This window comes from Electrophorus electricus, chromosome 15 (genome assembly GCF_013358815.1).
Source record: "Electrophorus electricus isolate fEleEle1 chromosome 15, fEleEle1.pri, whole genome shotgun sequence".
NCBI lineage: Eukaryota > Metazoa > Chordata > Actinopteri > Gymnotiformes > Gymnotidae > Electrophorus > Electrophorus electricus.
In genome coordinates, this window is record NC_049549.1 from 9,026,038 (window position 1) to 9,147,933 (window position 121,896).

Consider the following 121,896-nt stretch of genomic DNA (forward strand, 5'->3'; position numbering starts at 1 on the left):
TCTGTGTCTCTGTCCCACTTTGCTGTTGTTCCTGTGTCTTATGTTCAGTCCCTGATCTGTTCTGTTCTCCAGTGTCTTCTCTCATCTCTCATGGTCCCATGTCTTATCCTGTCTCCTTGTTCTCGTCCTGGTTCTATTGTGCATCCTGTGTCTGCTCCTTATGTGTCTCCTATACCTGTTCCTTGTGTCATCTCTGGTCCTGTGGCTGCTCCCTGCCTTTCCTCTTCTCTGATGCCAGTTCTCTTTACTTGAATTTGTTACTATTAGGTTTACATTTGCCTTTTTGTTCCCAGTTCCTTTAATTTTGTTATGTTCATCCCACGTGTTGTTCCACTTATTTTATTATTAAAATCCTGTTTGTACTTGTGTCTTGCCTCTCACCACGTTACTATATACACTTATACATAACTTCTTGAAACAATCCTTAAAAAAAATTGTAATTCTAATCTGACTGAACCACATGTGGAAGACCATACTGGAGAAAAGGTCAAGTAAAACCTGTAAAGCTTTTTGATTTAATATTCTATGGAGGTATGGCCTCTGGGATTCATGTAGTCATATCCATAACTGTCATCAAAAATTTAATACCCTTTTTAGACTTTGGTAAATGGCTAACACCATCAATTAAAACTTGGAAAAATGAATTTTCCACCACAGGGTGTGATCTTAAAGGGGCAACAAGAAACTTCTGATTTGCTTTACCCACTATCTCACACAAATGACAGGACATATAAAGGCAACCATATCTTTACGGAGATGTCTTTTATTTTTATATAATATACCTACTCATCAATGCTTCATGTGTAGGGCTGAATGCCTCCTCATGGTAACCTCATGGTAACTATTTTGGTAGTATTATTTGTTTAACATAACTATATTCCTCAGTGGCAGGATGGATCTGTCATTTACACAATAAAAGTCCAGTATTTTATTGAAGTAAAAACCCTTCTTTCATATCATGGTTATCTTTATAAGAAGCTTCTGCTCCTCTCATGAAGGCCAATACTGATCCTGTTTCATTCTTCAACAGGGTCTGAAAAGCTGATTATTGTTCATCTCACCTACTTTTGTGAAAAAGTATCAAAGGTTTGTACCTCAGCCTTGTGTACCTGCTCAGAAGAATCTACCTCTTTTTGGCAGGACTAAGAACGTTACCACAAAACCATGGAAGATACTTCCCCACAAATGCCTGTGTTTTAGGAATTTCACATAGTTCCTGTGTAACCCAGCCACATCATTTCCCAATAATATTTTGTAACATGGAGGCTTTAAGGAGGATGCGGGGACGAGTAGCGTGACAGACCAACACATGTTTATTTGACATTTAGACACTCACACTAACAGAGGCAAAAACCAACAACACAAACACGTAAACGACAGACCTTTATACACATGGTAACGACACAATAAGGAGCAGGTGTGTGACACAAGGAGGGCATCGGCACATTGACGAACACACACCCACAGAGACGTTTGTGGGGGGAGGGGCCGTACCGTGACAGAGCCCCGCCTCAAGGATGCAACTCCCGGCACGCCAGCCTATCGCGCTGCGGCCCCGAAACCAACGCCAAAGGGCGAGGCCAGGGGACCGAGTGACCCAACACGGGCCAGGGCAAGCAGAACAGCAGGGGGAAGGATGGGGATCAGGACGTCGACAGACACGGGGACGGACACACTGACAGGCACAGGCACAGACAACGTGATGGGGACAGACACAGTGACAGGGACAGGTACAAAATTACATAAAGGAGTTGTGAAAATTCCGGGGGCCCAGCAGGAGCCCCGGCCTTTCCCCAGTTGCCGGCTGGGTTGGAGTCCCACCCGCCTGTGAAGAATCGCCTCTTGCCGATTCGGGGGGCAGTGACCTCCGTGCACCCGCTACAGGAGGCGCACCAGTTGCTTTTCCTGTCTCTGGGGTGGGCACTGGTGATGCCTCCCCCTTGCTTCTACGAGGCTTAGGTACCGGCGCGCGAGTTCCGGGGCTGTACACCCTAATGGGTTGAGTGTCCTCGAGCGCAGTCGCCCCTCTTTCTATCGCTCGGGAAAGTTTGCTCATTCCCAAGCAGCACCTCCTAGGCAGAGCCTTGGGCGGTATCTGACGTGCCGGGGCTTCATTGCTCTCGGAGTCCACAGACGCCACGTCACTGCCGTTGAAGGGATCCCCATAGAGGACCTCCTCCACCTTCAGAGTCGGGTGCTCCCCATAGTCGAACCCCCGTCCGACCGCAGACTAACGTCGCTGCACTTCCCGTATTTTCCATGATCCGCATACCCCTTGTAGAAGTCCATATAGTGGTCGTAAGACCCAGTGGAGTCCACCTCTATGTGCCAAACCTCAGAGGCTGGCTGAGGTCTCGGAGTCCAACCATGGACCATTCTCAGGGCCTCCCCAAAATCGTCCAGTGGCCTCCTCCCCCATGGTGTGGAGTGAGGCCAGGATGACGGAGGGTCTCGCTGCGCGGGTTGTGGGAGGGCGTTTACCTCCCTTCTTCCCCTTTCTTTTCTTGCTTAGTCTCTTTGCAAAACAGAGCTTTATCAGATACATCAGCCCTCCTAACATCAGAGACCTAGCTGCTCATGTATGCCTTAGGATTTCACTAAGTACAATTTCACTTTCTCTTTCTTAGAGCCACTGAACCTCATGAGACAAAGCTTTCCCCAAAAAGATAACTATGGACATGATTTTATATGCTCTAACTGCTTACAATAATAAGAATTTATATCACTTAAATTACTTTACTCAGTGGAAACAAGCTCAGGAGGGTTTTCACTTAACTGAGGCTTTACAGAGGACCAATGACTACTGACCTTTAACCTTATCTTCTCTGATGTCCTTACCCAATGATCTCCTAACCCACTAGTAGGCCTTTCTTGTTGAAAGTTTTAATGTAGTTTTAAAAGTTTTTGCAGCAGACCAGATATATTTTACTATCTGTTCATTTAGATGAAGCTCCATGTAATACAACACATGTCTTAAACAGTAGGAACGTGTGCAAATCTTGAAATGATCACAACCATATGTCAAATATCATTTTCAGCTGCCTAGTTAACTTTCCATATTTCTGTCCCAATTCTAATCCTTACATTGTAAACTGCCGTCTATAGCAATGATTGACAAAGTGTAAAGGAGCATCCCAGCAGGTACTAACAGAAGGTGAGGACCAGCCACTTGATCATCACGCACTCCTCTATGGTGCTGTACTTTGTCTCTTGCATGGACAGCTTGCGATAGATGTACAGCACCTCAGGTGCTCCTCTCCCTCGATCAGCTCCCAAAGCTTGTCCAATTCGTCTATCTGCAGAACAAAAGGAAGAGAATGAGTGCAACAGAGGATCCCCATTAACATAATGAAAAGCCTGCTGGCACTGCTCTGTCCACTGGACTGGTATTGGTGCTCCCTTTTAAAGCTGATCAGTGAGCATGCTGGTGACATCTCAATATTTAGGCACAAACCTGCCTCAGTGACTTTAGGACAACCCTCAGGTATTTACAGGTGCCTCTGCCAATCATTATTATAGATGATTATGTCATCCAAATATGTTGTAGCAGAGGCACATTGGGGTCTGAGGATCTTGCCCATTAGACACTGAAATATTGCCGGGGCGCCAAAGAGACTGAACAGAAGTGTGACCCATTGTCATAAATGGAGCAGAAAAGGTAATTTTCTCACAGAATGCTGGAGACAAGGGGATCTGCCAGTAATCTTTTGTTAGATCCACAGTCAAGTAAAATTTAGCAGTGGCTAACTGAACAAGCGCCTCATCAATACAAGCTATTGGATAGGCAGTGAAAGGTGCTTTAGAAACACCTTTGACTTTTCTATAGTCAGTTTCAGAGTACTTTGTTTCCTGGTGCAAACACACATAAGCTGGGTGTCCCTGTGACATGTGCGGGATTGTCGTGCCTGTCACAAATACTCCTGGGATAAGTGAACTCCTCCTCCCAATTTTGTCAAAGCACACCCAAAGGCTCATACAATAATTTGCATGGGGATCAGCCAGTGGAGACTTGGGGGACCTCTCACCACAAACAGGTGGAGTGTCAGTCAGTTATCTCAACCCCTTGCATCTTTGTGCATGACCTTCCAAATCATGTTTTTAATGTTTTTAACCAAACATTTGGTTTAACCAAACATTTGGTTAAATCTTTTTAACCAAACATTTGGTTAAATCTTTCTACCAGCCATCCATCAGCAGTGCCCTGGTCAGTCAGAATCTCTTTTGGGACTTGGAAGACAAAACAGAAGAGCACCTCCACAACACTGCATGTTGGTGTAGACTGCTTTTGATTGAACTAAAACAAAGAGAAATCTGATCCAGTAGTCCGACAAGGTCTATATTGTTTCTTTTGAACAGGACTTCAGTGAAGGGGAAGAGGGTGCATAAGTGCACTTAGGATGGCCTGTAGGTTAATCAGGTGGCATTTGTGGCATGGCATACACCACCTGCGAAATTCATGTGCTTGTGCTTGACCTGAGAGCAAAGCTTCATACCAATTGATCATATGTTAACAGTGCTTCCATTTCAAGTGATTGACGATTAATTATTCCCACTTGGTTGAAAGCAATTTCAAGGATATTGTTTTATGACTGCACCAGGGGGAAATCCCTTAAGGGATGACCTACAAGGGGTGGCAGCACAGACCCACAAGGTTTTCTTCTGTTTTGAGTTCCCGGATAGGCCTGGCTGCGCTTCCTTCTCAAGTTGCACATGACACATACTGACATGCCTCATATAGGACCCATCCCCTTAAAAACAAGCCAATTGTTCCCAATCTTAGGGGATGCGTAATGTCCCTTGACACCTTGACTACCTTGACCAAATGCTTTTCACCACTGAAATCAATAGTGACAGGCACTAGCAAATACTCATGTATATTCCCTTGAACACACGTCATCTTTCCTTTTTTGCCTTTTCCAATGCCTTGTTTTGGTTACAAACTAATTCTACCAATGATTGCCAGGGAGAGAGGCAGACCTCCTTGGAGAGGCTCTACTAAACAATTTAGGCAAAGAACATTTAAAATAAATTTCTTACAGCAGCTTTAAAACATACCTTTTTACTCAGCATTAAAAATTAACACTGTATTCTGTGTTCCTATATATACCAACACATAATAGTCCCCTTGCACATTTCATTCCGAGTTCAATATTTTAAACTTTATAGTCTGGTAGGTTATAACTCACTCCCACACTCACTAATGTTTAGTAGGCTCAAGTTTCTTCACAAGGGGGCACTATAAGGATTCAAATAGCTTTTGTGTGGATGTCTGAGAGGGGAGAAAAACTGATGGTGTATAACATTAAAGATTGCATCCATCCCTGTTATATGCATTTCACATATATACTTTTAGCATCCTTGGTTCTATTAAAGGGATTAAATAAAAATATTTATTATGTAAAAAATACATACAGGCAGCACAGAGGCTTGCTGGTTAGCACCTTTGGCTCTCAGCACTAGGGTCTTTGGTTTGAGTTCCTATCTGGATGGCATTTCCATGTTCTCCCCATGTCTCTGGTTCCCGACTCCCACCCCCAGTGATACCCAGTAATGGCTACCCTAATAAAGCTGTGTGTGAATAACTGTGTGTCTGCATGCCCAGTGGTTGATGGTGCTCTGTCCTGGGTGTTGTCCTCTCTCCCCTCCCTGCTCCTGATTCAGTCCCCCAGGCGGCTGAGGTTTCTGGTTGTGAGTATGCTGTGTGCAATTGGCCCAGTGTGTCAGTGGATGTTAAAGCTGTGTGTGTTAATTATACAGTGACCTTGGGTTCCTTGAAAGCTGCTATATAAATATAGCTTAATTCATTCATATTTTAATGGCTGTTGATTACTGTGTATTAGTATAAAATAAATAACAGTAGTCATTTAAACAGTAGTGTAATCTCAATTGCATAGCCAACACAGTCATGAAACAATCATGTCTTAAAGAAAATAACAATAAAGACAACAGTAACCTTAGTACAAAAATTTAATAAAATACATAACTTAAGACACCAAAGGTAAGCCGCATAGTTAGCCACATAAATAATTGTCATAACAATATTTTACTGAAATGAGGAGATGGAAAGGTGAGCGGTGCAATATAGCTGGGAAAGAGGGAGGAAGAAAGGGAAAGACAGAGGGAGGGATAGTGAGAGGGAGTTAGACAGACAAAGATAGAGAGTGGATCGAGTAATGGAGAATTATGAAACTCAGGTGCAGAAGACAATGAATGAGTAGAATCCTTCCAAGAGAGGGAGAATCACAGAGAAAGGAAAGAACAATAAGCAAGTATTAGGTGAAAAGGCATTTCTATAGCGGCTCCTCCCTGACATCCCAGCACTGCCTCTGGGACAAAAAACTTGCAGTGTGTTTTCTTCTATTTTCTCTCTATTTCATCAACATTCCTGCCCCCCATTGCCAAAGGCTAGTGGATGTTGAGACATGACACCTCTCCACTGCAGGGGGCTCAGGGGAATTAAACCAGCCGTGGGACACATCAATATCACACAAACATGCATGCTATACACATTTATACACTCGTCAACATCTACTCATAAATATCCATCAGGCAGTTTTATGTTACACACATTTTTTCTTTTCAGTCATTCAAACACTCATTCACATGCACAGATGTAGACACAAGACTGCTTTTATATAATTTTGTCACAGTGTTAGGGAAACACATGCATACACACACTAAACTATGCCTAACCCTAACCTCAGAAATCAAGAAAATAATACTCTCTTGTTGGTGAAAGTTTCATTTATAGCACGTGAATAAATAAACAGATAACAACTAGTTGCAGGGGCACTGAACAAACAATGTTTAGATAATTAAATAGGAGAAATGTTTTATCTATAATAATAGATGTAGACTAATGCCTAAACTCATCCATAGACAAGTGAATAAATAATTATACTCTCAGAATTAATGACATTAAACATATGCTCCAACTAAAAATGTATATGCTTAGTTTAATTATATGAAAATCAAATTACTAAAGAGTGAATCACTCTGAGTGTTGCTTTGTAGATGAGCTGTTCACTGACTTATTTACAGTCCCTGAGCTCTGGTGTGATCTGGTGCCATTAAGAGGTCAGGCTGGGTTTGAGCTCCAGGGGACCGGGAGACCTACAGAGTGCTAGTTCTTCATTCTGTATGGGCAAAAAGAAAGGAAGAGGGTGAGATTAATGTCTGCATAGACACCGCCTAGTACAGCTGAGCACAGCTGGACAGCTCAGGAGTGGGTCAGATGAATCTTCTTCCTGATTTGCACAGTGCCTGCATGAGGCAGCAACTGCTGTCTCTTCAGCTACTAATCCTGAACCTATTCCCCATGCTGCACAGATCAACACAGGCTGCAAGTGTTATAGTACTCTGCTTGAAAAAGGGGACATTCTAATGTGCCAGCACACTAAGGCAGAGACTTTACATATGTCTGCCCAGCAATGTGGAAAAATAAGGCAATGTTGATTTTGGGAGGATAATGATTTTAGAGGTAAACCTAAATGTGGAATATGGTAACATGGTATGCTAGGCCACAAGCCATTCATAAATGAATATGAAAATGTATTGCAATTAATAAATGAATTGCAATATTGCAGGACATCACTGAACACAGTAAATCAATGACTGACAGTAATGTTCTAGGTAAGTTCTTTCTGATGGGGGCAAGACAGGGCTACAAAAACTAGCAACTGAGCACTAGAAACAGCTGAATGCCTGTGTCAGCTTGGCATTTTTTTTCTTTAGAGTGCCCTCCAGAGTTACTGTAATTTTTAATAAAGCTGACTAAAAAGAGCTGTACTTTTCATTAGCTTAAACTCAAACTAAAAGCAATAGGAAAATCTAACCTTGGTGTTGAATTCAAAGGCAACATACAAAAACATACAAGCCATCCAGCATACAAGGACATGTGCACTAGAAGATATAAATCATTATTTAGATGTATTCACTCCTATGTGAGACGAGCAATGGGCAAAATAATTCCAGTAAGTCAAAGAGGAATATACAGCAATTGCATGATGCACAGACATGAAACCCAGGGACTGAAAACTACATAATAACAATTAAAAAGAAATATCATATGACTCTTGTGTAACTGCTGTGCAAATGTATTTAACAGTAGTTGGCTCAGATAAGAACAGAGGTGTGTCATTCAGGTTCAGAAGGTCCTCAGATAGATTATGTTCCAACTGCCTAACATTGTTAATGAGGTCAAGCCATCTGTAAAACAGCAGGATCAGACAGCCACTTGAGGATAACATATATAGCGTGTTTATTGCTCAATGCATAATCCAAAATCGAAATCCAATAACAGGCCAAGATCAAAACTGAAACAGTAGGATTACCAGAATAAAGGAGCATCAGGAGAAAGGTCAAAAAATGTCCAAATTAAAAGCAGAAATGCAATCCTCAAAGTTAACAAATCCTAACAAGGAGAATCCATGAGTTTACAAAAACCACAGGAATGCACAATGGAAATGCTTGGTATGCTCATGTAAACAGAAGCAATAGAATGCACACAACGTTTTTTTAAGGAAATGAAATTAGGTGCAGTTGGACCTAATCAGAACTCTGAGGATCTTGATAAGTTCATCTGATGGTAGCTGAATGGATGATAGCTGAATTGGTACATTGACTGAATCGGCATATGGACTCCCCTAAGGATTCTGGAAAGAGGAGTGTGAGAACAGAGTGCTAGATGTGTTCGTTACGGCTATGAGACCAGAAGGTTGCATGAAAATTAAGGGCTGGATAACTGACAAAACAGGATTTAAGAATCAGAGAGTAATGAGGAGTGTCCAATTGTGAAGCAAAATCCAGAATTATGGAGCAGCTGTAGAGAAGGTGCAGTCTCCCAAGCTATGGAGTATAGATGGAGGAACAATGAATAAGTCAGAGGTTTTCTTGGAAACCTGGATGAGTCAGGATTTTCTTTTATCTTTCAAATCAACAGTAAAACTCAGTTTGTTAGCCAGGCATTAATCATTTGTTGTGTGGGGGTCTAGCAATCTGTCTGAAACCCTTCCAGACAGAGGCTGAGTCATTTCCTCAGAATTGCTGTTTAAGCTTCTCAGAGTAGTCATTTAGCATTTCTCACCTCCTTGCTAAACCTGTATTTAGCTTCTTTAAACTGGTCCCTGTCCTCACTCCTAAATGCCTCCTCAGTTTCCATCCTTAACTGCCTGAGACTAGCTGTAAACCAGTTTGTTACTTTTGTAACTCATTCTATTTGTGATGGTACACAGCTATCTTCAAAGAAGCTGATGTATGATGACACAGTTTCTGTGTTTTCATCCCAACTGGTAGCAGTCCTGAAAATATCTCAATCCATGCAGTCTAAGCATGTATGAAGATTTTCTATAGCTTCACTTGTCCACTTCTTAGGTGTCCTGATGACCAGAGATTAATTTTTTTTTAGTGTTAAAGAGTTAGGTGTAACAGTTGTCTAGAGTGTTCCAATCTCTGGTCAGGCATTTAACCTGCTAGCGGTATTTGGGGAGAGCCTGGCTTATACTGCCTTTATTAAAATCACCAAGAATAATGATAAAGAAGTCTGGGTTTATCCACTTGACCCCCATTATCTACTTGGTGAGCATGCACTGTGCTTCTGCTGTGTGTTGCATGTCTGTATGCAGGTGAATGTAAATGCCGATCAAAATGAAAGAAGCATACTAACGAGGAGAGTAGAAAGGTTTGTAGTTGATAATTAAATTTCTGCGGGGGGAACACAGTGTTGCAGAATCCTGTACCATAATTACCCCAGCTACTGTTTGTATAAAAACAGATACCTACGCCCTTTCCATTGCCAGATAGCTCTGTGTCATGATCCAATCTAAAGTGCTGAAAGCCTGCCAGATGCACAGAAGAGTCCTTTATTAATCGACACTGCCAAGTTTCCATGAAGCACAAAGCAGAAGTTGAGGAAAGGTCTGTAGAACTCAATATTATTATTATTTAAATACATGAACTAAATGAGGGACAGGTGTAGAAAATAAAACGAGGGGTGGAGAAAATGAAACTATGGCATGGAACACAAGACAGGGAAAACATGGAATATGGAGGCTGGGAGGGATTAATTGGACTAATGTTGCTCCACTTAAAAATAAAAAAAATTAGGGACCAAAAATTAGTACCTTGGTATAATGACCACATTCACAATTTAAAACAAAACAAACAAAAAATAGAACATAAATGGCACCACACTAAGCTTGTAGTCTTCCATCTTGCATGGAAGGAAAGCCTTCTCAAGTATAAAAAAGAACTTATTACCACTTGAACAGCTTTTCTCTTGATCGTAATAGAAAATAACAAAAACAGATCTAACTAGGAATAACATCACATGGTAGTAATGAGTTCATGAATTTCTTCAGTGAGAAAATTAAGCACATTAGAGATAACATTAAGAGCATTAACATGGCATTGGGTAGCTACTTAGAGATCAGGACAACTAAGCCAAAAACGAGTCTAGAATTCTTTATACATCTCTGATCTCACGCTCAAAATCCTCCACTTGCTTGCTAGATTCAATGCCCACACACTTTATTTAGAAAATCCTACCTGGAGTAACTGAACCTTTACTAAATTTAATAAATTCCCCCTTGAACCTTGGCTATGTTCATAAATCCATCAAATTAGCAGTAATCTGACCATTTATCAAAAAAAAAAATCTAAACTAGACCCATGTCAGCGGTCAAACTACAGGCCAATCTCAAACCTTCCACTTATTTCCAAGATCTTCGATATAGCTGTAGCTCAGCAGCTAAGCTCATATCTGAATTGGAACCAGATACGGGAAGTCTTTCAGTTAGGGTTTAGGCCTAATCACAGTACGGAAACAGCACAAATTAAAGTAGTTCATGACCTGTTGTTGGCTTCTGACCAGGGTTATGTCTCTTTTCTTATATTGCTTGGTTTGAGTGCAGCATATGACAATATAGATCACAACATTTTACTAAATAGACTCGAAAATGTTGTTGGCATTAGGGGAACAGCCCTTTCCTGTTTAAAACTTACCTAGCTGGTCATTATCAGTTAGTTAATGTAAATGGAGACTTCTCAGCATACACCAAGGTTAGCTATGGTGTCCCACAAGGATCTGTTCTAGGGCCTTTGCTGTTTTCATTATATGTGCTACCTCTAGGTGACATTATATGTAAACACTGTGCTAGTTTCCACTGCTATGCTGATAATACTCAGCTATATGTCTCAGCAAAACCAGAGGATATTTCAGCTTAGTATTATTGACGAATGCATAAAGGATGTCACTGGACACTGGATGTTGAGGAACTTTCTCTCACTTAATAGTGACAAAACAGAGGTGCTTCTGTTAGACCCAGAGACAGCTAGGTCCTCATTCTCTAATTACTCAATGAACTTGTGGTATCACAATCACATCTTCCCTAACAGTTAAAGATCTTGGAGTTATTATGGATCCCAGTCGCTCATTCAGAGCTCATGTAAATAATATTTCTAGGATCTTTCTCAACCTTAAGAACATTTCTAAGATTAGGAACATGCTCTTCTCACATGATATAAAAAGCTAGTACATGCATTTATTACTTCAAGATTGGACTAGTGTAATGCCTTATTATCAGGCTGTACTACTAATTGCCTAAACAAGCTCCAGCTAGTTCAAAATGCAGCAGCCAGAATGTTTACTAGAACTAGAAAATTTGATCACATCACTCATATTTTAGCTACTTTACATTGGCTCCCAGTAAAATTTTGTATTGTTTATAAAATACTTCTAATAACCTACAAAGCACTGAATGGTCTTGCATCACAGTACCTTAGACAACTCTTAGTGCATTATGATCCACCATGTCTGCTTTGATCACAAGGTGCAGGCTTTTTACTAGTACCAATAATAAGAAAATCTACTGCAGGGGGCAGAGCATTTTCCTATAAAGCTCCCACACTATGGAATAACCTTCCTGTAAATGTTCAAGATTCAGAGACAGTCTCAATATTTAAGCCTAGGCTGAAAAGCTATCTGTACAGGCAGGCATTTTTTTTAACTACTTCCTATCTTAGGTAAAGGTGTAGATCTCGGGGTCCATGGGCATTGAGTGTTATGGTAAACTGGGATTTTATGATGCTTTCACTTCAACTTTCTTTTGTCACTCAAGTTTTTTGAGGCCCTCATGCCTGTGTATCCTTCTGGCTTTTCCCTTTTAACTGTTCTGCCATAGCTAGATCTGCCGGAGTCCATCATTGCACATTATAGTTCCCTAATTTACACACCCTCCCACACCTACCCCATATCTCGTGATGTTACTGAGCCTCAACCCATCTCAGCTGCCATGGCTACTCCCAATACCCCGTGATGTTCCCTGTTGTAGCGCACTACACCTTGACCCCAGCCAATTACTCTCCATTGGCCTCCATGGACGTTCTCTTGCGGGATGGGTCTCGGACACATGCACACCTCAGGACAGGTTAGGACCTCTAGAAAGTTGAACTAGACGTTAATTACTTATTTTTTCATTTTTAAATGTATTTTTCTCTTTAAATTGTTATTACTGTTATTCCTCTTTCCACTAATCAGCTTGCACTCACAGGTTTTCCACCTCTGACTTATTCATTGTTCCTCCATCTATACTCCATAGCTTGGGAGACTGAACCTTCTCTACAGCTGCTCCATAATTCTGGATTTTGCTTCACAATTAGACACTCCTCATCACTCTCTGATTCTTAAATCCAGTTTTGTCAGTTATCCAACCCTTAATTTTTTGAACCCAGGAGTTATTATTATTATTATTATTATTATTATCATTTTGCTATTTTTATTTTTGTTATGTAGCTTTGCCTTTCCCCCCAATTTTATGGACTTTTGAAAAGTGGTACATAAAAGAGATGGTATTATTACAATTTCTATCTTTTATATAATTTATATTATATAATTGGTAGTATATCTGGACCAATATTATAATTGTATAATTAATTCTACCTGCTGATTTCATGCAACCTTCTGGTCTCATAGCCGTAACGAACACATCTAGCACTCTGTTCTCACACTCCACTTTCCAGAATCCTTAGGGGAGTCCATATGCCGATTCAGTCAATGTGCCAATTCAGCTATCATCCATTCAGCTACCATCAGATAAACATATCAAGATCCTCAGAGTTCTGATTAGGTCCAACTGCACCTAATTTCATTTCCTTAAAAAAACGTTGTGTGCATTCTATTGCTTCTGAGCATACCAAGCATTTCCATTGTGCATTCCTGTGGTTTTTGTAAACTCATGGATTCTCCCTGTTTCTCCCTTTCTCTTTCACTACTTATTTTGCTCTTTATTATTTATATTGTTACTATTGTAGTGCCTCTTGTCGGCTACAGGAGGATGAGGCCCCCTTTTGCATCTCGAATCCTCTCATGGTTTCTTCCTCATGCTCTAGGGAGTTTTTCCTTATCACTGTTGCCCTTGGCTTGCTCACTGGGTGCTTGGACTCAGACATGTGTAAAGCTGCTTTGTGACAATGGCTGTTGTAAAAATCACTATAAAAATAAATTTGACTTTGACTTCCTGAGGCAGCTGAAGAACTTCAACCCGCCAAAGCCACTGATGGTGCACTATACTCTATGCTCATCTCCTCCATCACCATTTGGTATGCCACTGCTACTGCCAACAACAAAGGCAGAATGCAATGCACTATCTGCTCTGCTAAGAGGGTGATTGGTGGCAACCTACTGTCCCTCTAGGACGAGCATGACTCTGAGGCGAGCAGGCAAGTTCATGAATTGACCCTACACACCCTTGATGTAATCTCTTCACTTTCTTCCTGCAAGAGGTCTATTCTGACCATAACCTCTCACCAAAAGCTGTTTTTTCCTGACTACAACCAGCATTATCTACAAGACCTGAGTCCCCCACTATGACCACCTATCTAATAGTGGGAACAACTACCCTTGGCTCAGATGGCACTAGCGAGACCTCATGGGAAGCACTGTTTTAGGTGACAGAAGGTATTCGGGGGTATCTGGAGTGCAGAAGAGCACTGAGACACAGACATAACAGTGTTCTATTGTGATTCCTGACACTTAGCTGTGTTCATTAGGGAGGTTAACTGGTCCACTGTGATGCAATGATTGCTCTGCACCACTTGTTGAAGGCATCATTCCCCTATGGCATCAGTGGTTCATGGGGCACCACTGTTATGCCATTGGGAAGCACTCAATGTGCAAAAGGTTTACTCTCATTACACCTTCACTTTGGCAGCTCTGGAACAACCCACAAAGTTAGAGGTTTCTGAGATGTTACCACCTTTTGCCCTGTACATTAATTTGATGCCCTTTTGGGCATTGTGTCCTTTGCCTGTGATGATTGTTTTGCACTCTGCCAATGCTGACTTGTGTGCTTGCTTATTTATACATGCAGCAAACGATGTCATGTGGCATCTGTGATGCCCCAGGCCAAGTTCATTCTAAACCAGAGTGGTCATAATATTCTGATATGACTGGATTGTCTGTTAGATCCTGCTCCAAACTTACTTATTAAGGAATGCGTGACAGAGATAGCAATACCTAACATATACCTTATTAATAGATGTTCTGTAACTAGTTGTACCCATGTAAATCTAAATTCTGCTGCTGTTACCTCTGTACTGAACAAGCCACATCTGGACACAGCTGATGTAAATTATTATTAGCCCATTTTTAACCTTGTATTTACAGCTAAGCTATGCAAAAGGGTAGTTGTTCCACAAGTGAAGTCCCACCTGGAAGGTAATCATTTATAAGAGCCTTTCCAATCCAGTTTTCATCCTTTGCATAGTGTAGAAACCACACTTCTTAGAGCTACCAATGAATGTCCTTGCACAGCTGATTCATATTTGTGCTTCTTGATCTTGCTTGATCTAGTTTTGATACCAGATCCCATTATTAATTACTATCTCACATGCACAGAATTGGAACTGTGTTTTCCACTTATCTTAGTGATAGATGGCAATGTGTAAATATTCAGAATTTTGAAGGCTCTACAGTACCTGTAGGGTCTAACAGGGCTCTGTTTTAGGTCCACTACTATTTACATGTTGTTGCATGGCCATATAATATGTCATCATGGCTTAAATTTATGCAGCTGGCACTCTTTACATCAGCATCAGCCCTGCTCAGACTATACAACCATCTGCCCTATGTGACTGTATTCATGACAAAGTCATTGATGAATAGGAACCTTTTGAAACTGAATGCCAGCAAAAGTGAATTGCTCCTAATTGGTCCCAAAGCTCTGATATATTGCTCATCTTGTCTTGGCATTGATATCGATGGTATTTTGGTAAAAGTGTCTTCATTATCTTGGAGTTATTTTTGACTCTTCACTCTTGACATTCATATTATTTCCGTAGTTAAGTCAGCATTTTTTCATCTTTGTCTCTAGCAATCCCACAGTCTACCCAATGTAGAAGCACAAATGCATAGTGACTTTGGATAGACTACTGTAACGTCTGTATAATCTCCCTGTTAAAACCCTCAATAGGTTACAGTATGTACAAAATACTGCTAGTAGGATCCTCACCCTCTCTAAGAAAACTAACGATATCACTCCTATCCTTCAGAGTCTACACTGGTTATCTATTACAGTCCATGTTTAGTACAAGGTTCTTCTTATTATATATAAAGCCTTGCATGGCCTGGCTCATTACCTGGTTGAGCTTCTTTGTCCATATTATCTTCTTTGTCCATCCTATCTGTGCCATTTGACCTCTAAGGGTGACTGATCATTCTCAGTAGTTGCTACTAAATTGAATATTCTTCCAAAGTCTGTTCACAATGCCAGCTGCATTCCTATATTTAAAATCTCTGTTAAAGACTTGTTTTCATTGTCTGTGCTCCTCATGTCTGTGAGTGTTATGCATATAATGTCATTCCTGTTACAAATTTTGAACTTTCTGTTTAATTTGTTTATGTTTGATTGTAAAGCATCCTTGAGTTTGGAAATGCTGCTATATAAATAAAAGTGATGATATTGATGATCACTATGTAGTGTAAAGGAAACCCCCCTACATATAGCATAAGATTTACAAAATGGTTTTCAGAAAGTAGAAATAAAATAAATATGAGATAAAGTATACAAAACAATTAAATAATAAAATTCAGATGCAACATATTAAAAGATGCCACAATCAAAAGTCTGAATTCTCTTGTGTGTTTGTTTGTCTCTATCACCACACCCCTACCTTGTTAATCGGTCGTGTGTCACACCTGTCCTTAGTTATCATCCTTGTTAGTGTGTGTATTTAAAGCCTTGTTATTCTTTGTCAGTGTTTAACCCAGTGGATCATATGCTTCGCTGTTGATGACTGTGTGTCACAGAACGCTCCCCTTCCACTGGTCACATGGTATGGCCTGCCGCGTGCTGTTGGAGTTCTTCATTGACTGTGTCTAGTTTGTAACCACATCTATGTTGTTTAGCACACACCTGCATCGGTTTAGTATTCTCATGTTTGTATGTATTCAAACCCCTGTCAGTGTGTGCACTATTGTCGGTCATCGATCATGCTTGTGTTCACATTGTTCTTGTGCGGCGTATGTGTGTTCGCATTCACAGTTTGTGTTATACATGAGTGCCGGTGTCTGTATCATATGTTAATAAACGTTTGACTCTGTCGAGCAAGTCTGTACATCCTGCTCCTTGCCCTGTGGCACTGTTACACTATGCTTGTGCCACTCAACTGTGTTTAACCATTTATTGTGTTTTGTCTTCTAGTGTAGTGTTATTCTTCATGTTTTAGTTTCATTCTTTCATTCTTTTTCGTGCTTTTTTGTGGCCTGAGTAGAAATTGTTACCCCTTTGCCAAGTTTCAGTGATGCAAATGCTATAACAATTATTGTCCAAAATGAATTCATGCAGTGCAGGCATCTTGTTGGTAAGAGAACAAGCAAGCTGCACAACTGAGCTGGCAAATATTTTCCACAGTTGTCTTTAGACATTTGGTGGGCACAGAAGGGTGGGAGTTCAACCAAAATGCATAGATGTTTATGTCCTTGTAAATAGTATTTAGTCCAGATTTGCCATTATCTGCAGAGCATATAGTTATGTTGACATAAAACATCAGTTCTTCAGGCAGCAGTTTTTGGACATATTTAAAAATTATATAGTTTGACAGCAGTGTAGTGGTAGCTCAGTGGTTAAGGTACTTGACTTGTACTTGAAAGGTTGCTGGTTCAACTGCCAAGTTGCCACTGTTGGGCCCCTGAGCAAGGCCCTTAACCCTCAATTGTTCAAGTTGTACTCATAATTGTAAGTTTCTTTGGATAACAGCGTCAACTAAATGCTATAAATGTGTAGGTGCAGTGTCAGGGACAAAACTGAGACTGGATAGTTAACAAAAGGGAGTTGAGATTCTTAGTAATTCTATAAACTGCATCAGAGCCAACCTGATTTGGGGTTGCACTGTAAATTAAAATAAACACAGAAGAAGCCCGTGTCAAGCCAATATGCTAACCATCCCACTAGAGAAAAGCACAGCTGCAAGCCCAAGGACAGACAGCACCCTGTGAAGAGAAAGGAGGCTTTTCTCAGCTGTCTGAGGTACAGCATTCCAACCTAGTGAGAGAATGAAAGTCACAAGACAAGGATCTGATGAGGTGCCGACAGTGGGCAGCTTTGGCGAGGGGGCATAAGATTGGTGGCCTGTAATCCCTGATTTTTTAAACTCGAATGCACAAAGTATTGCATATAAAACATAGCCTTGCAATGTCAGAGCCTCACAACGTCTCTTATGTAAATGATAAATAATTTGCTGACAAATGAGCTCCCAGACTGTAGGGATAGCTCCTGCATCCCACAAGGTCGATGTTGGAATGATTTATAGACCATACACATTGTAGTGCTTTTATGGTAATTACCGAGAATAAGGGGGCTGTGTGTATATGTGTGTGTATGCATATGTGTGTGTATGAGGGCTTTGAGGACCTTGGCATTTTAGCGCTCAATAAATAGACAGATAAATAAAATGTGTACTTATTTTCAAATTAAAAATATTCATCCTTATCCATTGATTTCACATCAGAAATATGTCTACTGACAGCAGTACCAGTAGACTCTGTAACATAAGTGCAAATTTTAGTTCAACTGGGGAAGTTCCAGTGACTTAATGCATGGCTTTGTGTGCTGTGATAGAGTGAATGTCTGCCTGTCAGTCTGTCTAACTGAGGTCCTCTCTTTGAGAATCTACTCAAAGAGAAGCATCCAATAGAACACGGCAGTGTAGTTGGGCAGGAGTCTCTCAACATGGTTAATCACTGCCACCCCATTTCTCTCTCTCACATGGGTGTAGAATGCGCAGGAAAAGAAAATAAGCAAATATGTCTCCAACTGAAGAGTTTAATAAATGAAAACGAAACTAAACATAAACGTGCACTAACTGGAACAAAAGAAAGCCAGCGTAAGGACAATGATCAAACAACATTTACATTAAATTTATCTGATGCTTTTAACTAAAGTGACTTACAATTATGACTGAGTACAACTTGAGCAATTGAGAGTTAAGGGCCTTGCTCAGGGACCCAACAGTGACAACTTAGCAGTGGTGGGGCTTGAACCAGCAACCTTCTGATTACAAGTCAAGTGACTTGAGGTGCAACACACACCACCTGAAGGAGGCAGGGCCAGAAATGACCATCTATGGGGGCACCATCACAAAAACAATTTAGCCTCCAATTGCTTCATTAAGCTACAGGGAGTTGTTACAGAAAGTTGAATTGTAACAGAAGTAGCATAGAGTACCATTCTAATTGGGTCAATTTCAGGGGATATGCTTTAAGATTAAACAAAAATAAAACTTCTCAATTAAGCAGATGAACCAAAATGTGTGTAAGCATCATAGTCAGTTTTACCTCAAATGAGTAAAATTTTGTGTTAGTTTTGTTTAATTGGTGACATTAAAACACTTTTTTGGTAACAGGTTAAGACAAATGGACCCTGCTGTACTTACATATATGAGTAATAACAGTTAACTTGAAGTGAACTCAACTGCACTACAATCAACGAGTGCTGTGCCATCCAAGCTCAACTATGAGATAATATTCTAGACTCCACGTTCACTACACTCTGTTTCCTTAGCTGCACACAATTTTTAGAAATGTGACTGAAAGAAAAGCCCTTGTTTAGTGTCCCTATGGAACCCTACATTTTGTACTGTGTTGCATCAGATCTAATACAGCTTTCCACACCATGGTCCTTGGGTATAACAGAGATGTATGTCATACTATGCATGTGTGACATGCTTTTGAGTGAGTTTGAGTCACCTGAAATAGAACCCACAGTGATGGTACACTTGATTTGGATGAAGTTTGTGTGAACTCACCACCCCAACCTATTGTGGGAAGCTAAATGTTTTGAACAGGAGTGTGTCATTTATATTTGACATCAAATAACTGCACAGGAATAACCTAAAACACCAAGGTCAGAGAATAGAGCTATCTCACAGGGTTTTGATGAAGCCAATCAGATTTTAGTTGATCCCTTTCCACAGTGATAAAGTTGATTCCTATAACCATGTAACATCTGATTTAAATCTTCAGTTTATCATTAAGCACTTCATGAGCTGCATTAGGTCTGAGCAAGGAAGAACAAGGAAAATATAAATGTGCATTGAGTGTAAAGGCACACTCTCCTATACTCATATTGTCCCACACCCACACTGTCACAAGCTGTCAATATCCCACATTCATACAGTCCCACACCCACTCTCTCCCATACTCACATTGTCGCACTCTCACGCTGTCCCACACCGTCACACGCCAACATTGTCCCACATCCACACTGTCCCACATTTATACTGTCCCACAACTACACTCTCCCATACTTACACTGTCCCACATCCACACTATCTCAAGCCCACACACTGTCACACTCATACTGTCCCATGACCACACTGTCCCACACGCACACCGCCCCATATTCATACTTTCCCATGCCCACACTACACACTATCAACTTTGTCCCATACTGATACTATCCCACAGGTGTGTTCTGACCTGACCATTTTAACAAGAACAGTGTTATTTTGTATCCTCATCCATATAATGGTACACCTTGACCTGTGACAAATATAAAGCATCAAAAATTAGTTTCAGTTTACGTTAATAAGTGTAATAATTTGTTAGAGACTCTTTCATCTTTGGCTTGATTTCTAGAGAGACACTGGAAGCTATGAAAGGCAGTTTGACAGTCTAGACAACTAGAGCCGCGCGTGTGCGCACATGTTTATGTAAGGCAGAGAGCTTAACACTATTTCATTTTTGAGCAAGTGAAGTGTGCAGCTTAATCAGAAACAAAAGAATTTCCTACAGTAGGTCTGCACAATAAATTGTTCATTCTTTTTGCAATAATGACCTCTGCAAAATGCTATGTAATATTTTATTTCAATCCATAGAGCACTTGCTAATAGGTCAATTAAGTTTATGATCGGCAATATCCATTAATGTTCATTAATAAAGATTACTGATAACTAACCAAACTAACTTTTACCCTTTATGTACTTAGGTAAGCAAAGGAAAACATGTGCTAGTCACAGAAGGGCCTTGCAATCATATTAATGTTAATATATGCATGTGATAAATGGATTTTAAGAACATGCTGAAACAAAGAGGGAGAGCAGAGGTGAAGAATGTAGGAGGAAAGCAAACAGCAAAAAACACACGAACCAACACACCTGAAATATTCACAGACACATGGGCAAACACACACCACTTGTCCTCCTCCATCTAACAAGACTAATTATGAGCTGTGTGTGTGTGTGCATGTGTGTACCTGAGTGCATACTCACAAGAGAGGGAGAGGGAGACCTCACTCAATTAAAACTGCCTTCAGCCCTAAGGACTGATTTATTCCTCAGCTATAAGGGAGTGAGTAAGTGTAAGTGGGTGTGTGTGTAAGACATAGATAGATAGAGAGAGAGTGGGGGAGAAAGATGCACTTTCACAAGTAAACAAATTCACAGATGTTTCAGAAGTATGTTCAGGCATGGTCTCTCTCCCAAACTTCAGTTACTGACTTAATTGCAATGTATGTATGAATGTATGATGTGAAGTTTACGTTTAAGAGTGCCTCTTATATCTGGGTGAAAACATTTTTTTTTTTTTCAGATAAATGTAGGGAATTATCAAGCTTGAAATGAAGATCCTTTAATTAAGGTTGTGCATAAATATGAAATAGATGGCCATAAACAATTCTCAACAGAATCAAATAAAAATGTTTTGAATATGAAGTACCATGTACAGAGACATTCATTTATGGACGAAATGTACATTCTAGTTTTATATGTCTTTTTTTGTTTGTTTTTTGTATGGCTTCTGAATTCTTAGAAGGGATTTTTCACACCTTTTACATATGGACAGTTCAAATGCATCCTGCCAAATGAAGAGGAGAATTAGGCACTTAGCCTCAGCCAAAATTAAAAGATGGAATGCAAAGATGGAATAAAGATGTGAAGTAGCCTGTGCAAACTGCACCTACTTCATTTAGCTGGGACTCAGATTCTACTATCTAGTGCAGGAGAGCGAGAACATGCAGGGGAAAGAGAGAGAGTGAGAGAGAGTGAGAGTGAGAGAGATAGGTGGCTGTGATTAACCTTGCTCGGAGCCTACCAAGCTTTACCTTTCACAGGTGACCTCACCAAGAAAGGAGGCTAATTAGTGAAACCAAATGTGTTTTTGTGGTCCAAAATAACCACAGACAGTAGCTCCTCAGTAGAACAGCTCTGAACCTGGCTGTAGTAGCATGGCTCTGGGCCAGGTTTCAGGTTTTCAGAGCTCTGTTTCCTAATCCTGGTAGCCCCTCACTGCAGACTTTGCCTTCTGCCTGCTCCCAGCACACCTGCCTCAACTCAGCTAATTAGGAGCCTTTCATGAGCTTAAAGTGGATGTGTAAGAACCCTAAAAACATGAAGTGTGTAGCTTCTCCAGGACCAGGATCTGTGTACACTGATGGAGAGCACAGAGGACTAGTGTTGTATAGTGTATAATATATGTATATGAAGTACTGCGATTTTGTGGGATACTGTTTGTTTATATGTGTATTGCCAGGTACTGTGTGAGATATTGTGGGGTCTCATGGAGTATCGGATGGTTTTGCTGCCGATTTAGCACACTTGTTTTGAGTGTATTTTTTAGAAATTTCACAGACTATTGTGTAGTATGGTATATATTATTGGAATTTAGCAGAATATTGTGGAGTATTGTATAAGGTATAGAATGGAGTGGTTTATGGTATAGAAATTTGAGAAAGTGTTATGTTTTAAGGAAGAGGAACAGAATATCATACCGTATAGGTCTTATTTCTTATATAAATAAGAATAAAAGCTACCTAGTTTTGGCTCAAGTATGTGTGAACAAATTGCTTCCTTTACAGGACCATGCATAATCCTACTGCTCCTCATTTGTCCCCAGAGCTGGGGTTAATTCTATGGCAGTTACAGACCTGTGACACACACACACACACACACACACACACACACACACACACAAAAAAAAAAAGAAAGAAAGTGGTCTGGTGGCATTTGAAGCTCTTTGGAGCCATCTACTGTTACCATGGAACCCAGTTTGTTTTAGGGTTGGTGTTCTTATTAATATAAAGAGTGATTAGTAAATGGTGGAAGTCTGTGTGTGTGTGTGTGTGTGTGTGTGTGTGTGTGTGTGTGTGTGTGAGAGAGAGTGTATGCATATGATCAGACTGTGCCGAAACAGTTTTCCCCACCATTTCTAAATGCTTTTCATAAAGACTTTCTGCATTTCCAAATACTGTTGAAGTAGAATTAACCATGATAGCAATTTAATGGTGATTTAAGACTAATAGCTTTTTACTGGAGTAGAATTAGCTATGCTAATATTATAGGTCTTGTTTATTCTTACAAAGGACCTGGTCTAGATGGTCTAACTGTCTACCATGAACTTTGTCATATACTGAGCTCACTGGCTGCCAAGCAAGCTTCATGACCTGACATGTACTTATGCACTTCAGGCCTATTTAGCCTGGTGAAAGGGAAATGACTACCTGATATTTGTGTGCAAGGGAAAACATTTTCTTTCACTGGAAGTGAGGCGATACAACCAACAATCACTTTCACAGTAGCTCCTGATGGAAAGAAAATTCAGATCAGACAAATTAAAGCTTGTCTAGCTTTACGTTTTAAATGGTTATCACTAGGTAATTATGTAAGATTGCATGATTATCCAGGTCTTTTTTTATGGAGCAACAACTGGTTGCATACCTGTTTTAATTAAGGGGACAAATTACTTTTCAGTAAAGTGGATTTTTTACATTTTGAAATAATGTTATTGTTTCGAAATTAATCAGACTTGGGAGTTAAAATTATTCAATCCATTAATTGTATTCTCATTGAACTCTGTATGGTACTTCTTGGATTGAGAAGAAAATCTATGCTTGCTGTAGTTAATGAAATGAAATAATGAAATATTCATTTATTGAGAGATGATGATGGAGGGAGAGGGGAAAGTTTCTTTACCTTAGTTTTCATGTCTTGAACTCCAGGCAAATCTTGCCCTTTAATTGCTGAAATACTTTTTTTTTTTTTTTGATTATTTCAGTTTACATAATCTTTACATAATATTTAGACTGCAGTTTAATCAAATCAATCACCCATATCTACCAATCTGTACATTTAGTACAGATTAGTACATGTTTTAGCCATACACTATGATGAAATTAATATTGCCAAACACAAAAACTTGTTTGGGTTATGAATGGCACATGTCTCCCTAAACCAGCTGTTTCTCTTGCTACTGAAGCACGTCAGTTATTACTTTGGCAACATGTCTGCTGGTAAAATCATCTGGTTATTTACAATAATTTAATAACATATAAGCTGCCATAATTTGCTGCCCATTTGTTTTAATGTCTGTCCTCTTTCTATTTTTTGTTTCTTTCTTACTGCCTGAACAGTTCCTCTGTTGTTCTTGCACAGCAGAGATGAAATATTTCTGCAATTTAACATCAACTTAATGCCATTTTTATGTGTTATGTCCTGGATGCGATGTTACAGACTTGGATACAGCAAATGATTCAGATGTAATCTGTCTTTAAAAAAAACAGACAACAAAACAAATTAAAATCCACTCTAGCTGGTCCAGTATTTCAAATGATTATGTGAGGTTGACCCAGCTGGCTTTGATTAGCTTAATGTAGGCTATGATTATCTTAATTTTAGTAATAAATAAAGAATGATCATAACTTACAACTTTAAAATGTCTTCATGACATTTATATGACCAGTTAACATGACAAATGTGTTTTTAGTTATTGTCTGTTAAAAATGAATAGGCAAGCAAATTTCAATGAGAAAAAAAATCCTTCTTATGGACATTCTAGTACTTTCTAGACATTCTAGACATTCTCCTGGGCACAAAACCATTGTATTCTGCAATAGTGGGGATTGGGCCCAGAAGGAGAGCCATCTGCAATACCTCTCTGTAAGTAGCAGAGGTAGCTTCAAATGTTCAACAATATGTTTCTCAGCCAGGAGAAAACCAACCAGTATTAGATGTAGACTGAAATATAGTATGACTGATTTGATTGATTTCACTCATTTTATGCCTGTGCAGCTCCCATAGATAGGCCCACTGCTCTGTAGAAGATATAAGGGTAGGTTCAAATGATCAAAAATAATTTTGTCAGCCAAGTGATAACCTGCTGTTTTACAATGTGGTGAGAAATATTTCCTGATAAGAATTGAGAATAAAAGATGTGTCAAAAGAGGTATTTACATTTTAACTTCAGACATGACCCTGTAGTCTCTTTCAAAGCCTGTTTTTATCTATTCTAGGGTTATGGGTGGGTTATTTTAAAGATATAACTGAATCAATTCTATACACTAGTCTGTCAGGTTGTTACCTACCCTGAACCATTTCTAAGGAATAAGTTTGATTACGTCTGTCCTCACATGCCTGTCCAGGTACCATACAAAAAGATAAGATACCAAACTCTCTGTATAATGCATAGACAAACCTTCAAATCAACACCAGAATGATTGCCAGCCAAGCAATATCCAGCTAAATAAAAATGTAAACTGAAATATTTTCTGATTTTCAGAATTAAAATTGAAGCAAAGAACACTTTAAAATGTTCATAATGACATGAAACTGTAGGCTTTATTAAGACCTGTTTTAATGTATTCTAGGTTTAGGGTTGGATTGAGAGGTACAAACAAACCAGTGCTAAAGACTATTCTACCAGGCTGGCACATACACTGATACATTTGACAGTCATGCATTTGATTTCATCTATGTCTTTGTATGCCGGTCCAGCCCCCATACCCAAAGACAGGCTTACCACCCTGTAAAGAACATAAAATAAACTTCACATGCCCAAAAATAATACTCAGTCAAGTGAGAAAAAGCGATTTTACAATGTGGATAGATTGTCTATTCCTCATTTTGAGAATAAAAGCTCTGGGAACAAGGTCTTTAACATTTCTGACATGACCCTGAAAGCTTTATCAAAGCCTGTTTTCATCAATTCTAGAGTTAGGATTGGGTTTAGAGAGCCCACTCTATAGAAGGCATATAGTAAGCTTCACATGATCAACAAATTTGTCAGTTAAGCAATCATAAGCAAGATTCTATTTTAGATTTAGGAATAGGGTTGGGTTTAGACTTACAATTGACATACAAGTACAGCTGCTATACTCAAACGTAGGCTCACCTGTCTGTACATTTCAGAAAATAAGCTTCAAACGATCGAACAAAAGTGTGTCCCCTCCCAAAGATTATCAGCAAGTTTAAAATGTGCTCTGACATTTTCCATTTAGGAGAATGCTTATGCTTAACAATTTAATTCTGACATGTTACAGTATGCCCTAGCCAGTTTTCACCTAATCTAGTTAGGATCAGGGTTGAGTTTTGAGATGATGGTTTAAGATTAGGTGACGCTGTTACAGACAGATACTGATTCTACCAGGAAATCCCAGATGACTTCACTTACCTGGGGATTATAACATTGCTCACCGGTGATCTTTTTGGCACACTTGGAGGCACCAAGTTTTACATTTCAGATAGCCTCTATTAATCAGACAAAAATAAAGAAACTTGTGAGTTAGTGGTTCAGTGTTGGTGCTAACCCAAGCTTGGTAACCTCAAGTAAAAGCCAATGGGACAGGTACGCGTCTGCTAAATGCCGTAAATGTAAGATGGCCTCTCTCTGTTGCTTCCTAGGTTAGTTCACACACAAGGGGTAGAAATGACTTTCATGGGATAGTGTTAAGAAAAGGCTTATATATCAGACAATAGTTTTCAAAGGATCAAGCATACGTGTCATCCATACAAAAACCAGCAAATTTTAAATGTTTATATAAAGCCATATATTCTGATCTGGAGAAAAAAAATCTTTGGCAACTAATTCTCACAAGTGTCCTCCAAAGCCTATTTTGTATTCTAGGTTTAGAGTTACAACAGATTCACCAGCTGATCAACAATACATTTGCCAGCCAAGTGTTAACCAACAACTTTAAAATATTTTTCGATTGGGAGTAAAGCTGTGGTAATGAATGCTTAAACGTCTAAATTCTGATGTGACACTAGGCAAGCCTGTTTTTCTATTCTAGGGTTATGGTTGCATTTAGAGATATCAAACTGGTGGCAAACAGTAAGCTTCAAATGAGAAATCGAGTTTGTGATTAAGATGGTCATTTTGAAATTGAGATTTGATCACTGACAAAATTAACCACCAATTTCTACTGATCTGTGACATTATTTTAATACTTATTTTAGTCTGACTCTTGTAATTAATATTACAAAAACACACAAAAAAAAAAAGCTTTGCACATTTCCGCTTTGAATAGCCACAACAGTATTTAACGTTAGTAGTAGTAGTAATGCATTAGTATAACGGTGGGCTATAAGGAGGAGGACGCAAGTGCTGAGAAGAGCGAGATTTATTAGGAGCAAATTCAGAGTCATGGTCATTATCCGTAGAGTACGTGGACACATGACAAGAACAAAGGCTAGGATCACGAACAACTAAAACACAAACAGCGGCTAGCACGAAACACACGGAGGCTAGAATAAACGAAGTCTAGAAATGCAGGCTAGGAAAAATAAACACGACTTTACATACATGGAATACATACAGCTGTTAGACTTAGATAAACAATGAACTTACTGACATACATTAATTCAACGAACAGCAGAGACACAGCACCCCAGACAGGGTTTTAATGTATGAACTAATTAACTCTAAATCAGACACAGGTGAAAGTAATAACAGGCGTGGGAAAAAAACAGACGAGGGGCGGAGAAAACGAAACCAAGGAACGATACAACTAGGAAGTAAAGGAAAATAGAGACGCGGCAGAGAAACCATGGAAACAGGCAGTCAAGGAGGGTGGCCATTCGTGACAATTAGTAAAAAAAAAAACAATAGCTAATTTTGTTGCATTCATTTTCATGTATTATGAACGACGTCTTGTCTCCTTAAGCCAGTTATTTTTCCTGCTATTGTAGTATGTCTGTCATTATCTTGGCAATGCAACTAGGGTTCACTTAAGAAATTGTCTGATAAAAAGCTAACAAATAGTTTTCAATTCACCAAATAAAATGATATCAACATCAGAATAGGCTAAATTAAAATTAATGTGTGATAAAAAGCTTTTTATCATAAAAAAGATCACTGAGGTAAATCATAGCCTTGGTGAGGGTAACTAACAGGTGAAGGAGCGTCTTATTCAGATAGCGATGTCTCCTGGTGATGCTAGCTCTTTGTCAGATTACTCCAACAGTAAGAATGATTCAGAAATTTTGCCGCTGTAAAAATAGATTCTGGAACACATCAAACACTACATCACCTGGACCAGATATTCCAGATGTTAATGGTAGGTTGAGCCAGGTGTCCAAATATGTAGGCTATGTTTACTTTCAATTTATCAATAAATAGTGATCAAAACCTAAAAATTACAATTATCTTACTGACATTTTTATTATTTATTTTATAATTAATTTTGTGTTATAGTATAAAAAAGCATGCAAATTTCTAATTGACAAATGACTGCTATGCTATTTTTGTAGTCCTGGAATCCTGGGCTTTCCAGTGTTTCATGTTCTTGTGCTGTGGTGAGAAGCAATTCATCCTAACACCTGTTCAACCCAACCCCTCTGAGGTACTCCAATCAATTCCCCTTACAGAGCATGGTTAAGAAATGCTCCTCAATCACACACACTCACATACATACACACTGCTTCATAAAACAGTTTAGCAATCTAATCAATACATTCTGTTCTGAATTGTATGGCTACATAAACACTGTAATAAACAATAAAATGTGCTACCAAAGTGAGATATACTGCAGTGCAGAGATTTAAGATAAATCAATCCCACTGACCTCAGAAAATTCAGAGACTACAAGGGTTACTACTCTAAAAGCCAATGCAAAGTACTACTACTAATCACACTCACCCTGCATGTGTATCTCTCAAGTTTCCTATTGGTATAGTGTGTGGCTGTGTTTTGAGGCCATAAACATACATCCATTACTAAGCATATAACAGAATGTCTCCAGTCAGACTCAGATTGGGCACACACACACACACACACACACACACACACACACACACACATATGAACCTGTACAGTACTGTAACTATAATTATAAAATATAACTGTTTGGGAGTTTGCTTATGCTGTCTGCTTATGTTCAAGTTCAAGTACAAGTGTGGTTTATTTGTCACATACATAGTCATATGTATAACTCGCAGTGTTCTGTCCAAACTGAAAAAAGAAAAACAGGGGTGCATAGAGAAATATATATTCTATATATATACAAAAATATATTAACAATGTATGTACAATATATGTATATTATGTTTATATACACAATGTACAATGTATATATGGATATGTATATATGTATGTACACAATGTACAGAATGTACTGTTCAATCTTGTAATTGACATATTTACAGTTATATGTTACATGGTGGTAATTGAACATATTTACAATTATGTTACATGGTGCTGGTGGTCCCCACAGTTTATCAGTTTCCCTGATTCAGGGCCCGAATGGCCTGTGGGAAGAAGCTCCTCTTCAGTCTCTCTGTCTTGGTCTTCAGTGAGCGAAAGCGCTTCCCTGACCTTAACAGAGAGAAGAGCCTATTGTTGGGATGGGTGGGGTCCTTCACAATCCTCCTGGCCTTGGTCTGGCACCGCTTGTAATAGATGGTCTGCAGGTCAGGAAGTTCCGTATGAGTGATGCGCTCTGCTGAACGCATCACCCTTTGGAGTGCTTGTCTGTCCTGCTTGGTGCTGTTCCCAAACCAGACTGTGATGTTCCCTGTGAGGATGCTCTCGATAGTGCAGGTGTAGAAGTTCCGCAGTACCTTGGAGGGCAGTCTGAAATCTCTTAGGCGTCTGAGGTGGTAAAGACGGTGACGAGCCTTGTTTGCCAGGGAGTTGGTATGGCGGGACCAGGACAGGTCCTGCAAGATGCGAACACCAAGGTACCTGAAACTATCTACTCTTTCCACTGTGGTTCCACTGATCCTCATAGGTTGGTAGTGCCGCTCCTGCTTCTTGCTGCAATCCACGATCAGTTCCTTTGTCTTACTGACGTTTAGGAGGAGATTATTTTCCTGGAACCAGTTTTCCAGGTGTTTAATCTCCTCCAGGTAGGCCCTCTCATCATTGTCCGAGATCAGGCCCATGACAACGGTGTCGTCAGCAAACTTGACAATGATGGTGGAGTTGGAAGTGGCTGTGCAGTCGTAGGTGTACAATGAGGAGAGCAGGGGGCTTAGGACACCACCCCGAGAAGCTCCAGTGCTGAAGGTAAGGGTGGATGAGGCACAGTTGCCCACCCGTACTGATTGTGGTCTGTCTGTTAGGAAGTTGGAGATCCAGTCGCACAGGGATGTATGCAGTCCTAGATCCTCCAACTTAGTAGTGAGTAGGGAGGGGATGATAGTGTTAAATGCTGAACTGTAGTTGACAAACAGCATTTTAACATAATTACCCCTCCCTTTGTCCAGGTGGGTCAGTGTGGTGTGGAGCAGATGTGCAATTGTACATCAGTGGAGCGGTTGTGGTGGTATGCAAACTGCAGTGGGTCCATGGAGGCTGGCAGTGAAGATGTGATGAAATCTCTGACTAGCTTTTCAAAGCACTTCATCACAACTGATGTGGGCAGTGGTTAAGGTACTTGATTTGTAATTGTAAGGTTGCTGGTTCAAGGTTCTACTGCCAAGTTGCCACTGTTGGGCCCCTGAGCAAGGCCCTTAACCCTCAGTTGCTCAAGTTATACTCAGTCATAATTTTAAGTTGCTTTGGATAAAAGCGTCAGCTAAATATTGTAAATTAAAGGTGGAATTTTGAAAAGACATGATATTGTAAAGTGACTTTTGCTGTATTATTATATAATGTGTATACATTTCATACACCAAAAGGTAATGGACAGACAGTCAAACAAACCAACAAATAGGCTTTAGACATCTGTGTATGAAATCAGAGTTTAAAAGTGCTCCTGGCACCTCCTACTGGTCACACTCAATATAATGATTGCCATGTTATGGCCCTGCCCCCTCCTCAATTGTCTTCGTGTGTGTTCATCTGTGTTGCCACACCCTCTAGTCATCCACCTGTTCTGTGTTATGTGTAATCATCTTGAGTGTATATATGTCTCCCGTGTTATAGTACGTGTTGTTAGTGTTTGAGTTGTGCGTAGCATCTTGAGGTTGTCATGTGTGTTGCATGTTTGCAGAAATAAAATTCTGTTTCATCGTGCCTCATCCCCGCATCCTGCTTGTCCTTGACATATCACAGTGATCATTTCAAGGCACAGACAGTCAAAGTTGTTTAATGTTTTCATACTTTAAAAATTAATCCTTTCCTGTTTCTATAGTACAAAGAAGCATCTCAGAGAAAGAATGGGTTTCAAACCAAAGGTTGAAATTATACACAAGTAGATCCACCTTATTCTCCTACTTGTCTAGGTAGGAGCGTAGCATTAAGGACATCCAAAAAAGGCAGAGAGACATACTGCATTGTTGGAGCCCAGCACAGACTTATGGTATACCATGGCATGTATTTTTATAGCATTGTGATGTCTCCTCCTTTTCATTTAGGGGCAATCGCTATGGCATGATATATTTTTGACTCGCATTCTCTTCTTGCACAAAATTAATCCTGCTTCTTATAATCTACTTTAAAATGTGCATATTATCATTTTATGACCAATTTAGGCATATTCATAAGAGAGTCAGGCTACCCTCAATCTCCATCATCCTCTGAAATTCAGAAATATGGTTAACAAGGAAATATTGTACTACATGTAATAACCTTGTGCTTTGACATGTATAAAATACAAGCCTTCACAACAATTATAATAAGCCTTTATAAACTAAAATGTATTTTGTTTAAATTATAAGCATGCTTAAAGAAGACGGTATTTCTCAGTATTCCACTGTCAGGAGCAGCTCTAGCTCTGAATATTCCTGATTAAGTTGATTGTTCTGAATAATTTGTCCTTCAGTTTCTTTGAGGAGTATGGTTTCATATTGGACAATGAAATTGATAATAGAATGATCTGATTCTTTTGTAAAAGTTTCACCTTTCCAAAGGAGGCCTTTGTCTTGTTTTGTCCTACCACATACAGGTTCTTCACTTAAAACATGTGCATGACTAAATCCCCTGTTAATCTGCAAGCATAAAGCTGCACTCTTTGTCCATCCTCTTCAAGGAACAAACAATGGCTAATCACAGGATCACAGTAGCTCTCAATTCATGTCAAAGAGAAATTTTGAGTGCCCTCTACCTCTCTCTATCCTCGTCTCCACCTTGCACAACCACTACTAGCCATATGTGTTCTGTGTCCTAACCCAACTCTTAAAATGTTCAGCAAGGGACCCATAATAATGAACTTGTAATTGGCTGAACCAGTTAGCAAACTAATCGCTTTGATTATTTGTCAGTCTCATGTAAACTGAGAAAATAACATCATGAGATAAAAAGCAATTAGGTGCAATTGAGAGATTTGCTAAGAGATTGACCTTTTTGTCAGATGTTTAAGATAACTGCATTAGTTTTGTAACGGAATTAGCATTGCTTTATTTGTGCTGGATCCTGCTAGAACAAGTACCTGTTATATTTGGAGCACCTGCATTCTGGAAAATTAAGTAATAAGTAATCATACTAATGTTAGGTCTATTTTGAATGCTACTCAATTAACTGGAGCACTTTTGCACCAATATTTTTTCATCTGAATGAGCCCCTTCAGTCTTCGACACTGGGCAAATGCACTAAGCAAAGCATACAAATGACTTTGTGCTTGTTCAGACTACAAGGCAGGATTTCTTGGTGAAATTAAAGTGACTTTTATTTGGAAAACTGCAAACTATCTAGGCCTATTTTGTTTATAGCTACCAATCTCTGCTACTTGAATATATATAAATATATATATCTCCTCAAAAAGAGGGTGGACAGCACTGATTAGGCAAGAATGGGTTGCCATCAGTCAAGATTTTGGCCAGACGCTGATATCCAGCATGCTAAGGCGAATTGCAGAAGTCTTAAAAAAGATGGGTCAACACAGTAAATATTAATTATTTGCTTAAAATGGATGTATTTGTCAATAAACAGTTTTTAAAACCTTATGAAATGCTTGTAATTGTACTTCACTATACTATATAAACTGACAAAAAACATACACATATATAATTAAGTCAGTGAGCTTTCCTAAAAGTATGACATGACATGGGCACATAGACACACACACACATACACACACATACACACACTTCAGTGCATCAGGGAGTGATTTTATGCATGCTTTTCACACGCAGTGTGAACTTATGTGGGATGCCCAGTTGAAGTAATTTCTCCTCAAGCTTAAGAGAGAAAGAAAGACAACACAGAAAACAATTCACAGTTATTGCTTGTTAAATTTCTATCACTTTACTGATTCTGTTTCTGAATATACAGTAGAATATGTGGTAAAACATAGCTCTAGATATATAAAACAAAGCTCTAGATATTGTAATACTTAGATTACAAAAATTTAGATTCCAAATGGTGAATATTATGGTATAAATACTATAAATACAAACTAAATAAATAAATGCTATGAATAAAACCTGAGAACCTCACCTTTATCAGGACCACATTCTCAATATAACTCACTGTTAATTCTTTCTGAGCATTGACCATTACCCTCAGGGTGATCACGTTACCTGTAAAATCCCAGTTAAAAGGCTATACATTGTAAGTTTGATTTTGAAATATTTTATTTCAAATATAGCTATTTATAACTTTAATTCTTCATATTGCTGCTTACTATATAAATGTGTACTTGCAAACACACCTACTACATATTCACAATATTTAATTTCTTTGCATGCAATTTCAAAGTATTTGAAGCAGCTTTTGAAAAATGGTAGATTTGATACACAGTAAAATAATTTGTTTTGTGTTTTACCTATTTCTAATTTATTTCTAATGCTTGCACAAATAATGGAGAACAAAAACACACATTTATGCAACACCACATACTTAAGTTTAAACACGTACTTCCTGGTTTAGTTTCACTGTCTGGGATGGATGATGGTTCATCTGTGGAACTCACTGTGAAAACCAAGTCAACCGTCAAACAAAAACTTTGCCTCAACATATCAGTGTGCATTTTAATTCAGAAATAATGTATAGTTAATGTATAGTTAGTTATACAACACGATAAGCACAATACATTGCACATTATTATGTAATTGCATAAATATGCGAGTTGATTTTGTAGTCTCATAAGGAAAATATATACAATCCTACACATTTATGTGAAGGAGAGCACAGCCTTAAATAAATAATAAATAAATTTAAGTATATCATATTTTAAATAAATGATTAAAAAAAATTGAACAGCAAATAAATTGAGCTGCCACCCCCAGTCCTGTCACTGCAATTAACCCTGAGGTAGCCCACAATACCCCTCTTGGAAGATCTCCTTATCAAGATGCATTGTGAGACTAGCCTTTGTTTTCCGGTACCTTCACCCCTAGGACAACTTATAACATCCATCCTGAGAGGCCTCTGTTATCAAGACCAGAATTCGTTTGGCTCTGACAGGATGGCACCTCAACCCTCTTATCAGGTCCTCAAAGCCACTCCATAAGAAAGGTTTATTACTCTGCAAGACTCAGAACTTTATGACCCCAGATCTGACCTTGGAAACAAAAAGACCATGCAATACCCCAATTGGAATTTAAGAATGACTTCACAACCCAGAATACCTCAATCAGAAAGAGCATATTCTTGAAGGACTACTGGATTTTAACCTTTCCCATACAAAATGTCACTATCGGTCCCTTCCATCTTCCGTGTTTTCCCTGTCTTGTGTTTAATTCCGTTCCATAGTTTCATTTTGTCTTCACCTTGTTTGATTGCTTACACCTGTCCCTCATTTCTAGTTTTGTGCAGTTCATGTATATAAACCCTATTGTGTGCCTTGGTCGTGGCTGTTCATTTGAATGATTTGTGAATGTGTTTCGTTGTGGTTCATTGATTGAATGTGTTTAGTTCATTGCATTTGCATGTTTATTTGCATGGTTGTGTTCGTTTGTACTCCGTGTTTCCTAGCCTTTGTGTTTCCTAGCCCCAAGTTTTTTCCTAGTCTTTTGTTATAGCCTGATTCCCCTGTTTGCTTTCGTGTACTCTTGTTTTGTTTATTCATGTATCCCCGTGCTCTATGTGTTGGCTCTTTGACCGTGGACTACGTTAACGACTCTGATTCTGGATTTGCCCCAATTAAATCTCCGCACATGCGTCTGCCTCCTTACCGCTCAATGTTACACAAAAGGCCTTCTTGCGAGCATCACACCAAGACCAAATTCAAATAAAGGATGGGTTCATTATTGAATTTCAAGGATGCGACAAGATTTTTTTTATTGTGTGTGCTATGAAACCACAGCATCCCTCAGTGGCTTTACCGGGTCCCCCATCTTGACTGAATAACCATGTATGGCCCAACACTGGAGATTATGATACACATAACAACCCAAGTATACTAAATTCCAAGTAAAAGTACTAGCCATCACCACTAAACTGTTGTGAGCCTCCCTCTCTCTAATTTTAAGTAACCTTTCCTTGTGTCTTATTTAAATTATTCATGAAATTATTATACCTATGTCTTGAGCCTATTTTCGTAGTATTTGAATATTGTAATGTTCCAAGCACAAGCAGATACAGAGTTGAATACAGTATTATGGTGGATGCAGTTTATCAGAGAACAGGGAACGTTCAATAATGTAATCCAAATATACACACGAAGGTCAAAGTCTAGAAAGCAGTCAAGAGGCAACCAAAACAAAGCAAAAATAAACATCCTTTATGTATCACAGCTGCTCTTTGCATCCTGCCAAGCCTCCCCACATTACAAAGTATCAATATATTTCCCTCTGTAAGGTTTGGCACCAGATTGAGGCCCCCACCAGGGGAAGGCCTCGAATCAGGCACACTACCAATCAGGCTTGATGTACAACAGCTGTGCTAGGTCTATATAAGCCCAGTGACCCAGTCACTCAGTGCTGGGTCTTTGCTAAAGTGTTGAGCCAAGCTCCTAGCCGGGAACTCTGGGTATTGAGGTCTGTGAGCCCTTTTGCTACACATCTCTTCTGCTCTTCGAAGGTGCCTGTGTTTTTACACTCCCCCTCTCTTCTCCAGTTTTCTTCTTCAAGTCTGTCTCTCTCTCTCTCTCGGCTTCCCTTAGTCACTAAAGCACCTCCCTGTTATCGGTTTTTGTTTGGGAAGTTTTAGAGTTTTGTTTTCTCCAGTACATTGGGGCTGCCATTTTTCCCGTGGTGTCCTTTGTTTTCCCTTTTTTTCCACGCTCAGAGTGGTGTTTAATTTTTTTCCACCTGTTTTTTTGTCCTCCATCCCAATGGGGATCCTTTGATATACGGAGAGGTCATTTAATGGCCGCCACAGTCTAGCAGGATCTCGTTTGCCTTGCAACAAAGCGGCCAGGGTTCCCTCTCCATGTTTGTTTGGTTTTTTACTTCTGTTGTTTTAACTGTTCTAAGATCTAACTGTTTTTCACATGGGCCCACCATCATTAAAGCGTGGTAGCTCACCCAGTGTTGGTGTCATCACCTATCTGACCTGAGTTCAAGCACCATTACACCCACTTTCTTTCCTTTACTTACTATATTAAATTACTCCATCAAAGCCAGAGATGAGACAAAGAAAGCATGAATAAACCCAGAAGTAAGTTAGGAGAAGTAAGTGCTTGAAACATCGTTTTATTTTACATGTCTGTCTTGTATCCAATTTGTTAGTCTAAACTCATTTAATTTGCTTTCCACTACTCTGTCAATGTAAAGTCATCCTCTTTTGTTGTTAATATTAGTTTTGTTTGGCCAACAGTAATTAGTTTTAGTTTAGCCAAACTTAGTTTTATTCATAGCTATGTCCAGGACACGCTCCCACATCGATACCTGCAAGATACGAGGAACACCTTTACACCAGCTCAGAAACCTCAGGGCAGTCCTTGGGCAGTGGATTAGGGTCACTAATAGCACAAAATGAAGTTTGGAATCCATGTGGCATATGCTCACCCAACATTGATTCACAACAAAGCTCTCCTACCATGAGCGAACTAACTGAGAGCTGTGTTTTCCATTCATATGCTATCTTGGTGTGTCTTTAGCAAAATGTAATCCTATAGATAATTCTGTCCAGATTAATATTTTCTCCCCTCGTTAGTCTAAATAGCAATAGGAATAGAAATACACCCCCCCCCCCCCCAAGCAGTTCCCCATTAGCTCTGTTAGATATGAACTAATTCAGAAATGAGACTGACATAACGTTAATGAACTTTTGGTAATTAACCTGTAATATATGATCATTGTTTCCCTATATTTAGGATGGTACCCCTTTTTCATAATTCATAAAATTATATATTTGCTACCAAAGAATAATGAAAAGAACACAGCATAGTTCAAGGGTCACATTAAACTGAGCATTACTTGAAAATTTTACACCATTAGGAGTTAGAATAGATTCAAAATCACATTTTATATGGTCACATGCCTATTATACTGTGAATGATGCAATAAAGTCCAGCAGTGTGGGTCTATGGTAAAAATATTGCTTTAATTAATAGTTCCATGATCTAGATAAATATTGTCTGATGGAGATTTAAAGTGTCCTCCAAATTGCCAGTGGAAGGTTCTTGATTAAAATATTGTACCTCTTTGGGGAAAAATACAGTTTTAAAGATTTATCCTGTATCATAGTTGCAGGATGAGATATCAGTGTTCCAATGAAATTTTTGACACCCTAGGTTTCCTAGTAGGGGGGCTGAACTCTGCCACTGTAGATAGTGATAGCCTTGTGGTGTTTAGGTTTATCCTAATTTATGGCTGGATGATTGAGACATCCTGGTATCAAAACTGCTGTGTGGGAATTTATATATATATATATATATATATATATATATATATATATATATATATATATAAAATTCTCCACTCACCCTCCCCAGGTGGTCTTTTTACTCAGGTCTTCTACCAAAGGCCTGGAAGCTTGAAGGTCCTGCATAGTATCTGAGCAGATCCCAAGATTGCACTCTGCTTAACAGAGATTTCAGATGTTGCTAGAGCCACTCTCCCAGTTTGGGGGAAACAGCCCCTAGTGCTCTGATTACCATGGGAATCACTGTTACCTTCACCTACCATGGCTTTTCCAGCTTTTCTTTCATCCATTAGCATTTTTCAAGTATTTCATGTTCCTTGTTCCTTGATCCTTATGCTGCTATCACTTGCGATTTCTACATACATCACTATGGACCTCTTATGCTGTTTGTCCATCACTACTATGCCCGGTTGGTTATCCATTACCATCCTTTACCATCAGTCTGTATATGGAAATACCACAGGATCTTAGTTTCATTCTCCTCCAATTTTGGGGGCATGTCCCACTTTGACCATGAAACTCCAGTCAGTACACAGCACAGATGTTTCTATGTACTATGCTTGCCACTTGGTTATGGCAATCCATGTATGGCTACCTGCTAGTATGTTGAATCCTGCTGGATTGTCTCAGGAGCATCATTGCACAGCCTGCAGCTGCCTGGAGTGGTAGATCATAGCCTCTACTGCTCTCATATTCATAACTTGTTCCTGTGCTGCCATGATTAGAGTCTCTGTGCTGTTTTTCAATCAAACCTTTTCCAGCCTTTGGTAGGATTTTTCTATATCAGCCACCTCCGCTATTTGCCGATGGCATATACCATGGGGGGGGTTATCCTCCCATGATGGTTCCTGCTCCACCTCATTCCCATCCTCCTCGGGTTTCTGCTGTCTGAGGTATGCCACTGCTGTCTGCTGTCACTAAGCACTTCATCACTTGGGGCTATCTTCCTGGTGTACTGTTTCATCCTGGATAATGGCTCTCAGCTCCCCTCCTTCCACTTAGTGTACAGTGTCAGAGTGCTGTATTTGAGTTCAAACCCTTCATGCAGTGTGAGGGGGTTTCATTGCCTTGATGTCAGTAGCTTCTAGCTCCATTTACTCAATAGCTTCTATCTCCATTTCTATTCCATTTCCAGTAGCCCACATCATCAGCTTGCCCTTGTCCCCCCAGCATCTGACAATTCTGGGCGACATCCAAGCCAGTGAAGCACATCCCAGAAACAACATCTGAGAATCTGAGATCTCTGTCCAGAAGAGATCAGTCCTGGGAACAGCTAAGATACTATGCAAGACCTTCAAGCTCTCAGGCCTCTGGTTGAGGACAAGATGAGTAGGGAATTTTTTTTGTAATATATATAGAGAGAGAGAGAGAGAGTTAATACATACCTTCTGGTTGGGGTTTGGCTGTGTTGGTCACTGTGCAAATACATTATTATTAATTATTAATTAACTAATTAGCACTTGTATGTCTTTATATAAATTTAAATTCAGGAGATGCAGACCATCATTTCTTACATTTACAGATGACAACACCAATAAAGCATTTTTTCATAGCATGTTTTGATTTCAATAGTACAAACCTTCTGGTTTGGGTTCACTGATTGGGGTGGCAGGGCAGTTGGTGGGCGTGGTCACTGTGCAAAAAATGAAAGATCTCTGTTCTGTTCTAGCCAATGTTGGTATTTTATGTTTTGTCAATTTCCTTTTAGACTTCTGCTATTGTGTTCTGCTTTTTGTTTGTTCAAATGTATTCTAGATCTGTTCATCTCGGTCTCCTGACTCTTGACAGTTTACAAGACCCTAATTATGCATTTTCCATTATTAAATCTCACTCTTTGCCACATTTGCGTACACCTCGTAATCGCTCCTCATTACACCATTATTCATATATATCACTACCAAATATCTGACCCCAAACATTACAAAGAGGAATCTGTAATGAGGAAAGATTTGAGAACAAGTGCAAGCACTGAGAAGGGCAATTTTCCATTTATAGCAAATTCATACACTGAGTCAGAAGTATGTTCAAGGCTCAAATAACCAAATGTTGGTATTAAATAACCAAATAATCCATGGACGGAGCTGTACCATAATACATGACAAGGCTAAAGAACAGGACATGGGAATCCAGACAGAGAAGTAGACCCAACAGAAAACACAGACATGGGCTAGGTACACTGAATGTATGACTTATTTTTTGTACTTTTGTAAGCCTCTCTGGATAAGACTAAATGCCGTAAATGTAAAGATTGACATATTCAAATGTGCCACTGCCAAACGTCCAGCCCCGAACATTCTTTGGCTGATTTCCCTTGATCTAAAGTAAGGGGAAGCCATATAAATTTGATGTCTCGGCTTATTTTGGTTCAGACCGTACATACCTTCTTGTTTGGGTTCATTGGTGGTAGTGGTTGGGAATCTGATGGTGTTTGTAGTGGTGTTAGTCTCTGTGAAAAAAAAAAAAAAAAGAATGAATGAATATGTGTCTACGTCTTATTAACTGTTGCATTGATCAGTTAATATATAGGAATTATTGAATATTGTGCATAAAAATGAACAAAGGGAAACAAATTGACTATGCAAACAAGGTAAAGTGCATTTTCTTTCAGATAGTACATAACTTCTGGGAAGTTTGTAAGTTTGGCTATATTATTTGTTGATAAATAAATAAATAATCACACATGTAAATACTAGTTACATTAACATAAATAGTAAAGTGAACAGTACATTTTAATACAATAGATGCAGACCCTAATCTTTTACATTCACCAATGTCAGTAGCAATAAAAGGTTTTCTCATTGCATGGCTTGATTCAGATAGTACAGACCTTCTGGTTTGGGTTCACTGTTTGGGGTAGCAGTGGGTCTGGTGGTGGTAGTCACTGTGCAAAAATATATTCATTGATGAATGAATAAATGGATGAATAAGCATCTATGTATTGTATGTAGTGTTCGCAGTGACTAAAAGATTGCACTTCAGAAAATGTAATAAACTAAACTGTAGTAACTAGGTCCAGATATACTTTTCCTATATTCTTATATGTCATTATCAATTAAAAAAAAACATTTACATGACCACGTGCTTTGGATCAGATAATATGTAAATTCTGGTTTAGATTCACTGGCTGGAGTGGAAATTTCTGTGTAGGAATCTTAGGAGTGAATGAATGAACAAGCGAATAAAGCAGTTTTCTTATCCATCTTATATAATTTACAATGATATATAATATTATTATTATTTTAAATGGAAAACTGAATTTGATTTCTAAGCATATGATTATGGGAAAAAAATGAATTAATGTGTATTTCTGTCTTTATATACCATTTATTCTGGTATTAATACAAAATGAACAGTTTTAAGGCTGAGGATATATGGTCAATACTATTACTTAATATCAAGCATTTATGTCTACATGTATTATTTAAGGAACTACTGCCAGAAATCAAGTTGTAGTAATTCACACATCCATTCCTATAACTATGTCATTACAAGTAAAAAACAGTTATATCAGCACACATTTTGAATCAGATATTATGTACCTTGAGTGGGTTCAACTGTGGGATTCACTGTGTGAAAAACAAGCAATTAAATGTTGTTCATCTTAGAATTATATTATTTATAATAATATAATTTAAATAACAAAAGCAACTTGAATGTGATGTTTAATGTCTTACTGGGAACAAAATCCACCTAATTGTTTTTTAATCCGCCTCTCTTGCAACACCTCACTGACCATCAACAGCAAAGATGTTAGTATTCTGGACTTAGAACTCCTTGCGCTTTTGGGGGTCATAACATTTCATTGTTTTGGGCTAGTATTAGGCTAGGGACAAACTGACACTGAATAACTAAGGCCAATTTCAAGTGACTGATGATCACCTATCATCAGCTCACTGTTGCCCCTGATCGCTTGTGTGTATTTACACTCAAACAGACCAAACAGACTACAGCTGATGAATAACACACACACATTCTGCATCTGCGCAAAGGAAAATAACTCCACAGGAAACCGGCACTTCCCAAGGCACAGGCTTCTTATAATGAGTAAATTGAGTTGTGAGTGACTCACACTTTTTCTTGAGCACCTTCCTTCCATAAAATTGTATAATGTCAACATAATAACAAATGTTCTACTTGTACTCTAGGTAGCACACCAAAACCACTGTAGCCACAACGCATAAAAAATTCTTATTCAGTTTCTGTCTATATTATCTCATTTGCAATTATATTTAAGCTGAACAACCAATCATACAAATCTCCCTCACAGCCAACCACCAATGCTGATTCAGCTGGCCAAAACAGCACAGACGAAGACTGACTAGAGCCAATGGTGCAGAACCCAACACACTGAGTACAGGTGACAGTCAGTCACCAATTCCAATGGCTTGATGCCATATGACAGCTGATAGTTGAGTCAGTGTGTCCCTAGCCATAGATTTGCAGTATGTTACTGATTCACATATGTCAGTACAAACATATTTGTACGTCAGGATGCATCTTCTTTCAAATAGTACAAACTCACTGATTTTAGGTCATTTTTTTGGCTGTGTAAGGCACGTTTGTCAATGCAAAGACAACCTAATTACAATGCACATAATAAATTCTGCATTATTGATGGTGTATGGTGTAAGCTTTGTTCAGTCTGAACTCACAACTGTAGCAGATGAAAGGGAGAGCAGAAAAACAGTTCTCATTTGTCCATTTCCCATTGTTACTGAAGGACACTGCTGTACAGTGCTGATCATTGGAGTCTATCCCAGAGTTTTTTCCATTGTCCGGCTCTAAAGATCTCCAGAAAGTGAAAGTTGAGTTATTCTGATCTGACCATGTAAGGGTTTTGTATAATCCTATCCAAATTCCCATCCAAATGCCATCCAAAAATGTTGTGTCTATACTTTCCAGTGTTCTTTGGAAGATCTCCATGTTCTCCTCAAGGTTTCTCACACTGGCCAAGTCTAGGTAATGTTCTCTGCAGTAACTCTGAGCATCTATCCAGTTTTTTGGCTTAGACACTGGAACGTAAGTGGCAATATTTTTACCTGTAAATACAAAGTCAGATGACTGATCAATGAAAATCAATGAAAAAGTCAAACTTATAAAAAAATAGAACATTTTCTTACCATCATAGCAAACAAATGGATGTTCTTCTGAACAAGATTTATCAATCCACTTTCCACCGTATATTGACTTGGTTTCATATAACATCAGTCCACAATAGTCATTTCCATCTTCATTACGAGGATTGTATAACCATTTCCTATAGTCTCTCTCTCCCTCCTTGTAGAACTGTGGGTCTTCCAGAGACCATCTCCAACTGTTCTTCAGGTCGTCATACAGTCCAATCCATGCAGAACCAGTATAAGTGTCACTGACAGACTGCAGTAGCCTGCTCATGTCCTCCATGTTGTCTACAGTGGCCAGGTCAGTTTGAGTTTGTCTGCAGAAACTCTGAGCCTCAGTCCAACTCTTAGGCTTGTTCATGAAGTGGTACTGATGATGGGAACCAGTTTGCACTACTGACAATGAGAGAAAAATATGAATATGACAATGACAGATGTTTTGTGCCAGCTATGACCAATCTCATCATGTTAAGAAATTATAAAAAATGTGGGGGGAAAATATTTGGTTTAAAATTAATGTGCTTCTTTTCCAACCAAGAAATTAGGTCTAGACACAATGTTACTTTACAATTAACAGCTTTTATATCCAGTCACACACCACTGAGAAGCAGCAGCCAATTGCACTCTTAACCAGAAAACTCAGCCCCCTGGGGGACTAAAACAATTGCAGGAGGGGAGCAAGGACAACACTCAGTAAAGAGCACACTTCAACACTAGGCAGATACACAATGATTCACACACACTTACTAGGACCATTTTATTAGACATGCAGACACTCAATCATGCACACAGATCAGCACAGTTTATTTGGGATAGCTAATTTACCTAACCTCCATGTTTTGGGGCTGTGAGAGGAAACCCATGCAAACATAAAAATAGGGATTCAAATATGAGACCCTAGCACTGAGAGGCAAACATACTAACCACCAAGCCACCATGGTGCCCACTTAGACTAGTTACTTCTATGACTATATATTTGTTTGACATTTTTGGCTATGCTTAACTTGATTGATTGTTTACCTGAAGGGGAGATTATGCTAGGAAGATCAAGATTGCTTCTGGAGATCTACACTTCTGAGCTCTTTTCATAAAGAATCCCAGTAACCTAACTCAGCAGCTCCTGAAGACCCTAATTAGCCAGGTGATTGAAACTGTACAAAAATCTCAATTGTGCCTAAGCACCTTGGTGAAACATGATATCTTTCTCTACAAAACAAGAGTACATCTCTAGTTGTGCAGAGCTGGATTCTTGTCCTGACACAATGGATTCAACTCATCAGCTTATGCTTGCTGTGGTCTTTCAGAGATTGATTATATCCAAAAAGACTATACCTAAGTTACTGTTTAGCTGTACTACACTAGATACATTACCTGAGTAGCAAATGAATGGGAGAGTAATGTTACAGTTCTCCTCAATCCATCTGCCTAAGTCTCCAAGGCTCACAGCAGTGCAGGCTGGACTCAAATCCTCTAATCTTGAGTTTACATGTTCTGTTTTCCAGTACCTAAAAGATGAATTACTCTGATCTGACCATGTTCTGGTCCTGTGCAGTCCAATCCAAACAAAATTCTGTCCCACCAAACTGGCAATTCTAGAGTTTTCATCCTGGTTTTTGATGCTTGCCAGGTCAGTGTGATGTTCTCTGCAGTAGCGCTGAGCTTCTGTCCAGTTTTTATAATCAGCTATCAGAACCAGGCTCTCATTGGGTTTTTCCCTTCCTAATGAGAAAGACAAACATACTTTTATGTGTTATCATTTTAGGTCCATTCTTAAAAGATCTGTTGCATGTTAGAATAATATTCCATAGAATAGGTCATATTTCTACCTTTCTTTGTAATTAGTTCTGTAATTTCTTGATATGTTTTCCAAACAAAATCTACAATTTTAAATGTTTTTGATATAATAAGAAAAATGATTTGTTGTAGAGGAATATTTTCAAGATGCCCCAGGAGAGAAACTAGATTAAAATTCCTTTTTGTGGATAAGTTCTTATCCTCCATCTTTCAAATCAAGTGCTTTGCCCTAGTAAGTGTTTTCTCTGCTAATCTACATCTGAATCACATTAACAAGCCTTTGGCTGAGTCTGGCTTGTCAGAGTAGAAGAAACATTATGTAAGCCAATGAAAATGAGGAGAGTTTCGGATTCATCCAGGTTATCCAATAGTAGTAAACCTTGATTGGATATGGCATGTGATTGGATGTATTTTGCATAGGGAAGTAATTGTAGCCCCCAGTACAGAGTTGTGGCAAACAAGTTAAAAACTCAGAAAAATGAACAAAATTCAGAACTGCTAAAATTTAAAGATTATTTAATTTTGTCAGGAATGGCTGCCCTCCTGGCATCCCTGTTTCTGTGGTTTCCCGGTCGTGTTTGTTTTCCTTTGCATCCCTGCTCTGTTCCTTAGTTTCGTTTTCGCTACCCCTCGTCTGCTCCTTCGTTCCAGTCTGTGTTTTGGTTCTCCCTGTTCCTATGTTCACCTGAGTCTGTTTACTGCCTAATTGCCCTGGTTATTTGTAACCTGTGTTTTGTCTCCTAGTTTGTCAGTTATTTTGGTAAGTTTGGTTTGTCCATCGTGTCAATATTATGCTTGCTATTATTATCCTCACCCTTGCCTTGTCATTTGCCGTGTTCATGTCTTACCTTGTCTCTGTGTTTTCCCCTTTGCCTCTGTTGATTTTGCCCTCCATGATTGTTTCTTTCATTTAATAAACCACCTCCCTGCACATGCACTCTGCCTCTCGTCTGTTCCTAAGGGAATTTGTTACAGAATAATCGACCTAATTTAAAGAGAATGCAGCAGGAGAGCTTCAGCCCATCGCATCCCATCCTCTTCGCTTCAGCAACCCACACAACGAGGGACGCTGGATTACTCCCTGAGGCAGAGTTGGATTATCTCAAGACTCTGCTCTCCACTCTCAAGGATGGGAAGCCTCTGGTTTTGCCCTGACTTATGGTGGCTCCAAATAAATATGATGGGGAGGACCAGTTGGTGGGGAGATTCGTTATGCAGTGCCGCATCTACCTCCAGTACCTGACCTGCCCTAATCCCCCTGAGCTAGTGAAGGTACTCTTCATGAAGACCTTTCTTTGGGGTAAAGTACTAGATTGGTCTGAATTAATATTCCAGCACAGAGCTCAGGAAGCCAGGACTGTGGAGGGTTTCTTCCAACTGTTAACAGCACGGTTTGCAGCAAAAACCACAAACCTGCCTTTTGCAGCTACTCCCCTCTCAGCTACTCAGCCAGCCAGAAGCGCGAGAGATGATGCCGCCCAGCCAGACCCAGTCCCCGGCGCGAGAGATGACACTGCCTAGCCAGACCCGGTCCTCGGCACGAGAGATGACTCCATCAGTTCTGTTCCAGTCCCCGGCACAGGAGATGTCACTCATCCTGATGCTGTTCCTATGCCCAGCATAGTGGATGCCATTGCCATGAATGTTCCAGGCACAAGAGACACCACCAGTTCAGTTCCCTTTCCAGTTCCCGGTGCGAGAGACGCCACAAAGTCTATTCCGGTTTCCATTCCCGGCGCGAGAGACGCCACCAAGTCTGTTCTGGTTACCGTTCCCGGGCATGGGAGACACCGCCCAGCCCGATCGAGTTCATGTTGTTGGTGTGGAGGTCGCCACCTGGCAGGATCCGGCCCCCATCGCGAGAGACACCGCTCGGCCGGATCCAGGTCCTGTTCCCGGCATGAGAGACACCATCCATCCTGTTCCTGTTCCCAGCCTAGTGGTGGCCTCCTGGCCTATCCTCACCACCCAAAAGGTCTCTCAATCTGTTCTTGTTCCCTTTGTCAGGTTTGTGCCTGTAGGTGTACTCTTGGATCTCCCTGGAGTGCCGCTGACTGCCATAGCCACGCCACCAAACCCTGCAGCACTGCTGAGTAGCGCAGCCCCATCTTCGGGCCTCCCCGACCCGCCACCGACCAGCGCAGCCACGCTTCTGGACCCGCCACCGCTGATCACCATAGCCATGCCTCCAGACCCTGCAGTGCCGCTGAGCAGTGCAACCCCATCTTCAGGCCTCCTGGACCCACCGCTGCTGAACGCCTTAGCTGAGCCTCCAGACCTCCCTGCAATGCTGCTAACAGCCGAGGCCACACCTTTGGGCCTCCCTGCAGCACCACTGACTGCCGAAGCCACACCCCTGGCCCTCATGGGCCTGCCGTTGACTGAGGTAGCTGGTCCCCTGGTCCTTCCTGGCCTGTTGTCAGGACCTACCTACCATGGCTGCTGCACTGCTGGAGCCCCAGCCAAACTCCGTGCCTAGAGTGGAGGACGCTGCTTTGCCTGTCCCTGCTTCCAGCGTGGAGATCATCACCCTGTCAGCCCCTGCTCCTGGAGTGGAGGAGGCCACTCTGCCCGGCCCAGCGCCTCATGCCCAGCCCGTCCCGGCACCTCATGCCTGGCCTGCTCCTGTGGTCGCTCCTTGAGACTCCCCTGTAGCTACTACAGGTGTGGCTCCAAAGACAGGGAGCCAATAACCCTGGAGGCCCCTCTGTCAGCCTCCCAGCCTCCCAGACCCATGCCTGGTGTCATGTCTGTAACTCCTCTGCCCCCTAAGGCTGCTGTGCCAGCCCCCAGTACTGCTCCCTTGTCTGCCTCTGTATCCTCTGTTCCTGTTTAGCCTGCTCCGGTTACCAGTTTTGTCTGTGTTCCTGTCTGTAGATCCATGCCTGTTTGTCAACCTAGTGAAACCCATTACCCTACCATATGGAATAAGTGTTTCCTTGCCCGTCCCAGTGCCTGTGTCCATGCCAATTGTGTATTTTGTTCCTGTTCCCAGGTTGGTCCTGCTAGATATATTTACCTCTGTCTTTCCTTTTGCTTCTGTTGCTGTTTCCATGTCTGTGCCCACTACCAGCATGTCCCCGCTCTTCTCCTCTCCTAACTCCACGCCCACCTCCCGTTCCGGCCATGTTACTAGTCTGCCTGCTTTTCCCCATCCTACTACCATCCCTAGGTCTGCCCTGACTCCTGTGCCGGCCCAGGGTTTGGCATTGGATCCCCTATGTGCCCCGGGCCCTGCCACTAAGCCTGGCAGTAGTCCTGCCCCTGGAACTGTCCCTTCATTGTTTACTCCATGTGTTTCCTCATCTGCTTCCAGTCTGATCTTGTCGTCCCTAACTCCACTTTTTGGCCCTGTCTCTGCCTCATTTAGCCCTTTGGTTCCTGCTGTCTGCCTAACCTGAACTCTTGTTTGTTCCTGTGTCTAGACTGGTTCCTGTCCCGGCTCCTTGTCTTACCCGTTCTGTTTCTGCCAGTGCCTCGTCCTTGTCCTGTGTTTCGTTTTGCACGCCCCGGTGTTGTGCTTTAATTGGGGGTTCTGTGAGGAATGTCTGCCTTCCTGACGTCCCTGTTTCCGTGGTTTCCCGGTCGTGTCTGTTTTCCTTTGCGTCCCTACTCTGTTACTTGGTTTCATTTTTGCCGCCCCTCGTCTGCGCCTTCGTTCCAGTGCGTGTTTTGGTTCACCCTGTTCCTAGTTTAACCTGAGTCTGTTTACTGCCTAATTGTCCTGGTTATTTGTAACCTGTGTGTTTTGTCTCCTAGTTTGTCAGTTATTTCGGTAAGTCTGGTTTGTCGGTCATGTCAGTATTACACCTGCTATTATTGTCATCACCCTTGCCTTGTCGTCTGCCTCATTCATGTTTTACCTTACCTCTGTGTTTTCCCCTTTGCCTCTTATTTTGCCCTCCATGATTGTTTCCCTCATTTAATAAACTGCCTCCCTGCACATGCATTCTGCCTCTCGCCTGTTCCTAAGGGAATTCATTACAATGTTTTTGTCAATTTCTAAGTTACGCATATACTGTATGTATCATTTTAGTTCCTCCATTAATATTAGTTTATTAAATATAATTTTAATCCCAAAGGTAGCCAAGATAGCATGTCTGAGGAATACATAAATTAGTGATGTATTAAAGGATAGATTTTGAGATTAATGTTCCATTAAGCAATGTGAGACTATATAGGAAAGTTGAGGTGCTCACCATCAAAGCAAACAAATGAGACGGAGTTATCACAGGAATAAATGACCCATGCACCATTGTAAAATAACACACAAAAAAGCTCTCTCCCATAAAGACTCGATAGTGCTGGGATCCAGTTCCTGAAGTCTCTCTCTCCCTCCTTGTAGAACTGTGGGTCTTCCAGAGACCATCTCCAACTGTTCTTCAGGTCATCATACAGTCCAATCCATGCAGAGCCAGTATAAGTGTCACTGACAGACTGCAGTAGCCTGCTCATGTCCTCCATGTTGTCTACAGTGGCCAGGTCAGTTTGAGTTTGTCTGCAGAAACTCTGAGCCTCAGACCAAGTCTTAGATTGATTCACAAAGTGGTAATTACTAGGAAGGCAGGAGGACAGCAGCCAGACTCCTGTAGTCAAATTCAAAATATTTTGTGTACTATATGTTTATTTCTATAAAAAGAAATTTTCTTAGTTAAAATTTCCAATTTAACATGAAAATGATCATTTTTTAACTGGGGAAAGGAAAAATTATCATGCAATTCAAAGCTGACCTGATAATAGTAGGATGGAAAACATGACTGTCTTGACAGAAAAATTCAAGGTGTACTGAAAGAAAAATTCAAGGTGTTCATTCATTTTATGTAGGCCTCTTTTTTTACAATATTTTTCTATCATACATTCAGGTGTGCTGACTGTCCTGTGATTTGTTCGGTCAGTTGGCTATTTAATTTGCAATCAGCAATTAAAAAAACTGAATTGGCAACAGTCACATATAAAAACAAATGAGTATTTAAAAATATTAAAGAAACAAATAAAGGTCTTACCAGTATAAAGGTCTTACCAGTATAACCACTTCATCGGAGTGTAAAATTCAGATAAAATCACCTCAGTGTGTTACCAGAAAAATGAACCTTTCTCAGTGAGTTAGAAACTATTCACTAGCATGAATAAGCCTTTGTAGATTTAGTGTCTGGGATAAGCAATGAAAACAAAGAGATGCTGCACTAGTATCAGTCTAAGCCCAATACAGTAATATGATCACAGACTGACCTATATACAACATGTCCTTTTATTACTGAGCAACTCCTACCAAATCCAGCAAGACAAAAGATGTGAGTTACAGGAACCTGTCAGTACAGGGTTAAATAACAAGCAGCCATAGAGAATTAAATACAATAGGATTGGGCATCTTTTAAAATACTGAAGTATCTATGAATACATTCATTGAACAGTATTAAAAATAATTATTGGATCATTTATACTACAACATTCTAAATGCCTAATCACAATGAGTGTGTCATCCATACAGAAAGTGTTAACAAGAAAATGTTACTACACAGTAACAATATTGCAAATATATATAATCTGCAACAAATAAATATAATCTGCAAAATATTTAATGAGGAGTTGGGAATTAAATTATGCACACTAATTTGTATATCTGGTAGGGGCTCTAAATTTTTAATTAACGTTGTTCATACCATTAGGTAACAAATTATATACTTCAGCATTAGTAAGCTGTAGGTAATGTTAACAATGTAAGTAACCCATTTTTAAATACATTTCAGTGCTGCCTAAAATAAACTGTGTCACGATCAGTCCCTTCCATGTTCCGTGTTTTCCATGTCTTGTGTTTTATTCTGTTCCATAGTTTCGTTTGTCCTCACATTGATTGCCTGTCCCTCATTTCTAGTTCATGTATTTAAACCCTGCTGTGTGCCTTGGTTGTGGCTGTTCATTGTTTCTTTGGAGGTTTGACTGTTTGTTTCATTTTTGAATTAATGTTTGTTTCTTTGTGTTTATCTTAGCCTGCTTCCCTAGTTTGCCTTCGTGTGTTTTTGTTTTGTAATGTTTCCTCGTACTCTCTGTGTCGGCTCTGGGACCCTGGACTGCCTTAATGACCCTGATTTTGGATTTGCCCCTATTAAATCTCGCTCCTCTCAGCACACGCGTCCGCCTTCTTACCGCTCAAAGTTACACTATGATTAATGCTTGTAGATAATTGGGAAGTTTAACATTAAGCATTATTATTCAAATGTTCGAGGTAATATGGTTACAAGAAGCAAAAACAACTGGTGTCAACTGGAATTAATAGTTTGTTAATATTTATTAGTGCTGGAAAAATTGCTTTCAAATTATTTTGAAGGTAAGCAATTAGACCTGTTGGTTAACCAATATGCAGTACAATGCCATAATATATTACAGATGCATCAAATAACAGAAGGTTACTTGAATGCATGTATGAAAACTAGCACCACAAACAAATATATGAAGCAAATATTGAATATAGAACGTTTCACTCAAAATTACAGCAATGTTTCCTATTTGCAGCACTTCTTAAAATGCTGTGCTTTCCTTAATCTGAATCAATACAGTTACCAAGCTCTTTCAAGCTTGGTCAGGTAAACTGGAGCAGGAAAAAGATAAATATGACTAAAGAGTCCACATGACTAGAAACTGTTGTAGTGCCGCATGTAATCTGACCAAACCAAACTGGGCAGTTTGACTGGTTACAGTCACCACCCCCAGTTTACCTGAGCTGATGTGAAATATAATAGAGAGAGAGAGAGAGAGAGAGAGAGAGAGAGAGAGAGAGAGAAGGAATCTGCTTTTTAATTAGCTACACTGTTGTCATTTAGTCATTGAGTGGTGTAGTTACTTAGTACTAATTCATTTGAACACTGTGTTTATCAGTTAAGATGATCTTAACATTATAATGCTTCTAGGTGCAACTGCAACACATGCATCCACATAACGGACATCTGAGATGCTAGATAAAGGCCCCTAGGGTTATTGTATTATTAGAAAAGGTGGAATAAGAAATCAATGCTCACAGGTGTCAGGTAATTCCTCCCCTGGGGGAAAATATTTTTAAAAATAAATGAAATACTCTCTAAAATCAGAAACATTTAATACACCTGAGAAAAAGCTGAGACCAGAAGAATATTTTGTTTTGTTTTGTTGTACTGTGTGGTTGACCCTGATGTCCTAAACAAGCTAGAGCACAACGATTGTCATAAGCTGGCAGTGCAAGGTTAGAGTTATACATTCTTTGTAACAGTTAAGATGAGTTTAATATCACAATACTTTTGGGAGATGTGACCCTGTGGTTTAGTTTTAGATCCAGACATCATCACTGGCAGAGATCTTTTTTCCAGTCAGTAAGAAATCATAATTTGCACTAGATTTGATTTATTAGGCACCTGGGAAAATGTCATCCTGCTTTTTCAGAAGTTAAACTTTTGAGCCAATCAGTCTGATTAATTATATATATTTTCCACCACTTTTATCTAAATTGACTTACAATTATGAATGAGTACAACTTGAGCAATTGAAGGCTAAGGGCCTTGCTCAGGGGTCCACTGGTGGGGCTTGAACTGGCAACCTTCTGACTACTAGTCAAGTACTTTAACCACTAAGCTACCACTACCCTGTCAGTCCTGCGCAAATACAACAGCTGCAATCTTTAAATATATTTTTCCGGACTGTTTTCTTTGTGTGAAAGTAAAAGCAAAAATAATGCAACATTACTAAGACACAGAAGAGTTTGAGTCAGATTGACAGAACTCTCAGGAATTCCAGTGTAATGATGTGAAGACACAACAGGTTAAACTGCTGGATGGGGAGCCAAATAAACAGTGTGGGCTTTATTTATAATTGATTTATAATTTATTATATTATATAATTACAATTGATTGATTTAAAATTGTTCTAAAGTTGGTGTCAGGCTTAACTTTTGAGTCTAGACAATATCTGTCCCTTGCAGGAGGGTGCTGTTCTCATTTCTCATAACACAGAACTCCACATTTCTTTTCTCTGCCAAGCTGAAGAAATGCCCCTATTGTATTGTATGAAGCTATTGCAAGCTTGACCATGAAGGAGAGTTCATATTAATCTACCCATCAGAGCAGCCTGGCCACCATGGACCCACCCATGGATCAGCTGCACATGATTGGCTCATATGCCTGCTCCACCTATTTTCCTTAAAACCAAAAACTAATCCTGGGTGCAACTGATACTGGGTGCATCACCATCACCATGAACTCTCCTGATCACGTTAAGCTGTTTTACTATACACACTCTGAATGGAACTAACAAATGATTCTCACAGAATAATACAAGTAATCATTTCCTAAGGTTTATAAGATATTCTTAGAAATAAAAACATATTGATAGATCGGATTGATTGGTTTGATGTTGTGGGGTTCTCTGAGCTTGACATTTTGGTTGCAAATGTTTTATCACCAGTCAAGGTGACATCATCAGTGCGAGCATCATTGTGTACTTAGTCATGGGTTTTTGTCATTATATAGATAAGTGTTGTTTGATCCTCAAACGCCACTGTTTACTCATCAGTTGGAGGCAGTCTTCTGATAGGACATTGAATGGCTGGTTAACTGGGTCTTGAAATCAAACCTCGGTCGCAGGTTGTAGGCTGACCTTTGATTGATTGATTGGATTGATGTAGGGCCCTGGTCCAGCTCGTCGTCATCTGGCTGAGCATTGATTGACAGGTTGGCCACATGCCGGTTGCCGGGCAGGGCAGATTGGTTTTCTTTTGGTAGTTCATGTCCTTCTTTCATATTGGGAAATATGAATTGGCCAGTTCTATGTGCTTGTTCAGAGATAGCTCCGTAGAGTACCATGCCACCAAGAATTTTCTTGCATGCCTTGTATTTGCTTGGGATATGATTTATCCATATCTAAATTGAATTTGTGTCCCTCATTGTCTTTATGAATAAACATCAGTGAGAGTGGATCGTGTTGCTTGATGGCTAACTGGTGTTCCTATAGGCGAGTGGAAAGCCTTATGCCCATTTGTCCAATGTTGTGCTTGTCACAGTTATTGCACTGAATTTGGTAAATAATGTTGTTTTTTTGCTTGATTTGAAGCTCAGAGAATCCCATAACACTGAACCAATCAACCCAAGCTACCAATATTTGTTTTAATTTCTAACTCATTTGGGTGTACTACTCTCAATTCTGCTCAACGATGGGAGGACTTTGCCTACCGGCAAGTTTCGACTCACAAGCAACTATTCTTTCTTCACAAATGCCTTTCACATAGTATTCTTCCATGGATTATCACCCACAGACCTCCAATAAACCATCTGCAGGCATTGACAATAGCAAGACAAAATGGTGAATGAATGAATGAATGCTACGCATGCTCATCACCGATGCACATAAATGATTGAAAAAGTATGAATGAGAATGTCATTAATGAACAAAGAAATGCATGTCTACAACTACTTGGTCCTAAACTGTTACAACAACTGGAAAATACAATAGAATGACAGACTAATAATGTTCGAGAGGAAAAGAGATCCGTGTTGAAGGTGAAACTATCAAAAATAACCAGGGAACCTACAAACAGGCAACAAGCTGCATGGATTAAGAACATATCCCCATGATCGCTGTCTACAATAGAACAAAACATTCTTGTCAAGGGGTTAAACTTTAATTTCAAAGATGCAGCAAACAGAGAATACCTGGCCGACTTTGAACATGTAATCAAAACAAACAATCTACTGGAACAAATACAACATAAAATATGACAAACCATAGTACTGGCATTATACCGCAAACACACAACTCATGCTCTCACCAAAACTGAGCAAAACACACTGAATAACTTGAGGAACAACAAAAGCCTAGTCATCCTACTGGCAGATAAATGGCACACAATGGTCATCATGGACAAATCAGAGAGTAAAGGACCTTCTCATAAAGTAAAGGTCCTTCTCAATGACATCACAACCTACATGCCCATCGACAAAGACCCTGGTTGACTAACAAGATAAACACAACTCTTAAAAAGCTGCTAGAATTACAGCAAATAGCCAAACAAGAGCACTGTAAGATGAAAGCAAATGAAAGCAATATCGCACAGTTCTACAGACTGCCAAAGATTCACAAAGAAGGCCTGTCTAAAGAGCTCTGGAGAAAATTGCGTCATCTCATCAGTAGATCAAAACACTCAATAAACAACTTACAACAATTTCTAGAAAAACTCAAAGGAATAAAATTGGATGAAGATGAGACAATGGTCATTTGACGTTACTGCATTATTCATATCAATCAAGCAAAACCTAGCCATGCAAACTGTAACAGATCTTCTGAACAAGCATGAATGGAATAACCAAACTCTCACATGTGAAAGCATTTGCAAACTCGTAGAGCTCACAATGTTAACCTATTTCAAATTCAACAGACAAATCTACAAACAAATACAAGGGACACTGATGTGATCCCTGATGTCTGGATTCATCGCAGAAGCTATAATGCAAGAACTGGAGAGAAGAATAATGCCCAGCATCAACCCCAAACTATGGATAAGGTACATGGATGACACTTTTGAACTTGTGGAAAGAAAACTCAATGAAACCCTTGAAACATCTGACTATCGAAAGAAGACACACACTGACCAAATACTCAACTATTACAGCAATCATCCAAAATGCTACAAACAGAGATGCGTAAGAACTTTGTTCCATAGAGTAAATACACATTGCAACACAGAAGAGCTAAAAAAGCAAGAAGGACATCACTTGTTCAAGGTATTCGCAAATAACGGATACCTACAAGCCTTCCTGAGGAGATGTCTTATCAAGAAACCGAACACTGTACAAAACACACAAACAACAACGAAGCAAGTAACTTTACCCTATGTCAAGAATATCTCAGAGATGACCGCAAGACTACTTCAATCTTATGGCATCAAAGTTTCACACAAACCAAACACAACATTGAGAAGTGTGGTTTCCAAACCGAAATCAAGCAAAAAAAAACAAAACGTTATTTACCAAATTGAATGCAATAACTGTGATGAGCACTACGGTGGACAAATGGGCAACAAAAGCTCTTCACTCGCCTACATGAACACCAGTTAGCCATCAAACGACATGATCCTCTCTATCAGTGATGTCTATTCATGAAGACAATGAGGGACACAAATTCAGTTTAGATACAGTTAAAGTCATATCCCAAGCAAATACAAGGCATGGAAGAGAGTTCTTCGAGGCATGGTACTCTATGGAGCTGTTTGTGAACAAGCACATAGAACTGGCCAATTCACATTTCCCAATATGAAAGAAGGACATGAACTACCAATAGAAGGTCAATCAAGAAACTCAACCAGAAGACAGAGAGACAGCCAGAATTTTTTTTAGCCCAATCAGAGAGGTGTAGCTGGCTGCCTTGCCCGGCAACTGGCATGTGGCCAACCTGTCGATCAATGCTCGGCCAGAAGATGACGAGATGGACCAGGGCCCTACATCAATCCAATCAACCAATCAAAGGTCAGCCTACAACCTGTGACCAAGATTCTGTTTCAAGACCCAATTAACCAGCCATTCAACGTCCAATCAGAAGACTGCCTCCAACTGATGAGTAACCAATGACATTTGAGGATCAAACAACACTAACCTATATAACAACAAAACGACTAAGCACACAATCACACTCGCATTGATGATGTCACCTTGAGTAGTGAGGAAACGTTTGCAACCAAAATGTCAAGTTCAGAGAACCCCATAACATTGAATTCTTATAACGTTTATAGCAAATCAAAGTTAAAAGGAAAAAAAAACATTTTGTGTTCTTAGTTTGCCATTCAGTTAGAATTTATTCATCTCAGGGTGAGATTGCCTTTACTAGCTCATTTAGGGCCCAGGACCCTGATTCTCTGTAAATATGATTCTGTAAAGCTTCTTTGTGACAAAGTGTTGTAAAAAGCATTTGAATTGAATTGATCTGTTTTGTTTATTTTCCACTCTTCACATAAGACAACTTTCTCCTCAAATGAATAGGTGTTCATAGGAACATTTGAATTAATCTAACTCATCAACTTAAAACCCCTAGCCACACCTCCTAGAAGTAAGTTAAACAAAAACAAACCCAAAGCACACCTACATATTAGTCTGTACTTGTATGTTCATAATATACCAAGTAATGTAATTGGTTATTTCATATCCTTCTGGGATTGGCCACAAAACATCAGTGTGTCAGTGAGAGATGTTTAGCACTTAATGAAGAGCTCTTATTAGTCATGGTCTCTTACTAACCAGAGCTAATAGCTTACAACTGGCTAATTCACATCTAATGATCCTGCAGGAAAAGCTGACATTTTGCGAGCTGTTGCACAATTCTTATGGGTTCTACACACTATTGTGTTGAACCCATGCCAGAAAAACCATGTTCTGCCTCCACAAAAAAGCTCGTTAACAATTTTACCGACTAATTTATTTGTTTAATGAAGTGATTTGATGCATACTCAACACTCTTTTTGAGCCTTCTCTCTGGCAATACTTTCATCATTTCATGTTGCAGTCAAAATTAAACTGCAGCTTCTTATTTTCACCACACATTCAATCTATACCACTGACAGCCCATTTGACCTTCAACTTCAACCTCTAATCACATGAAGAACTAATAGGGCACCATATTTACAGACATTAACACCAATTCAGACATTTGTGGTGACTGGTGTTCACTGATGGAGATGGAGGCATGATAATAAAAATCATTTTTCTAGGCATGGAGACTTCAACATTGTCACAGTGCACCAGGTGCCTAGAAGGAGGGACACACCCACTGCTACACATACACACACACACACACACACACACACACACACACACACACACCTGCCAACCTCTCAATTACCAGATTACTAGACCCATGCACCTGTGCCTTGTTTGCTCTGTCTCTGATTTAAAGCCCACAAGTCCTCTCTTATAGTACTGTACCTTGCTTGCCTGTACAGCCCCTAGAAAATTATGCATACAAGCCTGCTCTCACTTTGCCTCTTCATGAGCCATTATTGCAAGGTGCTTGTTTTAGCATACTTGTGTTTATTTGAGTTAGCTCAGTGAACTCACAGCTGTAGCAAATAAAAGGAAAAACAGTGAGTGAAGGATATTGCTGTGCAATGACAAGTGTAATATATTGTTTAGGCTGTACCATGGCAAAATCAGTAGGGGGTAGTAGTCATTTAGCAGTACAGAGCACAGTAGAATAGAATCAAAGTTCAAAGTTTCTTCGTCACGTTCATAGTCATATAATAGAATACAAACAAATACATACAATAGAATAGAATAAAACTTCATTGTCCAACCAAGGTTGGAATTTCTTAATTTAGACCTCAAATTCAATTAAAGTATACAGAATTATCAATTATCAAGTGATTGTCTTACAAAAAAAAAAATCTATGCAGTTAAAATTTTAAATTTTTTTTTGCAATGTGAGAATCATAGTAAATAATATATAGTAAAAATGTTCTATACTCACTATATAATGTATATATATATATATATATATATATATATATATATATATATATATATATATATATATATATATATATATAGTACTCCACATTTTAACAGTGCAATTAAAAAGTAAATAGATATATATACAATAAATATAGTGCAAGAATGTGCTTACAAAATGTATTTTGCGGTTTGTCATACTGAAAGCCTACAATTAGCTTTACCTTTTCTGTCTGATTGATTCCTTTCAGCTCTGATTGGAGGACCATAAGGATACTTTTGCACCCGCCAACCATGAGTCCTCTACCCATGGGCCTGATGCCATATTCAGTGTACATGCTGATATAGGAACACCAGTCTCAGTATCCATGCCATGTCCTACAGTGACCATTTGGTCAAGCACAGAGATGCTTATTACTCCTATCTGCAGAAACAGTGGTATGGTCAAATTACCCCTTTCCTCTATAACTGTCTGAAACTATATACCAATGTGAAGCTTTTGTTAAAAATGTTCAAGCAAATTAGTGCAATCTATTAACACTCTCAGCTGTCTTCTCAACTCCTGTTTGTTTAGAATCTCACGATTCCCTAAACTCTTTGACCCACTTTGCACAGACTGATTCAGACTTTGTCTCTGTACTCATTTCTAAATCTAGTCCTTCTAATCCTGCCAGTTTGATCCTGCTCCAAGCACCTTCAACAAGACCTTCTCATCTGTTATCTTATGCCCCCTCTCTCACCTCATCACTAAGTCTCCTGAGATCAAATGTACATGCACAGTTCTGTTCCTCTCCTTCTTAAAACTGCTGTGATTACACCAATTCTTAAAGAAGCTGAACTCAAACCTTCCGAACTATTTAATTACAGACCTATTTCTAATCTTGTGTTTCTATCCAAACTGCTGGAATGAGTGGTAGCAAGATCCATGGCTAGATCCCAGGATTTTAATGACAAGATGTGTTCTGATAAAAAAAAAAAAAAATTAATATGACAGAGAGAATGTACTTCTTGATGGCTGCCACATTCACCTGCCACTATTCATTTTTATTACTAAAAATAAACAAAAATATAAATGAAACTAAAGTATAGTTTATAAAATCTCAAATAAGTGTTTTCACTTATAATAAAGATATAAAGATATAGAATAAACGTTATACGAATAAAACATTCACTTTACAGTGAAGTTACGCTGGGGTCCCACTGTACCATTACCTTCCTGGCATATACCTTACCTGTACTTTTCAATGTGGTCGCTTGAGGGCGAACGAGATATTAATATATCATAATATGTGAACATTCCAATAGAAGAAGTCGAAACAACCGGCTGCTCAGTTTTTCGATTGACGGAGATACAGTTGTGTGTGCAACGATGGAGGAGCCAAAAAATAAAGAGAAAAACCAGCCTGAAAAGACGGAGGAAAAGGATAAACAGCCACCAGGGAAAGACAAAGAGAAGAAAGAGGAGCAAGAGTTGGTGAGCAGTATCAGTAATTCCTGCTGAAACAGTTTTAACTAGCTAGCTTTGTCTTTAAAGACTAGCATAGGAACGAAGCAGGCTTGCTAATTTGCCTGAGTCACTGCCTGCATAGGCCAGAATGCTGCGTTGTTCTAATGAATGCGCTTATTCGCTATAGTACCACAGTCGTAAACAGTTTCATGTGGCGTTATTTTCGTTCGCATTATTTGCTACCACTGTAGCAAGGGCTACTTCTTTATATTGGGCTGTTTTTGTAAAAATCGACAAGCTAGTTAGCTGGTAGGCTAAAGCGAGTTAGCTAGCTGCTGTTACTTAGCTTGCTTGTATAGTTACTTATCGTAGGTAGGTAGCTAGCTAGCTAGCTGGCTGTATTGAATGACAGCGGTGAAGTAGTAAACTAAGCTAGCTAGCTAGCTAGCTATGGGTCGACAGACTTGTGCTGCAGTATTTATAATAAGTCAAAAGTGTATTTAGTCTTTATTTTTGTATGCAACACGTTTAAGGTAGTTGGATAGTCTACCTTGATAATTACCGACTCTTGTTATAACTGTATAGAGAACCCTAGATGCTCTTCTGGTAGCCTGTCTCTTTGGCATACGTGGACTAACCAGTTTTTAAGAAGTTCTGTTTTTGTTTTGCTAAGACCGAACTAACCTACTTTGTTTGAATTTTGTCTAGTCGGAGGAGGACAAGCAGTTGCAAGAAGAGTTGGAGTTGCTTGTTGATAGGCTGAGTGTGAGTATGGCTTTTAAGTACTTTTTTAAAAATGTGGTCCTTGTTTTTGTTTGCATGGGTTTTTTTGTTTGTTTGTTTATCATCTTGAAAAAACTGGTAGGCTTGGATGTCTTATTATGTCGTATAATAATTGTACGTTTTACACTCGCTCTCTCTTCCCCCCCCCCCCCAGGAGAAGGATTCCTCTCTCTACCATAATGCTCTGGAGGAGTTACGTCGGCAGATTCGCTCCTCCACAACATCCATGACCTCTGTGCCAAAGCCTTTGAAGTTCTTGCGACCACACTATGGCAAGCTGAAAGAGATTTATGAAGGCATGGTTCCTGGGGAGAACAAGGTGTGTATGTTGACACCAGTGTATGCATAAATGTCAGTTTTTTGTTTACTACTCCTCAAATTCAGGACTTGATCATCACAGTCAGTTTGTGTGAAATCATCTTTCAAAGCAACTAGCATATGATTGGTTATTAATTTTCACATGTTGTAGTCATGAACAGTTGTCATCAGAAAAGGCATAGGAAGCTTAAATTCATGAACACACAAACCCTTGAATTCAAAAATAGACATAAGGCATCCTTATGGCTTCTTTGAAAAATGTTCTTTTGCTTCATTCTTTCAGCGATTTTGTGCTGACGTGGTGTCTGTCCTCGCCATGACGATGAGTGGTGAACGGGAATGTCTTAAGTACCGCCTACTGGGCTCTCAGGAGGAGCTAGCATCCTGGGGCCATGAATATGTCAGGTAAACATTGCTAATCACCAGAAATGTGAAACATCGATAACAACCAGACAAACACCAGGTTAGCATCTCTAAAGAAAAAAAAAACGTCAGGTAAAAATCTCTACCATCATAAATGTGCTAACCATCGCTAACAACCTGGAATTCCTTAGAGGAACATCACTAACAGCTGGAAATATGTTAAATAAACATATTCTGCTAATATCCAGGAATAACTTGAAGGAATATTGTTAGACTTCATCTGGGTTATAAACTCATCATGAAGCATAATAGTTAGGAAAACATTGCAACCGACCAGAAATGCATCAGATAAGAACCACTAAGAACCAAGAATAGCTTTAAGGACCATGAAAAACAACCAAGAGTGCAGCAGGCGAACATCACTAAAAGCCAGATATAGACCAGGTTAACATTGTTAACAGCAAGGAATATGTCAATGGAACACACCTAACAGACTCAAATATCTTAGTGGAACCATATTCCTGTAAGATCACTGAAGATCTTTTGTTTCTCTGTCTCTCTCTTTCCATCTGCACGTGTGTGTGTGTATGTCACTCATGCATAGGCATCTGGCGGGCGAGGTCGCCAAAGAGTGGCAGGAGATTGAGGAGGGTGACAAGGTGCAGCAAGAGACCCTGCTGAAGCTTGTCAAGGAGATCGTACCCTACAACATGGCCCACAATGCTGAGCACGAGGCCTGCGACCTGCTCATGGAGATTGAACGCCTCGACATGCTTGAGATGTACATTGATGAAAACGCCTACGCAAAAGTCTGTCTCTACCTCACCAGGTAAGCCCTCCTCTCATCTCCTCCACATTGCCTCTAAATGGCATATGCTATATTAGGATATGTTACATGGGACTAACATTTCACATTAATATAATGCTTCCTCTAATCCAAGTTTCATTTTCTTGTATTTCTCTTGCTTTCTTTGTGTTTATTCTTCTTCTTTTGTTTACTCTCTACTGCTTTACTATCTCTCCTTCTCTCTCCCCATCTTTGCTTCTCTTTCTCAATTTCCTCTTTCACTCCCTCATTTCTCTCCCTGTCTCCCTCTTTCTGCTTCCCTCCCTCTTCCCTTGCTCTCTCCCTCCAATCTTCTCCCTGTAGCTGTGTCAGTTATGTTCCTGAGCCAGAGAACTCTGCTCTCCTGAAGTGTGCGCTGAATATCTTCCGCAAGTTCAGCCGTTATCCAGAAGCCCTCAGGTTGGCGTTGATGCTCAACGATGTGGAGCTGGTGGAGAACATCTTCACCTCCTGCAAAGACATGTAGGATGTCAGCATGTTTACAGCCGTCATGCGTCTACCATCACACAGGCATTGTGGCTCATTTAAACCTAGTTATAATAACCACAGACCAGTGAAAATTATGTATAACACTACCACTTTTAAATTAATGTGTTGGTGCTGTGTGTAGCGTTGTTCAGAAAGAGATGGCCTTCATGCTGGGGAGACATGGCATGTTTCTGGAGTTGAATGAAGATGTAGAAGATTATGAGGACCTGACAGAGATCATGTCCAATGTACAGCTCAACAGCAACTTCCTCGCCCTCGCCCGTGAGGTAGGAAAGTGTTTGTTTGTGTGTGTGTGTGTGTGTGTGTGTGTGTGTGTGTGTGTGTGTGTGTACAATTTAGTTTCTTTGTGTGATATGTGAATGTTTAGTGGTGTGTTTGATGTAGCTTTCAACTCAGTGGTGTTGTAACTAGTTTCTGTACTGAAGTTGTTACTTGGACTAAATATAATGTAATAAAGCATGGAGTATTTTATTAGCTGGATCACCAAAAGAGGATTGGTTCTCTCTTGGTCATCCCAAGGTTTTTTCCTTAATTCCACCCAGGGAGTTTTTCCTTGCCACTATCAACTTTGGCATGCTCATTAGAGAGATACATCCATACATTTTTAAAGCTGCTTTGTGACAGTTCGTGCTGTGGTGATTGTACTTGTTAAGTTTGCTCTGTGAGTAGTGTTGTAGTAGTTTCTGACTGTGTCTGAGTTCTTTTGTGGTAATTGTAAAAGCACACTGAGAGTAGTGGTGTGGTTGTAGCATCTAAGCGTGCTCTATGAGCAGTGTTGTGGTTGTAGTTTCTAAGCATTTTTTGTGAGTGGTGTTTTGGTTGTTGTAGCTTCTAAAGCGTGCTCTATGAGCAGTTTTGTGGTTGTTATAACTTCTAAGCATGCTCTGTCTGTGGTGTAGTTTCTAAGCGCGCTCTGTGAGCGGTGTTTTGGTTGCTTGTAGCTTCTAAGCATCCTCTGTGAGCATGTGTTTTGGTTGCTTGTAGCTTCTGAGCATCCTCTGTGAGCATGTGTTTTGGTTGCTTGTAGCTTCTGAGCGTCCTCTGTGAGCATATGTTTTGGTTGCTTGTAGCTTCTGAGCGTGCTCTGTGAACATGTGTTTTGGTTGCTTGTAGCTTCTGAGCGTGCTCTGTGAACATGTGTTTTGGTTGCTTGTAGCTTCTGCGCGTGCTCTGTGAGCATGTGTTTTGGTTGCTTGTAGCTTCTGCGCGTGCTCTGTGAGCATGTGTTTTGGTTGCTTGTAGCTTCTGCGCGTGCTCTGTGAGCATGTGTTTTGGTTGCTTGTAGCTTCTGCGCGTGCTCTGTGAACATGTGTTTTGGTTGCTTGTAGCTTCTGAGCGTGCTCTGTGAACATGTGTTTTGGTTGCTTGTAGCTTCTGAGCGTGCTCTGTGAACATGTGTTTTGGTTGCTTGTAGCTTCTGAGCGTGCTCTGTGAGCATGTGTTTTGGTTGCTTGTAGCTTCTGAGCGTGCTCTGTGAGCATGTGTTTTGGTTGCTTGTAGCTTCTGAGTGTGCTCTGTGAGCATGTGTTTTGGTTGCTTGTAGCTTCTGAGCGTGCTCTGTGAGCATGTGTTTTGGTTGCTTGTAGCTTCTGAGCGTGCTCTGTGAGCATGTGTTTTGGTTGCTTGTAGCTTCTGAGCGTGCTCTGTGAGTGAGTGGTGTGTTTGTAGTTTCTGAGCGTGCTCTGTGAGCATGTGTTTTGGTTGCTTGTAGCTTCTGAGCGTGCTCTGTGAGCATGTGTTTTGGTTGCTTGTAGCTTCTGAGCGTGCTCTGTGAGCATGTGTTTTGGTTGCTTGTAGCTTCTGAGTGTGCTCTGTGAGTGAGTGGTGTGTTTGTAGTTTCTGAACACTCTCTGTAAGTGGTGGTTGTCATTTCTGATGTGTGCTCTTCCATCCGCAGTTGGACATAATGGAACCCAAAGTTCCAGATGACATTTACAAAACTCATCTGGAGAACAACAGTAAGGCTTTTCTGCTCACGCTTTCTTTTCTTCTTTCTTTTATACTCTCTCTCTCGTTATGTCTTGCGCATTTGTCTTGGTCCTGAATCAATTTCTCTTTTCCATCTTGCTTCCATTTGTAGTAGTTTAAGACAGCTTGTGTAGCAGTATTAGTAATTTTTTCACTTTCTCTCTCTCAGGATTTGGTGGCAGTGGGTCTCAGGTAGACTCTGCTCGTATGAACCTGGCCTCATCATTTGTTAATGGATTTGTTAATGCAGCATTTGGTCAGGACAAACTTCTCACGGAAGACGGCAATAAATGGCTCTATAAAAACAAGGACCATGGTAAGACACCTACATATGAATAGCACGATTCCAGGAATGTAAATATTTTATCAGCTTTTTAATATTTATATGATTTTTTATGTGATTGTGTGTGTAGGAATGCTGAGTGCTGCAGCGTCTCTGGGCATGATCCTGCTATGGGATGTGGATGGAGGTCTCACTCAGATAGATAAATATCTCTACTCATCCGAAGACTACATCAAGGTACATATGCACTTATTTTTGCATGCATTTTGTGGTTTAAGAAGCAATTAATTCTGCAGCTCATGTTAACTCAACTTACTTTATAGATTTTTTTTTATTATTATTATTTTTATTTATTTTTTTCTTCCCCCCCCTCTGTGCCTAGTCTGGGGCCCTGTTGGCATGTGGTATAGTAAACTCTGGCGTGCGTAATGAGTGTGATCCTGCTCTGGCCCTTCTTTCGGACTATGTCCTCCACAACAGCAACGTCATGAGGATAGGCGCCATCTTTGGGTAACGCACTCGCACATTATTAGGAACCTTCTTGTGCTATTCATGTTAGCCTATGCTATGATGTGTTCATGTTTAAAGTTGCTGTATCAATGTTCCAGTTCTTGTTAACTTGCACCCAACTACTGAAGGAGTCTACCTCTTCCCTTTAGTCCCATAGTTTCCACTCAAACCTCTCTCCAAAGCTACTCCCAAAAAGATATGCATGTTTAGCCCTTAGCCTACCCTTCTGTGTGTCATGTGTATACACACAGTTATTGACCGGCAGGGAGGACAGCTTTTCCCATAGAGAAGTCTCCTGATTGATTGGTTAATATAGGTGGACTGGTCTTGTTGGAGTTTCTATTAAGATTAACCATGGACCTTTGTGATGACCTAGGTTGGGTCTGGCTTATGCAGGCTCGAACAGGGAAGATGTCCTATCTTTGCTGCTGCCCGTAATGGGAGACTCCAAATCCAGTATGGAGGTCCGTCTGGTTTTACACCTGTCATTCTTTTCTCTTTTTAAACTTGGTTTGAAATGTATCGATGTGTTTTTTCCAGTAATAATAAATGCATTTTTGGTAGCACTTTGTCAACTTATTTTAAATAAGTTTCATACAGATAAAATACAGAGCAAAAAAGATAAAGATCTTAAAGATCTTTAAAAGATCTGCTTTCCTTCCACTGTTTTTGGAAGGAGGTCTTGGGCCTTTATTTGAGCATAGTCTCTTTACCTTTTGTGCGGCGTGTATGTAGGTGGCAGGTGTGACAGCATTGGCTTGCGGGATGATCGCCGTGGGCTCCTGTAACGGTGACGTCACCTCCACCATCCTGCAGACCATCATGGAAAAGAGCGAGCAGGAGCTGAAGGACACGTACGCACGCTGGCTTCCCCTCGGCCTTGGCCTCAACCACCTTGGTAATGGTGCTGTGGAAATGTAGACCAGGTGGTCAAGACCTGGAGAGTTTTAGTTCCCTCAAACAGATTATAAGAATTTTCTGATGGTGTAAATAGTTGAACATGGTAAACTATGGACTGGCCAAGGATGGAGCTGAAATTCCCTGTATAAATTCCTAGTGTTCCTAGTAACTAGATGGAGAATTCAACTTCCAGGCCTGGATTATGTAATCACTGGTGTTTTATTGAACAGTTTACACAAATGACTGGCCACTTTGTGGCTACTTATCTGATTCCTAGGTAAAGGGTGGGATAATTATAACACCTCAATGTTGAGGATGGAGATTCAAATACTATATGGCCAAATGTATGTGGACACATGACAAAAAAAAGGGGATATGTGACCCCTCGGTCAAAAGAGCTAATGCTCTAGGCAGTAAGGCTAGGCACTGATGTTGGATGAGAGAACCTGGCTTTCATTTCATCCCACAGGTGTTCAGTTGGGCTGTGTTCAGGGCTCTATGCAGGCCACTGTATTTCCTCCACACAATACCATGTCTTTTATGGACCTCGCTATGTGCATAGGGTTACAGTCATGTTAGCACAAGAAATCACTTTTCCCAGAGTGTTGGTTCAAAGTTGGAAGCATATACTTGTCTAGTGTCTTTCTATGTGGTAGCATTAATATTCTCTTGAACTAAAGGCCTATCCCAAACCCTGAAAAACTTTGAGAAATTTTCCTGTTGGCACCATTTATTGCCTAGCATATTGCAAAAATCAGATTTGTTTGTCAGACTGCCAGGCAGTGAAGAGTGGTTCATCCCTCCGGAAAACGTTTTCATTGCTCCAGAGTCAAGTGATGGCGTGCTTTACACCTCTCCAGCTGGCACTTGTCATTGAGGGTAGCGACCACATAAATCCATTTCATGAAATTCTCGACACAGTTCCTGCACTGATGTTGCTTCCGTAGGGAATTTGGAACATGGTATTAAGTGATGCAACAGAAATCAGATGTTCTTTACAAGCAACATGCTTCAGCACTCAGTGTGACCACTCTGTGAGTGTGCGTGGTCTACCACGTTGTGACTGACCTGTTGTTGCTCAATGACATTATTACAAGTGATTGCACAGTTTAGGACTGGATTTTGGTTTTGAAGTCTAAAATAGGTTTAGCTGAGTTGGTCTAGAATAAGCTCAAATTGAAAAGGTTGAGTTCCTAAATTGAAAATGCTTTTGCGGGGTTTAATCTTTACGTGGACAGCCATTTCACTGTGTTTGAGGATGCAACAGATTTTGGGTTTATCAGTCTACTTAGACCTTCACCAACCAGCACATGCAGATATGTGATGCACTGTCTTGAAGTGTGTTTTTGTGTGTGTGCAGGCAAAGGCGAGGCAATAGAGACCACTTTGGCAGCTCTGCAGGTTGTTCCAGAACCCTTCCGTAGCTTTGCAAACACACTTGTGGACATCTGTGCTTATGCAGGTAAGAGTATTATTCACACATACACATGCACACTCATTGCTTGAGGCCTGTACAGGTCCATACATTCTTATACATACCAGTAGAGATGTATAAACACTTCCAAGCTGCTCACCACTTTATCCTTCTCTCTCTCTCTCTCTCTCTCTCTCTCTCTCTCTCTCTCTCTCTCTCTCTCTCTCTCTCTCTCTCTCTCTCTCTCTCTCTCTCTCTCTCTCTCTCTCTCTCTCTCTCTCTCTCTCTCTCTCTCTCTCTCTCTCTCTCTCTCCCCACACACACACACACACACACATTCTCAGGTTCAGGGAATGTTCTGAAGGTGCAGCAGTTGTTACATATCTGTAGCGAACACTATGACACAAAAGATAAAGAGGACGACAAGGACAAGAAGGATAAAAAGGACAAAGAGAAGAAGGAAACTGCAGCAGACATGGGCTCCCACCAGGTGCGTGTGCATGTACTGATGTCAAGTTATCTGTTGTGAGTTAGCAGACAATTATAAAATATGTCTGGTAAATGGAAACGGGACAGACGCTTTTATAGGATTTAAAAACATCCGGGGCTTAGGACAAAACATCCGGGGCTAGTCAGGAGCTCTGTCTTGCTTAATAAAATACATTAGCTACCTATTAATTAGAACTACTTCTATTCTACCAGTACCTGTCAGGTATTGGTATTTGCTTTGGTCTGATGAAAACTGCTCCAGACTATACAGTTGACAGGATGCACTGACATAACTGAGAGCCATGGAATAAATACACAAGGCATGCAGCAAGAACACAATGCAATTTACAGTATGTATATAGTAACATTAGAGATACATATACAAGTAAGAGCTTCAACAAGACTCAGTTTGACAGTTCAGTAGTGCAGACTGTGTGAGTCGCTTCAGTCGTGATTATATTTAATTGTTTTCCATCTTGCCTGTTGTGTTTTCAGGGAGGGATGGTGGACAGTTGAGGCATAGGTTAACTATGTTCTCACATTCAGCAAACACAAAATCAATTGCCAGTGCCAGTGTTTGGCCCCTGAGCAATTGTACTCGAATTGTACTCTGTCACAATTGGAAGTCACTTTGGACAAAAGTGTCTTCTAAATGCCATAAATGTAAATTTAAAGCACCTATTCCTCTAGGACAGTGTGTGTAATAGCCACCAATAAAAATGTTATCAACAATTAACATTCTACCAAACTCTAGTGCTGTCCTGGAAGAAAAAACATTCGGGGCTCGAGCCCCAACTGATGAGCTCTAGTGATGCCCCTGTAAGCAGAGTATCCTAGAGTTGGGTTTCTTTGACCGTTCTTGCTCTGTGGTGCCCCCATACAGGGAGTGGCAGTGCTCGGTATTGCACTCATCGCTATGGGAGAAGAGATCGGATCAGAGATGGCACTACGCACATTTGGCCACCTGGTTAGTCAAAAAAAAGTCTAAACTTTTACCTGTTTAGCCTGGGCACAGTGAGCCCCTGAATACCCTATTTATCTGCTTTTATTTAATCTGTTCTTTCCAACTCTTCTAATTTTCTCACTCTCCTTTTCTTCCCCCCATTATTTCTTGCACTCCCTTAATTTCCTTTAATTTCTCCTTTCGCTTTTTGTCTTGTTTTTATGAACTCTCCTTCTTTCACCATCTCTCCCTACATCCTGCTCCTGCCTCCCTCCCTCTCTTTCTCTCCTCCCCTCTCAGTTGCGCTATGGTGAACCCACCCTGCGGAGGGCAGTGCCATTAGCTTTAGCTCTCATCTCCGTGTCCAACCCGAGGCTCAACATTCTAGACACGCTCAGTAAGTTCTCCCATGATGCCGACCCTGAGGTCTCCCACAACTCAATCTTCGCCATGGGCATGGTGGGCAGTGGTGAGTCAATGTTGCATATTGTGTGTGTGTGTGTGTGTGTGAGTGTGTGTGTGTGTGTGTGAGAGTGTGTGTGTGTGTGTGTGAGAGAGAGAAAGAGAAAGAGCTTCAGAGGAACTCGTTTACCATTACTTAGCTACATATATTTCTCCCTTAACTAGCTTGATTTAATACAACTGTTGGTTGCTAAAGAATTTTGTCAAAAATACCTGTTCTATGGCAATACTGAAAGGTCATGTTTTCAATGGATCGCTCAATTTCCTCACCCTAGATACAAGTAAACCATTGTAAGTGATTGTATGTTATGGCAAGTGGCCTTGGGTTTAATGAGACACATACTGTGACTTTTGGTTTAGTGAGATTCCCTTAACTCAGTCGTGAACTCAGTGGTGAGCTTTTGTGACATGGTCAGCATGACATCACGCTGTGTCACTGCATCCCATGAGCAGGGACCGTGCTATCATCGTAACTGTGCATTTCCTGTTTCCAGGCACTAATAATGCACGTCTGGCAGCCATGCTGCGACAGCTGGCCCAGTATCACGCTAAGGACCCCAACAATCTGTTTATGGTCCGACTCGCACAGGTGAGGAGTGTATCCGCATGCATGTGTACATGTGTCTGTGCCTGTATATGCTTGTGTATGCATGCGTACACATGGACTGGGGAGGGTTATGTTGAGCAGAAATCCTTCATCGGCCATGCTGTAGGAGGTGAACTGCATGGTTCTCGTCACCATATGTCTGTGTGTGCATGTGTCTCTGTACTCCCCCAGGGTCTGACTCACCTGGGAAAAGGAACCCTGACTTTGTGTCCATACCACAGTGACAGGCAGCTGATGAGTCAGGTGGCAGTAGCTGGGCTCCTCACAGTCCTTGTGTCCTTCCTTGACGTCAAAAACAGTAAGAGCATACTCCTCTCCATCCTGGCTCAGTTTACTCGGTTCTGTAGACTGAGCATGATTGTTTCATAGCAACAGTGCAAATGCAGTAAGATACCAGTGGGGAGAAATAGTATAAAGTCTGTTGAATTACAATAGAATTGTGTTTCTTAGCACATTTAAATATACTCAAGTTCTCTATTTTGAAAAAAGCATTGAGAGCAACAAGAATAGAAATAATTGGATACAGAACAGAAAATGCACAACAAAATAAGGAGGTAGAGTACATTTTAAAAGACAAATAAAGCCACTGAATAAATGTAATGATTGTGAAAAAAATATGCAGTCACTAATCAGCATTACTTGCCTCATTGAGAAGGCACACTGAAAGAGATGAGTTTACAAGTAGCCATTCAGACACTGCTGAGTCATAAAATACAGCATTACAGATCATGGGAAATGTTAATAATATATGTTCATTCTCCCAACCCCTCTCCCATCTCTCTCTCCTGCTCCTGTAGTCATCTTGGGAAAGTCTCACTATGTGCTCTATGGCTTGGTAGCAGCAATGCAGCCTCGCATGCTCGTCACCTTCGATGAAGAACTCAGGCCTTTACCCGTATCTGTCCGTGTTGGGCAGGTAGGTGTGCGTGCGTGTGTGTGTGTGCGTGCCTGCGTGCGTGCCTGCGTGCGTGCCTGCGTGCGTGCGTGTGTGCGCGCGCGCGTGCGTGTGTGTGTGTGTGTCAGAAAATTGTTTATATTGCCCTTGTAATGAACATTTGTAAAATGTTTTCAGCATGACTAGCAGCAATAATAAAGAAATAATAAATGCTCATTGTTTTCAATAAGGGTGCAGAATGTTATAGATTTAAGGGGTGTGGATGTGTGTGTATCAACTTTTGTGCCACGGTCACTTAACATTCCATATATAGGAAGGCAATGGTTAGCAATGCTATGCTAGAGAAGCACAAATGTGTACCTTTTTACAAGAAAAAAGTTGGGTATAACTTAACCCCTTTCCTTCATACTAAATTGTTATTTGTATGAAGGTACCCTATAGGCTCAACAGCAGAAAAACATTATCGACTTGGAGGTTACAGTGAATGTCAGTGACTCTCTCTCTTTTTTGACCCTGTCTCTCTCTCTCTCTCTCTCTGTGTAGGCTGTGGATGTGGTAGGGCAGGCAGGCAAGCCCAAAGCGATCACTGGCTTTCAGACACACACCACACCAGTGCTGCTGGCACATGGGGAGAGGGCGGAGTTAGCCACTGAGGAGTATATCCCGGTCACACCCATCTTGGAAGGCTTCGTCATCCTGCGCAAAAACCCCAACTACGATGCCTAGACACACACATGCACAAAACGCACAGTTTGTCTTTTTGGGACCTCTATTACTTTTATCAGATATTTAGAGAGACCTGTTGCCCCCCCCCCCCCCCACCCTTTTTGTTTTGTACGTAGAGCATGACGTTTGCTTAAATCTAGCTGATTATATTTCATTTTGTTGGTTTTGTTATATTGTTCTGTAAAATGTTGAGATATAAAAAATAAATGACAAAGAAATGTGGTAAGGTGGTTTATTGCTTCAACTGGATTATGATGGGTATGCTATATTGCCAAAAGTATGTAGACTAATTTGGGAAGAATTAAAATGTTGACTGATGGGTCCCAAATTAGTCTACATACATTCTAATTCTTCTGAAAGGTGTTCAATAGTGCTGAGATCAGGGGTTTGTACAGACCACTTGAGTTCCTCCCCATCAAACATGTCAGATCATCTTTACAGATAATGCTTTATCCTTAGAAACAGTCATACTGGAACAGAAAATGACCTTCCCCAAAGTGTGCCAAAAAGTAACAATAAAATGTCTTTGTAAGATGTATTAACATTGCCATTCACTAAGGGACCAAGCTTGAAAAACACCCACACCATTATTCCTCCTCCACAAAAACTTTGGAACCAGGCACCTCTTGGCATCTGCTCAACTCAGATTCGTCACTCCAGAGAATACATTCGACTACTTCAAAGTTCAGTGGTGGCATGCTTTATACCACTGCAGTTGACACTTGGCATTGCACAGTGTTCTTGGGCTTGCATACAGTGGATTGACCATGGAAACCCATTTCAAGAAGCTCATGACATACAGTTCTTTGAAACTCTTGTGACTGATCCAACAGAGCATAAGCAATATTTGTGTGATACTCATTTCTGCACTCTGCAGTTCCACTATGCGTTTGCATGGTCTAGTGCTTCACAGCTAAGCTGTGTTTCCATTAAATAACAGCAGTTACAGTTGACTGGAGCAAGTTTGCAGGACAGAAATTTTATGAACATGGGAAGAACTTTGACAATACAGTGTATATGGAGAAGAAACAGATTATAGGCAGATTCTACCTACTTGTTACAGCAGATATATTTATGGTATTTAGCAGGCACTCTTATCCAGAGTGACTTATAAAAGTGATTGGTCATCTATTCATAGAATGCATCCTAGTCAGTACAATAGGTTAAAGTCCAAGATACCATTAAACTAAGATAGTGCTATGTACAGGAGTCATTGCTGTTCTATAATTACAAAATAAGTATATCACAAGTGCAATACTAAACAACTATAAATACTAAGAGGATTCAATCAAATGATAGTAGGAACAGAATTGGTAGTAATTTAAATATTGCACAAACAGTTGAGTCTTCATTCTGATTTGAAGACAGCCTGTAGAATTTAACTCCAACATATGAGAACTAGGACAGAGAAGAGTCTTGATGCTTATCTTCCTGTGGACTTTGGAGGATAGTGTTCCAAGTACATCCCTTGACACTGTGAACTTCAGGAGGAGCTAGTCCATTCTTGGTTCTGTAGACAAGCATCAGTGTTTTAAATATGACATGAGCAGCTACTGGAAGCAAGTGAAAGGAGTGCAGCAGTGGAGTAACATAAGAGAACTTTGGACAACTGAAAACCAGTTATGCTGCTATGTTCTGGATTAATCGTTGGAGCCTGATGGCTTGTAGAGGAAGACCAGCAAATAGTGACTTGCAGTACTCGGGTGTTGAAGTGACAAGAGCCTGAATAAGCACCTGGGTAACTTCCTGAGAGAGAAAGGTCGGATCCTTTGCATGTTGTACAGGAGAAACCTACATGACAGGGTCAGGTTGGAAACATAAGTCAAGAAAGATAACTGGTCGTCCAAAGTTACACCAAGGCTATGTGAAGCTTTAGACAGAGTGACCAGGGAGCTCTCCAAGGAAACTGTGAGGTAACAGTGAGGACCAGGATTCCCAGAGATGTAAATAAACTCGATCTTGCTGGGATTGAGCTTCAGTTCGTGAACCATCATTTATGAAGCGGCCAGCCAGGCATGCTGAGTTACAACTCTAAATCTGAGTGTCCAAAAGTGGGAAGGAAAGGATTAGTTGAGTGTTGTCAGCATAGCAGTGATAGGAGAAAGCATGAGTAGATGTTAGTTCACAAGGCACCAGTGGAGTCTACATGGAGTGGATGTGGATCCTCTCCATGTTAACTGATAGGACTGCCCCTTCAGATAGGACTAGAACCATTGCCATCCAGTGTTTTCAAAGTTGGAGAGAACAGAGAGGAGGATGTAGTGGTTTACTGTGTCGAAGGCTGCAGAAAGATCCAGAAGAATCAGAACAGATGATATTTTGTCTGCTCTGGCAGCATGAATTTTCTCACTGTTATGAGGGCAGTTTTTATGGAATGCAGTGGTCTGAAGCCAGATTGGTACAGATCCTGGAACTGGTTCTGGGTGAGAAAGATTGATTGTAGACTGATTGTTCCTTTGGGAGGAAAGAGCAGAGGGATAGTAGTCTGTAATTTCATATGTCAGAGCTGTCAAGAATGACCTTTTTTAGGACTGATACCACCCTGGCAGTAAGCATGTCCCAAGGATAAGGAGTTGTTAATGATGTCAGTGATGAATGAAAGCAGATCTCTCAAAACTGTCTGGACCAGAGAGGAGGAAATGGGATCCAGTGGGCAGGTACTTGGGTTGCTGGATGTCAGGACTTGGATCTTGTCTGTAGAACAAATATAAAAATGAGTGAGGAGCAAAGATAGTGAAAAGCTATTTACTTCCTAGTATTGAAACGAAATTATCAATAGGAATGATTTTTAGAATTACCAGAACATTTGGGTAATTAAAACTTCAAAATTACAAAACACCAAATAATTTTTAAATTGATAAACATGAAACAAAAATGACTTGAATAACATTTAAACAGTAACTTCCTACCTACCTTTGTAAACAGTTAAATTCCCACTTCAGTGTAAATCCATATAAATAGTGATTCATCAGCATCTCATCACTGGGCCCAAGCTCTTGTGTTGCTTTAAGAGTATTTCACTTACTTCTATCAATATGCTCCATCTCAGCCTTTCACAGACAGCTGCAAAACAGGACATTTAAGTACTACTGTTTACAGATGGAGTAACAAGGTAGAAATATCATAAACAAGAAAAGTGTACACACACACACATCTTTTTAATTCTATGGCTTTGCTGAGAAAGCTAGCAGCTCAGTTTAAGTAAAGGACACTGTACACACTGTGCACACTGTCAGCATATGGACTATATGGACTATTTAGCCTATCATGTAGTTATAATAGGCAAAGTTATTATATGGTTGTTCAAACAGATTATAATACAGCCTATCATGAAGTATGTTATTCAAGAAATGCTTTTAATTCATGCTCAGAGGAAACTCCCTGCAGCTGCTCAGTACACTGCCATGCAAAGTTTCTGAAGCAGCATTTCATCCACTTATACTGCATGCATTCAGTCATTTCCTGTCATTCTGAAACTCCACCTGAAACTTTAATCTTTCCTATAAGATAAAGACACCAGATGTGAGCTAGTTCTGCATTTGTGCATTTAATGATCCTAGTAGTGTAATTTGGGAGGGTGGGTGAAGGTTTGAGCTTTGGCATGACGTGAGCAAATCTGTTTAACAACCATTTGTATCACATGTAATTACAATTGCAATTTCTTTATATTCTCAGCTAAATTACATAAATTTGGGAACTTCCATGCCAACATTTTTACCACAGACTTACTTAAGATTATACAGTGGAAGCAAGATTCTGTAGAATCGCTATAGCTGCTCTTACCTATACTGCTGATTAACACACATAACCTGTGTAATGAATCTATATGTCAGTCTGTATGTCGACTTTCTTAAATCATTATACAGTGACTGGATTGACTTCATATGACCATAAAGGGACATATTTTGGTGAAAATGCCCCTTGGGAGTTTTTAACTGTCTTGAGGTTAACGGTCTTGAACCACAGAATACCTTATAAATAAAGTAAATGTTAAGCGGGGCAGCATTTATTTAAACACCTTTACACTTTCTATTTAAAACCAAAGACGGTATATATAGTCTATGTTTAAAACATGTAATCAGAAACGTGTCGTCCTTTCTCAATCCTTTCTCTGTCACCTGACAGGGAATTCCTATTGTCATTATGACGGAAATTGTCTTGCAAGCTTCCGGAGGGATTCTGTCCGGTCCTACGGACTCAAGGAGAAAGGTAACGTCATAGTTGTTCTGTTCGTTTTTATTTTAAAAAATAACCGATATAAGGGTTTCTGCGTTCTTGAAAAATGCTTTCCTTTGGTGGACGTCATTGTTGCCCCCCTACAGGGACGCGGCATTTATCAGTAGTTTGTAAACTCACAAGTCTCCGTCTTGTTTTGTTGTGTTTCGCAGGGAAATATTGTATGCGTACCAGTGCTTATCCTCACTCTAATCGGACATCGTATAATCTCATGTTGGATCTTGAGGATAAGTGCTCGAATCTGTAAAACGAAGTTGCACAGAAAGGGCAGCCATCTCTGGAAAGACCCCCTTGTTCCCGGTGTCACTGATCCACGACAAAACTTCGCTTCTTTCTTGTGAGTAACCGTTAACTTCGCCGGTTAGCAACTGAGCCAGCTAACTAGTTATCTGTGTTGATGGCAAGATAACAATAATGTTAGATAAAGAGCTAGCTGCTTGCTGTCATTCGCCAAATTTGGGTATCGCGAATGGGGTTGTATATGTGTCACGTTGGTTTATGGCTTACTTAGTAGTGAGTAAGCAATAATACAGCCTGGTTCTGGCTAGCCCGTTAAGCGTCGACAGATTAGCGATTCTTCGCAGTATACACCAGAACGTGGTTAGTTACTAGCTAAATTAAATCAAATACGTTTTCAACTTTAGATATATGTCTGCGTTGTATTGGTCATCAGTTACATGAAGCTCCGAGTGACCATCCCTATTAGTCCTTTCGCTAGTCAGCACTGTTTCGTTGCTCAATTAATTGCAGGCTATCTAGTTTAGCTAGCTGTAACTTTACTGTCTAAAGGGTCCTCTGACATTTGTCAAAGAGGAAGATTAATATACGGCTCCTGCACAAATAGCTAACGTTTTAATGAGAATGCAGGGTTTGCCTTGAGTCCAGGCCAGTGTCCGTGGATGAAGGATTGTAGTTTGCTAAACCCGCTAAGCCAGAGGCGACGTTGTTCGAAATTACTGTTTTAAGGTACAGCCAAAATGTCAGCAAGTACTGTATCTATTATAGCTAATTTTGCGCGCTTTTGAGTTGTTTCAGCAGTAATTTTGTCTACATCGCTGATCATTTTGTACAGTGTTTCTTGAGTTATTTTCCGTTGGCCCTTGTAACTTTATCTAAGATGGTATTCTGACATTGTTAGTGTCCGACTGAATAGTGAAACAGAGCTGGTAGGTTGGGAATTATAGTGTAATGTTCTCTTTTTGTCACTTGGATTGATATGTCCGTTAAACAAGCTAGCTAGCGAGTTTCATTGTGCGGATGATATAACGTTAGATCGCTAACGCTAGCTAACATGTCAAATCAGACTTGAGTAGTAACCTAGCTTGGTTAGGTGTCTTGTCTTTCAGTTGAAACATCAGTAGTTACAGGCCTAGATAGCTGTGCGGTAAGATGGGTTGGCTAGCTAGCGAACCGGACAGCCGTGGTAGTGGTCCTGAATTTGAAGCATACCGATAAATCTATTTTAGCTAGCTAATCTTCAGTCGAAATGAGTCGTGATGGTTTGGGATAGCCCGGAACTCTATACTAGCTACTTGTCCAAGTTTTACAATACCAGCGATGTTGTGTTGTGCATGTATCCGATATACATTCTTGCTATTTAGCCTTTGTGGAAGTTACTGGGTGGTGTTACTGGGATGAAGGTGATGTTACTGGGCTGACACGTCAAGGCCCCGAGGAATGAACGGGCTAGCTAGCTTTACACAGCTATCTGCAAAGTCTGTGCTGTAACCGTTGTTGGTTAATGATGTTCTTCACAAGACAGTAATTAGAATAATTTATTGATTTGTTATTTTTATCATACTACAGCTTTGCTCTGCCAATTAATGTTCGACTGTAGTGGGACGCCGGTTTTAACTGACGCGAGCGGCAGCGCGCGCCAAAGCCTGGACCTTTCACGTGTTCTTTTAGCGCTCCCGACGGAGACGCGACCAAACATGGCGACTCGCTACACTCACACACCCGCCGCACATCTCGCGTTACCGCACCGGGAATGAGGGACTCAACCCGTGTACAAGGACGTGTAAAGCAGTAGATACAGCATCTGCACAGTGCCAGGCAGGCTTGCTGTTCTATCGGTGTTGATGTAGTTTCTGTGATTTCTGTCACTTTATTATTTATTTATTTATTATGATCGTTTTCTTTTGTGCAGCCCTTTTTTTTTTTTGCAACAATTAAACTGTTGAAGAAGCGCAGTGGTAGTCATTAAAGACATTTTAGACTGGCCAGCTGCTTTGTTATGGAGGTTGGCTTGCAGATCAGGCTGGTACCCTGCATGAGTGGACACTTTTTGTAGAGTGAATAAAATGTGGCTCATTGATGTAATGCTCTCAGTTCTAAAGTACCAACTGATCATATAATAGGATTGAGATGCTGATTTTCATTTATTATTATTTTAAATCGTTGCAGCTGATGAAATGGCAATTTCCAGACCAATCTCAACAGGAGACCCAAATCTCTCCTGTTATCTCAAAAGTAGCCCCAAATTGAAAGTGTGAAGACTCTTTATGAAGTCGGTGGCTTTGTCATAAGCCAGCAGTCAGTTTGTGTCTACCCTCCTAGAGGAGCGCAGTAACATGTTTGTATCTGGATGCCTGAATCAGTACACCACCACCTAAACTCCGCTTAAGTATTTGACAATCTTCCAAACTGCCATCCAGTCAAAGTTCATTATCTGTCTAAAAAATGGGCAGAGCCCCACTGCACCTTCATGCTGGAACCGTGCGTGTGTGTGCGTGTGTGTGTTTGTGTGTGTTTGTGTGTGTGTGTGTGTGTGTGTGTTTGTTTGCAACTGTTATATTTGTTAGTCACCATTGCATGGTTGCCACACTAGTGAGCACCATCTCAAATTGCAGATAATATCTCAAATGCATGTTTTGTGTCCGAACTGCTAAAGAGGCACAGATGGGATTTCAGCTGTATGTGTGCTATTTGCATGTGTGTCTGTTCTTGTGTTTTCGTGGGGGGGGGGTCCTTGGGTATATTTAGAGATTATGCAACACTAACTGAACTCCCCATCCCCCAAGTATGCAAAGCAAGGAGTGTTTGGGAGATGACCCCCCCACCCCCGGCCATAAAACATTGCTGGTCTGCATTTGTTGAATGCTTACTTTGATGATTTTTGATTATTATTAATGGCTATATTGTCCAAGACTTATCCACCACTCTAAATATCAGGAATACAGTAATTACTCTACATGGAGACTGTGCTTATTTAACAAGGAGCTTACACTGAAACTAAAAGCATAGATGTATTGTTGACAGCTTTTTTTGGTTATGCTGTGTAAAGATTTTGAATCATTTAAGTTCCTGCATGAAAAACATTTGCAGGTTAGCCATCATTAGACTCTTATACAGTATGTTGTATTGAACATCATTGCTCTTATACAATATGCTGTCTTGAACATCATTGCTGTTCAGTAGACTTATTTTGAAGTTCAAAATGAAACATGTTTATGCTACTATGTGTTTAATTATGAAATATTAAAAACAATAATATTAACATTGTATATGGATACTTGTATGGAAACACCATTGAACATTGGAATCTTGTAAACTAGTTTGCAGGCCATCCCAAGTTGGTTGATATGACTCTAATGACCCACTCAAACCTGCTCAGAAATGTTTCAAACCTTTAGTCACTAATGTCTGTCAGTCATTAGTTATTCCTGTGTAGTTGTTATTTCAGTCACTGAAATCTCCTACTTGTTGCTTTTCTTATAACAGATGCTATGTAGTTATAGTACCAGTGAGATGTATCTTCTGCTGTGACAGAACTAAAGGTTGTGATATTTGATATTTCATATCTGCATTGCTGATGCGGGTGTGCAAGTTCAGGGCTTCTTCAACCATCTAGTTATCACGCAAGGTCTTCATGACCGAGTAAACGGGTAGATACTAGACTGATGTTGGCATCAAGTCTTCCCAGGGTAGTAGGACCAGAGTTGGTTTAAGTTAGTCAGGTGCTGGTGAGACTTAAAAAGGCATGGTCATTACCACTGACCTTGGCATAAACTGAGGACTCCAATGATGAGTCACAAATGCCTTCATAGTGCATTTCAACCCTCATGGCTCACCATGCTGCTGTTCTGCACCAGCTCCCAGCACACCTGTGGCAGTCAACAGACTCATGGCTGTCCCCTACTGGTCACGATTCATATCCCAAAAGTGACAGACAGTACCATGCCTGGTCGAATTTACCACTTTTAGTCTCCATCTTGCCTTTCTATTTTCCTTTGCACTTTTCTCTTAGAGCTCTGTGTTTTAGCCACCTCTGCAGTGACACAGAGCTTGATTTTGCATTGTGATTGCACATAGTGACTCTACTCGGACACCATCATGAAATCAATATGCAGTAAACCTTTCTTGCTTGCTAGGACGTAATTGGCGATGTAAATGACTGGCTCACTCTCCTCCCAGCTGCCAAGTCCAGTATCAGGATGGAAGACTTGAGCCCAGAAGGGCTGTACAATATATCGTCTGTTACTCGTTATTGAAGTTTTGGCCTTTGCAATACTGATATTTCCACAGTTTTTCACCAATCGCGAAATGTTTATATAGTATGCTTTGACGATTCTGACCAATCTCAGATGTTCCAGATGAGTATTTTCTATGTGTTTTGATAACTGAATTATGTAAATGTTGTTAATTGTTTTTTTTTCTCGTCAAAATAAAGCTGGCCAGCTTTTATCCATGACACAAAGGGATCACTAGTGTGTTTTTAAAATATTTCTAGGTACACTGTAATTGCAAAATATAACACTGTCATCATCATTTATCCATACCATTCAGCACTTGAGCCCAGATGGCCACAGAGTATATGAATGTCATCTTATTCTAGCTAATTATGTAACTGTGCAGCCTTGCAGGTCATGTCAACTTAAGTCAGATTTGCTTATAGCGTGCCTTTTACGACAGCTATTGTCTCAAAGCAACTTTATCGACCTCCGGTCTATAAGCCCCCAGTGAGAAAGCCAAAGTCGACAGTGGTAGGAAAAAACACCCTAAGAGCATGAGGAGGAACCAAGACTCAAAGGGGAAGCCCATCCTCCTCTGGTCAACACCAGACAGTGCAACAGGAACAAAATAAGCAATCAAGACCAAAATAAGTGATAAGAGCAACATAAGCAATGAAGTCTATTCTGGAGGGTTTCTGAGTGGCACAACAGAAAAGCATTTGCCCTGACTTTGAGAGATTGTGAGCCTGAGGGAGCGGGGGAGGCATTCTCTCTGTCTCTCTCTACCTTGTCAATTACAGGGACAATGACTCCTGTTACTAACCAGTCAGCTCATGCATCAGAAACGGGTGGATGGCACTACCCACTGAGTATGTTGCTCCGCCCACTGACTCTGCATGTGCCAAAGCTCGAAAAGACATGGTGATTGGCTGTACGTGCCACAGAGGAAGCTTGTGACAGCCCTCGCCATCATTTTTAGAGTGTTTTGGCCACTGTCGCGTGACAGGAGAGTTACCTGACAGGTTTAAATTGGACTCAATTAAATTAGGGAGAAAATCGTGAGGGGGAAAATATAAAAAAACAGAAAACCCAAAAGAGAAGTCAGGATTCAATGAGTGCAAGTTTGTCTGGCACAGGAAGCACTCAGGAACAGCTGCCCAGTATTCAGCCTAGCAGATTCTAGTCGGCCTAGTGCCTCCCTGATGTTCTGGGAGTGAGGTTTAAGGTCCAGGCAATTACATGTGCTAATCGCATGGAAAGCTAAAATTTTTCACATTCAGTGATAAAGAAGCTGTTTGAATGTCTTGTCTCACACACACACACACACACACACACACACACACTGTTCTCAGTGTGCAAAAGTGAGATTCATCATGTTTGTGCCATGTTTCTGACCTTTACCCCCTCCCCACCTCTGATAGGCTGACCGACTGACAGCCAGCGTAGGATAACACACAGTCCTTCCACAGTGTCCAACACGTTTAATAACAGTGAGTTCGAAGTTTTTGTGTGTGTCGGGGTGGGGTGGGGTGGGGGGGATGTTTGTTTGTATCTTTGTTGTGCATTTTGTTTTGCTCTCTATCTGCTAGCCATTATGCTTCTCTCTCTTTCCCCACAGCTTTCCTCAGTAGATGGGTGGGGCTCAATGCAGACCCAGATGAAATGAATAAAGCAACACAGTCTCTGACAGGAGCCCCTTCCACTTCCCCCCACCCCCCTGCGCCCCTCCCGGCACCCTCCCCAGGCCTGTCCCAGGTAATTCCACAGGCCAGACGTGCCCGTTCAAAACCTTCCTGTTTTAGCTTTAGTTTCGAAATGAATCCCTTAGACACACATACACACTTGTGTTATGTATTCATTTATGGTGCTGTGGATTTGATTTTGAATGGATACAACTGCCATTTTTACCCATCAGTCTGCACCTAATCACCGATTGTGAAGAATTGAAAACATTTTTTGACAGTTTTGAAAATGAATTAAAATTCAAAAACTTATTTCCTTTTCACAAAAGCATTTAAACCTTTTGCTGTGTCACTCCAGATTGTGATTAGTTGCATCCTGTTTGGTTAAATTATTCTTAACCTGCAGTGGAGTCCACCTTTTGTAATTTGAATTGACTGGACATTGTTTGGAAAGGCACACTCTTGGGTCTGTAAGTGCCTACAATTTCCACTGTTTTGTCAGGACAAAAACAAAGCCAAGCAGTCCAAGGTCATTATGGGTGATTAAGTGTAGCTCGATGGATTAAAATGGTGTACAGCAAGGGGTCTTAATACTTCCTGTATCCACTCTATATAGTATAGTGTGGGCACCACCTAGTTATTAACTGGTATAGATGTAACTGATGAGAGAGTGTCATCTTAATAACATGGTGTTTTGTAAACTGAAATCCTCTTCCTTTGTGTCTCCAGCCAAACTTTCCAGCCTCTCAACCAGTGGTTTTTGCCACTCCCCCTCCCCAAATGAACCCCGCAGCCCAGCCCCGACAGGTATGTCACCCCAAACAGAGCATGCTAGTGGACCGTCATGGTAACGTATCCCTGTGAAAAACATTTTTTTCTGTTCAAAACCGGAAGCTATAATCACTTGTCAGATTAAAACGACAAAGAAAGGTTTCAGAGAAAATGCTAGGAAGAGTGACCTGTTTAGTTAAAAAGCCTAATGTATAATGTATAGCAACAAACATGTGTTAGTGTGCTGGGTGAAAGAAGTGGTGGGGGGGGGGGGTAATGGAGAAAAGGTAGGCGGTTGCCTGAATCCTCCTAGCTATGAACATGTGTGCGCGAGAGCGTGTTCTCACGTGCAGAAGTAGTTCAAGCGCTCTTCATTTTTCCTGCTCTGGCTTCTGTTGCTTGAACACTGATGCCTGCTTGTGTGTCTGTCTGGCTTTCTTTTTCTAGTTTGCACCAGGGCCTAGAGCTTTACACCAACAGGTACTAACACCCGTCACTTACACGCATACATGTAAACACATGCATACGCACACAGAGTTACAGGCTTTCTGTGCACGCTGCAGTTGTTAAACTAACTCTGCTTGTGGATAATGTGCACTCTCTCGTTTTTCCTTCTCTTCTTTTCCTGTGTGCGTGCACGCACATGTCTGTGTGTTGTGCTCCTGAAGGGAGGCTTCAGGTCACTGCAGGTAACCCATCCTCATCTCTTTACCCACTCTGATGTCTCTGTAGGGTGGGGTATATCCAGACCACCGTCTACGTTCCACTCCAAGCAAATCAATTATTCATCCTCCCAAACACCTGACTGTTGGCCAGGCCTTGGCCTCGTTTTACATTAGCTATTTTACAGCTGTGAAATAAACTGAGGCTAGAATTAACACACAAATTTGCATGTTAAAAATTCAAAATAAACCATACTAGTGGTCTATTATGTGTCCCTGTGAGAACAGTTTTATATTCAAAATAAGAGGCTATAAGTACATGCCACAGAAAAGTTTTAAATATTAAATCTTTATCTTTATTTGCATACTTCAGAAATAAGTTTACCTAAGATAGAGGTTTGAATTAAAGCTGCTTTTAGCAGTTTTGTAAAGAACATTCCAAAGAAAACATCCTTAAAGCCATCACTAAAATACTAATAACAAACCTCTGTGAGAAATAAGAAACCTTGAGCTCTGCAAATAGCAGTTAAAAAATGTATGCACAGTTTAGTTGTATTAACCAATCAGGAAACTGTACAGGAAGCTGGTCCTCCTTAGTTAATAATTTTGTGTGTGCAAAATTGGAAGGGTAGGTTTAAGGCTGAGCATGCATGTCTTTGAAGGGCTATATGGAGAGAGGTTTGGCCCCTATCCTCAGCAGTCCCTTATGACATGTCAGCGGTAAACCAAAAGTGGCTGGAAATAACGGATACGTTTTTCTTCATTTACTGGCTGAAATTCTCATGTAATGCTCATTTTTTTGTTGTTGTTGTTTTTTATATATTTAATTGTGAATAGTATAAAATGCAATGCTCCCCAGATGTTACTACTGTTTTTTTATGCTTGGTACATCGTTTTCTTGAATATATTCATCAGTCATCACTTCTCTCAATCTCTTTTTGTCTCTCCTCAGCCGTACTATGCTAGTCGGGCCACTTTACCCGCAAACTCTGCTCGTGTTCAGCCTAGCTCCGCGCCCCGGACCATTCCTCCTCCTCATGGAACACACCCTCCTCACGTTTTCCAGCCTGGGTCCCAGATGATGATGATCCCACAGCAGCCAATCAGCTTTCCAAACTCACAGGCCCCTGCCTACTACATACATGGACAGGTAAGACCAAAGATTTATCATATACTACAACATCCATGGTGTTATTGGAATGATGAAACACTAAACTCTGGAATGGTGTTCAAGTACTTTTATAATGCGATCTCTACAAACCTAGATTAAGTAGTTACTTGTTTACCCTGGCCTATATGTGGTTTATTATAGCTTTTCCATTTTATTTATTTATTTATTTTTACTTTAAACTAAAATGTTATATTGTAAATGGTAATTATAACTATATGTATGTATTTATTTTTAACAAGGAATGGACTTTTTGGGGTTTTTTTTAGTGTAATGGACAAGATTTATATCATGGACAATAATTATATATGCAGACAACCCTCTTGTCTTGTCTTTTCTGTCCACTGACCATAGAGAAGCGTGCACACAGGCAGTCACAGTCTCACACATGATGTCAGTCCTCTTACCATGATCAGTGGCAATGGGCGCGCATTCTGCCTCAGAATTTTTGGCTTTGAGAGAAACCTGATGAGTGTGGTTCTGTAGAAATGCATCATGGGTTTTGTGGTCTTCCTGCTACACATTAGTCAGGCCTTGGAAGGAAAAGACATATTTTATCTTGTATGGCTAGTTTCTGGGGATTGTTGAGTGCTAATTATTAATGCCTTAGATTCTCATTTAGTTTCTGTATCAACAAACCAGCAAATGTGCTGAAATTGTAATTGTACCAAAAGGTGCATGACTTCTGGTGGAGTTATACTTTTGTTTTGTTTTATATTTTTTTCCTACCATTCTCCACATCTGTTGAAATTGAGGCCAGAAACTGCAGAATGGTCATTTGAAAACCAGTTGCCCTCTGTTGCATCCTCTCCTACACTGTAGTTTTAAAAGGCCACTTTTACAAGACTTCAGCATTGTACAGTTTCACTTTTTCACATTCTAACAGACTCGGTTTAGCTTCTGAAGAGCTCGAGAGCTAGCTGACAACTCGAGGCAGGTACTTTTGAGCTAGAGTGCACGCTGAGATGTGGTGCTGTGACCCGTCAGACTGTGCGGCCAGAGTGCCCTGTGGTGTATGCAGTAGATGTGCATAGGCGCTGTTTCAGGCTCTGTTCTGCAGTCAAGTGCGTGACCCTGCGCTTGACCCTACGCTGACCAGTGGGGCGGTGTACATGAAGAACAGGCAGGGTCGGTAATAGGCCTGAGTCAGCAGGTAGAGAGATGAATGCAGGGCACCAGCTATGCTGTCTCTAGGGAGATCAGGAGAAGTGTTTAGGTAGGGGTGCCTTTTGTCTACCTGTGTGTGCCTGTGCGTGTGTTTGCCTGCGTGAGTATCAGAGAATGCCTTTGTGTAAGCCACATTCAGACATATGCAAATACACGGATTCTGCTGATGTCCCCACATAGCCTTTCAAAAGGGTGCTAGTCAGGTCACTGGTTCGACTCTCCTAATTATCGTTGGACACTGAAGTGTGTATGCCTGTGTGTAGGCGCTTAGGTGTCTGTAGGCTTGTACTCTGTGTTACTGGAAATTTTGTTAGGAATGAGAAATGGAACAGGGCAAGGATGTTCCAGCTCATGGCATGTGGTGATGGAGAGAACAGTGAGTGCGTGCATGTCTGAGCACGCATGTGTATGTGTTAATCTGAGTGAGATGCATTCAGTCATTCTTATGTGTATAAACACTGTTTGTTTTTTTTTCTCTCTCTCTCTCTCTCTCTCTCTTTCTCTCTCTCTCTCAGTACCGCCCTTCCTACGTGACACCCCAGCAGTACCAGGTGGCTGGTTCTCCAGGGTTCTACCCTGGATCCAGCCCAGCTGAGTATGGTATGTATGGATACCAATCACACATATGCTGATCTCACTATAGCTAGAATGGATCACTTTTTGTGTGTGTGTGTGTGTGTGGGTGATCAAAGTAATCAGAGTGCCCTTGTCAACCAGACTATGCTGTAAAATCTCAGTGGTTTCTCACTATTTGTAACTAGTAGCATCTGATAACTGAAACCTAAGTAGTGTCTGTGAATAGTAATCTGTTTGTGGAATGTCTTTGTATGAGATCATCAGGCTTATTTTCGATTGTCCTCATACATGTGAAAGTCTAGCTCTGAGCACTCTCCACCCTAGCAGCCTAATTACAAACCCGGTGACTTTCCTGAACCCTCTGTTTTGTCTTGTGCTGATTTGGCTGCTGCTGTTATGGGCTTTTGTGCTTTTCGTTCACGCTCTCTAATATAATAATGAGTGTTTGAAGAAAATCAGTACCTTGTAGTAAGATGCTGCTGTAAACTGTTGGTGTGTTTTTGGATAAATACATAATGCCTAGTTTAATTTATTTCTGCATTAATGTATTTATTCCCTGTCATCTAGTACTGGTATTTACCCAGATGTGGCAGTATTAGCTACCTCTCAAACCTTTTTCTAACCATTTCACCAAAAGAAAAAAAAAAGGGGGGGGGGGGGTGTGCAAAACTTAACATCTCATAAGTTTCATGACCGGAAAGGCATGCACAAATGGAAAGAGTATTTTGAGAGTGTATTGTGGACATGATTTTTTGTAGCAGAAATTAATTTCAGTCTTTGTTTTATATTGATCTATTCACAACAGACTTCATCACAGAACAGCATTACAAAAATCTGGTCCAGACTGATAAAGAGCAAGCCAAAGGTAATGGTGGCCAGGAGAAGCTCTCAAATGGTGTGAGAAGGAGAGCTTTTGAGGAGCCAGTCTAAAAAGGGGACCCTAGTCCACCTAATACACCTAATAGTGTGAGTTTGATCTGAAATGACGAGTAAAACTTAAGCATGGGAATCGTACAGGCCATGGGTGTGATATGCTAACGACCAATAATAAGAGCCTGGTGATCGCCGGATAACCTACCTGCTGTGCTAAAATGAGGACATGGGGGTTCAGAACCTCAGTGTCAGCATAAAACAGGTTTAATATGTTAAAAACAACAGGGTTCATGCAGGAGTTGGAATCCAGATGCTTCTGAGCAAGGACAGATGTTTTAACAGTTGAAAAGGGCTGGGAAAACCTCTGGAACCTGCATATGGGGCTGTTCAAGACAGCAGGAGGTGAACTACACATTCCCATAGCTCAAGAGTGAGACTATCCATAACACGGCAGCGAATCAGGATTCCAAACCGAAATATGGTAGCAAACATCAGACTGGTTTCTCGGTCTTGGGTAGAACAGTCTGGACATAGTATTACTATTTTGTTAAGAAAGCTTGATTGACAGTCTGCTGTCACAGGCTTGCAGCCTTCCAAGCTAGTCTAGCAGAGCTGAATATAATGGTGCAATCAGAGGGAACCATACATGATAGAACCTACCAGTGAAAACTTAGCAACTTCTGTGTTTCCAGTACCAGACTCTTGCGGGTGTGAATGGAATGGTAGGTTTTTGTTTTCTATCAGGATGAAAAAAATTAAAGGTTTACGCACAGAGAGCTATCTCTGTGGACAATGGAAAAAATTTCAGTCTGAATTCCAGATTAGTAGCGACATTTTGTAACTAATATGGAATTTAGCAACCTACTAGTATCAGTAAAATAGGGCCAACATGGCCAAGCATTCTTGTTCCAATAAGCACCGGCAGCTTCATTCTGGAATAAATAGAGCTTGTTTAGATTCCAGTTTTAACATCCCAATGGCAAGGTCTATTCCAACTTCTTGGTGATAAAGGCATGCCCCCCACATAGATATTATAGATTTATAGGCATGTGATATAATGCTTAGGAACTATTGGACAATTTAAACGTATTTGTTTAAAAGAGACAGCTCTTGTTTATAGTTGGCTGTACTGCTACAGGACTCCAGCTCTGTTCCACTTGTTTGATTGCTAGTATTGTATCACCTAACTTGTTTCCATATTTCCCAAGTCAGACTTGGAGTAAATCTGAAATTGGCTATGCATGTGTTTATGAACCCATTGGAACTTGAGACCTTGAGCAGATCTATACCTACTTAGGGCTACTGTTGTGTAGGAAGATGTATCGGTAAATCAGTCAATATTTAGATGGATATCCTATTTGTATGTGAGGGTCCTATTGGCTCCCATTATTAAGGGAAGGAGTTGTCAGGTGTCTGGTTTCAAGTGCTTACACTGATTGATGCTTGCACTTGATTGACCGTGGCCTCCTGGCCACAAAGGAGCGCTGTGAGTGTTCACTTCTTGGGTAAAGCCCTGTTCCTCCATGCGGATCACATTGAGGATAAGTTACGCCCTTTAGAGTGACTAAACAACTTCTGTCAATTGGGAATGACTTTCATATAGTTGTTGGTATGATTATCATGCACAAACTTGGAAACACCCATCCACACAGCACACTTTCTTGTCAAGGTGGTCATGTGGGAGCGTGTTATTTTTATCACGTTGCTGAGTGATTTTAGCCCCCAACTTCCAATACTGTCAGTGCAATCCTCCCCAAGGGATCAAATCACTTGGTCAAAAAAAGAAAAAAGAAAAAAAAACAAAAACAAAAAAAACATCCTGTTGTCAGGTCCGCACGCACGCATGCACTCATACTCAGACACTTGCTGCCCTGCCTTCATACGGTCATGACACTCGTAGAACTAGCCAGTCTGCTGAGAGAGAGAGAGAGAGGGAGAGGGAGAGGGGGAGAGAGAGAGAGAGAGAGAAAATAACGTGGTCTCACTGTGGTATGTTGGAGGATTTTGAGAGAGGGAGAAGAGTGAAACGGAGTGGGTAAGAGGATTGTTAGAAAGGAGAGAGGGAAGATGGGGAACCGAGTGTCCAGCAGGAGTGCGGAGGGTACGTGTCAGCGTGAGTGAGCGATATTTGTGAGTGGGACTGTGACGTCTCGTCTACTTGTTCTCCTGTTACACACACACACACTCTCTCTCTCACACTCTCTCTCTCGCCTTCCCTCTCTTTCTCTGGTTTCTTTTTCATCCTGTCCGTCAGTACCTTCTCTCTCCTTTTTTTGCCTTTCCTGTGACTCATATCTCTTGTTTGCGTATGTGGAATTCCCTCTAAGAACTGCTTCCCCCTTTTCTGTCTCTGTCTGATGGTCTGTCCACTAACCCTCTCTTTCTCCTTCTCTCTCGCGCACTCCCCCTCTCTCTCACTCCCATGTTGGATTTTGACTATATTTAGTTGCTGGCCTCCCTAAACAACAATGCTGCCTTAGTAGCTCCAGTTTATATATGTGTAAAAGAGAAACATAGAGAATTAGAACAAAATGCAGGGTATTGAGGAGGTGAGATGTTGACTGAGAGGAGACCTTGAGAAGCTCTTAATCTATCTGTCTGTAAGCCTTTATATGTTTATTAATAGTACCATCTGAAAGGAAATGGTATGTGTTGTCAGCTTGTGTGTGCTTGTGCTAATGTTCAGTTCTCCACATGTGTTGTAGCTGGAGCATACTACTCCACCCAACCCCAGTTCACACCACCTGTACCCACTGCACCTGTCATCATGAACCCGGCCCCCCAGCAACAGCAGGCTCCACCTTCACAGCAGCAAGTGGCCCCGACCAAACGGGAACGTAAACAGGTAACGGTCAATCACTGCCGCCCTTTGCTACGCTGTGAGACACTTCATGTAGAAGATGCCGATGTTATTCACATACTATTTCCTGTTCCTGTTCCTATCTGCATGGCAAGTTTAGTGCATTATGATTCTGCAGAATTTGTTGACTCTAGTAAGACTCTTGTGGAATATAATGTTCTATTGTTTGCCATTTTAGCTAAAGAAAACTAATCAGTCTTTGTCACACTAAATAATTTCACTAGGGCTTTTCCACCAAGGGCCTAATATCTACAGGCTTTTGGGATTTTTATTTTTTATCTATAGACAAGTAATTAGTATGCCATATTGGTTAAAGAATTGGTTAAAGTTATTTGTGAAAGAGATGGAACCTAGCAGACACTAGGGAGTCTTTATTTAATTGAGGGGCTAAACACTCTCTTAGCCTATTCTGATTTACCCTATTGTCACCAGAAGCCTAGAAAATAATTATACACTGGTGTAAATGAAATGCTGCAATAAATTCAAGTCTTTAGATGTGAACATGGCAGATTAAATAAAGATTTCCTTTTTCCAGCAAAAAGTCACAAGTCACAAAAAATATCGCTGTACATAATCTGAATCTGAGCAGAGAATTGCTGTGTTTCAAAAATATCCAAATACGCACTGAATTGACATTAGAACATTGTGATATCAAATTGGAACGTCTCTGCCGATTCCCACCCAAAACGAGCAGTGTTCTCATTACTGACTTGACTAGTTCTAGCAGAACAGTCGCACAGAAACACCAGCATGCTTAATCAGGCCTTCCTTCTACCCTCTCTTTGTTTGTGGGTTAGTCTGTGCCAATACGGAACAACCAGCACCATCACTGAACTAAAGCTTCCCAGTACTTAACAAAAGCTTCTCTCTCTCAAACAAGGTTAATGAAGAGGAGAAAGGGTGCAAATATTGTGCCTTTTGAGTGAGTTATAGTCCCACTAGCGGGTGCTAAGGCACCCTATAAGAATCAGTACTGTGTATGTGTGAGAGAGACATGCTGTGGTGTTGCACTGATTTCATTGTATGGGCTTGAATGCAAACATCCAGCATAGCATTGTGTATGTTGAACTTGGAACTAGTTTCAGCTGGGGCTGGGGAGTGGTATTACATACAAGCAACTAAGGTTTTGTTTATTGTGTTGATAGTGTTTGATTCCTGTGGCAGTTTTCTTTTCACTTCCACGCTAATTTAGCTTCTTAATCCTCTAGTTCGGTCACTGAAGGATGGGATGTCTGTGGTACTTCAGTCAATGTAGAATGGGCTTTTACAGCATAATCTCCTTTGTAGTTCTGATATTATTATAATCTTTATGGTAATAAATTGCACTGCTGATGTAATAAGTGCCCCAATAATACCCCCTGCCTTATGAATCACATTTAACAATAAAGCCAACCTCAATTGAAGCAGCAGTTTTTCCCTGCAGTAACTGACACTGCAAGATTTTTTAGGAAGTAGTGTTATGGGGTGTGGGGGTGGGAGGGATTTCTGCTATATCTGTTTTAAAAAATGGTTTGAGAGATTGTCTCAGTAACTATGGTTTAAGGTAGCCATTATTTCAAGGATCATAGGCTCGGTTCTACAAGAAAAGCATATTTTTGTTTGAAGCTGTGGATCCAGCTGCAAAGGTGTTTATTGTTTGTTTTATTTTAGTTTTTTGTTTGTTTGCTTGTCTTGTTTTTATTTTTTGTGAGTGGGTCTAGACAAGCTGTCCCAACATGCCCTCCATGTTGAAATCAAATGTATGCCACTGATCTGTGATTTAATATCTATGATGATTCTTACACCCTTGTCTTCTGTGGTATGTTAACATACTTTAACCTGTTCATTTTGGACAGTGATTTTTAAAGATGAATTCTGTGATCTCTACTGCTCTAGTCTTTTGACCACTGGTTTTGCTGATTTAGTTTGCAATTTCTGTGGTAAATCCAGGTTGTTAATCCTGATTTATAATTTTACTTCTTAACAGTGATGTGTTTAATCCCTATAGGACTGCTATAGTTTGCTGGACACTGGTAGTGTGGGATAATTCTGTGTGTGCTTGTGTGATCTCTATGGCGGGACTGGCAGTGTAAATAGATGTGGAAAGACACAGCTGGTTGGGATTGCTGGGGTGCACTTTGACCTTCTGGCATGAACTCGTATTTCCCTCACTGCGCACGCGCGCACACAGGAAGGGCAAAAGAGGGAGGAAGAAGAGCACAAATCAAAGAGTTAGCAACAGGGTCTGTCAGTCTATTTCTAACTGACTGGCCATCTCTGTCTCTAACTGGCACTGGGTTGATAACATATATATATTGATCTTGTTTAGTGAGAATTTAAACATGAGTCAATATCCTATAGATTCTCTAAATTGGAACATAGTGTTTTTAGTTTATTCCTGTAAATGATGAATGTCAGTGTCTTTTCTGATGTGTTTAATTCCCCTTTTATTTTTCTCATTTCTTTCTATTGATAGGGTTAGATTACTTTTCTTATATAATAATAATACATTTATAAAATGTGACTGATTCATGTAATTTGAAAAAGACTTCAGAATTATAACAGCCAATATATTTAGTAGATTTAGTAGTGTAATTGTTATAGTGATGAGACCGTTTCTCAGGAAGATTCTGCCAAAAATGCATCAGCTCATTTGTCTCTGACTGGCTGTCTCTGAAATGTGCTGTTATCTGTGGATTAGACGTATGCTTAACATGCATATTGAGCTGTGTTCGAGTGTGTATTAAAGTAACCTACATACTTTTGGCTGTGTGTTTGTGTTAGTCAAATTGGTAGTGCACATTTATGAAGTTTGAATGTTAAAAAAACTTTGTGTATGTCATGGTTGGTGGTGGAGCAGCTATGATACTGTAATGCAATGGCATCTCTAGCTCTTTGGCTGTGCTGACCTGGGTTTTGCCCACTGATTGGTGTGTGAGGGGGGGGGGGGTAAAAGTGGGGGGTAAAGGACAAGTCAGCACAGTTCTGCTGCTCCACGTGGCTTTGCCCCCCACCCCTGTTCTGAAGGAGAATGCCCTCCCCTTATTCTCTCTCTCTCTCTCTCTCTCTCTCTCTCTCTCTCTCTCTCTCTCTCTCTCTCTCTCTCTCTCTCTCTCTCCATTCCCACCCCCCTTATCTCTGAGTTGTGGCAGGCTTCGTGGTACATCGCTATTTAGAAATACTCCATAAAGTACACAGATATTATTGACAAAGAGCTGAGAGTGGAGCTCCATTTTAGATATCATAGCCCTTCTGTGTGTGTGTGTGTGTGTGTGTGTGTGTGTGTGTGTGTGTGTGTGTGTGTGTGTGTGTGTGTGTGTGTGTGTGTGTGTGTGTGTGTGTGTGTGTGTGTGTGTGTGTGTGTGTGTGTGTGTCTCTCTCCCTCCCGACTCTGCTGGGTTAGTCTGTCTGCTTGCTGTTTGGTGGGCGGGTGCACATTCCAGTACACTCATTTCACAAGGCCTCTAGCATGCTCCCTCTCTCTTCCTCCCCCCTCCCTCTTTCTGTTTCCCCTCCTTCCCTCTCTCTCTCTTGTCCTCTAAGCTTTTTTCGTGCGTGTGTTCGTATGAGTGCTGGGAGGCCCAGTCCACCGTGTGAGTGTGCTGCCCAGCTGAGAGGAGCAGAACTGGGCCTGGCCCGAACTCCAGCCCCAGGACAGCCCGGGCCTACTGGCCTTTAGCTGGGCACCGTCGCGCGGGCAGGTAGGAAATCTCATTCCTCCTCTGCTGACGACGCACAACACTGTTTGTGCACCCATGCTGGCGCGCATGTGTGAGGGGAGAGGCCGTTGAGAGTGTGTAAACGTCATTGCATAAAACATTTTCACGGACTCTGGTTAGGTAAGATGGATGAACAGTGGGCATTTTTTTTAGCATTTGTTGCACGACAGAGTCAGCATTTTAAAAGTTTTGGGGTTTTTCATGGTTTTTAAGACGGTACTTGGCTTTTTTAGGTGAGACTGAGGAAGGTCTTGGTATGTATGTCTGCGTATGTGGGCACACGAGTGAAAGTCATATTTGTGGTATGTTTCATGTCTTGTCAGGGTATCAGAATATATGAATGCACAAACTCACTCTGTAACTTAAACCTTTCAAACTTTCTCTCTCTTCACACACTCTACTTTTGCACTTCTTCCTTCTTGTACACTCAATCTCTTGTTCTTTTTTTTTCTCCTGCCCCTCCCTCTCCCACTCCAATTAATTTGTGTGTATCACACACTCTTTCCATCCTTAGATAAGGATTCGAGACCCTAATCAGGGCGGGCGAGACATTACAGAGGAGATCATGTCCGGGGGACGCAGTGCCCCTACGCCTCCACAGGTAACACTTGAGCTCACCACATTTGCATCCCAACTGGTGGGTGACAGCTTTCTAATCTAAAGTAGAAACCTAATTCTAAACTGCTGCCCCACAAGGGTGCCATCTCACACACTCCTGCCTTCCGTTTGCTTTCTGGTTCACAGATTTGGCATTCGGGTTTTATTTAATTGTGGGGATATTTGTTTTGGCACACGCACCTATGCCTGTAGAGCACGCGCGCGCGCACACACACACACACACACACACACACACACACACACATAGCCTGACCTGACTCGGTTCCTCTTCATCCTCAGGTGCCACTGTCTTCATCAGAGATCGGAGTCACTGGCCAGTCTAATGGCGAGAATGCCACGCCACCTGCCATAGCAACCAGAATGGGTAAGTGGGCGGGTGTCATTCAAACCCTGAAACATGCCGCCTCATTTGGGAGTGATGGAAAGAGTCCAGCCACTGGAGAGATATTTGCCAGTTTTCTGTGAATGTTAACATCTGTCTGTTGTTTTTTTCTCTTTCTTCTGTCCTTTTACTTTTTACCCTTTCTTACTTTAGTGTTTCATGTTGCATTTTTAAAAACCTTCCGTGATCTCTCTCTCTCTCTCTCTCTCTCGCTCTCTCATTCTGTAGAAGACAGGGTGAAGCCAGTAGTGTCTCTAGAGTTTCCCATTCCCCCAGGAGAAAGCCCTATACCAGACACTCCGCCCACACCTCCCCCCACCAGTCCAATCAGTGACGCAGTTGACATCCCACCCCCCATCACTGTGACTGACCACATGATCCCTAGCACCATGGAGATGGTTGCTCCCCCTGCACAGCCTAAAGACATGATAAAACGGGACATGAAGTTGTTGCCAGTCACAATCCCCCAAAGCACTAACGGTTCTGTGTCTTCTAAAGAGATAGGGGAAGGGCCTGTAACAGTGAGCCTCCCAGTCTCCACCCCAAAGGCGGAGGCTGCGACGGAGTCTCCCATTGCACAGCCAGAGGAGCTGCAGCTGCTGAACGGTGTAACTGCGCCTGAACTGCGAGAGTGTGTGGTCCCTGAGCCCACCACCGACAGGGACATCAGCCCCATTGCTGAGCCTGATGTTACCAAGGAAGCACCCCCTGTTGTTGAGAAAAACTCTGCTAGGACTATCAAAGCCATTACACCACTTGGCAAAGAAACTCCTATTCAAGTTTTCAAGGAGATTCCGGTACCAGTTGTCAAAGAGTCTTATGTTCCAGGTGTAAAAGATATTCCCACTTTAGTAGTTAAGGAGACAAGTGTTCCACTTGTCAAGGAGAGTCCCAGTGCGTTAGCTAAGGAGATTGCCAGTCCTTTTCTAAAGGAAACTCCATCTGTAGTTGCCAAGGAAATCTCTGCATCAGTTGTAAAGGAGACCTCTACACCAGTTGCTAAGGAGACCCCAGCACCTGTTGTCAAGGAAACTCCTGATCTCAAAGAAACTCCTGTTGTAAAGGAGATGCCTCCTCCGGTTGCTAAGCAAACCAGTGAACCTGTTGTTAAAGCAACTCCTGCCCCTGTTGTCAAGGAGCTTTGTCCTGTTGCTAAGGAGTCCCCAGAACCAGTTGTCAATGAAAACCCTGCCCCCTCAGAGGCTTTGTCTGAGGCTTCTAAAACCATGCTTCCTCCCTCAGAAGAACGAGAGGATACACCACCTCCACAGACAACTGCCCCAGAGAGTACTATGCAAGGTATGTGTGTGTGTGTGTGTGTGTGTGGGCACGCATGTGTAATGTAGGTATGCTGTAGGTAAACCTTCTTTTAAGAAGCCACAGTTTTCGATTAGAGTTTTGCTGGTTTAGTCTAGCAAACTTTTAATCACTAGCTCTGAGGGCTAGCGGGTTACTACTTTGGGTGCCTCTTTAGAGTTCAGCCTACAAACAATGGTTGATGTATAGCAGACACAGACCCAGACCCAGTGGCGAGCATCTCTTAGCAGTGTTGCTGCCTTAATGGTAGTCACAGGGGCTCGTTAGACCCGAGGCTGCTGTCCTGCATCTCCAGGCCCACCCTTAAGCGCACATCAGCTGACAGTATGTCATCCTGTCCTGTGACCACACTGAGCAGTCACCTTGTTTGTTTGGTTGTTTTTTTTTTGGTTTTTTTTTTACCTATTTAAGTGATTGTCTAAGAGCTAAGAGTAAAATTGTGTGTGTGTATGTATGTGTATGTGTGTGTGTGTGTATGTATGTGTGTGTGTGTGTGTGTGTGTGTGTGTGTGTGTGTGTGTGTGTGTGCCTGCCTCTGGTTTCCATTGCCAACCATGTGGCATAATTGGTTTCAATAAGGTTAAGTGTGTGCCCTTTTTCCTCTGCTTTCTCCAGCTGTTTCTGTGCCAAAGAAGAAAAGGAAGATGAAGGATCTGAACAAGAAGGAGGCTGGCGATGTCCTCGATGCCTTTAAAGAGGTATGTGTGTTTGAACATTTGAAACGTGAGATCTGAAATTTGCAGACTGCAGATATTTTATACTGCTTAATTTTGTTTGGTTGGTTAGTGGGTTGGTTGGAGTGTGTAGTCACACTGCAGATAAAAATGACCCAAATGGTTTCTCCTTCCTGGTGTGACGTGGATTTGTTTTGCCATGAGGGTATAAACAGCAAAACTAAAGAAATGAATCTAAGAATCAAGGGCTTATAAAACAACTTGAATGGTAATATACTGTTATACAATTATGGAAAACCCATCCTTTTACCCAGCCAGCTTTGAATCCATCACATCTAGCTTGTACTGCCAAGCGTAATGTATTAGGTATGTGCATTCTTACCTTGTTCTCAGCAACACAGTTGTGGCAATGGCGATGACTTAAAGAAACTATTAGTTAAGCTACTACAAGTGTCAACAATGGCATATAAAAGTCCTGCTAACCAAAGTTCAACAAACAAGTTGGGAATGGAGCAGCGGTATTCCTGAGAGACACTCAAGGCAGGTTGTTTAAAGCAACAATGTCAATGTTCTTGAGCCAAGCCTTCTCTGAGGGATGGAGTGTCTTGCGTTTGTGCATGCGAGTCAGTTTAAGATGGGAATCTGTTAAAACTATAGTGTCGGATATGAGCCACATTATCACATTGAAAAGATCAAGCAAACCAGATTTCAGCAATACATTATAATTGAGTACTTGGTGTTGTAGTGTCAGTGGTCCCCCAGATGTGTAGAACTAAGATTTATTTTAGATGGTGAGTGTCACTTCCTTGCACTCTGTAACTGTCGATGCTTTTAGGGAGGAACCTTCGCCTGTGGACATCTGTGTAGGCATTGACTTTTTTCCATGGTTAAATGACCTCTTTCCCTCTAAACTAGCCATCGCTCCCACAGACAGAGGCCACACCCTCAGCAAAGGTGGATCGAGGGGAAAATGTCCTTGTGGCTCAGACTCCTGTAGAGGAAGTAGAAGAGACATGGGAGGAGAAAGAAGACAAACTTGATGCTGAAAACATCCAACCACAGAGCCCCACCCAAGCCACACCCACAGAGCAGAAATACCAATACAAAGAGGGTAGGAAGGGGGGGGGGGTGAGAATGAATGAATGTTACCCTTGGTCATATGAGTACATTTTTTTTCTTTTTGTAATTTTGAAATGCATGTAAAGCAAAAATGTTTATCAAGACTATCCTCTTGCATAAATCACATTAACAGAGAGCTAGCTAGTGCTAGATAAAGCTGTCAGAGAGCGTATATCTTGGCCCATTTTTGTGCCATAAAAATTTACTTCATTAATCACATCATTGAACTAGATAATGGTGGCTGCTCTGGTGTGATTGACACCAAGCTAATAGGTTTATTTTATGTATGACTCATTGTTAGTATGTATTTGTATACCATGTGACTGAACCTGTCCTCCCTGATCACCACAGACCAATGGAAGCCTCTGAACCCAGAAGAGAAGAAGAAATATGACCGAGAGTTTCTGTTGGGGTTCCAGTTCATCAGTGCCAGCATGCACAAACCAGAGGGGCTGCCACATATTAGCGATGTGGTCCTGGATAAGGTAGACACACGCACACCAAACACACTAATTATTGAGTTCAGGTGTTTCAGCCACATTGTCATAGGTACCAGTGGTAAATTTTGGCCCTGCTGAGCTTCCCTGGTTAACTATAAGTAGTTGTATTGTAAACCGGAAGCCTCCTATGAGCAACAACAGATCAGTCACAAAGTGGTAGACTAGTCACACTCACAGAGCGTTCCCACCCAGTGCTGAATTCAGTAGTGGGTAAAGATCTGTTCTCTGGTGAATCATTCACTGCGGTGTTCCAAACTTGGTAACGTCAGCACAAGAACTGTATTCGGAGTTTCATGAAATGGGTTTCCATGGCTGAGCAGCTGCACAAGCCTAAGATCACTAAGTGCAATGCCAAGCGTGGGCTGGTGTGAAGTACACCACCACTGGAGCAGTGGAAACGTGTTCTCTGGAGTGGTGACTCTCGCTTCACAATCTGACAGTGTGATTTAATACCAAGATTTTGGGATGTCCAACTCGTATAGGTATGATGGTTAGGCGTCCACATACTTTTGTCCACGCAGTGGCCCTGCTCTGTTAAACCCTGTTGTCTGTGTCGCTCTGTCTAGGCCAATAAGACCCCACTGCGGCCGCTGGACCCAAGCAGACTGCCAGGGATGAACTGTGGGCCAGACTTCACACCCTCCTTCGCCAACCTGGGCAGGCAGCCCGTGGGAGGCCGTGGTCCGGTCAGTCTCTACTCATAGCATTTACTCTCAGTCCTGTCTGCTTTTCCATTTTTCTCTAAATTCCTTCCACCCACACACACTGGCTGTCTTTGTGTCAACTGGCTGTCAATTCCTTACTCTCCCACTCTTTCTCTTTCTCACTGTCCCTCCCTCCTTCCCTCCCTCTAGCCGGCAGGTATGGGTGGGCCAAGGCGCTCTGGCCAGGGTCCCCGCAAGGAACCTCGTAAGATCATTGCCAGCGTGTCCTTGAGTGATGACGTGCAGCTGAATCGTGCCGAGAAGGCGTGGCGTCCATCAGGTAAGCGGGGCTCCCGCTCTGACGAGGATGACCCCGAGGGGCTGAAGACCCAGGAGCTCCTGCGCAGGGTGCGCAGTGTCCTCAACAAGCTCACGCCGCAGATGTTCCAGCCGCTCATGAAGCAGGTGACTGAGCTGACCATCGACACGGAAGAGCGGCTGAAAGGAGTGATCGACCTCATCTTCGAGAAGGCCATCTCCGAGCCCAACTTCTCCGTTGCCTATGCCAACATGTGCCGTTGCCTAATGGCGGTGAGTGGCGAAGACAGTTGGTTCATACGTGTGTGTGTGTGTGTGTGTGTGTGTGTGTGTGTGTGTGTGTGTGTGTGTGTTGGGGGAGGGGGCTACACGTGTGGATACGTGAGGGTCTGTGTGGGGTGGTGGGAGTGTATGGAGTAGGTGTGTTGAGGTCAGTTGTGGATGTGTGTGAGTACTGTGGAGTGAGTGTGGGTGGATGTGTGTCTTGAATAATTGTGTAAAAGGAGCTGAATCCTGCCTATAAGTCTGCTCTCAATGTAGGTGGGCATTTGTGATTCTCTCTCTCTCTCTCTCTCTCTCTCTCTCTCTCTCTCTCTCTCTCTCTCTCTCTCTCTGCGTAGCTGAAAGTGCGTACCTGTGATAAACCAGGAGGGACAGTGAATTTCAGGAAGTTGCTGTTGAATCGGTGTCAGAAGGAATTTGAAAAGGACAAGGATGATGATGAGACTTTTGAGAAGAAGCAAAGAGAGCTGGATGCTTCCACTGTCGTACGACTGCCAACACACCTTACACACACTCCATAATGTCTTTAACCTCGTGTGTGTGTGTGTGTGTAGACTGCAAAATAGACCATCCTTATCCAGTCCTGAAATGTGCATTTAACATGGCACAGACATACCCCTCATCACTGTAATAGTCACTATAACTATAAGTCACTCCTCAGTGTCCATCCTCACTTCCTGTTTCCTGTCTCTGCCCCTTCAAGGAAGAGGAGAGGCAGAGGCTGAAAGAGGAGCTGGAGGAGGGCAAGGACAAGGCACGTCGCCGTTCCCTCGGCAACATTAAATTCATCGGCGAGCTGTTCAAGCTGAAGATGTTAACAGAGCCCATCATGCATGACTGCATCGTGAAGCTGCTGAAGAACCACGATGAGGAGAGCCTAGAGTGTCTGTGCCGCCTCCTCTCCACCATCGGCAAGGACCTGGACTTTGAGAAGGCCAAGGTAGCGCTCACAGCTGCTGAACAATACAGCTGCAAAAGTCACATTGTGTGGTCATATTTGGGGATTTTGACTTTTTATTTCCCCCTCATTTTGATATTAATCTACATAGTGATAATATGGTTACATTGTGGCAATTGTGATTATATGCTGTAATCATGTTGAATCCCAAAGTACAGTAAAGTACATTTCTCCAGAATTTTTCCTCTTTTCACATAAAATGTGTGCCATTGTATTCAACTCTACTTAAGTAACAAAGCAGGTTTTCTAGTTTGACAGCTTTCAAGTTTTGCTCCAACTTGACCATGCCCAGACCATTCTGAGCTTGACAACTTCACTATGCCCAGACTATTCTGCGCTAGGACTGATTTTATCATGGTTTTTGTTTTTGGTTTGGTTTTGTTTAATGCTATAGTATTGATTAATATTGTAGGATCATTTTTAAGGTGTGGTCTATGGAACTTAAAAAACAAACAAAAAAACAGATTGGTGAACTTTTTTATAGCATGGTTAAAGATTGCCCGACATTACTTTCTTTGACTAAAATAATTGTTTGCGAACTAGGCCGACCACCTGAGTGGTGGTGGTGGTGGTGTTGTTGTTTGTTTGTTTGTTTGTTTGTTTGTTTTTGTCAGAGGATTGTCAGAATGAATGGCTAATCCCCCATCCAAAATCTCCCCCCTTCTGTCCATCTCTCTCCAGCCACGAATGGATCAGTATTTTAACCAGATGGAGAAGATAATTAAGGAGAGAAAGACTTCGTCCAGAATCCGTTTCATGCTGCAGGATGTCCTCGACCTGCGACGGGTAATTAGCATGACCGTATATCCTTAAGGAAATGTTCTGACAAAGTTCAGACACCGTTGACAGAATGAGAAGGAATGTCTGTGACCTGCATGCTCTGCGTCAGAGTGCTGTGGCCAAATGTGCACGTTGAGCGAGGGTGTGCGGAGAGCCTTGTAGACTCCCCTGCACCCCTGGCCCAGGTGGGGTTAGCAGATGCCAACAGCAGCTCAGCTCTTTAATGCAAGGTGGCTCCTAAAGTGGAGTTGTGCTGAGCCGTTGGCTGATACAGATGTTCCGTTGGCTTTGGAAGCGTACCACGTGTCTGTGCTTTCTTCTTCCCTTCACTGGCTGTTTGTAGATTAAAACATTCTGCTCTCCTGATGAGTTCTGATGACAGCATGCCTAGCCACACATGCAAACAGAGCTTACTGGAAACACCAAACATCACATTTTTGTGAAATAATGTTGTAGTGTCTTATGCATGTGGGTGATGGTGGAGGAATAAGACTGGGTTAATGAGTTTTTGCAGTCCTAGTGTGTTTGCTTTATCATTGCCAAAGACCTTATCCTGTTTGGCTATTTCAGCTGTGTGTGAGTGAGTGTGCTTATGCTCGCCTCTCTCTCTCTCTCTCTCTCTGTGTGTGTGTGTGTGTGTGTGTGTGTGTGTGTGTGTGTGTGTGTGTGTGTGTGTGTGTGTGTGTTTACACCCCCCCCCCCTTTACTGGAACAAGCCAAAGTTTCATTTCTGTGGAAGTGAGAGAGAGCGTGTTTTACTGCCTTGTGTGTGCAGAACTGCAGATTGGTATTAGCTTTGAATACCTACATCTCCCTTTGTGTGCCTGAAATCGTTTTACCCCAGTTACTCCTTTAAGATTTGTTTTGTTTGTTTTTGGTTTTTTGGCACTCTCATCGTTCTTTGGTCATGATTGCTTATTATTTGTTCTGTCCCCCACTTCCACTTTATCCTGTTCCTTTGTCCCTTTCTTTCAGAATATCTGGGTTCCTAGACGTGGTGATCAGGGTCCTAAAACAATTGATCAGATCCATAAGGATGCTGAGATGGAAGAACACAGAGAGCATATTAAAGTCCAGCAGCAGCTCCTCTCTAAGAAGGAGACACGCGGAGGTGGAGGAGGTGTGGGTTTGGGGCCCCGCACCGGCCCCCACACACCGGGCTCCCGCAGCAACCAGGCCCCTGATGAGGGTTGGAACACAGTCCCCATTTCCACCAAGACTCGACCCATCGACACCACTCGCCTGAGCAAGATCACCAAGGTACGATCAGTAGTTTAATAGTCAGAACCTGCCTTAAATAGATCATTACGGTACAATTACTAGTAATAATCAGAACTCACCCCAAATAGCTCACCAAAAGTAATGTGTGATCCAAACTAAGGTATGATCAGTAGTCTAATAATCAGTACTGTCCAAGATAGCAAGATCAATTTTGCTGAGCAACCTTTTAAGAGGCTTAACTAGTATATTTATTCCATGTGTTCAAATGCGCGTGTATTCCAATATGAATCCACCAGTAAATCTCAGTGGAAAGATCATGATGGCTTTTTGTTTTATAGCCAGGAGCATTAGACTTCAGCAACCAGCTTCTTGCCCCAGGGGGTAAAGGAACATGGGGCAGCTGGGGTAAAGGAAGCAGTGGTGGTTCTGGAGCCAAGCCCACTGACACTGGTGAGCTGCATGTGTGTCTGTGACTATGTTCTCTTTCTGTTTGTGCAAATGGCTGATGCGGGAACAGTCGTCTTCTTCACCTGCCAGTATTTTCATACATTTCTTAAATGTATTTTAAGTTGCCTTTGTTTTCATTGTTGAAAGAGGAATTTAAATGTGTTTTTATGTATTTGTGTTTGCACGCACGCTCTTCTCAAGACTCTGGCCGCACGAGCACCTTGAATCGTTTCTCTGCCCTTCAGCAGCCATCATCGTCCTCATCCTCCAACGTAGATGCAGACAGGAGAGTTCCTCAACGGTCTGTACCTTTATTTTATCTTTTCCCTTTGGACATTAGATTGCCGTTCTATGTTCACTCCTGCACTTCCAGTTCTTTCTTTATTATTGTCTCAAGAGCAAGAGGGAGAAACTCACTCAGCTGTTGACGGTGGGGGGGGGGGTAACTCTGTCAACTTTTTAAAGACCTGTATGTTCAATCTCAAGTATTTTAATATATTCTCTCTCTCTCTCTCTCTCTCTCTCTCTCTCTCTCTCTCTCTCTCTCTCGCATTCACTTACTCTGACAAACACACACTCGCAAATGAACAGGAGCAGCTCTAGCCGAGAGCGTGGTTTTGAGCGTGCGGACCGCGGCGGCAGTGAGCGTTCGGATCGTCGCGACGAACGCGCAGCTGACCGCATTCGCGCCACCGTGGGTAAGCGAAGCTTCAGCCGTGAGGCAGAAGAAAGGGGCTCCGCCGAAACAGTGCGCCGTGTGGCTAGCATGACGGACGAGCGCGAGCGTCCCATCCGCGACCGAGCGCCCAGCAAGGAGAACGGTGAGGAGAATCGACAATCATCAACTCGCGCACACCAGTACTGCTTGTAATGAGCAGTAGCTTCCAAGCACCACTCCACGTCGAGCTCATGACACACGCTAACACGTCCACCCGTAGCTCTTGCGCATTTCGCACCACAGGTTACAAGTGAAATGCGTAACTTGCTGGGAGGTGTAAACAACATAAATATGAAGGTGCAGAGGGGACCGTCATCAGGGTTCAGCAATAACGTTCCCCACTGGCCCACTGAGGCCTACTTTTTACTCAATTATGAAGTGCCTTTTAAAAAATAAATAAATATTGGTTGTCCAAGTTCAAGCAAACAAAAGCCTACATACAGAGTATATTTCTGACATTTCATGGTCAGCCTGTGGAAATACAGGTTTTTTTTGTTTGTTTTTGTTTTTTTTCTCACCTCAAAGTTGACAAGCTGCCATTTTGTATGGACCAGGTGATGACATGAAACAAAGGCCAGCGATAGCATACAAGGACTTTTTAATAGTGTAGTTAGCTAGCTGGCTAATAATTGTTAAAATACTCAAGGTTACTAATGGACATGCATTTAGAACACTTGATGTTTAGCAGTGAATATTTAGTTAGATAAATTAATTACTCTAATGTCTAATATTAGCCAGCTTAATACAAAACCTCCAAACCTGTGTCCCATGGCTTGTTATAGGAAGAACCACCAGTTACTGAGCTTGCATTTATAATGTCAGATATGTTTAATCATACAAAAATGTTATCCGTATTGTCTACTTTCATAGCTATCTTAGCATGAGCTTGTTGTGGTTTTCAGTAACTCTCAACTTAGGTGGCACCAAGTTCAAAAATACAATTAACAAAATGGCTCCATAGTGAATAGAGAAGTGTGTGATAGCGTTTGGGTGTAGAAAGAGTTTTGATGTGTGTGTGTGTGTGTGTGTGTGTGTGTGTGTGTGTGTGTGTGTGTGTGTGTGTGTGTGTGTGTGTGTGTATAGTGAGGAGAGAGTCTGCCACCATGCCCCCACCAGCCCCATCAAAACCTGCTTTGACTGCAGAGGAGCTTGAGAAGAAATCCACTGCCATTATTGAGGAGTACCTTCACATTAATGACCTGAAGGTGTGCGCGCGCGCACACACACACACACACACAAACCTGACACTACAGTCCTCTTCATTTGTGCATGCATGTTTAAATCTTCATGTCTTTATATAATCTATCATATACATCATATGATGCATCTTTTATATTTATATAGTTCTTGCAGTCCATAGACATGTACAGTAAACATCCATAAGAAAGGAGCTGCATCTTCCTCACTTAGTTACTCCTTCAGTAGTGCCTCCAAATTTTGCTATGGTAGCTGTGCCTTTCAGGTAAAAGTCAACTTCAGTTGTGAAGAAAAATGAGCGTGACATGACACATTATTTTTCTAGTCGTACACTCAGATCCACTATCGATTTAACAGTCTGACTGAGATTGAGACATTGCATGTGCGCTGCGTCTTCCTGTCCTGCAGGAGGCACTGCAGTGTGTGAGCGAGCTGAACTGTGCCACCCTGTTGAGCGTACTGGTGCGCACGGGCATCGAGTCCACGCTGGAGCGCAGCAGCATCGCCAGGCAGCACATGGGCCTACTCCTAAGGCAGCTGGTTAAAGTGGGGACGCTGTCCACACCGCAGTTCTACAAAGGGTACGGCTGCCTGCTTCCACAGACGCAGCAAAGATTCTCATGCTCTCTTATGGGTTTCACTGTCTTAAGGATTTTAGGTGTAGTTTTACACGATTGTCTAAAATCAGTGTGATGTAAGTGAATTTTAAAGTCCAAATACACAAATTTCTGACAATGTTTGAAACCCAGCAAGGATCATTAGTTCTTAACGTTGGTTTGTGGCCCTCCTTTCTCCTTTGATCGTGTCTGTGTGTCTCCCTGCGCATATGTGTGTGCATGCCTGTGTGTAGGTTGTTGGAGGTTCTGGAGGTGGCTGAGGACATGGCCATTGATATTCCTCACATCTGGGTGTACCTGGCCGAGCTCATCACACCCATGCTGCATGAGGGGGGGATTCCCATGGGACCACTCTTTAGGTGAGCCTCACACACACCCACTACTGCTACGGCCAGGAATGACCCTTACCTTATTCAATTATCTTGGCACAAGTGAAACAGTATTTTGACTTTTGAAGAAAACAAATACAAGGTTACATATAAAGCTTAGTTGCCATAAAAAAAAACAAAAAAACATTTGAGTTGTGCAGTGTCTGTAATACATTCTGTGTAATGCTTTATGCTAAGCTTTTATAGTGGTTCTACTTAAAGAAAAAACATCACACTTATTTAGCACTATTGAAATCTAATGTTTAAGCATATCAATTGTTATGGATGTCCAGTTTGTTTTTAACAACTGTGTGTAAAACACTGCATAACTCTTTTCTTTTTAAATAACTTCAAATAATTCAGTTATAATTTATAATTCAATAAGTACTTCTTTGTATTAAGAGTTTTGCAACAACCCCAAATTTGACCTGTTACCTACAGGGAAATGTCTAAGCCGCTAGTACCAATCAGTAAAGCTGGAGATCTTCTGGCACACATCCTCAACCTGCTCTCCCAAGAAATGGTATGCCTGCATGTGTCTGTCTCACATTCGTGATCGTCAGAACAGTTGCATTTGTTTGCATGGTGTGTGTGCGTGAGCGGGAACACTGTTAAATCTGATTGACCCCCCCCAGAGCCATAAGAAGGTGGGAGTCATGTGGAGGGAGGCCGGTCTAAGCTGGAAGGACTTCCTAGCAGAGGATGAAGACCTCAATAAGTTTGTGACTGAAAAGGTTTGATCAGTAATTACTCATGAATCAGTCACTCTAATTTACCTGAAACTGCATGGACAACTAGCACTTGTTCCTTGAAATGTTGGTGATCGTGTGTGTGTGTGTGTGTGTAGGAAGTGGAGTATACTCTGGGTGAGGAGTGTGTGAAGACCAGTAGCAGTAGGAAAGCTGTCAGCCCAAATGAGCTTTCCAAACAGCTTGATCAACTGCTGGAAGACAAAGCAGACAACGAGCGTGTATCTGACTGGGTGGAGGTAGTGCAGTGTGTCTGTGCATATGTCTGCATGCCTCTCTCTATGTGGCTAAGGGACACATTAAGCCCAGTCCCCTTCAGAATGACCTCAATACTGCTTGTCAATTGAAATTGGAAGTCCAGAAAATTAGCCTTGATTGTTTCATGCTACTAGTGACAGTGGAACACACAGAGCCATTTGTTTAGTATCATTCACAGACTAGGTACATTCATTTCTGTAGCATTGATGAGCTTATGTTAACCTTTGACCTTTGTACCTTTGACAGGCGAACCTGGACGAATACCAAGCAGCATCCGACACCTTCGTAAGAGCACTGATGACCTCCATCTGCCAGGCAGCCATCATCTGTGAGTTGCTTTTGACTTTAAACCTGTGAAACAGACTATGGACTGCAGAATGCATAAATGATCAGTTAATTGTGTATGATGGAAGACTCCTGTGTTCATCCATGGGTCCTGTCTTCATAGTACCTGCATGCTTCCGTACCATACACCACTAACATTTCCAAACTCAAGACACGGTCTCCAGAAATGTCCTTATGCCTGCAATTAAGACTTTACGTGTGTGTGTGTGTGTGTGTGTGTGTGTGTGTGTGTGTGTGTGTGTGTGTGTGTGTGTGTGTGTGTGTGTGTGTGTGTGTGTGTGTGTGTGTGTAAAAGAAAAAGGGAGAGAGAGTGTGGGTGTCGGTGACTGCATGCCTGTGTGTGGGAGTGTCGAAAATATTTAACGTGTGTGTGTGTACACATGCAGGTGAGAATCCATATAAAGTAGATTCTAAAGAGATTTCCCAGAGGGCCAAGCTGCTGCAGCGCTATATTAAGGACGAACACAAGGAGCTCCAGGCTCTTTATGCCCTTCAGAGCCTAATGGTACAAATGGAGCAGCCACCCAGTAAGTGTGTGCCTGTTTTTGTGTATAGACCTGTGAAGGGTTGTTTGTATGTCTTACTTTATTGTTTCAATGAGTAATTAATTGCTAAATTAAAGTAATTAAAAGTTATTTTTTCATTGTAAAGCATTCTTGGTTTTGTGAAAGATATAAATTGAAATGTATTACTGCTCATCACATCTTGTCTCACTCTACCTGTGTCTCACTCTCTCTCTATGCAGATTTATTGCGGATGTTTTTTGATGTGCTCTATGATGAGGATGTGATTAAGGAAGAGGGATTCTATAAGTGGGAGTCCAGCAAAGACCCAGCCGAACAACAGGGCAAGGGTGTCGCGCTCAAGTCTGTCACTGCCTTCTTCACCTGGCTACGGGAAGCCGAGGATGAATCGGACAACAGCTAGATTTCTGGCAGTGCTCAGAAAGCATTTCTGAGTAGGAAAGTGAATCATCCTAAGAGGAATAAAGTATTTGAAAAGAGGATGTTAAAGAGCGATTCTGCTTTGAATTGCAATATCAGCCGTCTTTTTTGTTTGTTTGGGGTTTTTTTTTGGTTGTTTTATGCTACAGAATGTTGTTTGAACTGAAACAATAATACAATTTCAAGAGAGAGGATAAGAAGCCTTATATGCTGCAGGAGGCCTTGTTCCGTTTAGCTGTTCTAATTTCTACATAAACTTCCTTCTTTTGCCATGGGGGACACCTTTGACATCTCCCTGACTTAACTCCACAAAGTCACTAAATGATGTCACAACAGCGGTAGAGGACTCTCTCTCCACCCTGATTATTGAAAGCTGCTCAGTTTGTTTTTAAATTATCCTCACGCATTGCATTGGACACTCATCATGGCCGAATGGGTGGTGTGTGGTACACAGAAACACTTGCACAGGGGAGAAGTAGCTGTTGTGGTTTCAGTTTCTTCTCTGCTTTTTCCCCCCGTGTTAAATGAAGTGTGGTGTGGAATGTTTTCTCTAAGCACCCCCCCCTCCTAAATTTTTTTTTTTTTCCCGTTTGACTACAGTAAAAAAAAAAAAAAAAAAAAAAAAGTGAAATGTTTGCATTCCGGAGCCACAGTTGGACAGACCGAAGGAGGGGTGAGTGAACTGCTTCCTGTTGGCTCCGCTTGGTGTTGCAGAAGAAAAGGGATGGTTGGGACATGACCTTTTGACTCTTGCTGCTGCTGAGGGGGCAGATTTACACTACTGCCACCGCAAACCTGTCTGGTTTTACCTTCCCCCACTTAAGGGGGGGTGGAAGACCTGACTGAATGAAGGATAGAGGAAAAAAGGGTTTACTCAACCCACCGTCTGTAGTACATTTTATACAGAGAAATCATTATTAAAACTTGAACATATTTAGAAAGATCAACTTAAAAAAAGACAAGTATTAAAATAAATTAAAGCCAAAAAAAGAATGAAGCAGTAGGAATCCTAAAGGCCTTTTCTGCTACCTGGAGTGGAAATGCATTTCAGGATAGTCTGTAAATAAAAGTTTTGTTTTTGTTTTATTTCTGTTTCAGTAATAAAAATGCTAACTTTTAATGTCATGTAATCCCCACCCCCTTTTTCTTTACGTGAGTTTTCTGTATTTATGTTCTATTGACTCTGTGATTTCGCTGTGAGGCTTTGGGATAATTATCCTTCTCAAGTTTACTGATTACAGCCTTTTGTAAATAGTTGTTCTTTTTTGCTTTACTTTATGAAATATTTAAGAGAAATTAATTCCTCTTTTCACATCTGAAACTGGAAAAGATAATAAAGGATGTTACAAAAAAAAAACCCAAAGCAACAATTCAGAATGTGTTGAGATTTGTAGGGTGAGGCAAACTTCCCCGCTTTCCATGTCTCTCTTGCTCTCTATCACATCAGTGTGATTATAGAATATCTCACACTGACGGTTCTATATTTATACTTGGAAAGAAGAAATGGTCCTAGGCAGCTGTTTAGTTTTGTTGTTTTTTTTTTTATTTGTTGTTTTTTTTTAAAAAAACTTTATTTTATTGATTTCAGCCTATTGATTTATTCAGATCCATTATATCTGCTAATGCAAACATAACATGAAAATCGGGGGCAAAACAAAACAAGCATTACTGGTAATTAAACATTTTTGATGTGAATACCAAATATTTTGGGACATTTTGGGTAAGTATACTTACTACACAGATGGTCCATGGGGAGGGTAAATGAACAGGGAAAGCCTTATAAACTGGATTTTGTTTAGTTACACATTATTTAATTGTGAAAATTACTGCAGTGTTTAAAAAAATGTAAAAAAAAAAACAAACCCCTCAGGGGCACCCCTTTCCCATCTATTTCCCCTTTCATCCTTTAAAACCCTGAACTCCCAGCATAATCTCTAGGGCAACACCACCACCAATACCCCCCAATCCGAAATCCTCCCCTTCTCCCTCACTTGTCAGGCTCTGGGGGGAGGCTTAGGCTGCTCTCACTCCCCAGCAGCCTTTCAAGCTCTGTGGCCTCTGCCGTTGCCGTGGCCCTGCTCGTGCTCCGGCTGTCTCGGAAGCTGGTCATGGGGGGGTGTGTTGTGGTCCCGTGCACCTTCACTGTTCTTTCTATGGCCTTGTACACCTACAACAACATGGCGGACCCTGTGAGGCCAGGCCTTGGTACGGTCCTATAACTGCTGAATTGGTTATGTGCAGCTGTTTAGTCCTGTTGAGCTAAAGGTTGTTGCTGGTATCAAAGTCTAGATCTTTATGCTTAAAACAAAAAGATAGTAATAATAAAATTCATATACCACTTGAGATTGATCTGCCTTCTGGAGAGAACGTTCACCTTGTGCAGGGATACGTTGTGTGCCTATAACGGCATTTCCCCTTTTAAATGTACTTTATTTCCTATACTAATGTTGACACGGAGCTTCTGAACCCTCACCTCTTGACGAGACACAACCCCTGTGAGTTTCCCAGTGTTGGTCACGTAGGCTTGTTCCAAACCCATCAGAGAGAAGATACTGATCACCTGAACAACAGAAGGAGAAGGAAAATGGAAGAAGTAAAAGAGACTGTTTTGTGTGCGTGTGTGTATACATACACAAGACATAAGCTGTATGACTGGATAAGAAAGTCTGCTTCATGAAATGGTCACATGGTATAAGTTGCAAAAAGGGATCCATTATTTTTATTACACCAATGTACACGCGCACCTTCTGAAGCGACGTGTATTCCACAAGCTGAATGGAGGCGGGGTCTATCTTGCAGTTGTTGAAGTTGACCTGCGCATCCATTTGTTGCTCCTCCAGTGCAACAGTCTGCCCATAGAGAGAGAGAGTGAAAGGAGGCATGTTCAGGACAACAAAACAGAAAAAGGTGTTGGTGTATGATGGCTCAATTGTTGGGTTTGTATTTTTGGGGTTTTGTTTTGTTTTTTTACCAGCATCTGAAATGTCTGCATCTGCAAAAATGAAAAAACAAAACTTCCCCCATGACCCATATCTTTTCGGGGCTGTCTGTCTATCTTAGGATTCTAAGCCCCTCCCTTAAACGAGTCTAACCAAAGATATGAAATGTTGAAATCAAACAAAGTATAATAGCATGAGTTCAGTTAGATAATTGGTCTTTACCTTGAATGTTTAGTTTAGTGAATCCAGCTCTCCAAGTAAAACTGTAGATTATGCTTTATGGTATAAATGATTGGTTTTCACCTCCTAACATACAAATTGTGTGCGAGATCATGTTTGTTTGCTCATTCAGTGCTTTGCCCCTGACAGATCAATCTGTGCATACAATGTGTTGTACTGTTACCGCTTTTGTAGTCAAGGTGTCTTTCTCATCGGCATCAACCTAGACAGAAAAAAAAAGAACAACCCTTACCCTGAAGTATAAAAGACCAAAAACAATGAAGGCTTAAGAGCAATGTTGTGACTGAATGCAGAAAATCTCAGTAGCACATTTATTTTTAAGTAATATCAGATGAGTGCTTTTACCTCTATTCCAACTGCTGAAGCATCACTGCTGGCCTGACTCTTTAGGGAAACATGTGAATCTTGAGAACCTAAGGCAGAAGGTTAGGGATAGTGGTTATGTGCCTCGCAAATGAGTTAGATTAGCTGCATGGCAGCCATTATCCAGTGCCTTCTTAGATGGAACCACAATCCAGTTAAGATAGGATTTCTCAACCCAATCCTTGGTACACAACAGACAGTCCAATTTCATTTATTTATTTATTTTCCTTTTTCTACCCCAACTCCCACCAAGAACCAAGCTGTTAAAAACACCAGCTTCATTCATGTGCTAGTAGCTGGGACAGAGCAAATATAGGGATTGTTTAGTGAGTTCCTGAGGACTGGTTTGGGAAACCCTGTGCTAGCAGACCTGAGTTCAGTGCTAACAGAGTTCCACTTTCCAAAGCAAACCCTAAGCACATGTGGAAAAGCCTAGGAAATATTCTCAAATCATTACCTTTTTCCACAGGATCCCATGCCTTTCTGCTCAGGATCTGCTGCCCTGCAATACAACTACAGTCTAAAACTCCTCACCCAGCTAGAGAAAGGGCTGCTGGAGCACTGGAGCAGACTGTTACTTAAGGAAGTGTAGGACAGCAGATCTCCAGGAATGGGATCTCAAACTCTGTGGACATCGTACAGGAGAAACCGTGGATAGAAAGGGCAGCTACAGGCCCCTTGGGAAGCACCAGGGGGATTGAGCAGTGATTGGAAAAGAGGCTTACCACCAGGAGGAACCAAGCACCAGCCACCTCTGCTTTACACCCATGTCCACTCTGCAGTGGAGACTGTGGATCTGTGATCTGCCATCTGTAGCCATCTGGAGATCCACTGGACAACCATGCTCAAGCTCGTGTAATGCTGAGCAATGTTGTCTTTTCACTTAGTCTGCCAAACGCAGTGTTCCTTAAGAAATAATATTTCACTCTGATGCAAAGTACACATGCCTTGCCTATACTGAATGTATAGATAGCTATCAAGGAAACTAATTTCCTTGTGTGCATGTGTGCGCACAGTTGTATGTGTTTGATGCTATCTCAATCTCTGTACCTCTTTTCTTTTTGTGTGTAGAGTCCTGCAACACACACACGCAAGCTGTTAGGATGTGTTAGCACTGAGCTAAAGGAGATTAGTATAGTGCACTAACAGCACTATTCTTGAGCTGCAGGGCTAAGGTTCTTCGTTTAAGGCATTCGAAAAAAGGTCATGAACATGCAATGCAGTTCATTTCTTGGCCTTATTTTTACTCTGACATCCTCCATGTGAACCTGATGCGTATGGAACAGGTGACCCCTTCCGAAGTGTGAACAGGCAGCGAGTGCAGCATTTTCCATGGCCAAACTTTTACCACTGCTACCTCATCTTTTATCATTGTAAGGGAACAGAGCGTAGAAACAAAGTACATTAGATGTAATGCTGTTGAACTTTCACAAAGGACAAGTATTGCCCTGTATGGACAAGGGATAAAAATTCATAGTTATTTTCTATGACAGTGAAAAAGGTAAGTTGACATGAGAAGAAAGAAAAGTTAGGTACATATTATTTAGTAGTTTACCCAAAGCTATACTGTCAATGTTAGTAGATTGGTATTTTCTTTGCATTATAATAAAAATGTTAAATGATTAAAAATAAATGAGTTATTTAAAATGCTCTCTCCTAAGCACACTATTCTGCACATTGGTACAGGCACTTCATCCCCTTGTCTTAGACCTGACCTCTTGGTTGACATTTTGGCTCTCATCTTCATTGCTGTGTGTGCTTGTCTGCTGAGGTTGTTCGCACAATTGCTTCTTTTGGTGCGGGCAACTGACCTGGCACAGGAGCAACTCCAACTGGGCACGCTCAATGGAACCCACCAGCAACATCGACTCTGAGAAGGAGAAGAAAGAGATAGAGGCTAAACTAAGCAAACCACCAACAACCCTGCATCACTGCTTTTCAGTGCAAACCATGGCTTTGATGCTGGTTGGGGTGGTTGGGATGGAGGGGATTGTGGAACTGTAAGTGGGGGGAGGGACCTTTGGGCTGGAGTTGTGGCCAGGCTCAGTGTGCACGATAAGGGAGAGAAGGAGTACAGCGTGCAGGGAGGAGGCAGGATGCAACATTTCATCGCAGAAAAAAAGGGTTTAAACAGGGAGGAGAAGATGTTTCAGATGTAGTTTTTCTCTCCAGCATTCTTATATACAGGATTTGTGTGGGTGTACCTGCAGACTTCACCAGAGGGAATGTGTCAAGGTTGTCTGTGAGCAGGATGTTATGCAGGTCTCTGTAAGTGCAGTTTAGATTCAGGTGTTTCATATCAGTCGCCATGATGTCTTTCACCTGCAGATTTGTCGTCCTACAAAGCAACAACGGGGAGAGACGATGTCATTACATATATGGCACTTATGAAAACGTTCATGAAAATGTGTGTGAGGTGTGTGTTTTTGTCACATAAAATCTATCATGTCAAACCCGCACATGAATGCCCAGAATAAACTACCCTATGCCCACACACCCACATGACTTGCATATGAATTCATGAATGAACTAGCTGTAGGACCTAATATGTAACAGAGAGAGAGGAAACGGATGGTGAGAGTAACAATGGTGAGTGATGCTCACGGCGGGTGATCCCAGCTGAGATCGGGCAGGCATGGCAGTCTCTTGATTTGTATGAGTGATTCATACAGTGATGGCTGGAGACTTTGGGCCACTACATTGGCCACTATGACAGAGAAGATGGTGGGGAAAAGATAGCCAATCTGACCGGTCAGCTCAAACACAATCATCGCCGTGGAGATGGTGTGAGTGGCTGCTCCAGACATCGCTGCTGCACCTATATGTGCATGCGCACACACACACACCCCAAAGCACAACAGGCAGAAAGGAATCTGTCATTATGTGCTTCAACATGTTGGAATTGAAATTGAAATTAAACATATTTACCTCTATATAGGGTGAGGTTTTTTTTTTTAAATAAATGTTTTATTAGTTTTGTATTATATGATTTATAGTTTCAGCCCTTATATAACACTCTTGGCTCTAATATTAAGATTCTACTGAAAACCTTGATCGACTGAATCAGGTGTGTTAGTAGGGTTGGAAGTTGACTACAGAGAGTGGTAGATCTCCAGGATTGCAGACGGGCTTAGATGGTGATATGGTTTGCCTACCAAAAATGTGTTTGTGTTTTATATTACCTGCTACAGCATAGCTTCCTGGTACCACATGGAAGATGGTGTGGTTTGCGTGTATTGCTTCAGGTAATACAACAGCCGTTACCTCACCTACCAGCCGTCCAAGGCCTGCACCTGATTTACACAATGACACAAAGACATATTTAGGCTCTTCAGTTTTGTTAACTTATCTTTCACACTATGCACAAATACACATTTCATACACACACTTACCAATGACGAAAGCTGGCACAAAAGCACCACAAGGCACGGGCATAGAGATAGCTACGGCCGACATGAAGAACTGGTAGACATAAAGACATACAGCATTTATAGCACAGTGCGTGTATGTGTGTGTGTGTCCGGACATTAACATGTCTGACGACGATGATGATGAGGCTGACCTTCATGACAACAGAGATGGTGAGGGTGACGAAGACACTGACGTAAGGGTGTTTCCAAGCAACTGAGTGGTCTTCGTGCTCAAAATGATCCCCTGTGAGGTGCGTTGACCATGTATAGTTGTCAAAGAATGCGAGCAAGGTCTCCCTCTGTGTCAGCTACGCACAGAAAGTTAGTATGAGCAGGCAGGAAGTGATGTGAGATGGAGCCAAATATATGGGGTGTTTTTATACTCTCTTCTCTTTTAAAGATAGCAGACCTCAAAACCTCAAAATGACCTCGAAACCTCAAAATGACCCCGAAAGCAATGTACATCACTAGCTAATGATCTTCAACCTTTAAAGTTGTGTGCCAATTTCTGTGCAGGTGTGTATGCGTGCGTGTGTGTGTGTTTTACCTGGCCTGCCATGAACTGTCCAAATCCAGGGGGAAAGGTCAATGAGGCAATCACAAGAGTGACCAGAGCAGGATACAACAAACGCCTGCACACACCCACAAACACATCCAAGAACAGATGATATGCATGTAAGGAAGAGAATAGATCACCTATCTCTCTATATCCCTCCTTTCTGTCTGTCATACTCGTTCTCACCGTTTCTCTCTCACATTCTCATTCAGTCACTCTAACATATACATACACATGCACAAACTACACAAGCTGCTCCATGACTTTTTTAGACACTCACGTCTTGGCGAGGAACTGGCTCAACCGTGTTGGGCTTCTAATGAAGCGCACCATGACACTGTTCATGAAGACGAAGAAAGCGCCAGCAAGACCACTCAGTGCCCTAAAGAGAGAGGGAAGAGAGGTGGAAGAGTGAGGGAAAGGAGACAGAACAGTGAGAAGGGAGAGCGAGGAGGGCAGGAAGAGGGAGCAACTCGTTGTTGTGCAAAAATACACACACAAATGCAACAGCTCAGGCCATTAAAGTTCAAAAGCATTCGGAAAAGCGATCTTATACTTGCAAATGATTTCACTTTACAGGAAATGGACTGACTAAATCTAACAAGATTCAAAAAGCAGTCTTCAGATCATCTCCACCACTGCACAGTGTACAAAGTGACATCTAAACATCTAAACTTTAAACTTTGACCTTTAACCTAGAGAATAGGCACACCTACCCAAGGATGCAAAAGGAAAGGATTTCAGAGAGTTCATAGGGGAATTCCAAGCGGTAATGCGTGTCAAACAGAGGCGTGATGGTTTCTGTAGAGAAGCATGAAGTAATTATTATTATTATTATTATACTATTATATACTTATTTAATCTCGCTTTCTCTCTCTGTCTCTCTCTCTCTCACACACACAGACACACACACAAACCCACCATAATGTCCACTCCATACTGGTAGTATTCTGAAGATGAAGGCACTGATGGAAGCAGCAAATAATCCTTTCCAGTAGTTTCTCACCATAAGGAAAGATGAAGCAACCTCTATACTGTAGAGCAAGCCTGAAACACATACACACACATAGTGTAATGAAGGCTAAGAGCAGCATCCTCATTCATTTCAAACACAGGTCTTGCAAGAATGCACGATTATGCTCCCAGTCTGCTGGTTTCCATCACATTACCTTCTTCTTCAGTGAGTGATGGCATCCATCAAACTGCCCTCTCCTTCGGGCAGCATAGTCCTGTATTTCACACCCTTTGTGTGTCCCCCTAGCATCTACCCATTGCACCCCCCTGCCTGCAGCTTTCATTCCCACACTGCCTAGGCTTCTCCCCACTTCTGACGCCATTCGTAGTGATATCCACATTTACATAAAAGTGTTACACCCGATTCCATTCAGATCAGCACAGGTTAGCATTTGTCTGTTCTAACCCCACCTTATTCACACTCCACATGGCTCCCTGAGAGGGCTAATTAGCACTGAGTCGGGTGTGTTAGAGCAGGATACATGCTACTCTGGAGCAGAGCAATGGGCCTCTAACACAAGTGTGTTCTCACCTCCAACAGGGGAGCCAAAGCAGGCGGCGATACCCACAGCACTGCCAATTACCAACAACTCCGCATTCAGAGACTCACGCTGGGACACAAATACATACAATCGAGCAGTTATCGTGAGATGTTAGACAATGCAGAGGATGAGAAGAGGCTCCAAGTCACTCTATATCTTAATCAGATTCCATGAGTCAGTAAACACATGTTACATTGTAACATATTTGTCATGCATTTAAAATTCTTTTTAAAGGATTTTTTGTTACTGTTGTTGTTTGCTTATATGTTGTTGTTTTTTTGTTTGTTTGTGGTAAAGATTTGAAGGTACCTCCTTCACACCGCCGATGTATGCAGCAAGTCTGTTCAGCTGGGTAGCACACACACCTCCAATGTGCACAAAGGGACTCTTGAAGAATAGAATCAAACAAACAAAACACATTCAAATTGAGAGAATAGGGGTTAATGGAAGAAAAAAGAGCTTCTTTATGAGCCTCTGAGTCAGTTTATGTGTGTGTGTGTGTGTGTGTGTGTGTGTGTGTGTGTGCGTGCGTGCGTGTACCTCCTTCCCTAGGGGCATGCCGCTGCCCAAGGCACAGGTGAGGCCCACTATTTTGGCCACTAGAGTGTTCAGACTGAGGTGATCTTTGACCATGCCTCCTTTTACAATTGTCTTTATCTCTGGGATTCCAGATCCTGTTGGGGTCACATCATAGTTCATTAGGATCTGATATACGCATTACAGGTACCACATGAGCTAAGTGAGAATGTAACTGTTTATACATGGATCATACTTAACAGCCGTTGTGCTTGTGTATGTGTTGTGTTGTGTTTGTCAGAGGGCTGGTGTTTGTGTATGTGTTGTGTCATATTTTAAAGAGGTGTTGATTGTATATTGCTTTTAAAAGGTTTAGGTGGTGGTACAGTGAGTTTTTTCAGAGATAGTTGTGTGTTTGACAGTTTTAAGTTTATAATTAAGAGCTTTTGATGGTGGTATTGAAGTCTATAGCCTTGCAGTTGCCAATGTGTTTAGCACATTGTTTGCATGTGTTCTCAACTTCCCATGTGTGTTTTTTTGTTTGTTTGTTTTTTGTGTGTGTGTGTATACCAGCAGCCTGTGGTCCTACGAGATAGGTGAATCCTGCTGCAAAGCAGATGAGCAGTATAGGGATGGACACCCAGATCAGATACTGCAGGAACAAATTATGGTGCGCTAACTCATACAGCCATAAGGTAGCTAGACAGAAGGAGAGAGATTCAAATCATCTTGGAGAAAGAAGACATAAAATTCAGACCACAAAAACTTACATGTGATAGGTGAGAGTGAGATAGAGAGAGAGAGAGAGAGAGAGAGAGAGAGAGAGAGAGAGAGAGAGAGAGAGAGAAAATTGAATAATAAAACATAAAGAATTTAATTATCGCACCCCCCAAAGGTATGCCTTTTTGATACCATAAATAGAGAAGATGCGAGACATTTGGCTTCACTCTACCCTACTAAATCCCTCACACAAACTCACTGTGCAGGAAAAACTCGATGGCAAATTCCATGGCCCAACTGGCGAAGGCTGTGAGGATGGCCAGCAGAGTGAGAATGATCCAATCCTCCCCAGCATGCAACATCATGAACTTTTCCCACCGTGGGCTGAGGACTGCAGATCCCACCGCAACAACCACAACACACATGCCGCCATCATACACACACAGCAATGACACACACACAACCAAAACACTAAATATGATTGATGTCACCCGCACTGGATGGACTGCAGAGAAGTCGCTACTCATCAGATATTACAAATCTGACATTGCATTGCAAGAGCTTTGTAGCAGGGACCATTTACCATAAAGAAGAGTCAGCATACAGAAATAATGAGGTATAATAGGAGTGACTATGCCAGAAGCCATGCAGAATCTCACACACACACACACACACACACACATACATACATACATACACATACACATACACATACATTATATATATATATATATATATATATATATATATATACACACACACACACACACACACACACACACACACACACACACACACAAGCAAAGAAACATACAGTGGAAAATATATTAAGGGCAGTTTCCTGCTGCTAATCTCTAATAATCCTGCCCTGAACCCAAAACAGCCAAGGGATCATAAGAAAGCTCAGAGTCGTACTGAATGTGAGACCAGCGAGATGCCCTAAACAGCTATCTGAGACCATGGAAATGTCACTATACAGAAATATAATACGAGAGGACATTACCATTCAGCAGTCACTTTGACTGTGGCTAAATTGTGTTTTCCGACTGCAGATTTTCTCAAATTGTCAAGATATAAGAAGACTACAATTGGTTAATTGTGATTGAAATAACACTAGGATTTGGGTAACTTTCCAGTTAGCTGTCAGAGAACCAGCACCAAGAGTATATACACCTGCAAAATTCTTATTTATGGAATTTGGCAGACACTTTTAACCAGAGTATCTTACATCAGCTGCCTAGGAATCAAACCCATGGTCTTGATATTACTAGCACCATGATCTACCTGCTCCAACAGGTGAGCTGCACTGTGCTATAAGCGTTGGGAAGAGCATCTACAAACCCAGAGGAACTGAAAACACATCTACTGCAGCACAGGTCTTAAGACTAATCCTACTCATGAATTAGGTAAATGATTTGTAGATCTGGTACAGTTTTCCATGGATGGCAGGGGTGTCAGTTGAGTGGTTGTGTGCATCAGGTATGAACTGGGAAGGCAGCAAAACTTGCTCATACTGTATCTGTGCAGTCAGTGGTTTCGATGAGAAAACAATGTGAGTGGCTTGTATATGACAGAGACTTGTATATGAAAAATTATCCCGTTCCCTCCAGACAGGATTCTTCATTCTATAGCATCCACAACCGACAACCCTGACCCCTGGTCAACTGAGGAAATCCAAGACCAAGAGGGCTAAGGACACATAGAAGGTAGGGAGGTACCACTCACCACCTACTTTTATAATATTATATATTGTTACTATATTAGAGTATTATATTATTTTATGAAGGTGTGTAGTCAAACATCATGGCCATGCACAACTTTCGTTGACTATCCTCCAGCCATTCATCATTGGTTTGTTTTTAGATTACTGGTCTTCTATTAGCTGGATGGGTTTGGGAGGCACACCACTTTCAGGTGGAACCAGTAAAGGGGTGCAAGGTTTTAAGCTTCCATGACATCTGTGGAAATAATTCCACCTCTCAGGATGTTTAAGATTTTAACAAATATTTGTGTTTGTGTTTTGCTCCTACTGCTTAGGAACAAGGACAGTGGCTTCGAAAAGCACATTTCCAAAACAGTCATTATCAGTTGCCTCTAGTCAAAGTCAGTACAACTAGTTCAGTGCTACATAGTCCCAAGCTTCTGTGATTACTCACATCTACACATGGTCTGGCGGAACTTGCTGGACGCCTGTGATTGTTTCTGTTCTGTAATGACCCGTTTGAGCTGGCCCTCATCTTCTGGGTCATCTGTCTTACAGCCAGACATCTGTTGAACAGCAAGAAGCTTAAAAGAAATGCAAACACACAAATGCACAAACACATACACAAATGTCTTGTATTTCTGTGTTTGTAGGATATTTCCATTGTGATACGATAGCTAATTAATACTATCCATACACCTACACAGTAACCAAAAGAAAGTGTTTTGGGTATTTTATGTTTTACAATAACATTATAATTCCTTTTGTTTTGTTTTTTTTGTTTTGTTTTTGTTGATGTTGGTTCATTCATTCATCTTCTTCTTTTGAAAAACATTTGTATGCTGTATGCTAGTCTAGCAGAATTCTAAGTAGCAAGTGAATATTAATTCAGCTGATCTTCCTTTCACTCCTGTTCCTTGAACTGTTGGTGGTGACAGCCAGTGAAGTGTCTTCTGATATTACATTGGTACAGCCACATAAAAGAAAATGAGTCTGGCCAAAACAACGCCTACTATAACGTTTTGTGATTATCTTTATTATGGGTTTTTATGGAAATGCCATCTTTTTTCTGTAGAGAAAGAGACTCACTATGGACGTTTCCATTTAAACCTCCATATCAATTCCACACACACAAACACACACACAGACGCACACGCACACACAATGTTTACAATCTAAACAGCGTTTGCTGTGTGATCGAATAGACGGAAGCAGGCTAAATGTTATTAGTTTGCAAACTGATAAAAATGATCTATTAAATGATTAAAAGCCAAAACAATATTTACATGGTAGTATGTAAACTGACACATCATATTACCACGTTGAACAAGTTAGACGAGAAATTATTTAACATTATTTAAACATACCATGAAGTTAGTATAACATCAATTAGAATAGCATTCTACAAAACAAGAAACTAATCTTACCCCCTTCCCATCATTGCACAATAACTACAACCTCTTTCTTGTTTGAGTAGAATGAAATGAGGGTTTCTTTGATTACAGAGAATGGAAGCAGCTGACTGGCGGTTGCTATTTGCGGCACTTGGTGCAAAACTCACCAGGGGTTGCTCACACTGCTGCACGCCTTTATCTCCCGCCTCTGCGGCCATGGCTGCGAAGCGTCTCAGTGGCGAAAAGAAATAACTTCCACGGTGACAGTGGTGTGCCACTATTGAGTAGTGTTGCTGCATTTTATACCCCTATTAAATTTTGTAAAGCTGGACTGAGGCGGGACAACAAACGTAGAGAAAGACTCGCCCATTTTCCACTACAACTAACTCTGACTTCTCCAAGAAACACAATGACTGTGTGATCTGAAGATTGTTAAGCCTCCGGCGCCTCTTCTGTGTCTGTACTGTATTTTCAAAGTAAACTATACTTTACTACTTTAGTGAACTACTGTACTTTGTACAGTTTGAAAAGAATGGAGATGCTAGTTTTCGATGATAGAAACAGTATTTTTGTTTTTTTCTGTCATATTTTCCCTTCAGTGATTAAATAAGAAACGGACTGCTTTCTTAATAGATTTTTTGAAATAAGAGTTACTATAGAAGTCGGTTTTATGCACCTGTATAGACGTAATATAA

At 41.2% G+C, this 121,896-nt stretch overlaps 4 protein-coding genes across 5 annotated transcripts; 2 read left to right on the plus strand and 2 right to left on the minus strand.

Moving 5' to 3' along the window:
- Positions 1-32,739: 32,739 nt before the first annotated feature.
- Positions 32,740-53,069, minus strand: LOC113580382. Its single transcript, XM_035534365.1, has 12 exons — positions 52,958-53,069; positions 48,603-48,893; positions 47,227-47,493; positions 46,738-46,854; positions 46,385-46,646; positions 46,077-46,196; positions 45,753-45,916; positions 43,885-44,232; positions 42,514-42,909; positions 42,046-42,432; positions 33,080-33,162; positions 32,740-32,820 (listed from the first exon to the last, which is right to left on the minus strand). The coding sequence occupies exons 1-12, from the start codon at positions 53,067-53,069 to the stop codon at positions 32,740-32,742; spliced, it is 2,628 nt and encodes an 875-aa protein (XP_035390258.1).
- Positions 53,070-59,070: 6,001 nt separating this feature from the next.
- psmd2 (proteasome 26S subunit, non-ATPase 2) lies at positions 59,071-71,435 on the plus strand. The gene is made up of 21 exons (XM_027014893.2): positions 59,071-59,232; positions 59,914-59,970; positions 60,143-60,307; positions 60,590-60,711; positions 61,274-61,498; positions 61,820-61,978; positions 62,127-62,271; positions 63,903-63,963; positions 64,143-64,289; positions 64,387-64,493; positions 64,639-64,766; positions 65,143-65,230; positions 65,502-65,664; positions 67,027-67,128; positions 67,425-67,570; positions 68,453-68,536; positions 68,813-68,981; positions 69,469-69,563; positions 69,753-69,879; positions 70,379-70,497; positions 71,020-71,435. Exons 1-21 carry the CDS (start codon positions 59,128-59,130, stop codon positions 71,200-71,202), a joined length of 2,697 nt encoding a protein of 898 aa, XP_026870694.1. The 5' UTR covers positions 59,071-59,127; the 3' UTR covers positions 71,203-71,435.
- A 3,885-nt stretch (positions 71,436-75,320) lies between these two features.
- LOC113580383 (eukaryotic translation initiation factor 4 gamma 1) lies at positions 75,321-108,430 on the plus strand. Of its 2 annotated transcripts, XM_035533928.1 has the most exons (35): positions 75,321-75,411; positions 75,591-75,775; positions 81,314-81,382; positions 81,511-81,647; positions 82,304-82,381; positions 82,793-82,825; positions 83,014-83,034; positions 83,960-84,157; positions 85,858-85,942; positions 86,724-86,783; positions 89,497-89,636; positions 93,864-93,950; positions 94,247-94,331; positions 94,578-95,648; positions 96,282-96,364; positions 97,256-97,451; positions 97,811-97,944; positions 98,526-98,645; positions 98,814-99,194; positions 99,542-99,688; positions 99,907-100,143; positions 100,843-100,947; positions 101,917-102,201; positions 102,501-102,612; positions 102,811-102,910; positions 103,201-103,430; positions 104,411-104,532; positions 104,933-105,105; positions 105,375-105,500; positions 105,951-106,032; positions 106,145-106,243; positions 106,357-106,497; positions 106,763-106,844; positions 107,248-107,388; positions 107,607-108,430. In XM_035533928.1, the coding sequence occupies exons 4-35, from the start codon at positions 81,555-81,557 to the stop codon at positions 107,786-107,788; spliced, it is 5,229 nt and encodes a 1,742-aa protein (XP_035389821.1). In that variant the 5' UTR covers positions 75,321-75,411; positions 75,591-75,775; positions 81,314-81,382; positions 81,511-81,554; the 3' UTR covers positions 107,789-108,430. The 2 variants fall into 2 exon arrangements, with proteins under 2 accessions (XP_035389821.1, XP_035389822.1); XM_035533929.1 differs by lacking the exons at positions 82,793-82,825; positions 83,014-83,034; positions 86,724-86,783.
- On the minus strand, positions 108,392-121,437 carry LOC113580381 (chloride channel protein 2-like). Its single transcript, XM_027014884.2, has 23 exons — positions 121,369-121,437; positions 120,262-120,373; positions 118,365-118,496; positions 117,956-118,084; positions 117,410-117,543; positions 117,179-117,256; positions 116,860-116,938; positions 116,235-116,360; positions 116,030-116,114; positions 115,594-115,695; positions 115,305-115,389; positions 114,910-115,065; positions 114,740-114,809; positions 114,530-114,640; positions 113,952-114,165; positions 113,552-113,685; positions 113,159-113,217; positions 112,398-112,422; positions 111,330-111,397; positions 111,148-111,186; positions 110,550-110,654; positions 110,279-110,365; positions 108,392-109,972 (listed from the first exon to the last, which is right to left on the minus strand). The coding sequence occupies exons 1-23, from the start codon at positions 121,417-121,419 to the stop codon at positions 109,793-109,795; spliced, it is 2,361 nt and encodes a 786-aa protein (XP_026870685.1). The 5' UTR covers positions 121,420-121,437; the 3' UTR covers positions 108,392-109,792.
- Positions 121,438-121,896: the final 459 nt, after the last annotated feature.

What these genes read in the sequence shown, in the direction of transcription:
- LOC113580382 (XM_035534365.1), bottom strand. Translation starts at nt 53,069, where the DNA reads ATGAAAGAAGGACATGAACTACCAAAAGAAAACCAATCTGCCCTGCCC. An exon ending in TGACGACGAGCTGGACCAGG is followed by an intron (nt 48,894 to 52,957) that starts GCCCTACATCAA and finishes ATTTGACTACAG; the next exon opens with GAGTCTGGCTGCTGTCCTCC. An exon ending in GGAAACACTTATTCCATATG is followed by an intron (nt 46,855 to 47,226) that starts GTAGGGTAATGG and finishes CCTCCACTCCAG; the next exon opens with GAGCAGGGGCTGACAGGGTG.
- psmd2 (XM_027014893.2), top strand. Translation starts at nt 59,128, where the DNA reads ATGGAGGAGCCAAAAAATAAAGAGAAAAACCAGCCTGAAAAGACGGAG. An exon ending in AGAAAGAGGAGCAAGAGTTG is followed by an intron (nt 59,233 to 59,913) that starts GTGAGCAGTATC and finishes AATTTTGTCTAG; the next exon opens with TCGGAGGAGGACAAGCAGTT. An exon ending in ACTCCAAATCCAGTATGGAG is followed by an intron (nt 65,231 to 65,501) that starts GTCCGTCTGGTT and finishes GCGTGTATGTAG; the next exon opens with GTGGCAGGTGTGACAGCATT.
- LOC113580383 (XM_035533928.1), top strand. Translation starts at nt 81,555, where the DNA reads ATGAATAAAGCAACACAGTCTCTGACAGGAGCCCCTTCCACTTCCCCC. An exon ending in TGTGCCGTTGCCTAATGGCG is followed by an intron (nt 99,195 to 99,541) that starts GTGAGTGGCGAA and finishes CTCTCTGCGTAG; the next exon opens with CTGAAAGTGCGTACCTGTGA. An exon ending in GACAGGAGAGTTCCTCAACG is followed by an intron (nt 102,911 to 103,200) that starts GTCTGTACCTTT and finishes GCAAATGAACAG; the next exon opens with GAGCAGCTCTAGCCGAGAGC.
- LOC113580381 (XM_027014884.2), bottom strand. Translation starts at nt 121,419, where the DNA reads ATGGCCGCAGAGGCGGGAGATAAAGGCGTGCAGCAGTGTGAGCAACCC. An exon ending in CTTTCCTTTTGCATCCTTGG is followed by an intron (nt 115,696 to 116,029) that starts GTAGGTGTGCCT and finishes CTCTCTCTTTAG; the next exon opens with GGCACTGAGTGGTCTTGCTG. An exon ending in GGGTTGTGTCTCGTCAAGAG is followed by an intron (nt 109,973 to 110,278) that starts GTGAGGGTTCAG and finishes ATGTTGTTGTAG; the next exon opens with GTGTACAAGGCCATAGAAAG.